General features: G+C 33.8%; 7 protein-coding genes across 7 annotated transcripts in view; 3 read left to right on the forward strand and 4 right to left on the reverse strand.

Annotated features, from left to right (window-relative positions):
* Positions 1–6,369: 6,369 nt before the first annotated feature.
* LOC111054404 (procollagen-lysine,2-oxoglutarate 5-dioxygenase) lies at positions 6,370–63,069 on the reverse strand. Its single transcript, XM_039422846.1, has 17 exons — positions 62,732–63,069; positions 54,857–54,945; positions 53,214–53,347; positions 52,517–52,680; positions 49,761–49,937; positions 47,276–47,469; positions 44,574–44,708; positions 43,467–43,588; positions 42,250–42,351; positions 40,762–40,889; positions 30,077–30,266; positions 25,943–25,970; positions 25,231–25,413; positions 12,329–12,433; positions 11,044–11,190; positions 9,957–10,085; positions 6,370–7,365 (listed from the first exon to the last, which is right to left on the reverse strand). Exons 1-17 carry the CDS (start codon positions 62,829–62,831, stop codon positions 7,210–7,212), a joined length of 2,283 nt encoding a protein of 760 aa, XP_039278780.1. The 5' UTR covers positions 62,832–63,069; the 3' UTR covers positions 6,370–7,209.
* On the forward strand, positions 28,657–32,582 carry LOC111054405 (immunoglobulin domain-containing protein oig-4). The gene is made up of 4 exons (XM_022341442.2): positions 28,657–28,938; positions 30,066–30,282; positions 31,040–31,189; positions 32,314–32,582. Exons 2-4 carry the CDS (start codon positions 30,067–30,069, stop codon positions 32,470–32,472), a joined length of 525 nt encoding a protein of 174 aa, XP_022197134.1. The 5' UTR covers positions 28,657–28,938; position 30,066; the 3' UTR covers positions 32,473–32,582.
* On the forward strand, positions 35,449–40,040 carry LOC111054406 (immunoglobulin domain-containing protein oig-4). Its single transcript, XM_022341443.2, has 4 exons — positions 35,449–35,677; positions 37,038–37,219; positions 38,305–38,454; positions 39,660–40,040. Exons 2-4 carry the CDS (start codon positions 37,040–37,042, stop codon positions 39,816–39,818), a joined length of 489 nt encoding a protein of 162 aa, XP_022197135.1. The 5' UTR covers positions 35,449–35,677; positions 37,038–37,039; the 3' UTR covers positions 39,819–40,040.
* A 14,976-nt stretch (positions 63,070–78,045) lies between the features above and the next one.
* Positions 78,046–79,005, forward strand: LOC120350258. The gene has a single exon (XM_039422847.1). It carries the CDS (start codon positions 78,046–78,048, stop codon positions 79,003–79,005), a length of 960 nt encoding a protein of 319 aa, XP_039278781.1.
* Positions 79,006–83,172: 4,167 nt separating this feature from the next.
* Positions 83,173–89,649, reverse strand: LOC120350505. The gene is made up of 4 exons (XM_039424135.1): positions 89,440–89,649; positions 88,761–88,872; positions 86,642–86,743; positions 83,173–85,376 (listed from the first exon to the last, which is right to left on the reverse strand). The coding sequence occupies exons 1-4, from the start codon at positions 89,532–89,534 to the stop codon at positions 85,182–85,184; spliced, it is 504 nt and encodes a 167-aa protein (XP_039280069.1). The 5' UTR covers positions 89,535–89,649; the 3' UTR covers positions 83,173–85,181.
* Positions 89,650–105,149: 15,500 nt separating this feature from the next.
* LOC120350507 (inactive peptidyl-prolyl cis-trans isomerase FKBP6-like) lies at positions 105,150–107,107 on the reverse strand. Its single transcript, XM_039424138.1, has 2 exons — positions 106,918–107,107; positions 105,150–105,484 (listed from the first exon to the last, which is right to left on the reverse strand). Exons 1-2 carry the CDS (start codon positions 107,050–107,052, stop codon positions 105,161–105,163), a joined length of 459 nt encoding a protein of 152 aa, XP_039280072.1. The 5' UTR covers positions 107,053–107,107; the 3' UTR covers positions 105,150–105,160.
* LOC120350506 overlaps positions 105,181–107,518 on the reverse strand; it is a 6,602-nt gene continuing 4,264 nt past the window's right edge. Inside the window, exon 4 of the mRNA XM_039424137.1 lies at positions 105,181–105,237. The gene's annotated coding sequence lies outside the window, so the exon portion shown is untranslated. The remainder of the gene's footprint in view (positions 105,238–107,518) is intronic.

Raw genomic sequence — 107,518 nt, forward strand, 5'->3', positions numbered from 1 at the left:
AGACCATCATAACTCGACAAGTTGTTAAAATCGAGCAACTGACATTTGACGCATCTCACCACTGAAACAGCTGACGGCCGCCTCACGTCAAAGCAACCCTGACCTACGTATGCAACCGCTTTTCAATGTCATGAAGCCAATAACTACACAGAGTTAACTCACATGCAACGATGTTAGCAGCTTACGTATCATGATACACATTGACCTTGATACACGTATCAACTTAGCAGCAAAACTCATGTCACCCATTTATACTACTCTCTCCACTCATATCTCGTTCCTTGCAATTTCGTGCAACAAAATAACGTCGATTTTAGCTGAAGATAAAGGACATCGCGAATTGTCCCACAATTACCTACCAACACCTACGCTACAATTCTGAATTTTCCCTTTTGGAAAAGACTAAGATCTTCACTGTTTCACAAACAGAGATACAACTATTCAGTACATCATTACCACTTAATTTCCGTTACTCATTACTCACTTGGGACAGCAACATTTGAGGACAATATACATACACCAGTATACCTACTATTTGTGCTTCCTATCACCTTGGTAAAACCACAGTATCACAACTAATGGACCTTGGCAACTCAAAAAAAATAACTTACTACAATATTCTCTCAACACATCAAATTACTACTTACTATCTTCTCCTTGTATACTCAATTAAACTCATTTCTCCAGCACATGAAGAAATATGACAGAACAAACGCCTAGGCCAATGATCATGATAACAGACACTGAATCATATTATAAAGAAAATTTTCCACTATCGACTAGTACATAACTGAACTAAGCTCCACAAAAATATTTGAACAAAATTTTATACTGCCTACCACACTCAATAAAGAACCTTCAGAAACTCAAACCTTTATTTTAAGAATTCCATTGACAAAGACAAGCTAAAGCAAACAACATAAGCATATTCCCAAGATTAATGAAAATAGTCCCCATATTCTATAGTACTGAAACCTGTTCCATTTCCCGTTACATATTCCCTTTTTTTTATCATCACAAAGCTGTGAAAAATTGAGTTACCTAGATTTTCTTCCCGTTTCCTATTTTCTATTTTTTTTTTTATTCAATCATTTTTCCACGTTTATGTTATATTAAAGAACTACTTTTCCTAATATTCTACCTTTTCCCGTTTCTTCCCCTCGTTATATTAATCAACTTTTGCTGCAATTAATATAGGACATGATTCTATATCCTGTCTATCTTATTCAATTATTATTCTTCACTTTATTATTACCCATCAAATAATATCTATAAAAATTCAAGGTCACCATACTAAACCAACACTATAATTTATTGAATCTCCCCAATTTATCCTCACAATACTGCAACAAAAAATAATCAATTATCCTATCACCAAGTAAAATTAATTCTCATAATTAATTATCACCATACAATTCAAATATTATTTATTTATTTTTAATTTCCCCAATTTCTCTGTATTGAAATAAATTACTTTCCACTGTCTGCATCACCAAATTAACTATAGCAGTATACTATTTATTATTACAAAATCCCAATTAAACTTTTCTCAATCTTTCTCTCATTTATTATACTCATTTCAAATTCACATTGACTTATTAATAATATAACATTTTTTCCTATTAAATAAAACTTTAGATTTTCACTACCCACATTATTTAGATAAATTTTATCCCAAGAAATTAGATAATAAATTTTGACAGTGTATTGTGGCCATTCCCAGCTATCAATCTAACGAACCTTTCGACTGAGGCTTACCCTAAAATTTCAAAAAATCCTGATCTTGGTTAGCATTCCATCTATTTTCTTCAGACCCCCATAAATCTTCAGAAAGGAACCACACCAGTCACCAGAATAAAACCTAATTTTAGCTCATACTACTCTGAGTACCTGTTGCTAAAATTCTATCTTCCATTCCACAAATACAACAAGGATAGTCCCAGCTATTAACCTTGATTTGTCATATGGACCTCATCTGAGTAGTGCCCCTTACAACTGGCGACACTCACTCCAGATACTTAATTCATCCAACAAAACTACAACTTCAACAGATAAGATTTCTCACATCTACCTATCTAAGCTCAAAAAAAAAAAAAAAAAATTACCACAGCCTAAAGGAAACGTTAACAAACCCTATCACGTCTGACAACTCTCTTTACAATGCCAGACCACAAAATACACCCTATATTTTTATACCACATTACTGACCCTACCAATGAAATATTATCAAACAACTGAAATTCCAGTACTAATCAGATAACTAAATTTTGATAGACGAACATCTCAAACAATATAATAAAGGATAGACAATGTTTGTCTCGGCACCAACCTTACAGTATGTTGGCTCACCAGACCCGCTATTGAAGATCAGCATCACGGACAACATCAAGACTCAACACTGCAGCCATCGTCTATCAGCTCAATCAAACGCAAAATCGCCATTCACAAGACTTGGTGGTCTTTGATGCAACACTGAAATTAGGCTTTCATTAGAAGATGCAAGGACTAATTTAAACACAAAATCAAAACTCAAACAAACAAAATAAATTCAACTAAATCAATCAATTATTATTATTCTTGTGTACTGCTCAAAGCTAACCTTACTTCAACTTTATCCTCAATTATCCAGGCCACAATCTGCAATGCTACTGTCACTACAGTTTTCTGACATATCATAACTTCCACTAAATTTCTGACTGTCCCTAACATGTCATTTTCTATAAGAATCTCGAAAAATAAAATTGTCCCTACACCAGTATAATGCCTTGAGCTAGGGCATCACAGCTAAATGGAAACACAGACAGGGGAAATATTAATCACATTAATAAAATAATAAAAAACTCAACTTCATTTAGTTTATCTTCAGCATTTGTATGCTGCTCCAAACTTCAATACTCATTTCTGGAATCAAGCATTCATTAGCCATAAGAATGTTTATCAATTTTATGAATAAACTGATTTGAAATTAACATAATAAGTCAGTAAAAAGAGCAAAAGTAGCAGAGTGGCGCAGCAAATTGTGCCGTGCTTAGAATTTAGAAAGTTAATTTTGAATTTAGAATTTAGAAGCACACACAATATAACTTAATAAAAGGGATGCTTGATAAACATACCTAGTGCTAGAGAACGGGAAACCAGAAATGACAAGAGAGACAACGAAATAGAGAGAAGGTATCAATTATATTGTCACCTCTTACAGTTAAATTCAACAATTAATAAAACAAAAGGAAGTTACATTATGAAAACCGAAAACAAAATTACTAAAGTTAGGTTATCTCTGAAATAGGTAATACGGTAATAACCTACTCCGTATGCTCTACATTTGAAAACGTTTTAGATTGAATCATAAAAGCTTGAAGGACTCTAATTTCAAAAGAGCAATTATTGAAAATTATCATAGATATGTCTCAGAAGTTAATCATAAATAACAATAAATATTTTAAGAAAAGATCCACATAAAATTCATAAAATTCTTAGAACATTAATTTTGAACACACTTGGAAACTTTAAAACACTATCAAAACATTATCAAATATTAATGATCCCCCCCAATAATAACTATTCAGTATCTTTATATCATGAACGCTGCAAGGACAAACATTCCTCAAGTATCACATCATGGTATACTACCTTAAAAAAAACTATTCAAAAATATATGTCATCAAAACAAATTTAGGAAAGGTTAGGGTCCTTGAAACTTCATTTGATCCTTTACAACTTTAAGATGAGAATTATTTTAAAACTTTAAATTTAATCAATAAGGGACATTTAAAAATTCATGTACTCATTCAACTTTTAGTAGTTTAGAAGATTATAATTATTTATAAATTAAAGAAAACTGAAATTCCCAGCTGGATCCTTACAGAGAAAATATGGCCTCACTTTTCAATGTAAAGATACAACCGAAAATCTATTACTCAAACCAAATTAATAAAATTAATAATCTATCTATCCCCAATAATATCTCAAAATTATGATTTAACAAAAGTCTAATTCCGCACGTTTTACTAGATTGAAAGTCTGTCGTCACTAAAACCCATTTTGTCACATCCGGAGTTCCTGGGACGTTCGTTTAATTTGGAAAAAAGTTGTTACCTCATAGCTGTTTCTTCAAATTGAATCTAGGCTCGGTGATCGAGCTCTACACGTCCAGATGGACAGGATACAAGCATACCCCAAGCTTCTAGGACGGCCATCGATTCAGAGGCGTCTCAGCGGCTTAAAGACACACGTTCATGAACCCGTGAAATGATAGATTCGTACGTTGATCCCATACTTGATGTTCCGTACTTACACCGCTGTTAGAATAAAAAAATAAACTAGGATAATACCAATTAACTTAACTTCAGTTACATAATAAAAACAACCTACTTTAGGTTATATAACTCACATCAATTACTTTAAAACCTAAATAGGCATTACCTACTTCAATCTCTTGATTTAAAAGAAGAGAACTTATTTGTAATAAGGGTTACGCCCTATACATAAAGCGATGAGTACATAGTATTCCATAATAGGCCTACATAATTCACAAGTTGGTTGAATTACTTCATAATAAGGTATTTCGAGTATTATTGTTAGTTTAGTCCGTTCTCTTACATAAATCACATTTATGGTGTAATTTAAAAGAATAAATTACATGATAGGTGTTTCCTAAATAATCATGAAAGCCTTTTGTTAGAATAAAAGACAAATAAAATCTATAACCAAAAAATACTGATAGAGCTCATAATAATATACTGTGAACATCAGTTGGTTTGGATTTAACCAACAGCAATTGAAATTTAGGTTAATAGCTTCCTCTTCAAAAATAGTTTAAATCAAACAAATATCTTAATTCCTACTAATAGGTATTCTAAATTTCTACAAAACATATATCGTTAATTTTCTTACATTACAATAAATACTTTGATGGAAGCTTTCTTTGAAGATAATTTTCTTAATTATATTATAAATCTATGACGTACCTTTAGTAGCGGTTATAGGAGAAAAATCTCCATGGTGAGGTGACAATTTGATACTCTCTCTCTCTCTCTTCTTAATTAAAGCGACTACATAGGCAAAAAAGACTAAAAATGCTGCTGGAACAAAAGGTTCCAGAGCCAAATACTAAAAAAAAGCCTAAAGCTGGCATGGATGCCAAGATTAATACAAAGTTCTGAACAGACTACATTATTTAGTACTGCTTATGTTGGAGGACAGACGCTGAGTGAAGCCACTTTGCTTTTCTCGTCTTGAGGTGGATAGCTGTGTGATCGTCCATACTAGATAGACCTAAGCAACGTTAACTGTGATTGGGAGTTACAATTTTCTAGAAAAATTTCCACCAATAGAAGGGAACGTTACAACTACAATTCAAGATACATTCTCCCACCAAGTGACAGCTATTTTTCCTTGACGACTACAAATTCCTTGCCTTATAAGGTTGTGAACCAGACTTATATTCTAGGAAAATCGTTGATCTTCCCACAACTTCTACACACACACCTATAGAGTCGACACTACACAACGCAAAAAGCAAGGCTCATGAACTAAGCTTTTGCTCCAGGAAAATTGATGTTATTCTTAGGATCTACGCACACACTTACAGAGTCAACACGACACAACACCGAAAAGCACTACAGCTTCCAGCTTAGGTTTATTCAATTTTTTCAGATATTTTTCCATATGAATCCAGCATAAGTTTTTCAAAAACTAGTCCCTAAACAATTCAGCATAGGTGTATTTCACCAGAGGAACGGAATTCCGGGCGAAATCTTTCACCCTGTATAATTCGCTAATGAAGCGTTTATGGATATATGTTTATAAGAACTTTTTTTCTTATTTTTACCTCTACTATCACGTATTAAATTATTTTACCATAATTATGAATCACCCTGTATACATCAATCCATCTTCTTCCTATATATAAGAAGAAATGGTGTCTGTCTTTCTGTCTGTTTGTCTGTGAGCTCTTCACGCTTGAAATACTTGACTGATTAAGCTGTAATATTCTTCACAAAGATGGCATGTATACCGACAAGTGTCATAGGCCTATTTTCGTTCTGAAAATTCTTTAAAGATGAGCCCTACGATCCTTCAAAGTTCATATGTTTTTTTTATGAAGGAAGTTTTCATTATTTGGTTTTCAACAAATCAGATGTTATAATCATTATTTATGTTATAATATAATTTATCTAAATTTGTAGTAACACGATTTGTTACAGTTGAATGAATCAAAGCTGAATAGAAAGCAATTTTGTTGTTAATCAAGGTCTTTTTTCTCCTTCTTCTGGTGGTTACAAAACAGTAAAACATGTTCAATTGAGGTCGCCTATGTCGCATGTCGGGGTAGAGGAAGGTTATATAGCGTGAAATAAGACAATAGCGTGGATAAAAATGTCCATATAATTTGGAAAAATACTACAAAGTACTAAGAATAATATAGGAAGAATAATAAGTTAAACAATCAAACAAGATCATATGTTCTGATCTGTATAAACACATCAATATAAAGACTAATTATTGCTAAGATGGTACACTCTTATGGTAGAAACTGACTGAATTCAATTCCTCTATTTGATCAGTTGCTGTAAGCGTATGACTTGAATTGTGGGGTGTCCCGTAGAAAGTTCCACTTTCAACGAAATACCCACAATCTCCCATGAAGGAAAACTGTGATAGTTATTCTTGATTTTCACATACATTTTATTATTAAAATTGTTTTAAAATTTTAGAAAGTAAAAAACACAAAAGAAAGACCAAAATTACTAATCCACGTCCGGAAAATATAGGATTTTGATAAAATTTACAGCACCAAATTTCAGAATGACATATTATAAAAAATGAATGAGAGGATTTATTTTTTATAAAGATATCAAGAAAAAATTGAAAAGTTCTTCCAGGTAATTAGAATATTGGATACAAAAATTTAAAAAATTCTATCCTAAATGTAAAGCTATTAATTACAACAACGAACAGTTTACTGAATGTTTAATTCTAAGTTACAAACACACTGACATTTACAATATTATTTGATCATCTTACTCGAACTTGTTAATTACAATTATAAATAGCCTAGTTTTGTTAAAGCCTTTAACATAGAAAACATTGATGTATTCCTCAATATGAATGTAGAGCATGGTATGTTTCGGTCTTATGAACTAATAGTAGACATTGGTTTGGTGATAATATAGGCACTCTGCATATTGGTGGATCTTGTGATGAGATCTAAGGATCTACAAAAGAGATCATGATGTAGCGAGTTCCTTTGGTAACCAACAAGCCTTCATGATAATGAGTGAGACGACCCGGGTGCATTAGCATCCAGCCCACTTTTGTGTTCTCCACACTGCAGTTGTACCGAATGAACTTACAGCCTCCTCCCTGCAAAACATTAACATTATAATTTTATTTAATACTAGCAGGTGTAACCTGCGCTCGGCAAGGGTCTATGAAGAAATTAAATCTGCTAAAGACTAGGTACTTAAAACTGAAAGTATTATCTAACTATCATCAAACTATCTGAACGAGTAATCAAACGAATAATTATGATTGAATGACAACAACCAACTAAATGAAAATACAAACAATCAAATAGCATTTACTCATATTTTGATTATCTTTATAATGGAAAATGATTTCTATAGATTTATATTCTATTGGAATTTATCGATCAGTGCGATATCTCTCGTTCCTTCTATCGATAGCTCTATCTGACCAGCTGGCCTGGTTCATGGATACTGCTTTACAGAGGTGCAGTGCAGGGGTCAAAGCAGTCCATGGAGTCCCGCCCGCCCAGCCGAATATTTTTGAGCCTTAGCGTTCATCGAATATCCTTTAGCTACAAAATTATAATGCCAATATTTTTTAATGACTATCTTAGAATTTAATAGCACTTAATTGGATTTTTCGTTTAACAAGTTATGGCCATTCCTTAAGCATCGATACGGTGAAATATCTTCCGTTCCTTGCACAATACAATTATTCCAACTTTGAGATTAAAAAACATTTTCTATGACTGCCAACAATAGTATATTTCGCACCTAGAGCAGAAAATGAGATTTTTCCGGCTCGAAATCGGTTTTCGAGCCGGAAAAACATTTTTGCCCGTGGTGCGAACGCTATTTTTCGCCACACACAAAAATAAACAATATATATATGAAAATAGTTGTTTACTAAGCACTTCCGAAAGCAGAAGTGGAAGGTGATAGCTCTAGCAAATCTGAGGTAATCTGAATATCAGGAAATTGTCCAAGTATTTTTATTTTTTATTCTGATTCGTCTAAATAACCTAAAAAATGATGTTCAATTATGTGGGAGGTTGAGTTTATACTTCTTTATTCTTTCAAATGACAATAAGATGATATTATTAGGCTATAAATGTTTTAATTATTGAATAATGAACACAAATAATGAAAAGTTTTTCGATCAGCTGTTTTTTGATCACCTTTCTTAGTTCCATGTTAGCGGCAGGAAAGGGTACTCTTTCCGGCCTAGGCCGGAAAGAAACCTGTTCTGACGTCAGACGAGAGTCGTCTGCAAACAATGTCTTTCAGATCTACGTAGGGACTGGAAAACAGCTGCTTTCTGTGCAGTGTGGCGAAAAAAACATTTTGTACAGTAATGACCGGTTGCAGAGTCGCTACATAAAGTCACCCATAGCTAACAGAGCCATTAGTTAACAACTTGCCCATAAATAGATGTTCGTTGCAGAGTCGTTTGCCAGACCCCTTTTAACTATGGCTCTGATAAGGCACACACATAAGTCACACTGCTGCTGCTCATACCACTTCTTGCGTGGTATGCTTCTATCCAACTAATGTATTGGCGACGGGGAGAGAATCACTATGAACAGTTCTTCCAAACCTCCAGTCGGATGATGTCACAACATGTCGCTTGTTTATCACAACACTGCTGTCTGCTTATTGTGTTGTTGATGTTTGGAGGTTACGAATCGAAATCGTAAACTGCAGACCAATTTGTAATTATTTTCAGTTAAGTTAGTTTGAATTTTTGATAACTAAATGAATGAATTAAGCAAAATAAGATTAGAGGTAGAAGTAAAATGAGTATTGTATAATATTAATTAAAAAAAATTTTTTGACCAGAATTATTTTATTGCCTTCTGGCATTTTGATTTATCTTGGAAGCAAAGCAGCCAGTTTAAAAGATATATTTCTAATGACTCTGCATACGGTGCTTATTATTAAAATTAATAATAATTGATTATTCAAATTTATTAAATTATAAAATTGATTGAAAATTGTATTACATCTTCGTCCAAGCTACTCAAATAGTCAATGATATTTCATTCAGTTTATTTACACTCTATCTACATTTTCAAATAGTTAGCGTTATTATAATGTAATCAACTATTATGTATGATCATTTTCGTCTGTCTTTTAAAACATGCAAACTAGTCAACATAACCTTAAAATATACTTGGCGCGATTGTATAGTGGATTTATAAGCACGATTTTGGGAATTTAAATTAAGAGCACATTTAGTTATTGGTAGCCTCAGATGACGTCATCTGCTTGTGGGTTTTTCGTCTCTGCAACGGAAAACCTGTTTCTTGGCGCGCTGTTACCTATCGGCAGAGCAATAGCTAACAGAACGTCTCTGCAACGAAATTGGCCTGTTAAATAGTTAAGTCTGTGCTGTTAACTATGTTCGACGTTATTTTTCGACTCTGCAACCGGGCATAAGACAACCAACCAGCATCACTCACGAAATGTGAAAATTTCAATTTGAAGTTTTGCTTTACACCATAAATCACATGCAAGAATGAGACTAGTTTATTAAAAAAATATGTCATAATTTTTGAAAGTTGAAGCAAGAGAACATTATACACCATGAAGAGATTATTAAAGTTTTATGAAAAACTATACTCACTATCGAATTACAAATGACTGATTTGAATAGTAGATATAAAGAGCAACTGTAATAAATAAATAATAGTAGAGATGTGATACCTGGTAATCAATGTGTGGTCGATTCAAGGCGAGATTGACGGTGTAGGTGGATGAGTCGTGGTGAGGACGCAGCAGCGGCTGCTCATCAGGCCGATAACGCACAACAAAATTCATCAACGAACGAGGGGGCTGCAATCAATAAATTATTCATTTTAAATTATTGATTTTATTTTTACAATCATTTTACATTAATTCAGTCTAAATTTCCAAAAGTGAAGAAACATCAATTTCTTACGCAACTAAAATGAGAAGATTGCTTACATTTTTAGATGAGATATTCCTTACGTAACTAAAATGAGATTGATTCAATTTTAGATGAGATATTCCTTGTATGATATTGCTCATTCATTGGAGAATTACAGATATAGAAAAATATTTCAATAGATAATGTTATAATATTGTTATTATTATTAATGTGAAACTTCACTCAATAACCTTCTTCTCATAGGTAGGTGTCATGTATACACGAGTATATAATTAATTATCAAGCATAAACAAAAAAACAAAACATTTAGGAGGATAAGCCTAAAAGAGGAGGACGCGGGTGACCAAAACTTTTGGAGAGGCTTAGTTGATGAGGCTAAGTACCGACTAGGGTACGAGTGGCCACCGCAGTAAGTAAGTAAAAAAATATATAGCCTACCAATTATTATGAATAATAGAAAATAGTATAGTTTATAATGAGCCTATATTTTTCATCACAATCATTGCCATAATAGCTGTCTTTTAGCGAAGTATTTTTAAAACTATAGTACGCAAGGTACCTAGAATGCAGGTATTCTAGGTACATTGATAGTACGTATAGGATATTTCCGTAAAACGGTAAAATTTCACTAAGTGAATAATTCTTAGGATTTTTTCTCAATTAAATGGTCATGAGTATGAAGTAAAAAGTTTGCCCTTTACTAATTATTTATGATTGTTTTCAATTCAATACTTAAAAATATGAAGAAAAAAGGTTGCTATTCACTTTTCAATAAGTGGAAAAACAATTATTTTTAAATGTAACATCACTGTTAGATGCCCAATATTGGAATCTATGCTATTTTAGATTTCTTATGACATTTCGCAGCATGTAAATACATACATCGTGGAAGTATCCGATGAAGACCTTCTCTTGTATTGGGCGAACGAATTGCTGCAACAACTCGAGCCAGGTGCGTTCGTAGTCCACCTGATTCATGTGGATGTCTCGTGTTGGCACATTCTCGTATCCACCTGGTAGCCGTTCGTCCTTTGTAAACAAATTCAATTTTACAATTTCAATTTCGGATGAATTGTGAATTTGATAATCAGTAAAATATTATAAGATTACTTTTTTAAATAATTTAAAAGATAAATCAAATCTATTTATTTTCTATTTTTTACATTGTTGGCAACGGGTTGTGTAGCCAGAGGAGGTACGGAACTGTTTGTGTTCTAATACAATGTATACTCATAAATAACTTGGTAATTAACTTGACTTAGTTTCTTTTATTTCATAACAAATTTAACATGATATTAATAAATATCAGTGTTATTCTAAAATACGTTTAGTAATTGAACAGTTTCAGGAATATGACAACCCATGTTAGCTTTCCGTATTTCAATTTAAAAGATACAAAATAGGAGACGATTGCACTGTAATTGACAACTTTTTTATTTTCATTGTAATCCTGCCAATGAAGACTAATGAGCTTTTTTTTCTAATGTAATTGACAACTGAAAAAAGAAGCACATCTGAAGCTACATAGTTGACAGCTTTGGTTGACTATGAAGACTAAATAAGTGATTTGGGAGAGGAATAGTACAAGGTTACCTTACTTTTTCCCTCCCTATCATCATAAAATGTACGTGTTTAGATGATGTACTTATTGTATCAATCAATAAAGAATAAAAGGTGCTGACAAGAGTTCTTTCGCTTGTTTGGACTTAAGAGATAAATTTAGAGATAGACTTTTCAGACTCCTATTGAACCTACAAGGTCCAATAACTCCAAGGAATTATTAATTCGATTAAATTAATGTATTTTATTCATTTCAATAGGATAGCAGTAATATTATTAGTAATTAATTACTAATTTTTTGTTGTATCCTATATTTTCATACAGTTTAAATATACAGTAGTTTCTGTGCAATCGAGAAAAACGTATGAAAAAGGGGTTGTTAAAGTAATTCACGGTATTTTATTGAGAATAATTATTGAACATAAATAAGAATAAATATTGGAATGAACTTGAAGTAAAAGTCAATCTCCGAATAATTACGAGAACAAAAAATCAAGTTGAAAGTACGTAAGTCACAGTTTGTAGAGCACACATGATCATAATAATTTGAATATAGCTGTGAATAATAGTAAAAATAATATTTTACGCTAATAATGATTTATCTCACCTTATTTGAGCCATCAGACCACTTCCCGAAATTCTCAACGATGTCAATGAGTTCCTTACAGAACCTCTCGTTCAGGACAGGAAACCAATAAACATCTGGACAAGGCTGGAAATTTAGGAAAGGATTAATGTTATATTGTTGCCAGTTTTAATAATGAAAATAAGACAGAGAATGCGAGATTGGTTACTTTCGCCATAATAATAATTATTGATGATTTATAAGATTTTTGGATAGATTTGAAGATAGGTGAGCAGCAGAGAAAGGCTATAAGGAGAGGAGTGCGACAGGGCTTTAGTTTGTCACCATTACTATTCAACATTTATATAGAGCAATCCAAGCTATTAATGAATGCAAGGAGTGCTGTAGTGGCATCAAGGTAAATGGAGTTTGGATTCAGATGCTTCGTTTTGCAGACGATATAGCTATAATAGCAAAGAATAGAATAAGTTCAGAAAGAGCTCTAACCACCTTGCATGAGATTCTACAAAATAAATATGATATAGAGATAAATAAGATAAAGACAGAAGTAATGGTCTGCTCAAAAGTCCCAGATATTGTGTCCATTAAATTAGATAATCACGCCCTGAAGCAAGTTAAAATGTTCAAGGCAGCTTCAGGGTGTCCACTGAATCAGGCTTAGAAAATTCCCCTACATTTCCCGCATATTTCACGTTTTTCCGGTTTTCCTAGCTGGTTAAAACACATGATTAATATGTAAAAATATATGTTGGGGGAGGGGGTCTATGAGGTTACTCAGAAGGAGAGTCAATTTGGAAAAATAAAATATTCTTAAATAACAATATTTCAAAAGTGCACAAGTATGTTTTTCATCAAAATGTAGCACCATTATACGATTATACTGTACACTGTATTTCGAATAATATAAAGAAGAAAAAACGAAACTCCCTACCCTAACCTACCCTTTACCCTTTAAACCGTTGTAGTCCGGTAGTCACTACCGGTATATAGATTGGTGTTTGCAGTAGTTCTGATTTTCCAATTTATTGTTTGGATACATTAGAAAAGTCTAGAACCAATTTTGCATGCAAAATTTCCAATATCTTCCGATTGCCACAATTTAAATGTATAATTCAAAATTCCTCTGGGCTTAATTTTAAGCTCTTCAACTTGAGACCAGAAAGCGCACAAAATTACGCCCAGATGGATTTTGAATTATACATTTGAATTGTGGCAATTAGAATATATTGTTGATTGAAAACTAAAATTCATTTAAATTGATTATTTTGTTGAAATTTTACTCGTTTTTGTAACTCAGAACACATTAGATATAGAGTTCCGGATGATTTCATTGTATTCAGAATTTTATAATATGGAAAAAAGCAAGAGCAAATTCAACTGTCCGACGACTGGGTGGAATAAGCTGAAAACTAGAAAATGAACCGAAAATACGAGGTGTTTGGTCCATTCTGTATCCATCACAAGAAAATTTTGCATGCAAAACTTGGTTCTAGACTTCTCATTTGTATCCAAACAATAATATATTGAAAAATCAGAACTACAATATTATATTGTATATCAGTTCGCCTCGAGACGTCGTGGAGTGAGCATGGTTTTTTGTGTGCTCCCTTTGTTGTTACGATATATTTTAGTTCACCGGTTAACTATGTTGTGTTTGAAGTGTGATACGGATGCTCCTAAACAGGACTTTTTAACATGTAACTCGTGTAACACAAAATGCCATTTTTTGTGTCAGTTAATGAAAAAGTCTAATTTTCGAAAAATGTCCATTGAAAATAAGGCCAAGTGGAAGTGCATAACTTGTAAAACAGGGTCGGGCGCATCGTCGGCTATCGCTGCGTCAGCGGCAGTACAGTCAACAGTGCAGTCATTGTCTACTGCCTCAAGGCGGTTGAGGATGGCTCAAGGGCAACGACTGCTGATAACAGACAATCGCTTTCTCAATTGGATTTACAGGCTATTTCTAATGTCGTGAGAGAAATTATAAGTGCTGAACTGTCTCCTACTTTCAAAGAGGATTTTTATTCTATGAAAGTCTCTATAGAATTCATGTCTGATGAGTTCGATTCATTTAAAAACGAACTTGTCACTTGCAAGGAGGAAATTAAATCTTTGAAGAGAGACGTTGACTCGTTGAAAAATGAAAATTTGAAGTTGAAAAGTGAACTGTCCGATATGCAAGGCTATACTCGTAGAGAGAATGTAATTGTTACCGGCGTTACAGAAACAACTAATGAATCGATGTTTGAAGTTTTCAATAAAATATCATCTGCTATCAAGAATCCAATTGATTCGAAGGGCCTCAGTGCCGCGCACAGATTACCATCAAGGGGAAAGGATCAGATCAAGCCCATTGTTTTCAAATTCGTCCGCAGACAAGATAAAGAAGACTGGTTGAACTATTTCAAACAGGCTGCGAGCCGCGATGTTGGAGGTCCAGGTATTTCAACTAAGATGGTGAATCAATCTTTGGCTGATGGTCGAGTGTGTGCTTATCAGCATCTGGCCCCCTCTACAATGGAATTGTTCAGGGAAACGCGAAAACTAGCGATTCAGAAAGACTATCAGTTCGTTTGGGTTAGAGACGGAAAAATTTTCGTGAGGAAGGAAGAAGGTAGGAAGCCGATACCGGTAAGAAGTGCAATGGACCTTGAAACCATCTAGATAGATAGCAAACATTGATTCTTCATCTGGTTAATTTTGGTTATTGATTTACTATGCCGAATCAGGATTTGTCTGAGGACATTTATGAAACACTTGAAGTTAATGATTTTTTTAGTTATTCTCTGCAAGATAGTAATAACTGTATAAATATAATTCACAAATAAAATTTGACTTAATCGTTTTAACGGAAACTTGGATTTGTGAAGATTCTGAATTTGATTTTAATTTACTAGGCTATAATAAAGTTAATGCTTCATCTAAATTCTCAAAAAGTGATGGTCTGTGTATGTCTATACATTAATCGGTAGTTTTTAATTTAAAGGAACTTATGATTGATAATGTGAATCCTCTGAGTATCAGTTGCAATATTGATGGTTATGACCTCACAGTAATCGCTTTGTACCGTTCTCCTTCATTATCTATAAATAACTTTATAACTAGTCTGGATAATCACTTGAAATCTCTAAAAAATCAACGTAATGTTGTAATCATTTGGTGATATGAACTTGAATATTTTAGATAATACCAATCTCACAAAATGAATATCTAAGTGTTATGCATTTAAATGGGTATAAATCCTACATAAATAAACCTACAAGATTACATAATTGTATAGATCATGTATTTTTAAAACAAGATACTGTCAATGATGGTGAGGTCGTTGGTGTTGGTGCAATACTAAAAACATCCATAACCGACCATTATTCTACTTCTCTACATATTAATAAAGCCAAGTAAACAAAAAAAAAACCAGTCCTATAAGTAATGTCACTAAAATGAATTTGTCCTGTATCATTTCCGACCTAGAGAATGAAACATGGGAAGATATTTACAGCGGTGCTGATGATATTGATTCCCTGGTTGACACATTCATTAACAGGTTGACTTACTATATCGAGAAGCATTAATGAAATGCTTAATATAGATAAAAAACACGTTCAGCCAAATATAGATCCAGATATTTTGAATGATCATTTCACAAGAAATGGTGAAAAATATGCGAGTCAAATCCTGGATGATATCCATAATATTGAAATACCTGACTCATTATCCCCCAGTCCTAATAACAGCATTTTTTTCAACCCAACTAACAGCACTGAAATACTTGATGTGATAAAATCTTTGAAAAACAATGCAGCAACAGGTGTTGATGGTATGTCAGGGGTGTTCTTGAAAAAAATTTCTCAGTTCATAGTTAAACCGTTGGAATATATAATTAATAAATGTTTTCTATCAGGCTACTTCCCAAAAAAGTTCAAAATTGCAAAAGTGATAGCTCTTCACAAAGCTGGTGATCATACACAACCTGGAAATTATAGACCTATAAGTCTTTTAAGTAGTTTTTCAAAAATATTTGAAAAATTGATCAAAATTAGATTAGTTTGTTTCCTAGATAAAATAAAATTCATTCATAGTAATCAATATGGGTTTCAATCTGGTAAGTCAACCACTGATGCTGTTCTCCACTTAACTAACATCATAAATAACAATTTCAAATCCAAGCATAAAACACTATCAGTTATTTTAGACCTTGCAAAGGCATTTGATTCCATACCACACAAAATACTATTGCAAAAATTATATAATTGTGGAGTTAGGGGCATAGCAAACGATCTGTTTGCGAGTTATCTAACGGATCGCTCTCAATATTTGATAATTAATGGTAAAACAAGTTTGAAAAATCTTTCTGTATTTGGTCTTCAACAAGGCACAGTCCTTTCACCATTGCTCTTTTTGATTTATATTAATGACCTTTTGAATCTGAAAATACCTATCTGCATAGTAATTTCATTTGCTGATGACACGGCTCTTGTTTTCTTTGGTGTGTCATGGGGGGATGTATATAACAATGCAAATGAGGGTTTGAGAATTGTAAAATCATGGTTTGATAGACATGTACTCACCATGAACCTGAAGAAGACTAAATTTATGACTTTTTCTCCTACTGAAATAGGTCAACCAGTACAAACCTTGTCTTTACAAATGCATTCTCACGCTTTGTTAAATCATGTGGAATGTGATTGCCCTTGTATTGAAAAGGTGAAATCCTAAAAATATTTGGATATAATTAATGATGGATGATCATATAAAATGGGATACTCATATTGAATATATGTGCAGACAGCTTAAATATCTAATTTATAAGTTTTATAGACTAAATCAGATAGCTGATTTGGTAATAATGAAAAAGATTTATTATGCTTATGCGCAATCACTTTTCCAATATGGAATTGAGATATGGGGGGCTGCTTATGATATCCATTTGAACAAATTATTCACATTACAGAAACACCTTATCAGAGCTGCATTATGCAGGCCAAGATTGTACCCTAGTAGACTTCTTTTTCAAGAATTCCAGGTGCTTACAGTGAGGCAAACATATGTTAAAAGAATCATATTATTATTAATAAGAATAGTGATACATTCAACTTAAGGAATAATCCATATAATTTGCGTCCCTCCAATCCATTACAATTTGATATTGACTTTACCAGCTTAAGTGTATGTAGACGTCAGTTTGAATATCAGTGTTACTTGTTTATAAATAGAGTCCCAACTGAATTCATTATTAATAGAATTACAAAATCCATAATGAATCTTATACTGGATTGGATTAGGATAAATGTTTATTTTAAATTATCTATATCCATTATGTGGTGTTTCATTCTTGTGTTATAAATTAAAAAAAAATTGTCATGGCTTCCTTGAATTGGTCTTTTTAAGTTTGTCATTTGCTTGTGATTTTGTTACTTTGTCTTATCGTTTGTAAGTATTGAGATGGGACCTGGTTTCCATAATTTTAGTTATTCTAGTGGTTTGAATAAGCTTTTTTTCTTTCTATTGACATGTTTGCTGTACCTAGTTGTTCGAACTCACTGCCGGCGCACAAGTTTTCTTTGCCGGTAGTGCCATTTTGTAAGTTAGAATATTTATTTTATCAATCTGTATTATTTTATGGCAAATAAATGAATTTGAATATTAAAAGCACACCCCCTTTTCATATCTATATTGACTGGAGACAGGACTAATATTAAACATCCCCTCCCTCAGCAGAAGGACCTACAAGAAGGCCAGGAGTGGAACTCACGTAGGTCACGAGTTTGTGGGTGGAGAGACCAAACCTCACCACTGCTCAAAGAAGGGCGGCCATTCAGGCAAAACTTCTTGGGAGAGATGAAGCTTTTGATTCTGAGAAGTTTCGGAGGGGCAAAAAGAAAAAAAAGGTGATGAATGGGATCTTGTAAAGGACACAGGTATTGGTTTGCCTAACTAACATACTACTTGGGGAACACAATAAGCTTCGGTTGACGTGTGGGGTTCTTTGAACCTTTGAATCCGTCCCTTCAAAAAAAAAAAATAATAATAATAATTATATTAAACAGAGCATTTGGTTCTGGAAAAACCTAGTGTGATTTGATTTACTATCAATAATTTCAACATCGATAATACCTACACCAGATACGGAACTACACCTCAAATGGATATAAAGGTATTCCCACATGCCGAACCGAACCTCGAACAGCGTGGCGAATCGTACAATCCGCCGTGTATCGAGCCGTGTGCTGCGAACATAAGCCATATGTTTCATAACGATAACACTCAGCTGTTAAACTACCGCCGCGCAGTTCTCCGAACCGTTCGTCGTCCCACTAGCCGCTCTTTTAACCGATTTCCACGCCGTTCGCCGAACGCTGAACTTTTCAGCCAATCAGAGCCTTTGATTAAAATTCGCCGTGCAGCTTGCGGTCCAATTTTGGCTATCCACCACAAATGGAAAACATGTGAATACTTTTGCGAACATTAATACAGTACAGGCCTCTTCTCATTTTATTCAATCTATATTTTGAACAATTCATTGGCATGAATAATAAATTTATATGAATCGATAAATAATGTTCAATGTAAATAGAATAATTTCTGAAAAATTATTGATTGGATAAATTTCAATATTAAAATATTGTTCACCAAGAACTTAGTATCATGACAATAATTATTTCCTTTTGAAATTATAATCATTTTGAATGAATGAATGAAAAAGTTTTTATTCTCAAAAAGCATCACGTTACAAACATTTGAAATGTTAACTTTACAATAATTTCATAGAATAATACTCCTCACCTAGAACGAGTCTGTGTGTAAGGAGGGTCATGTACAATATAAATCAATTTGCATAGCACTTAACACTAGAGTAAAATGTCTGTATATATGAATCATTACTACTTGAAAAATAAACGGCTATAATCACACTATAGAGTAGAATACAACATGTTATTTAAAAACTTATGGGTTTATGAATTACGTTGTCGTGTGCAGATAAAATAATATTCTATTAAAACCTATCATATTATGTTAACCAGTACAGGAGAAGAATGTAAAGAGGGGAATTTTGGAAATTTCAGATTAACTTAAAGGAGAAAACAATGATTGACTAGATATATGGAGACCTAATTAATTGTTCTCTGGCATCATGTGGCGCCAATGCTGAGCAGCCACCTCCCCAACCCGCGCTCAAAGACAGCAATGCTGGCCCCCTCGGAGTGCAACATATCCCAGGGAAGGTTACTGTAGAGGCAATGAGCCAGGTAAAACGAGTTGGATGAATCTAGGTGATGGATGAGTCTGGGAATCTGAATACCTATATGTAGTCTATTTCTAGTCGGATAGTCATGTTCAATGTTTGTGAAAATATTCCTGTTTTTGATACGGTATATAAACTGCAAGACACTTTATGTAGAGCTGCCTTATATTAAGAACGGGGAAATCTTGAAACAGTATGTTTGTGGGATATCTTGCACTCTTTTTGAGGATTTTTTCATAATAGCCTTCTGTGAAACAGAAAGAGGTTTCAAAACAGCTGAAGATGAACCACCCCATGCTAGGATGCCATATTCCAGGAGGGACTGAACATACGCATAATATACGGTTCTGCACTGAGCCACAGTCAACACCCGACTAATTTGACCGAACGCGTACAGTAATCATCTTATTTTAATTTTGAGTTGCTGGATGTGAGGTACCCAATTCAATTTATTATTCAAGATAACCCCCAAATATCTGAATTCCTCCACGCGTTCAACAATACGGCAGTTACAGGTAGTCGACTGCGGCTTACCACACACATGCAAGCGCAGTTCACGCCCCCCTGGTTCCGCCTCCCTTCAGGTGAAAATAGGCAGACATTTTGTCTTATTGATATTTAGGGTAAGAATATTCATGTCTAACCACTTTCTGATTTTTAATAGGTCGGTTATTAATAATAATTTTGTTATTTTTAAACTAATAATTAATTTCACCAACTAACCATAAGTTGACTGGAATTTCCATAGTCTATTTATTTTGATAAATACTACAGCATATACTTACAAAAAGTGACACCTTTATAAATATTTGCACTTGCAATCGATTGCAAGTGGTGATTTCGTTGGTGAGAACATTGATCATTGTTATTTCACGAAAATGTGGGTATAATTTCCCCCAAAAGGTGTCTGGTTTGTTGGGCTTGTCTTGGGCCATGACATGACGCGCAACATGCGTGGATGGAGTGATTTCAGTATTAAGATTTTTATTTTTTGAATTGCTCAGGGCTGGGAAAACTATAGTGAGGTTCACGTTATAATGACAGTAATCATTATTATTTGATCAACTTTGGTTTTGCTATCCTTGTCCATCATTCGACAAAGCCGGTTGTACTATCCTTTTCTAGGTCCACAACGATGACAATTAAGTTTTTGAGAGTGTAGAAATATAATTAATTAATGCAGATAATCGGCATTGCTATTCTTCTATCTTTATCCACTTCCATTATAACGTGGACCACACTATAGATGTAGTTTAATATTATTTAACAGGGTGTCCACGTGGCGGGAAAACCGTGAAATCCGGGAATCGTACGTGAATTTCATTTGGGCGGGAAATGTAAGGGAATTTTGTTGAGGTACGGGAATTTTTTGACACTCCCGTCAACTAGCCAATTGTATATTAATTAAGGACAGAGTTGAAATTTACCCAGTGAAAGAGTGGTGTATTAGTGATGGATGATGCAGGTTGGTGTATCGATGTGGCGTTCTATAAATATCGTGTATCGATTCGGCGTTTTATCGGTGCCGTGCATCGATAGGATCTATCGAAACGAGTAGGTTTTCTTGCGATATTCATTATTAAGGTATGTCCACACATGCCGAACCGAACCTCGAACAGCGAAGTGAATTGCACTTACTGCGCAGCGCGCCGTGCAGCGAACCGCTCAGCGAATTCAAACAATAAAATACTAAGTGGTGAATATTTTTCAATTTTCATAATGATACATTTGTACTGTTGATTTATTTTACTAATTTCGGCTTCAAATCATTAGTTTTCGTAGTGTCAATGATATCTGAAATAATTTCAAGATTTATATGTTCCAATCACTGATTTTTTTCTAAACATGATTAGAATATTATTTGATTTGGATTCTCTTTATCATACATCCTTGTGAATCAATAATTAATCATCCATTTAGAATTCATAGGTACTAAATAAATTAAAGCCAGTAGGAGAATTCAATCAAACAGGCTCTAAGATATTATGATATATTTGGTAACAAAAGTATTTAGAGTAGTTATAATAACCTATCACGAAAAATTAATATTATACACCTTACTTATCCGGTTTTTATTCAGGGTCATTTCAAATAAGCAACATATTGGATAAACTGTTTTAATCTGCCTAATGTTTTTGTTTTTATGTACCCGCAATGCGAAAACGCATTCTTTGATGTGTTTATATTTGCATCAATAAATTGTAAATCTCGATATTTTTATTTAATTATAATTTGTTCAGCCCCTTTCTCATTTAAGTCATTAAGTCAAAAGTCACTGATAGACTGACTGATGCACTGTACAGTCGGCCGAAAACGCTGTGGAGTGTCATGCAGAGTACAGTTCAGTACTGTTCTGAATGTTGCAAATCGATGAAAATAACACTTCCTTATTCCTTGATCAAAACTTTATTATTGACTAGCAGGTAACCCGTGGTCCGCAAGGGTCTATCTCAAAACTTGACGTGATGAAAATTTGAAGAATTTAAAATAGACCTATTTATATTGATTAATATCCTTGGTTAATTAAGAATATATATATAATATATATATATATATATATATATATATATATATATAAAATTTCAAGTTAATCAGTCCAGTAGTTCGGACGTGATGATGCGTCAAACATAATTCTCCCATCCTGTACTAATATGAGCCAGTTATTCACTTTATTATAGTATAGATTGGTGAGCCTAAAAATGTCCTATTCACCTATAGTCTGTGTAAAATAAGTTGAGACTTGGCCCTCCATCCGAAGAAATTACAAGGTTGCCAATTCCTGTAAATTGCATCTTTCTCAGATTCCCAATTCAACGTCAGTATTGGATGTAGAATATCATCCCCGATATCCTAGTAGTGCTAAAAAAGTTTCAGGGTTGAAGGATTAAAAGGAAATTTAACTTTTATGACAAAATTGGAAACATCGCGAAGATTTGTTTTTCTTTTGAATATCACTTCTCTCAGAATCGTGGGGCGTCGTAATGTGTAATAATTTTATATCAAATTAACGGAGAGAATGTCTCCTTTAGTACAGGATGGGAAAATTATGTTTGATGCATCATCACGTCCAAACTACTGGACTGATTAACCTGAAATTTTGTACAGATCCGTTATTAGTTATGTATAGATAGTTATTAATCCGTACTAAGGCGGATTATACACCAAAGCTGGGCCGGGCCGGGCCGAGCCGGATCGATGCGATGCCGAACCGAGCGGAATAAGCCTGCGTTCGCACTGAAGCCGATTGCCGAATCGCTTTTTAAGACATTTTTTAGTTAAAAAACACCATACGGCGTTTATTTGAATGCTCCCAACTAGATCCTGCATAGTTAGCGCGCACGCGGATTCCGCTCAGTTCGGCTCGGCCCGGCCCAGCTTTGGTGTGAAACCCCTCTAACAGTACGTATAGTAGCCTACTACCGTACTATTGTCACGTAGTTGAAACATTTTATGAAAAAATAAAATTATTTAAATGTGTTAAATTCATATCAATTTGCGTATTAGTTTGGGTTCACCTTCTATTAATCCATTTTTGTCCCACACATACATTAAGGACCGGTTTCCGAGCTCTGGATTTAGCCAAGTTCTAGACTTTAAACAGCTGGAGTCAAATTGGCTTTCCGAAACGGGGCGTAGTCTCAGTCCACGTTTAAATTAAATTTTGAAAAACTAGAAACCTGAGCACGACTTAAATTAAAGAGAAAATAGTGTAAAGTTTCAGCTTTTTTTGATTTTGTAGGAATGTTTCATTTCGTCAAGGAAAAACGTTTCCAATTATAGAAATGAGAAAATAAAGATTATCATAAAAACTGTGACTACGCCCAGTTTCGGAAAGCCAATTTTCTTACTCCAGCTGTTTAAAGTCAAGAACTTAGCTGAGTTCTGAGCTCGGAAACCGGCCCTAAGAGTTTATTTTCTTCAATGTTTGTTTCCATTACGAACTGCTTGTTAATAATCACTTTTTAGCAACTAAATTACGACATAGCAGTCAGGTATTTATAAATAAAAGCTATTAGCTTCTACTACCTACTACTGCTACTACTACTACTGCTACTACTACTACTACTACTACTACTACTACTACTACTACTACTACTACTACTCACATTAGTAGAAGCTAAAAGCTTTTATTTATAAATACCTGACTGCTATGTCGTAATTTAGTTGCTAAAAAGTTTATTTTTGTTGTTTACTACTAAAACGTTCAGTAATACGAACAGTAATTTAAAAACAGTTCAGAAATGGCTTAAGGATCATGTTCTCACCCTCAATACTGAAAAAAACAAAATACATAACCTTTTCACCTAATATTACCGGACAACCACCAATAACTATGAATTTGAATAAGAATGCAAACTGTATAAACATGGTAAATGAGGAACAGGAGATAAAAACACTGGAAAGAGTACAAACTATGAAATACTTAGGAATAGTAGTTGACCAGCACCTTGTGGTCAAACCACGTAGGATATTTATGCTCGAAGTTAATGTATTTGATCTATATCTTCTACAAAATAAATAGAATAAGAAATATAGATATTAATAGGAAAATTTATTTCGCATATGCACATTCATTATTCCAATATATTATTGAGGTGTGGGGTGCTGCTTTCGATTCTCATGTAAAAAAGCTTTTTATCTTCCGCACATGATAAGAGCGGCCCTGGGAAGACCACGAATTTACTCAAGTAGAGAAATTTTCCTAGAATTAAAGGTTCCAACTCTAAGACAGACTTACATTAAAAGTGTAATTCTGTACTTGGATAAACATAGCAATTTATTTACCACTCACACAGCTCCCTACAACATTCGAGCAAATAACACAAATAGATTTAACATACACTTCACAAAACTCACTATATGCAGGCATCAACTTCCATACTATTGTAATTACTTAATCAACAAAATACCAATAGGCTTTGTTTACAGAAATATAACCGAATCATTACTCTCAGATATACAGAGTTGGGTTGATAGGAACATTTTCTTTAGGCTGACTTAGGCCTGAAAACTACGTTTTATTTCAGTTGGACGACCGTTACCATGTATCTGAATTCGCTTTTTTGTCATATTCATAATGATCGAATAGCTTGGATCTTCATCATCTCCTTTGTTGCCTTTCTCAGTACCGAGAAATCTTTTGTCACCATTAATTTCCATCTAACATTCTCTCACATCTGCATCTATTGCTGATTTTCTTCCTTTATATTTTTTTCTTTCGTTTTCCTTTTATTTTAATCTATTAAGCGTTACATGGAAAGTTATAGTTTTCTTTTCTCTTCAATATATTTCTTCTCTGACCTTGCTTACTGATAGGATTTTTCTTTGGTATTATTATTATCATCATTCATATATAAATAGATATATTATACTTATTATTTTATTATAGGCTACTTCTTGTACTTTTACTCATTCCCCACACACAGATCCGTCTATGTGGGGAAAATATTCACAAATTTGATTTTAGATATGTTGTCTATGTAAATGTATCTTGTGTTTTGTATTGTGAATTGAATAAAATTACATGACATTACATTACATTACAAAACTACACCTACTCTAGAACTTGGGTGACCATAGTTGAGTAGGTTAATTTCTATAACATTATTATAGCTGTGCTGTATACTTCCATTATTTGTGTAATTATTTCTGACTAAGAATAAGAAAGGACATAACCAACCTGAGCAATTGTTGCGTTTGGTTCAAGATTTTTCACGTAGTCAGGATGAAGGTATCGCTGCTCCCAGTCATATCTGTTGTTGGTGAGTTCATACATATTTGGATGCTTTCTATTAGCATCAAATGAATAAGGATCGATGAGATGTCCATATTCGACAGTGTTGTCAACATACATGAAAACTCCCTAAAACAAATTTTATGAGTTGAAGAATTTTTTAATAAAGGTTAAGCAACTGAGAGAAACATTATTTCAAGAGACTATAAAAACTAAACTTATATTTTTCATGGATAGCATGCATAAGAATGAAACTCATATACACTACATACATCAGGTAAAAACAACAGGCATTCGCCCAAAACTGCTACAAACCTTAGAATATACTATTTTCAAAATTATATTCGTCACTAGGATTTAAACAAAATGAGGTTGTATTTAGGAATTCAAGCTTGAGAAATACTGAATTTACGATGCTTGTTTAATTACAGTTGTTCGCACAATAATTTACATTATTGAGGCGCTTTGAGTCAACATATAGTAGAAAATAATCTATTTAGTAGATAATAATCTATTTAGTGGATAATAATCTATTTAGTAGATTATTATAATTCTACAGTAGATTATAATCTGAATATTGATATTTTTAAGTAGTTTACAATTATTATACTTGAACAAATAAAATATCTTGAAAGCTGAGCATGTGGAAAATATTTACCTGATCTCTGAAATGTTTACTGAAGTAGGTTAGTGAGATGTATTAGCTGTTTTGACTGTTTTTAATTTTTTGGTGAAGTCTGTCAATTAGGTTAGATTCATAGCCATTGGCTTTAGCTCAGTATTTTATTGTATTTAATTCAGTGTCGTAGTCTGTGCTTGATAAGGGGCCGTTATTTAGTCTGTGGAGCATTGATTTGAATGCAGCATTTTTATAAACTGCCCAAAATATTTCCTGGGACAGACAGGTAGATGATTCAATAAAATATATAAAGAACACACCACCAATCCACATTCAACCTTTGCTAAACATCTAATAAAAAACAACCACACATACACTGACATCAACAGCAATTTAAAAATATTACACATAGAAACTAAAGGAGCTGAACTCTACAAACATATAAAAACTGATCCACAAAACATCTTTAACGAGTACCAAACTGAACTTGAAGTCCCATAAACTGTTTCACTCAATAATAAATTAAAGTAAAACTGCCAACACCACCGATACCAGCCAACCGCTTCCTACCTGCCAATGAAAACTAAATGAAGACAGCAGTGTTTGAAATGGATTTTAAAAAATCCGAAAACGCTCCACAAGTGAGTACTAGTTTTTAATAATTATAATTCATAAATTAGACTGTATTGTCAAAATAGTTCAAAACGAATGATTAACTTGCAGTTCGTATTGGATAGTGGAATAGATAAGGAATATTCTACTTTGAAGAAACATTTAATAACCATACTGAACTATCTTGAATTTGGCGATGGAAGAAGCTCATACGAATCAAATACTTGTGTTTGAATCATGAGGTATATCTAATTAAGACAATAACCTTATTTGGATCGTGGCTAATCAAAGGGAAGGGATTGTGGAGGTAAATGCCCTAATAAATAGGTAAATAGGTGGTCAACCAGTTACAACTTGACTATAGTATTTTGGAATGTCGAAATCAAGCACTAATATTACAACAATAATCGGAATGAGACATTAGCCTACTATTACTTATAAATTTGCCACTAGGGAGTAGTGAATCGTTTTTCAAATAAATGTTGTATTGCTCAATCAAAATGATTGATAAAGGTGAAGAATTGAGTGAGGTGCAATGGTATTTTGCTGCAATGGATTTCTTGGATAGTGATGATGAAGTTCTTCCTGTTAGATATTGAACAGATGAGTTGATTGTAAAATTGGTTGGTGCACATCCTTCAAGAGAGAAGACTGCGCTCCCCTAATACGGCTCTTCTGCAAGGGGAACTCTGGCAACTGACCAATCCAATACACTCCGATTGGGTGCCAAACAAATAAACTTTTGAACAAATTCAAACTGCTCTATTTTCAAAAATTTCTTTATTTTTCAGAATGCTCTATTTAAGTTTATTAAGACCGCTTTGAAGAGAACCTACAAATAGAATATTAGGCCTATACTTTTATAATTTGGATATATGACAAATTCTTTTGAACTAAATTATCAAACAATGGTCTTCTGTAAATGAATTTCTTCGCATACTAACAATGGAGAGGAGGCTAAGGAGTGTAATGTGAATGTGGAAGATTATATGCCTAGGAAGAGGGGGAGGGGGCTGGTGGCGCATTAACATTAGCATTCAATTATTCTGCAATGCGTCGCTCAGCCTGCTACGTAACATAGAAGTTCATCTTTTATTTTGTATTTATGCTGTGGTGAAAATCTCAATCAAGTTTTTTATTCGATCTGTATGTTTCTAGTCAATTTTAATGTACAGTATTTTCGATTTCATGAAAGATGACATTATAGTAAAATAGAAAAGTCAACAGAATCATTCAAAATCAAACGTTCAACTAAGAGTATGATAAAATGCTCAAGACAAATCGAGTTCCATTTTTTACAAGTTTATTACTGAAAATCTTGAATGTCCGATTACCATGGCTTAAGAATTTTTCCGCTGCCGTCATCGTCAGCGATATGCGGTCGTGTGCTTTACTTGTTCATCTAAGTTTTTGTGTTTTGTAGCAGGAGAGAACGCTTCTTATCAGTTTTAAAAATAAGATTACTGCGCATGTCACACATATCAAAGATACTAAAGAAATGTTATTCGATTAGTGTCTAACTCAGTCTGGAAAGTCCAACTTACTCCAGCATATCAACTCAAGTAATTCAGATAATAGTTCGAAAATATTATACTCCTATCCTGTATTAGACTGTTCAGATATTATTTTATAATGTTTAGCTGGCCAGGTTAGTTTAGTGGTCTGGAGTTTTATACTTCAGTCTGCTAGCCCCAGCTGGTTAGTGGATTTGAATCCCGCCGATGCCATGATAATTTCAACTATTACCCACGCACAAGCGAACAGCTTACATGGACATCATTCGTAATAAAAAACTAAGAATTCTAAATCAAGCAGAAAATCTCAATTGGTTGTATTACAGTGGTAGCGGGAGGACAAAAGTCCTAGGAGCTGGTAAAACACATCTAGAGAAGTAATCACCCATAGTGACTACTACTTAGCTAGCTACCTGATAAGTAGTAAAAACGTAATCTCAACATAAATATGATATCAGAATGGCAAAAAATAATTGTTGGCCAAATTAGGTCATTCTGTCTCCACTGACTACGTATGGTCTATGAAAGTATAGAGTGGGATAGTTGAGGCAAACAATGTATGTTGTGGCTGTGAAGTGGGGAGAGAGGGAGGGAGGCAGGGGAGGACAGGATGAATTATTTGATTGCAGATTAGAATGGAGAGACAAGTGTTGATGAAGGCACTGGCACTGCTAAACAGAGTGGGGCATCGAGGCTAGCGACCACCTCATTGGCTCACCCGCGCTGAGACATAAGCCATGTCTTTGCAATTCATTTTTAATGTTTAAAAAGCCATAAATTATCAGCCGCGCACCAAGAGAGGCAGGCAAGCAGGCACCAGCAACCAGCACCCGAGCCGACGGCCAAATAACCGCCAATTTGCAATCAATTACGCCGCGCTTCTTTTCATGGTACGCCGTCTATAACAAGGTAGGTTGCCCATTTTAATATCATATTACAAACTATCAATAATTTTAAACACCTGGGAATATCGGAATGCAAATTATAAATATATTACTGCTTAAATCTGTGTTTTACTAATATTACTGGTAAAATTTTCCTGAATTTATTTACAAGAAGTTTTCAATATTATTTTCTCAAATGATTATTCTAATAATATGAAGGATCATGTACCTACTGAACCTTCGTCTTCTCATTCACTATTAATAAACTATTTCTACGTTTTATTCCAGTAGACAGCTCTAGTATTGTGCAGCAAAGCATCAAATGATAACGTGTGAATAATAATTATGTTGCAACACTCTTATTATTGTCAATATTTATTCATTTAACCATTCAGAATTACACAATTTTTAGAAGAGTACCACAGGCTTACGCCCAAAACGGTTCCAATTCTAATTTATACAACAACTAATATGGTCTTATAATGCTGCTTCTTTATAATTACGGTTTTCAATAATTTGAAAAAAATAGCGAGTTAAAAGATTCAATCAAATTCATTCACTTGCATCAGAATGAAATAGCCAAATAAAGCGATATTTATTTGAATTTGAACTGCTGTTTGTATGCATAATAATTGTTGTGAAGTTTAAATTCATTATAAAGATCAGTCATGATTGTGAAAGGAAGAAGGTATTTAATTTCTTAATTGCCTGATTTCATCAATCTTGGGTTTAAAAATTGTAAAAATGGAACAACCAATAATATTACTGAATAACTTCTAACATAATATTAATGACAATATAGAGAATTGATATTTTTCAAAACTTGTACATCTATTCCTAGAAATTATTAATATAGTTTACTATAAGTTTACAACTTATTCTAAAAACGTCAACCATGGTAGTTGGCAGTAATTTATCACATATTGAATCGATTCTTTTAGTATACGTCACTTTGAAACTGTTGTTGACAAATAGAGCGCATTGAATCAGATTAAACGCATAAACATGATATGTAATAAAATTCAAGGCCTCATCTGGGAGGCCTACCTTTATGAGTTAGGTGGTAAGGGTAAGTGTGTTACTAAACTGAAATGTAATAAGAAATAGTATGGTATATTGTTCTGTGAATGAGATTGTTTTGTTTTGTGGTAGGATGAAGCCACCAGAAGCGTTGTGGATGATGTTTATGGTGATGGCGACCGTGCTTAGTATGCTGATGACGCAGGGCGACGCTGCCAGGGGTGGTGGTGGAGGGGGGAGAGGTGGCAAGGGGCCGAGAGGGGGGCGGAGGGGGCAGTATGGCTCGCGCATGCCCATTCAGATTCAGCACAGAAATCCGGCCAGTGCTAGCTACTACAACCATAAGGACGTAAGAAATCAAAATAAAATAGATTCAAATGAATATTAAAATACAGACAAAATAACAAATAAATGAGATGCTGCCTTGGGCAGATTTCTTTAGCCTTACTGAATTTATTGAACCAAATCTTAATAGTTTTCCGATTACTTTCAAGACGGTATTTTCAATTCAATTTTAGGAGCAGGCAAGTCTTCTAAGACCGACAACGACTCTTGTAAGTGGGCGAATTTAAGACAATCACAATGCAAATAAGAATCATACGTATTTTTGTGGGTTTTTGAAAAAATCTATACGATAGAGAATAAAAGGTGATTGGTTTTTAATTCTTGGTTGAGCTGTACAGTGTGATGCAATTCATGTGATTAATTATATTTTTAATTCTTGGTTGAGCTGTAAAGTGTGATGCAATTCATGTCATCATGTGATTAATTATATTTTTAATTCTTGGTTGAGCTGTACAGTGTGATGCAATTCATGCGATGAATTATAATTTTAATATAAAAAGCTGGAAAAATACTTTTCGGATGAAGCGATACTCATTATTATTTCATTATAAGACATACTTTGAATTCAAAGGGTTGATTTTCAGAAGCGGTGATGGAAACACCCTGATGAACTTATTTTGATATATTTGTGTTTCATATAAGACTCACTTGGAGACGCTATTTGAACTATTCAATGAGAATATCTTTTGTAGAGAAATCTAAAAATGTTGAATATTCCTGATAATAAAAGTTTTCTCAATTTCTAAAATTTATTATTACAGGGAGCAAGAATTGTGAAATCTTCACACTTTGAACTTGACTATATGTTGGGAAGAAAGATCACATTTTTTTGTATGGCGCAAGGCTTGCCAAGACCACACATAACATGGTTCAAAGATGGAATTGAGTTGTACGCACATAAATTTTTTCAGGTAAGCACTGAAACGTACACAACATGTTTTCATAGAAGCATAATTTCTACACAACACTAAGGCCCGGTTGCACAAAAGCCTGTTAAATATTACTCAAGCAAGATTAATGGTAACAAGCACCAATTAGAGAAGGAATTTTTGGTTGAAGGGTTCCCTGATTGGTTCTCGTGGCATTTAATCACGGTTAAATTTTAACAGGAATTTGTGCAAGCGGGACTAAATATTCAGATTTATGATAATAATCATCTGACTGAAATTACTTAAAATTGATATTCAATAGCCACTCCTCACTATTTGTATTGAAGATTCCATGAAATTAATTACTATAATTCAAAGGAAATTCTTCCACGATTCATATTTTCAATAAATTATAAAATGCTTCTCAATTAATTACCTACAAAACGAAATTATTACCGGAATATCATAACTGGAATAATATTTATTATAAAATGGAAAATAAACGCTAACCGATAATCAACAGCGAATTCAGTCAATATATTTACATTAGTAGAATAACCAACCATAAAAAAGATCCTTGATCCTCCAAGAAAATTAATGAAATCCCTAAAATTACAGGAATAATTTTCTATTAATTAGTTTAGTCGGTTTTAAAAAAAGTATGTAGGATTTTTATGAATATCTTATCACGTATCTGATTATTTCTCATTTTTAGAATTTATATATTTTATAAATGTCATTCGAAATTCAAATATCTCATGTAAGTATGCAAGATTATCAAGAAAATGCGAGAGCAAAATTCTAGATTTTTCTCATGTGACCCCAATTGTGAAGTGGAATAGATAATACGGAATTATTGAAAATTATTGGAACATTTAAAATAATTTTTAGGCCTATTCAAAGATCAGTAATGGGGGTAGAATTTAAGCATCTACCACAACCCATAATATCCAACTTACTAATCGTTAAAAATATGAGGTACAGATCTACAACAATTCAACAGTGGAAACAAAGCAATGATAAAGCAGCTGAAAAAGTTTTCAATTCCAAAAATGTACCTAAAGTTCTCAAGGCACAAGTTTTCAAACGAAGAGCCACATTTTCAACATTGGAAGCAAATTTTTCAAATACTATTGCGGCAATTTAAAACTATGTTCATATTTCAGGTGCATGAATGGCCCATTGGAAATGATACGATGAAATCGAAAATGGAGATCGATCCAACCACCCAGAAGGATGCAGGCTACTATGAATGTCAAGCCGACAACCAATATGCAATTGATAGGAGAGGCTTTAGAACAGATTACGTTATCTATACGTACTGAATTCACTGTGCAAAAATGCGCAAATTACATCAAATAGAATACAGCTTAGCAAATTTTATTATGACTGAATTATTGTTAATCTTTTAATAAATATATATGGTATAATACGATTTTGTTTCATTCTTGATTTTATTGACAAAGGCTGTGTATAATATCCAATAATTGATTTTGCATCATCTATTACTTTTTACAAAATAATCAGATAATATACACAAATTTCTCTACCAATCACTATTATTGAATATACATTATTCATTCGACGCCATTATTTTCACAATACAATTCTTTAATTCTTACAGCACTTCAATTGATATTTTCGTAGTCCAAAGTGATTCATGTCTAGTCTGATCAGTAATTCATGGTGCATATTATTATTCATCCAAGTTAAGCTATCTTAGAATAAGAATAGGTAAAGAACAGGTAAGTTGGCATAAATGCGTTTGTCACTATAACACTAGTAAAGTGTTACTTACAATGAATAAAAGAGCTTGAGCTTATTTTCATGTATTATTTCTAATGAAGAAAGACAATAATATTAATGACAAGCTAAGAAAATAATACTCTTTACACACTTCTCTTTAGTCATAATTAATTAGAGTGATGTAGATCAAAATGCAGAATTAATAAAGAAAGCCTACCTCAGATCAAAAAGTTCATATTGATTTTTTCATTTATTTATTTCATTCAACAATCACAATATCAAATTAATGATTGGGAGAGAATCAACAGGATAAACCCAAAACTGTTTCCCTCCCTAATTTTGATAAAAACAATAAAATAGAACTTTCATTTCTCGGCAGAAGTATTAGAAAGAATTTATTATCTATTCCTTACATTTTGAAATATATAGTTTCGATAAATTTTGGAATCAACATAAAACATTATTTGGAGAATTATTTCACAATTTTCACAATTTCTGTTCGTTTTAACAGAGATTGGAAATGAGATGGTGTAATTTGTGTAAATAATATGGAGACTTTTGTGTTCCTACTCAAGAACTAGTCAATATAATAATTATAAATTAATAATATATGTCACAATATCATTATATTTGGTACTTTGACATGTAAAAATAGAGAAAAGTCAGTGAGTATATCAAGTGATTTGCATGTTTGAACGGTTGTAGAAAATGAGTATAAGATAGAAACGTGAAATCGTTTTCATAATCGTTGAAAAATGTTGTTTTGAAAATATTTTATATCTTGAATATGTTTACTTTCTAATAAAGGAACAATTCAAAAATATTAACGACGTAATACATTTGTATATTATGAGATTTTTTGTAGAAAATGATATCAATATGATCTTCCTGCATGTGCGCGGGTAATGATATCAATGGATAAATGATCTAAGGTGATATCCTAAGCACCGGGAAATGGTTTTGAGAACACATAATTGAGAGAGAATAGTGCTGGCCAAGAAACGAAGCTCCTTCCAACTCAAGTACCGAGCGTTCGTCACAGTTATTATCTTGCTCAAACTGATTGGGCGAAAGAGAGAGACTATAGAAGACTGTTGAAAAGTGAACTTTACAAGCTTATTTAAATCAAAACTGTGTTCCTCTAAATTGGGATTAGTGTAACTAGTTCAAACATACTACTAAGGGCCGCTTTCCGAGCTCGGGATTTAGCTAAGTTGTAGACAGCTGGAGTCAGAAAATTGGCTTTCCGAAACGGGCCGTAGTCGTAGTTCACGTTTAAATTAAATTTTTAAAAAACTAGGAAATTGAACACAAAATAAAATAAAGAGGAAGTAGTGTTAAGTTTGAGCTATTTTGAATTATTTAGGAATGTTACATTTCGTCAAGGAAAACCGTTTCCAATTATACAAAAGAGAAAATAAAGATTATCATAAAAACTACGACTACGCCTCGTTTCGGAAAGTAAATTTTCTGACTCCAGCTGTCTAAATTCTAGAAATTATCTGAATCCCGAGCACGGAAAGCGGCCCTAAGTGGCGGGTTCAAAGCACTAAGATGCAAAATTATCATAAAAATGAATTCATTTAAAAGAGAACAAATTTAGAAGAGGCGAAACTAAAAATCTAAGCCAACAGTTTAAATCTGAAGAAGCTTAAACAAATTTCACAATGAGCCAATTCATCATTAGGCCGCAAGCATAAAGAGATAACTAGATAACAGCAAAGTGGATCATACATTTTGTTAGTCAGTCTCAATAGCTAGAATAAAACTCATTTTCACACTAACTCGCTTTCACTCTTTCCCATTTTCAACAGACGATGAAAATCAGTTTTCTAAATCTTCTAAAAATTGTTTCTCGAAGGATGAACTTCTCCATTTCAGAGTCCTTCAGTAGGTTATGGCAGTTATAAGGCCCGTTGAAACGAAGTAAAGTGAACGCAAACCGCAGCAGACAGCAGACAGAGAGAAAGCTGCCTTCCCAGGTGTCCTTCGGTCTGTATTTGTTCACTCACATCTCCATGCAGTCATTTCATTTTTTTCTCCGTCTGTCTGCTGGTCGCCTTTATTGTATCAATATCCTGATACATTATAATAAATATAGAGATATAAGTATAAACTATATTTTGTAAAATATAGTTATAGTCAAAGTAGTCGAAATCAAAGATTCTGAGTCAAGGTAATCTAAATAAAGATTAAATTCTCTACAAACGAAATTATTTCATATCAAGTCCGGGAATTCCCAACAATCAACTTTACTACATGCTAATCATCATACAGTTCGAATACTACAGTAGGGTACGATTGATCATCGTTGAAGATAATACATGTTAAAATATACACCACATTACCATAGATTACACCAATGTGCCAATATTGAAGTAAAATAACAATTAATTGATTCGAATATCATCTATTTGCGATGAATGAATTTCATGAAAAAGTGATTGAAGACGATATTAAGATTGTGGTAGGATGAAAGGTAACAGCCAGTTGAATAATAAGAGGAAGATGGTAATTGGGCGGGCTTGGTCCATCAAAGGCTAATGGGAGAACGAGTGAGAGAGCGAGCAAAGGGTGTCGCAATTCGGGTGGTGGGGGGGCTTAGGGGGGAACTGCCTGTGTTCTGCTCTGCTAAAACAAACAACTGGTGACACCAGACCGGGCCCCTCAACCGACTTTATTCGGCTCTCGAGTTTACACCGCCAATTGGAAGCAGCATTCAGTGCATTGCTTGAATGGAATATTCAAGTGGCTAAGCAAACGACTGGATTTAATTGAATTGAGGTGAGTATCATCGCACAAAATCATCTATTGTAATTACATCTTTTGCTCCAGACTATTGAATGTACACTATGCATCCAGTGGCTTAAAGCTTGATTATTTTTTATTCAGATTTGATAACATCATTTAAATTTATTAATAGAGGAAATTGAGTATTACAGTATAAAGAATTAATAAAAAGTATTTATTTCTACTCTTATAAGATTAATCACGAAGTATAGAACAAAATAATAATAATTATCTATTTTTCATGTTTTCTACACATAAAGACATGACATTATTTTACAACACCACATTTTCCCCGGTGCAAAGCACGGGTTACCTTGTAACTCCTGTTTCATATCTTTTAGTAAAGAATTGTAATCTCTAGAACGTAACTGTTTGTTTCAAATATAGAATATGGTGGTATTTAGCTAAATCTTATTATTTGAAGAGTTGAAAAAACATTGTCAATATTTTCGTTATATGTTGGACCAATTTATAATATGATTTATCTTTATCTATAACAGATTTGTAGCTCAGTACTGTTAAAACTATTATAGAAAATTAAAAATAAGAAATTCAATAATTTATTACGACTAGAATATACTAATATAATTTGTTGTAATATAATGTGTGAGTAACAGGTCTAAATAATGCTCAATCAGTGATAGGATGTATAAAATTCGGGGGGAATATTACTTACTAGTACTTCAATTTGTAAAAAAACATCCTAATTCATATAAGATTTTTTTATTATTCATTTCACCAACTCAACGAATTTTGTTACCAATATAATGAGAATATAATGTAATGAAATTCAATGTAACCTAATGTAATGATGGACCTACATGAAGCCAAATAATCATGATAACTAATTAACCTTCAAGAAATTATTTTTTTCTCAAATGCTGAATGTAGGATAAATGCTAAGTCTCAAATGTTTTTTTCTCATTATGCATGTAGGCCTATACAGAATAAATTCAATACTTATTGTTCGGATAAGAAAATTATATTGGGCTTTAATAATTGAATTGATATTCTTGGAAATTTAGAAAATGAGACTTCGGTGTTTTTGCGACTTCTACCTAAATAATGCTCAATCAGTGATAGGTTGTATAAAATTTGGGGGAGAATACTGTATACTAGGCCAAGTACTTCAATTTGTGAAAAATAATAAAAAGTGACCCCCATCTCATAAGATTATTATATTATTAATTGCATTTTTATTAATATTTCTTTAATGAGAATTGGAATGTACATTTGATTTTTGAGAACCAAGAACTTGAAAGTCGGAAAAGGAATTTTGGTTTAACAGTGTGTTTTATATGATGGCAAAATTTGTAGATTATTGCATTGATTGTGATTTGAATGGGGTTTTTAGTTATGCAGCTGACACAGGTGATATGTCTGTGTGGCCTGCTCTACGCCGGGTGGCTGCCGAGCGGGGTGGTGGGCCGGAGGGGCAGGGGAAGGGGTCGCACCAAGAGCAGGGTGCAGATCGGCCTGCCAATCACTGGCAAGTACAGGGATCCCGAGTCCGACCAGTATTACAACAACAACAATGTAAGTTCAAACATATTTATTTTCATAAAGTGAAATTTAAATTAGTCAGGTTTTCTTAAATTCAAATTTTTCTATGTGTGTAATCAACTTGACTAATGTAAACCCTTCTTTATACACAAAGAGGTTTCAACGTAGATACTGCATCGAATGCTGGGTATAATAATTTTTCAATACATAGATTTCAATAGCGGATTGCGAAAGCTCAACCAGATGTGGCGTTAACAACCATTGATAGTCTGATACCGGAACTGACGTGGGTTCGAAACCTTCCAAACGTATGTGTTTTATATCATGCCATTATCTCATATCAATATCAACTTACAAGGGAGTAGGCCTACTTAAGAGGACAAAAATCAGAAACAATTGATGTATGACAAGAATACGAAGGGTAAGAAGAAAAAAGACTTTCTCTTTATGAGAAAAAACCTGGTTATATTGGTGTCAAAGTTTTGAATAGACTGCAAACTTATTTAAATTATAGGTCTGCTACATTTAAATCAGATCCATACCGGTTTTTGATTCAGAATACTTATTATATTATAGAAGAGTTTTTCACTGATAATTAATGTAAGGTAAAACAAGTATGTTTTTTCATTTTTGTCTTCTTAGATTAATGATTAAATGTAAAGTTTTAAAAAGTTAATTCTTATATTGATATAATGTTATGACTGTTATGATTGTAATGACTGTATTAACTTAACGTTGTTCAACTGTATTGATGAATCTGTATTGTTGTTGAACTAAAATAGTATGACAAGCAATAGAATGTATCAAGAAATGCCTACTGGTTATAATGTTGTAACAATAACAACTACTTCTTTGTTCGAGTTATTATTGTTAGGAATAAGTTTTTGGGATTATTAGAATGTTCATTGCCATTAGCATTAAAAAAATCTTGACCAACAAATTCAAGTCAACAAATATACGAATATGTACACTGTTAAATTGTCATTAATGAATTGATTATTTTCTCTATGAAAATAATTGCATCAATTCGCAATGCTTTCTATAACTCATTGAACTTCTAGTTAGTAGAACAATATTGGTATTATAATGTATAATCGCAAACGCTTATTGATTTTCAGGGTGCTAAGATACTCGAAGCCTCACATTTCGACTATGAATACGTTCTCGGCCATAAGATTGCTTTCTTGTGCGTGGCCAGGGGGTCACCGAGACCACACATCACGTGGTACAAGGACGGAACCGAGTTATACTCTCATCTCTACTTGCACGTACGTCTACTAATATTATAGTAGAATACTATAGTTGTGACATTATTATATATGCGGATTAGAAAACCAATTTCAATTGGTGGATGGCCACTTCATCAATCATAACAATAAATGAAAAGTTAACACTCATTAAATAGCATAGCAACCTCTAATACAAGGCCCTGGCCTACGATATTGCAACGTCGCAGTGTAGGCCTAGAATCTAATATGATTGGTGAAAAAGATCAGCTGGTATTTTTTTAAATCTTTTTCACCAATCATGTATTAGATTCTAGGCCTACACTGCGACGTTGCAATATCGTAGGCCGGGGCCTTTTATTAGAGGTGGCTATGATTAGATTCTAGGCCTACATGATTAGATTAAAAAAGCCTACATGAAAAAAGATTAAAAAAAATACCAGCTGATCTTTTTCACCAATCATGTATTAGATTCTAGGCCTACACTGCGACGTTGCAATATCGTAGGTCAGGGGTGGCTATGATATTAGTATTAGATATCGTATTAGAGGTGTCTACGATATTAGCTATTGACCAAATCGGATCTATTCTATAAAAGATAGCTCTTTGAAATTATTAAGAATATAAAATTACTGTATCCCCGGCTACTTCTAACCTAACGGTGATTGCAAGCACGCTTTATTCTCTTAAAACGATCATCTCACTCCGCACTCACTCTTTCTTCCACACGGTATTGTTTCAAAATTATTCGAGTGTCAATTATTTTCATTTTATAAAATGTAAGCTGAGACCAAAAGTGTAGACTCATGACATTTGAATTGAATTAATGTTCCAAGATACCTTGAGTAGAATTTCACCCAGACCCATGATGAAGACATTAAGTAGCCTAAATGAGGAAGATTATGTATATTAAAACCAACTAAGAAATACTCTATCAACAATTAATTTTTCAAGTAAGAAGAATTGTTTAAAAATGAGGATATTTTAGGCCTGTCTATGAGATGGGCATAAGTCTCTCTAGACTAGCTTGAGAAATTCACATAAAAAAGTCATACATTAAAACGCATATCCATAATTCGATTTAAAATAAACTGGAATGATACATTTTTATTTAAGTATGGAAATCTGACTCACGAATGGTACGATCTACAAGATTAAGATTTTATCCACTTATTCCCATCCAAATAGTCTACTATATTGAGATACAAAATTATTCTGGATTACCAGACACGTTATATGTTTTGCAGGTACACGAGTGGCCAATAGGAAAAGACAGAGTGAAATCCAAGTTGGAGATAGATCCAGCCACTCAGATGGACGCAGGTGTCTACGAATGCTACGCTGACAACATGTACAGTATAGACAGAAGAAGCTTCAAGACTGATTTTAGCATAGCATTTGATTAGAAACTGATATCAAGGAAATATGCACAGGATCGTGCTTTTATTCTCAAAGTATTTAAAATTGGAGAAATTGAAAAAGTGAAGTGAATTGAATATCACGTTTACTTTCACATAATAGAAAGTAGGTGATCAGAAATTCATAATATCAATAATCATAATTATTAATAGCATAATTTGTTTGTAATGGTGATATAAATAAATAGAGTTGTAGTATTTGAATCTCAATTCATTAAGCCTGATTCATCTCACTATCCTAGATTACTCGTATTTAGAAATATAATGAATGCTTGATGAGAATAGATGGATTATCAGCTATATAGATAGATTTTTCATCAGATCAGACAGGTCTTAATAAAGACCACTTAAGCAAGGATATTTATTTCATTACTACATTTTTACAGCATGAAATAATACTTGAAAAAATTATTAATGGAAATGGTCAAATTCTACATGGAGCTGGGTTTGTATAAGATAATAATAGCTTTTTATAGAATTTCTATAGTTCATAATATGAAAAATGAAAATTTTTTTCTTATGAAGTATTTTAATAGGACTACTTGAATTGTTTATTATAGAAATTACTAGTACCTTTTTATAATATTTATATTTTATAAATATTATAAAAATGGTATTAGTAATTTCTATAAGAATTGAAAAAATCTATAATTCAGGTCATGTCATGTCTCCTGTTTCACAGTTATCAAACTGTTTGATTCATGGAATAAAAGTGCAATATTTATTTACCAGTGGAATTTTGTGGTATTGTGTAGTAACAGATGATAATTTGACGGGAAATCACAATAATCCTTTTTTAGATTCTTTAAAAATTAATAAATCTTCAAGATTAATAATAAATTATAGATTCTAATAAATCTTTTTTAGACAATAATTCTTTTTTAATTAATCACAATTATCTTTGACGGGATATAATAAAACAGTAAGACTCACCTCCTGTCACCATTGACGATGCTCATATAATCGAAAGACCTCTGGTAATAACCTTCTTTGGTAATAGCACCCCACAAGTTTGACCAAGCTCTGTACGGACGCACAACCATTGGTGCTAAGATTTGTCTGGAAATGTTGAAATTTATAATTATTACTTAACTTGAGATCATGCATTGCACTAACACAACAACTATCAAATCAAACCGAATTCAAAACTGAATGATATTTTAACAGTAAGTTATAACTCAATGTTTCAAGAATACTGTTTTCCACTATCATGATGCTGCTATTAGCTATTCCATATTATAATGAGAGAATAACCATTTTTCAGAAGATCTCTTTCAAGTACAAATTCGAGGTAACATCAAAAATAGAAAAGTGCGTTATGGTTTCTAATTTTTTACGAATAACTGGAAACCATTGAAATGTTGTTAATTCGAATGACATTGATTATGAGAGAAGATGGACATTTCAAGCACATTCAGAAATTTCTTTAATGAAAACTAAAGCTTTGCGAGATTTAAAAATAGGCTTTTCTTAAATATGCCCTTTTTATAAGAAATTTTAGGACACTAATAAATGTGAATAGATAAATATTATAAATTTATGTATTATACTTGTATAGACAGACAGCGCTGCGATGACTCCAACGTATTAATTCAGTTTTAGTAGAAATCTTCTCCAAATATCCAATTAGAAGCCTATTCATAGCCTTAAATGACAATTCCAAGCTTTTTCTTAGTAACCTGATGAAGGGAATGGAATTACATTAAAATGAATGTTTTTCAGTTTAAGGTCCATATTATATTTTGATGTTTAGCTCTATCAACAACCACAAGAGAATAACGAATTTCTCGGGGTAGAAGCAGCAGTTAGCTGATAATAATTGTCGAAGATTTCAATATCGAATTGCTTAAATTATAATAAGCTTTTCTTTAAATAGAAAAGTCCATTATTAAATCTCACAAAGCAAAAAAATTAGAAACCATAACGCACTTTTCTATTTTTGGTGTTACCTCGAATATTTGTACTTGAAAGAGATCTTCTGAAAAAATGGTTATTCTCTCATTATAAAATGGAATAGCTAATAGCAGCATCATAATAGTGGAAAACAGTATTCTTGAAACATTGAGTTATAACTGTTAAAATATCATTAAGTTTTGAATTCGGTTTGATTTAATTAAATTAATTGCTAATTTTAGCTTTAATAAGCTTTAGTTTTCATTGAAGAAATTTCTGAATGTGCTTTAAATGTCCATCTTCTCTCTTAATCAATGTCATTCAAATTAACAACATTTCAATGGTTTTCAGTTATTCGTAAAAAATTAGAAACCATAACGCACTTTTCTATTTACAATATTGTAATATATATTACATTTAATGTAAATATATATTATATTTATATATTAATTAATTTCAATATTAATTGCAGTTAATTAAGTGTACATTAACATTAACCTGTTTTAATTAAAACAGGTCAACTAACCTGTTTTGTTCAATGAGGCGTTTCAAAGTTTGACTGTTGTCAATATGAGCATAGCTGTCCACATTGAAATAGTAGCCACACTTCTTCACTTTCCATTGCTTCCTGTGAAATTAAATATTTGAAAACATCAATTTTTTCTTGCATTATAATTTTAATGCATGAAAACCTCATCAACTTTGAATGATTATTAGGTAGCTTAAATGCTATCAATTAGAATATTATTCATAAACTACTGTATAACAATATTGAGAGAGTTCCGCTTTCAAATAGAGGCTTGACAGGACGTTTAATTAATATTCAATGGTCAAAGAATCGATTATAGTTCACATTTTATGCGATTTCTCAGAGATGAAAGGAATGGAGAAATATTGCATTATTAAAGTAATAATAATTCATAGCATTTTAAGCTACCTAAAAACCGATGTTTCTGTCTAATAGTATAACCTAATGCGAAAAAAACATCATTTTGAAGAACTATAGTTTACAATTTGAAAATGTAAAAGTTTTGTGTATCAAGAGCAAGGAGCAGTGTCCATTATAACCATGTACGGTGTTTGAAATAATAAAACAATGGGAAGAGTAGCAAAATTAAGAGGAATTTATAGCTCATTGACTATTCACATAACTCTAGCCTGTTCGATGAGAAGAGAATATTACCTTTTTTGCTCAAGTTGCAGAGAATGTGAATGGATACAGAAACTTATAACTGAAATTGAAATTATCTTTATTCTTCTCCTTAGAAAATACAAACAATACACAATATACATAAAACAATATACAAAACTTGAAGAAGGTTCCTTACATGGGCAAAGCCTGTGTGCAAGGAAAAAAACTGAAAATCAGTCAGGTTGAAATTGGAAAAAAAACAGCAATGTTTTTTGATTGTTTGAAGCGTTTCTCAACTGGTCTAGATTACAGACTTCCTCGATGGATGTTTTTCCAAGCTACATAGGTTATGATATTCAACAAATCCAAGCCTTTGAGGTTAAAAAGTCAACAAATCACATTTCACTCAGATTTATCTTTCAATTATCTTGGCATAATTAATCTTTGTCATTATCCAAATATATATATATGCATTAATATTATCAAAACTAATCAATACCTAATCATTATCAAAACTAATCAATATCTAATCATTAGCTATCTGATAACTGTAAATCTAAATACTGTATGTAACATCAGAGCTCTTAAAACATCAGCAAGATTTTACTCACAGAGCTAATTTTCTGGCTTCCGCTTCTCCAATCTTATCTGATGGTAGAATTTTTTTCAACGATGAATATTTTTCAAAAGCTATGCTTGTGAATCTATCCACTTCTTCGCTGTGATATGGCACCTAAAAGAAGCGTGTATAAGAATTTAAAACGGCCTATTTCCATTGCAAGCCAAAATAAACATGCAGTCTTGTAGAACAACAACTAAATTTAATAATTTTCTCAATAGATCTAATAATTGATCTAACACCACATTTTTACTAATATAGGAATTAAAAAAGCCTTCCAATAATTTATATGCTACTGAATGATTAGCATCTTGGACCACTGAGCCTTTTTCCTATTTCCTTGTACAGCTTCCCCATTTGGGAAACCAAATCAAGTCTCTGCTCCAAAGCTATAGAGCTCCAGAACCATTCTCGATTTTTTTGTATTGTAATTCTGCCAGGCCAAAGTATATTATAAACACCTGCATTTTCATAGTAGTATACACAACCGTTCTTTTTTCCCAGGCATACATACAATGTAGGTTATTTTAGAAACTTATTGCACACAAATTTTCTTCCTTTGGTTTTAATTTTTGGTTGTTATACAGTTGGGAAGTTTACTCAATTTGGCTAAATACTGTCAATTTTGCCCTTCAAAGGCCTCCATGGTATAGTTATTAAACGAAATTCCAAATGAAATTATGTTAATCACCCCGAATACTTCTGCTACTGCAAATATTGACAACTGGGTGAACAGCTAGAAGGAAATTCCATAAGAGCTACTATCCAAAAATTAATGCCAGCCAAGGAATTCATTATGCTTGGCGAACATTTTTCAATATTTTGTGTTAATAAAAAAATGATACTGTACTTAGGAACGTGATCCTTGAAGACTTTCTTACTGTCTCTGTGGAAGTTTAGTTCAATATTTCGGTCGAAATTTTATCAGTCATCATTACGTTTAATAGTATTTTTCATTCGGGGCGTTTCAGTAGCTCAAAGAAAACTGTAACATGGAATGTGGAATCACTCAGCTTAAATTTTTTTTGTACAGTACCAGCTTCTTATCGATTAGCCACTATACTAAATAATTGTGCCCAAGTAAACTCTATTGACTCACCATATTATACATGAAGAGGTGTATTTTCTTCTTTGGATAGTCGAGATTTTCGAGTTTCTGGAAAAATTCTTCCATAAAAGGAGTTGGAACCGAAATAAATACAGCTAATAGCACTTCAGGATAATCATTCTCATCCTAAAAAATGGAGAAACATATTATTGTCAGGATTTGAAAATTGCAAAAGAAAATCACTAACAATGGTGTGAGTCAAAAGTAATGGGACTGAATAAGGCAAGGTAATCTGAGAATATTAGCACAGTCATTTGTGATACGTTGAAAGATGCTGAGGAATTCAAAGCAGCTTGGTGCCACCACATTCTGCTAGAAAACTGAAATTTAAGCCTTTGAAATATGTGTGTTACATTCTGCTGTATTGCATATCAGGTGTTCTAGGAAGGACTAGAGGTTTCATATGACAAAAAGCGCACCATTAAAAGGTGCACATGTTCAAGATGAAGTACGGCCTGAGTAAAGGTGATCCTTAAAGTTTAATAGGGTTTCCAAGACGAAATGCTTTAATGGTGATCCTCAAAGTTTAATAGGTTTTCCAAGACGAAATTCTTATTGTGATCCTTAATTCTTACAGAAGCTAAAGTATTATTGAAAAAACACAGTTTTATTTTGTCACATCCACATTTATTAGACGTTAATATACAGGACTGCAGTTGATGAATGTGGATGTGACAAAATAAAACTGTGTTTTTTTCAACTAAAGTATCAGTTGGATTCTTTATAACTCGGTAAAATTGTGTGCTATTCTAAAAAATTACATGATTTATCATGATAACTAATTGACTTCCTAGATACCATTACAGTACCCGTCTTAGTAAACCGTGACAGAGTATAATTATTATAGCTAACTGAGAATCACATCATACTCAATAAAAAATCGAGGGTTTGTAGAATAAGATTGGTCCTGTAGAATAAGTTCAATCATTCATATGGATGAATGAGTTCAATAGAATGAATTCATTCGGAGCTCCCTATCTTCAATATATGGGCATACTGAGTTACATTTTTTCAAAAATGAATTGAATTTCAGGAAAAAATCGATTTTGATGAATTTCAGTTTTTAATCAACTATATCTTCCGATTGTCACCATTTAAATGTAAAATTCAAAATCACTCTGGGCGTGATTCTGTGCTCTACAACCTGAGACCAAGGAGGAACGCTTCATCCCGCATAGAATCCCAGGTACACCTGATTACAATGCTCCTTGTATTTTTAAAAACACCCAATTTATGGCTTCAACCATCATCACCAACTACATTGTCCTCACATTGATATTTCGCACAATTATATAAGTTCATAAGATCATGTTCTATGAGAATCGCCCGTTAGATGCATTTAATTTCAGCATTTCCTAGTGGAGGGGCGTGCATGAGGACACCTCAAGGATCAAACTTTCAAACACTATGACTTATCACACAATGATTGGATATTATTGTTCTACAGCTTATTCTTCTCAGCTCGACAAGGCGGTTCAAAATCATACCTCTTGAGTTGAATTCGTTGGAGAAATGTAAAATTATTGTTCAGTGTACTTTAACCAATATTTCCATACACAATAGATTTTCTATATTAAAGTCTGTGCATCTCAGTAACCTGTTATTATGAAAAATTGTACTTGTTCTTGAATTGTAGAGCAAACTTTTGTGAGAAAGATTCATGGAAAAATATGTTTGTAAAGTACAATTCGTTCGTTAGAAAAAAATCAAGACTTTGGACATGATTTCCTCATTCTCTGCAGTTTTGAGATGAATAACAGTGGTTCAAGATGAATTTAGAGCAACTGAGCTTGTAAAGGAAAACATTTTATACAGTTTGAAACCAAACCAATCGTGATGTGTCGTTTCTGTGATGTGTCACTCTCGTTTTAGAGACTCTTGATCAACAGTAAATCACGAAATAGTGAATAAACGAAAATCGCAGTTTTTTCAACCGGCTGTAACTTCCGAAACATCAAAAGTATTGTTTATTGGAGAGAAAGAGAAGAAAACTCTCCACAATCTTGACTAAATTTTAAATTCTATTTCACAAGATACGCAGCTTTGAATATGGAAATTTGTCATTTCTTTGTATATGGGTTACAATGAACTGAACAATAAATTTCTCAATTTCCAACGAATTTTACTTATTATATTTTGAACCGCCTTGTTAAGCTGTAGTACGAGGAAAATCAATCATTATGTCAACATTTATGAGTGTTTGAATGTTTGATCCTTGAGGTGTCTTTATACGCGCCTCTCTTCTAGGAAATGCTGGAATTAAGTGCATCTAACGGGCGATTCTCATAGAGCATGATCTTATGAACCTATATTATTGTACAAAATTTCTATGTGAAGGCAATACAGCTAGTGATGATGGTTAAAGTTGAGAATTGGGTGTTTTTTCAAAATACAAGGAGCATTGCTATAAAGTGTACCTACCTGGGAATCTATGTGAGATAGAGTGCTCTTCCTGGTCTCAGTTTGTAGAGCACAGAATTACGCCCAGAGTGATTTTGAATCACTCACTTTAGGTATCCAAACAATATATTAAAAAAGTTGAAACTACAATATATATTGTAAGCACAACTGTATATAGTGATTGGACTAAAAATGAAATACTTTTTTATCAATGTTTTCTTCAATTTTATTGGTGATCTGATTCAGTAGTAGTGCAATAGTTGATATGAAGTGCAATAGTGATACTCACTCACCTTGGGTAATTGCAGTGTATTTTCTGAACAAGCAAGACAGCCTTGTGCTTCATTCCAACTGTTAGCTAAGTAATTTCCAACCGTTAATAGTGCAAATTTAGAACGTCCATTGCCATGAATGACGATTGGTATGGTTCCATATTTATTGTTCTCGGTATAGCTGAACACATCATCCAATCGCATTTCGATGTCATCTGTTGATAAAAATGTGAAAATGGGAATAACTAAAAATTCAAAGATAATTTCGAATCCACCTGTTAATGTATACCCTACTTGAGATAACCCTCCGGTTATCAACTGGAGTGGCTACGGTGAAAAAGCAACCCATACAGCCATACCAATTGTCTACAATACATTCACTCAATGTCTTGAAAACGGATCGGTGAATAAAGGTCGGTCAATGGGCCCAATCTTAAACAAGTGAATAGGGCTTGAATGGAGAGTGTAATCATCGGTACCCGGTACCAGAAACAAGTTGTAAGATCATAAGGAACGGTTATTGTCGCAAATGCATAAAGCAATGGACCCAATCGACGAGCCCTCTTTACTTCCATTTGTAAGGAAATCTATATTGCTAGGGGCCAGCTCCACTACATACAATTATAAAGCTTTAAAATAGCTTCCCGGTGGTTCGGAAACCACCTTAAACTAAAAGTGTATTTATGGCTCATCATCCTTAGAGAAAATAAGCTCTATGAAATAGAATAGAATTAATAATTACTTGTGATACTTTCATCAGCTGTATCTTTGGAGGAGTTTTAGATAACACTATCCAGGTATTTCTGGCGAGATGAGCTCTATTTTTTAAGTTTCCATCCTATTCCCCACCCAATAGAGGGGTTGTATGATAACCACCCCTTCATTCCTTCTAGTCCAGTCAAATGGTCGTTTTTCAGGAAACAGCCCCGAAAGAATTTTTCTTGACGGTTCTATATGTATTTTGGGGCGCTGAATTCGAATCTGAAATTTGCTGACACGCCAGAGGACGGCTTCGCCCCCAAAACCCCCAAAATTTCGGACTTTTTTCAATTTTCTCATTTTATCTCGTGAACCTTGAGTTTCTCAAGAAAAATCATTCTCGACAAAATTGAAGAGAATAAGATTTCTAATAAATTGAGTGGTCGTGCAGGATTCTACCATTTTTGGTTCCGGAGCTACGAATTTTCAAAAAAGGGGTATTTTTCAAGGGGTTTTCAAAATTATGCAAACCTACCACTTCTACCATATACAACATGGATATTTTTCTAGTATAGATAAAAAACCACACATCACGTGAAAGAACAATTCATTATGAACAGGATTCCTTAGGAATTTTCGAATTTAGTAGTGGGGGGAGGGGGGATATACCCAAAAATAGAAAATCATGTCCTACAGCCAAAATACAATTTTTTTATTATAATACCTTTTCAAGGCCTTCCTAACAAAAAATAAATATTTCGGCTGAAATCTTCTCACGCGGGTTATTTTCTATGATAATCACCCGTTAGAAACATTTAATTTCAGTATATCCTATTTTTCCTGCTTTCCTATTTTTAATCCTGCGCGACCACCCAATTTATTAGAAATCTTATTCTCTTCAATTTTGTCGAGAATGATTTTTCTTGAGAAACTCAAGGTTCACGAGATAAAATGAGAAAATTGAAAAAAGTCCGAAATTTTGGGGGTTTTGGGGGCGAAGCCGTCCTCTGGCGTGTCAGCAAATTTCAGATTCGAATTCAGCGCCCCAAAATACATAAAGAACCGTCGAGAAAAATTCTTTCGGGGCTGTTTCCTGAAAAACGACCATTTGACTGGACTATTCCATCCGTGATAGCCTACGAGAGCAGAGATGACATATTGTGTACATGTTGTTGTGGTGTCGAATAAACAAACGATCTATTGCTTCAAATTTATAACACACATCATCATACGTGTGTGCAGAGCAACATACTACTGTTAGTCAACATACATTATAGTCTACTAGCAGTTGATCCCCGGACGTAAGTAGATTTATAAAGATTTTACTTTTTTTAGTGTTCGGCCAGAGTTACAAGTTATCTAGGTGGTTTTCAAAATTCTGAAAATTTTGAACTTTGAATCTACTGAAGATTATAGATACTGGATCATATATAGATACTGGATTGTAACATTGAACTCTGTAACTTTGTACTTTACAAATCCTAACAGCGCTTATCCAAGTGCAAATTGAATTACGAAAAAATTAGATTGAGTATTCAACAAACAAAAGCAATCAGTTGTTTGAAAGAAGCGTAACCGATTCTCGCAAACTCTTCTGCAAGTTACTTGGTAAAGAAAGAGCAGCTTGCTAAAATATATTGTCTAGAGGACATTTTCAAGAGGGATTACGAAATAGATGACAAATAAGAAGAACATGGTGGAGAATAAAAACCTCCAATTACTAGAATATTGTAATGATAGTAAATATAATATTGTAATAAATTAATAGTTCAGATGAAGGGGATAATCCCTGAATAATATAGCTTACCAAGCGCATTATAAAGATTCTGGAATATACTGGACTTGTAATCCAATTTGATTTTATACTTTTCACGGATTTCAGTCTTCAAGAAAAGATTGGTGAAGAACAATTGATCATCATCTTTGTTAGCGATTGGTGCAGTCGATAACAAATTATATAAATCTGCAGCATACCCCATAAAACCTGAAAATAAAAATAAAAGTTACATTAAAAACCATGACAAATATAGAAATATGGAAAGATTGTAAGAACAAAAACGATATTGATCTGTTATAGATCTCGCTTTCAAACTTGACAAAGTTTCATGTGGGCAAAGGTTTAGTATCATGATTTCCGTCATAATATGCTTAAAAAAGTTTCTCATGAAACAACTTGATTTTCAAGATTAGTCATTCTCCATGACTAACATTGCACGCATATTACTGGAAAGTTTGGCTGGGAAGTGTTCACTACCACCCGGACTTGGGTCTCCTCTAATCTCAAAATAGAAACTGTATGGATGGAAAAGTCAAAGTCAAATCAACCCCAATTCGAAGGCTACAATAACCGGTCGATGTGCAAGTTTTGAATCACATACTAATAAGTTTAAGTTTTTCTTATACAAGAGTTAATATTTTTGGAATATCAATAAGATTTTCCTATTATTTATTTCGTCGAGAACAACTTTGGGCTATACCATTTTACGAAATCTAATGTGATTTTCTATCAAAATAAGAACGCATTGAATCATATTTAAATTATAGCATACATAGCAATTACGACACAAAATAGACAATAATGCAAACCTTTGTTAGATTTTAAGTGCAGTTCTTACTTTGAGTTGACGATTTCAAAAGAAAATTTCCAACTCACGAATACAAATATAAAAAGTATAAATTTTTTTATCTATCGAAATTAATATAAAAAATGAATAACATAATTACATTGGAAGATATCAGAGAGATTTTTTATGAGGAAGGAAACTGAGGCGAAATTTTCAAGTGACATCATTTCACGAATTATTGTTTGAAATTACAAAAGGAGTAGTAGACTAGTAGACCTATATCTTTACCAATCGAAAATGATTACCGTACATGCAATATGCTAAGACGAAGAGTTACCACCACAGAAGATAGGGTGTGAGAGCCTTTGACTGGAACTCATTCATCAAAACCAAGTTTGAATCATCTGAATAAAATTTTCGATCCAATAACTCATTAATCACTTATTAGTAAGGAAATTGTGATATTAGATTCCTGTAAACGGGTGACTGCTAATTTAGCAACTAAACAATATTTAATTTAAACTTTTTTACCTTAAAGTCAATTTAAAACGTTTTTTAGATCCAACAGAGAGACAGCAAACAACTATATTTTGTTTCATGATAAGAATTCCGATTTCTGGAAGAATTTAAGAATCTGGAAGAAAGGTTTTTTACTGGAACTTTGTGTGAGTCATTGCAATAAATTGAACCAAACCAAATATTCCCACTGAAGCAGCCTTGATTGGCGTCAGCTCTTATATATAAAAGATTCAAGCTAAAAAACTACCATGTTTAAAATAGTAAATGTGAGATATTTTGTATCTACTATAAGTTGCAAAAACATACGTCAAACTTTGAATAAGATTTTACATAGAAATAATTACTCGTAGAAAATATAAATAAAAATAACCGTGAGGGATACCACTTAGCTCAAATACACACAGGCTACTCCACCACCAACAAAGAGCTATAACAGAAAATAATTCATTTCCACTATGAAAATCCACACAAGCAATGAGCTACTTTTATAACACTTCCGAAACCCAAATATTTGATAGAAATAATTTTGAACTATCTGTTTGAACTAAATGTTACATGTAGAATTTTAATAGTTGTTATACAAAATCAATTTTAAAAGCAAACGTGTGATCGTAAAACGATACTTATATTAAACTTATATTACTTATATTAAAGAAACTTATATTACTTATTGATGAATTCAAGTGGAAAATCAGAAAAAATAGTTTAAATGTTCTCTTCACGGCATGCGACAAATTAAAAAGTTATCAAGTACAAAACTTATAATCTATAATCTAATAAAGAAAAGGATTGGCTTGGTACGGGATAGGAAATTCACAAATGAGGCATCATCGCGTCTGAACTACTCGAAATTTGCATATCGATTTTTAACTGACCGAGGATAGTATAGGTCTATTTTAAAATCTTCAAGATTTCAGTAGGTCAAGTTTTCAGTTTGTCAAGTTTTTAATTAGACCCTTGCCGAGAAAGGGTTACCTGCTAGTCATGAATAAAAAATATCAAAGTAATATAAATGGAACGTAGAGTGTATGGAGTATAGAATAAAAACTTATTTTAACGCAGATATAATTATTTTGTTGGGAATGATTGTGACCCCTGGTTCATCGTGAGAAGAAGAACTGTGATGTGTAAGTGGGAGAGTTTGTCCCACTTCGACCAGCTCTCTTACAGCGTTTGAGGGGCCACGGATCACAACTATCCACGAGGTCTCTAGCTTTTTCATAAACATTGTGAAAGCCACTCACAAATACAATAGTAAGTTCTAAAAAATGATAAGGCTATTTATTTGAAGATTTTCTATTGCTTTCTCACAGAATAAATTTGGAATAAAAACTCAACGTTAGTCTGAAGAGGTATAACTGCGTTCTGGACTAATCCTGATTCTCAACGTACATTTTTCACCTATCATAGAAATAGGGAAAAATAATTTATTAATTGGAAATACTATACACATATTTGAATACAGAAAAATAATTCTTACCGCCAGAATTGAGATATTTATACTTTGATTCAGTTACAGGATAACTTTCAGCCAAACTCTCATCAGGCCAACATGTCGATTCGGCTGAGAAGACGATTCTAGCTTCCAACTGTTTGAATCTGTACACAATATTCTTCACAGCACCATTGATAATAACGTCATAGCTGCAAAAACGAAAATTCTTCAATATAACACAGTAATGAAAATTAATAACAAAACGTCAGATCACGATGAATCATACAGAATTCCTTATTCTTTCCATCTTCCATTTTAGGATGAATATCAATCAGCTAAGCTAAATTTGAAAAAATGTAAATTATTGTCATTCTTTAGCAATTGATGATGCAATATGAACAACTCTCTTTCATGAGGTGAATCATTTTTTTCCAACATTTACCTGTTTCTAAATGATAGGGGACTGATAATTTTGTATTCTTCTATGTTCTATCTACAGCTGGTACCAATCAACTACACTTCAACTCCAAACTACCGTAGCAGAAGAAAATGTATTTTCTCTTATGTTGTGATTTTTTATGATGCTAAGTTAATTTATAGAGCAATTTGAGCACTCCCGAATATTTCATATTAAAATCACATACATGATGAACTAGATAACAAAAATTTAACCTAGACCTCATAGAAAACCCTATCTGGTGCTTGAATGAATAATTTCTTAATTTTCAAATTAAAAAAATACCTGTCTGTGAACATGATAATTCTACTGTCATCATCTTTGTACTTTTCCAACTCTTCTTTCAGCAGATTGACTTTGTAGCCTCCACCCGTCGACAGCATGTTGCCACCCAGCCATTCTTTACCTAGACCCAACACCTGCAACACAACAACCAATTACGCCCGTATTATTGTCATCATTCTCATTAATGAAGATATAACAGGAATAAAACATAATAATCCATTCAAATATGAAACGCCAAAATAAAATAATAATACTAAAATGAACTAAAATAGACATAAATAATATAAACTACTAATGAAATCCATTAATTTTCAAGGCACATTTGTATCTTAGTGGACAAGCTTTTGTAAATTGAACATTGACAAAATCCTATTGAAATAGACGCTTAAAGAATTATCTATGCATTTGTTGGAGCTTTTCAATGCTTAAACTCTATTGCAGGAAGTAAACAGAGCAATGACGGCCTAAGTTGTTTCTATTTTTAGGGATCGCGGAATTCTGAGGTCGAAAAAGAATTTATTGCTCCAGCGTGCATGTGCGTGCATCTCAACCAGAAATTCGTGCGTTTGGTGAAGGCTGAAAGTCCCACACAGCAAATATAACTGATGAACAAGAATAACCACCCACACAAGATAAAGTTAAACAAATTATATTATCTAATACTGTGAAAGGAAGCAATATAATTATTTCTATGATTGAAAAACTGAAGACTGTACATACTAGATTATGGCTCATCCGATTTCCTGATGATAAAATACAATTTTCATTAAACATTTACTCATTTCATCTTAATTTAAAATTGAAATTCCTCACACAATTAAATAACATATATAACATATTTAGCTGTAATACTACATTTTTCAACTCATACCTTTCTTGATAGATATCATAGAGCTATGGACAAAAATAAATCGATGTATTAATTTCTAGTACAGCAAGTTTTTCAAGAAGAATAACATCCCTTAGGACGAGGGAGGCATTAAAATGTGCATTGCTCATTCAAAAAAGTTGCATGGATATGGAAACAGGGGCCATACTATCAATATACAATAGATTCTTAGATCGAGATTCAGTGAAATACGACTTTGTTGCCAACAAAAAAATCAGTAGGATTCTAGAGGTTGAATCTGATATTGGTAGGCAAATAAATAATGTTTTGTCACGTTTTGGTCAATGGATACAGCCGTGAGTGGATCTCTGATTGTTGACAAAGGAAATCAATGATCGGAAAAAATATAGATAGAAATAAAATGAGCAAAAGCTAGAAAGTTTGTGAGGATTTGTGGATTCTACTATCATGTACAAAAATAAGCCTTTGGACAATTTTAATAAGTTTATCTTCTTTTGACATTTGACTTGTTAAAACAGCACAGATAAACACACTCATTCCATTAAAGAAGGCATACCCATCAAAACCGTTTTATCACTACCGAATTTTCAATGCGGAAGTTATTAATAAAATGTTTTGTACAATGTTGCTTTTCGGGCTGATTGCAACAAACTGAAATTGAACATAATGAGAATACAAGATGTATAAATAATATTTTATTTGTTATGCTTAGAAAGAATTATTAGTCGTACTGATTGTGATAGATTACTCGATTATCAAAGGAGGATAAATAATATAATTTAGAAACACTCACCTTCACTGGGATATTATTAATTTTGGTAGAACGTATAAATCTTTTATAACCATCAGTTTCTTCTGAAGCAACAGTTATGAGTAGAAAATCTGAAATAAATCAGAATACGCATGAAATTTCTTCAAGGAATCAGTTATGCAGTGCATTAATTTCCGAATTACCGAAATGGATTAGGCCAGCTGAAAGGAAAAGTCACCAACTCATTCATTCATCACCGCTAGAAACCATTCAACTAAATAAATTGAAATTCAGTTCATTCCATTCTAGCCACCTAGTTGAGACTAGATGCACACGTTACTTAGAAAAAAGGTTAAAGTTGACAGACGTTTCAGGTTTTGGGCGTTTTCAGGAACGACGTGACTAAATAACAATAACGTTAAATAATGATTTTCGAAATAGGTTTTCGAGATTTAAAAATAAACATACTGTAGATAGTTTACTTGACTAAAATTATAACCAAATTAAAATCCTATCATTTATAAATCAATTATTATTATTGCAAGTAATATAATTTCTTAGATAGGAAGATGAGCTCAAGTAGAACACCGAAGGTTAATAATAGAAATGTAAACATAGTGGGAGTACTTACGCGTTCCCAAAACCAAAATTCAAAAACGCCAAAACCAAAAACCCCAGTTCTTCAAACTACTTTAGCCGAAAAAGTTGCTCAACTACAAAGTAGCCACACTAATTTAAAAAACCAATTAGAAGTAACTCTAAAAACGTCTGAGGAAGAAAGGTTAGGGATGGTAGAAGAAATTAAATCTTTGGAACTGATTATAAAATTACAAGATGAAGACCATAAAAAAGAAATACTAAATCTAAAAAATCAATGTAGTCTAATGTCGGAGGAAATAAAGAAACTAAAATCTAAATTTGATAATACTAAATGTATGATAGAACCTCCGTCCAAATGCAAAAAAATAGAATCTAACCTAAATGATGGGAAATGCTCTGAAAATGGTCGAAATAAAACGTACAGTGAGGTTTTGAAGACAGCAACCAAAAATATATCTGAGGGAAATAAAGATAGGAAAGGGAGAGTTCTGCTACTGACGTCCAGTCATGGACGTGATTGCAGTGATCTCCTTGATAAAAGATTGAAAAATAAATTTGATGTCCAATGTTTTTTCAAGCCAAGTGCATCAATTAATGCAGTTGTAGAGTCAGCTAGGGAACAAACTAAAGACTTTGATGAAAATGACTATCTAATTGTACTGGGTGGCTCAAATAATATAAATGAACCTAACTTGAATCATCTTTCTCAAGTAACAGAAAAAATCAAGGAAATTGTGCCACTCAGCAAAAAAACAAACTTAATAATAAGTACTATTCCTAATAGGTTTGATAGGCCAGAATTAAATGAAGCAATCAATTCGACAAACAAATCAATCCATAATACAATCAACAGCCTAAAAAATAAGAATTCTAAACAACTGGGGATTTGTTTTCTAAATGAAAGGCTGAAAAGACATAACTTCACTAATCATGGGTTGCATCTAAATCGATCTGGCAAAGTAATCTTTTGTAATAGATTGGCAGAGCTGATTGAAAGCCGTTTGCAATCCTCTGGTTTAAAAACAGTCAAAAAAACAAATAACGATTTTTTAGTAAATTGGCTCAAAACAGGGAAAGGGAAATAGCTACAAATGCTAGAGATAGAGTAGCACAAGATGGTAAGGTTTTTAGTATTTATCATCAAAATATTCAGTATCTTCGCAACAAAATTGACAGATTAGAAGTATTTCTTAAACAGGAGGATCCTGACATTGTTATTTTCACAGAGCATGGCTTAAAAATAAAGGAATAAATCAAGTTAGGATTCCAGGCTATTCACTGAGATCAGAATTTTGTAGAATAGCTCATAGAAGTGGTGGTGTATGTATATTCACTAGCAATGCTAAACATACCCAACTTATGAACTGGATTTTGTTAAGAGATTTTCTGTTGAGATGGATTTAGAGGTGACGGGACTAAGGTTAAAAATTGATGATCAATTTGAGGTAGCAGTGTTAGGTATCTATAGGTCACCAAATGGAGACTGGCAAAAATTTTGTGAGCTGCTCCATACACTTTTGGAAATTACAACCGCTCGTTTCACAAATGTTATAGTAGTAGGAGATTTCAATACCGATTTTGCCAGGCAGGATAAAATGACAGAGGATATTAGAGATATTATTAATATGAATAATTTAGAAATTAAGGTCCACGAATATACAAGAGTAACTCGAACTTCACAGACAATTATTGATAATATCCTCACAAATATAGAAGGTTGTAATGTCAGGTTAGGTAGCTCAGATCTATCAGATCATAACTATCAAATTTTAGATGTTAAGTTGCAGGGCCAGAATCCAAGCAGAAAAAAAACTTTTGTGAAAGAAATTCAGCAATATGAGCTAGGAAATATAAATTGTTTGAAGCAGGAACTGCTTCAAGAAAATTGGAGTAGTGTTTATAACAGTTGTAACCTAAATTACAAATATAAGCAATTCATTGATACTCTAAGATTTCACATTAGTGTATGCTGTCCGATAAAAAAGTCAAAGTAAAAAGTAAATTAAACAAAGTAGATGAATGGATAACTGAAGATATTCTTACTCAAAGAAATATTGTTAGGGAAGCTTATGAGGAATTTAAATTAGTGAGGGATGTTCCGAGTGAGGTCAAATACAAATGTCTAAAGAAAAACTATGCAAAAGAAGTGAGGAAAGCTAAGTGTAAGAAAACAGCTGAAATATTAACAACTAGTACCAATTTTAACTCTGCTGTTTGGGAGGTAATTAATAGAAATAGGAGAGCAGCTCAAAAAGATACAGTTACTAATGTCCCTAGGATAATCAATGAACATGGAAATTATATGGATGATAGTATAGACATTTGTAACTTTTTCAATAAGTATTATCAACAGGTTGCATATAATCTCCAAAAGTCACTGAACACTAATACTTATAATACAACTACATTAAATGCTGAGCCAATTGAAAAGGTATTTAAATTTCATCCATTATCAAGAGATGAGTTGTCAAGAATAATAAAAAATTGAATAACAAAAAAACAGTAGGATTGGATGGGGTCTCAAGCAAAATTTTAAAAGAATGTGAAAATGAATTACTGGACCCTTTATTGCATCTCCTTAATACTTCACTAGAGCAGGGTATTTTCCCTGATGATCTGAAACAAGGAAAAATTTTGCCAATTTTCAAGAGCGGTGATTCTGAAAGAGTTGAAAATTATAGACCCATTAGTATTCTAAATGTAATAAGTAAAATTTTTGAAAGAGTAGTTTTAAATAGGCTATTGATGCACCTGGAAGAAATTAATTTCATATGTGATGAACAGCATGGGTTCCAGAAAGGGAAATCTACTAAGACTGCAATAGTATCCCTTGTTGAAAGACTAATAGATATAATAGATTCAGGTGAGAAGGCAGCCGCAATATTTCTTGATTTATCCAAAGCTTTTGATTGTGTGAACCATAGAATATTATTGGAAATACTAAAAACTGTAGGTGTGAATGGTATAGAACTAAAATGGTTTGAATCATATCTCATAGGTAGAAACCAGTGTGTTGAGCTTACCAAGGTGGATGGGAATGAAATAGTAAAAATTAAATCTCAAAAACTGGAGGTCCAGGCTGGAGTACCTCAAGGCTCAATTCTGGGTCCCTTACTGTTTCTGTTGTATGTGAACCAATTACCAAAAGAGTTAAAAGATCACAGAGCTCTGTTGTTTGCTGATGACACATCGCTTATCTTTAACAATTATTTATTAGATAGTCTAGAAATAAATGCTTTTACTGGAGTACAGTCAATTGTCCAATTCTTGAAGCAAAGGCAATTAACAATAAATAGTAAGAAATGTCAATTCCTACAATTCAAAAGTAAATATAATTCAGTAGAGGATAGAGAAATAAATGTGTTTGTAGAGGAAAATGAATTAGACCAAGAAGAGAAAGTAGCATTCTTGGGAATTTTATTGGACAGGAAATTAACATGGCATCCTTACATTGAGAGGATATGTAATAAGATATCATCTGGGGTATTTGTCCTGCGGCAGCTTGCTAGGCTGAATGATAAAAAACTACTGTTAACTGCTTACCATGGACTTATACTATCTCATATTAGGTATGCTATTTTAGTATGGGGTAATTCATCTCAACAAAATATGGACAGGGTGTTTAAGATTCAAAAGAAGGCACTCAGATGTATAGAGAAAGTGAATAGGTTAGACTCTTGTAGGCCTTTATTTAAAAAGCTTGGTCTATTAACTGTGCCATCTTTGTATGTATATGAAGTTGTAATGCATGTGAAAACGAGTGGTGTGATCCAGAATTCAGATGTTCATGAGTATAATACGCGAAACAGAGCAGATTATCATATAATGGGTCACAATAGTAGGTTATTTGAACAAAAACCAGATTATATTGGTAGGAAATTTTATAACAAGCTACCTCAAATCTTGAAAAGTAATGATGATTTGAAGATTTTCAAAAAACAAATTAAAAAATATTTAGTTGATAGAGCTTTTTATAGTGTACAAGAATTCCTTTCAAACCTAAACTAGGTTGAACTACTTAGTGTTAGAATTATTATGTAATAACATGACTTGTCTTATACTCCATGACCGGAGTCTTTAGGACGTAATCTTAAAAAAAAAAAAAATGAGATCTATGGCAAACACCAAAGTTTTATATATATATATATATATATATATATATATATTATATATATATATATATATATTTTTTTTTTTTTTAATGTATGAATTCAGGGCTACTTCCTTGTATTTATGAAATAGAATTATAGTAGAACATTACAATTTGTATTCTTGTTTTATTATTTTATTAATTTTAAATGGTAGGCTACTATAATTCTATTTTATAAAAAACAAAGTTATATTTTGATTGATCATTGCAGTTAGAAAAAATATTTAAGGAATGAGCACTATTATTTGTTTCTGATGGAACATAGCTCCAAGATTTCAAACGTGAAAATTAATGAAGAGTGAAAGATGAAGAAATAAGTTTTGGTTGAATAATGCATTAGTTGTCTCTTAAGTGATCAGTGAAAAGAGAAATGAAAATGATTATGGTCTAATTAAGATTGAGATTGAAGAATATTAAACTATGCAATAGGAAGTATCAAACAGGCCTAAAATGTCTACATATTGAATAGAGTAGATATTCCAAGATTTGAAAAACTTGAATAAGGTCTATGTTAAATAATTTTATTCAACAGGCAAAAAACTTGTTATTCACTTATGAACGTTCAATTTAATAATAATAAAAAAGTTCACATGCTAATAAATCAATTACGTTACGTCGAATCAATTTTATAAAAAATAAACAATTTATTATAGGGTCCTGCCAAACAAGTAGGTTTTTCAGTTGTAGTTTTTAACAAATTAACAAACTCGTCCAATAATAATAATCTACGTCACACAAAAAGGTTTCATTAGTCATAAAAAGAAGAATCAACAAAAAAATTGGAGATCTGTTAGGATAAAAATTTACTTGAAGAGAAAAGGAAGTATGAATAAAAACAATAATCAGTTATCTTTCAAATCAGTTATTGACATTCAGACTGACGGAAGTTTATATAGCAAAAATGTTATCCAGCCCTGCAAAAACTTCAACTAAAACATTCATTTGATACTGTTTCTTTGACAGTCGACATTTGAAGTTCCGTTTTTTTTAATGCTGTCCAATAACTTGAATAAAGAAGTTTGTTTATTAATGAGTAATTGTACTACAGGAACAAGCAAGTTCTCAATACTTGACCAGCTACGTCTTATTAAACAGATGCCCGGATGGAAGAGACATTAACCCCATCGCTTCTCACTTGTTCAACCGCAATCTACTATAACCCAATGTACTGTGTAAATGGAGCTGCACCGTAACTTGGATATCGCTGTCTCTATTATTTCATTTCCTCTGAAGTATTCTACGAGTAGCCGTTATGCTCTTGTGGTACTTTTTAGAGTCTGATTGATAGAATTTCACTCGTTGCACGTAATATGATCACTTTTTATTGAATCCCGTAACAATAGAAATATACTACGTTAGAGTTCAGGAAAATAGTATTTTTTGTGAAAAATTAAACTTATTTCCACACGTCTATACTTGAAAAACATATGATAAGTTATGCTTAAAACAATATAGGATAACTAGGCCTACTGATTTTTTTAAATCTATAACTAGTAGTTCTGTGACAGTAGACCTCGCGCAGTTAGAAACCGCAGCCTCCTCTTATACAGTCCATCAGAGTAAATCCTGTCTGCATGTCGTGCCGGCGAGATATCGGTGTGAAAACGGCTAATGGCTATTGAGGTTGGTGTATCAAAAATGCTAACATCAAAAGCTAAACTCCTTCAAGACATACTGGCAACAGTATCAGAAAAAGAGATTGAAACAAATAAAGAGAGACAGAGTGAAGAGAGGTGGGTCCTGCAGAGCCGGAATGTGGCAGCAGGGTCCTGGCTGATGATTGACAGGTCCCTATTGTCTATAGGACTGAGTCACCTTTTTTTTTTGTTTACAACTCTAGAGGCTTCTGGGAAGAGCTGGCTGCTTCTGGTTTGTGAATTGTGTGGATAATAGAGAAGAAGCCTTCATCCATCTGGATTGTTCTGGAATAAAAACGTTGGGTATATTTAGAGGGATCGCTCGCCTAGAGCAGTCAGTCATTGTGAAACAAGAAGTCAGTGATAAAAAAGAAGTGAGTGATAATAAGAATTTCAGTGGTAAAGGAACAGTGTCAGCAGTTCCCAAAGCCTGGAAGTTGCTAGTGATAATTTTATAGTGACAGTATAGTGATAATTATTTTAGTGATAATTGTATAGTGACAGTACCGTAACAGTTATCTAGTGTGGTGTTGTGATTATTATTATTGTCGAGACAGATGTATCAAAGATATGAGATACAGGACGGTGATAAGGATTCGCGAGCACGTGATACGCGAATTGTGTTATACGGAGTCCTGGTATAAGATACAGACAGTGATTGTGTTGCATACTGCATTAATGAACTGTAAATATTAGAAGACTGTGTTATAAGTGATTAATCCTAATATTGGCCATCTGAATATTTGTTAGTTGATTGAATTTATTGCCTTTAGTAGAGTTAATAATGTATTATTCTAGTGAATCAATTCTTTCATCTATTTAGTTTAGAGTACAATAAAGTGCAATATTATAACTTCAAGTGTGTTGTCAGCTCATTCTATAGTTCTAGAACCCACAAGAGCTAGTTCTGTAGGGTATGAATAAGGCGGATGTCAGATTAAGTAGCACTGGCCTCTGAAGCCTATAGTGGAAGGTATTGTAGAAAAATCTGCAATACTTGACGTACTTTTGCGAAATCACAGCTATTGATGACTGAGCGTAACCACAAATGCCTGAATACCTGGAAATCTAGGGTTGAATTATTGAAAATGACCCTTTTCACTGGAATCGAAGCATATGAGGATGTCAGTTAGATAGTGTTGTTGTATACCATTTCCAGTTTTCTGCTAATTCCGCCAAATCCAGTGATTTGGAAAATGTTTTCTATCAATAACTCCAAACTCTAAACTAGAATCATTGCTGTTGCCAACCTTGTCTATCATTCGACAAAGCAGATATATTTGTAAGTGATTGTTAATTTTCCCCCTTTTCTATTTCGACAGCATTTAATCATTCAAGTAGGCTACGTAAAAAAAAGCTAAGCTAGTGTAGTTTACCGGCCAACCGCCCACCGCTTCTAACAGCCTATGGTGTTTATAATAATTAAAAATAAACCTAGACTAGCGTACTAAGGCCAAAACATAAACGCTGTATTAAGCAGTTAAAAACAGTTAAAATTTGATTATATTTATCACAATCAAGTATTCTTACCTTCCTGTAATTCATGGTGCTCCAATATATCTTCACAAAGCACGGTAATAACAAATGGCACGAAAAGCGTAAAGTAAAATATTTTGAAATGACCCATCATACTACTGCATACACAAATACTATACTATTTATTTGGCTGAAATATTTATTGGCAAACTAACTTAGAAGCAATATCATCTTTTGTTATCTCATAACTAAAACCACCACCACCAAAACTTAGCTCATCTAACTGACTGGAACTGGAAATCAAAACTTGAATATTCAAGATTACATTGAAAAGTTAAAAACCTATCTAGTATCTACTACTATCTAGTCTTAAATCACATGAAACATCAGTCTATGCATCACTGCCTGTCTGCAGTTGGTAGTAGTGGCACTGTGGTAGTGGCACCACAGAATAGATACAGAATGGAACTTGTAATCAAACGCCTATCTAACCAATGCTTTTTACATGACGCAAATACTATAATGAGGTCCACGTTATAATGACAATGGTCCATATGAATAAAACCAGAGCAAATGCTCATAAGCAAGAGCATGGAGCATAAGGTTTTGCTCATGAGCAAAAGGTAGAGGCAAAAGCATTTTTTTTTCTATTGGTCAATACTATAGCCATCTAGTCTAAAGACTAATGAGCTAATTTTTTCTATCCTAAATTACTACTTGAAAAATTGAACAGTGAATTTCTCATTAGAAACTCTTACTGCTATTGTTTAATTAATATGTACACTTATTGACTGCACTATAGAAGCTAGATTCACTCAATCACTGCTCTGCTCTTTCACTGGACACTACTTGAACAAGCACGACACTAGTTCAAACGGTTTCCTCCTTTCGAGCCTCCGCACCAACCCTCCATTGTCTAGCAGCTGGATCGCCTCGACGTTGTCATGTTGGTGCAGTCGCCCCTCGTGCCTCTCCGCATGCCTCTGGATCTCGGTGGACACCAGATCGACGTGAAGGTCTCTATGAAGATCGCTGTTCCTGACATACCAAGGAGCATCCACAATGTTCCTTAGCACTTTGTTTTGAAAACGTTGAATGATATTGATGTTGCTTTCTTTGGTACACCCCCAAAGTTGTATACCATACGTCCATACTGGCTTTAATATCTGTTTGTACAGAAGTACTTTGTTTCGGATTGAAAGGACAGAGTTTCTTCCGATCAGCCAATACAGCTTCTTATATTTGATTCCAAGCTCTTCTCTCTTCTTCTTGACATGGGCCTTCCAGCGAAGCTTTGCGTCCAAGGTCATACCTAGATACTTGGCATCATTAGCATATGGTACAACTTGGTTGTTGATAGTTATTGGTATGGGCAGGTCCTTCTTATTGGTAAAATTGATGTGAATCGACTTTGTTTCATTCAATTTCATTCTCCACTTTCTAGTCCAATCTTGAATTTTGTTGATGGATCTCTGTAGTTTCTCTGTTGCAATATGTATATTACTGTCTACTGATAATATGGCTGTGTCGTCTGCAAATGTTGCTGTAGTATTCTCATCAAGGCTGGGAATATCGCTGGTATAGAGTATGTAAAGAACTGGTCCCAGAACACTGCCTTGAGGAACTCCTGCTTTAATTTCCTTCAAATCAGAATATGAACTTTCATGCCTGACCCTAAAGTATCTGTCAGTGAGATAGGATTGTAATATATCTGTATATTGCTTTGGTAGCACTTTTTTGAGCTTGAAAATGAGACCTTCATGCCATACTTTATCAAAAGCTTGCCCTATATCAAGGAAAGCTGCTGAGCAAATTTTTTTCTCTTCTAAGCACTTCTCTATTACATTTATAATCCGATGCACTTGATCTATTGTTGAGTGTTTCACTCTGAAGCCAAATTGGTGATTTGGAATTATGTGCTGTCTCTCAATTATTGGTTTTAGCCTACTAAGTAAAATCCTTTCAAACAACTTGGATAGGACCGGTAACAATGATATTGGCCTATATGATGATACTTCATGTGGCTCTTTACCTGGCTTCAGTAGCATTATAACCTCTGCTACTTTCCATATTCCTGGTACGAATTTTAGTCTGAAAGAAGCATTCAAAATGTTTGTTAATTTCACTATTGCTTTCCTTGGTAGGTGTTTGAGGACTGAGCCGGTTATCATGTCAAATCCAGGGTTTTTTTTTGTTATTCAGATTTCTTATTTCTCTTTTCACTTCTTCTACTGTGACACGCATTATTTCTTGATTCGGCTATAAGATATTCTCATCCGCTTCTAAAGTTTCGTCTTCACCTGAGTTGATTGGCTGGAAAACGTTTACAAGATGATCCGCAAATTTCTGTGCCTTTTCATCACTACTCCTCGCCCATTGTCTGTCCTGCTTTCTGAGAGGAGGAGATTGTTGAATGGTTCGTTTTATTTTTTTAGCTGCCTTCCAGAGTGAGTAGTCCGTGCTGCATTCTGCTGTCAAGTTTCTCAAGTAACTATTAATTGATTCTTCCTTGATACATTGAATCTCTCTCCTTAGTTCTTGAGTTAAATTGTTCAAAACTCTTTTGTCTTGGGGGGAACGTGATTGCTGCCATCTCCTTCTAGCTCTTCGTTTTTCAACAATCAATTCTCTGATTTCCGCAGGGTAATTATTTCCAGTGGTTCTTCTTCTGATTTGTGGGGTATTACACCAAGCTGCCTGTTGGATATCAGTCACAAACTTCTCCAACTCCCGATCAATATGTTCTTCGTTCCTTAATGGTGAGTTCAATTCTATTCTTTCCTCCAGCATCTGTTGGAAGCCATCCCAATCAGTGCGGCTATTTGCTAACGCTGGACAAGTATTTTCCTTCCGTAGAATTGAATCACTCAGAGTCATAATGATGGGTGAGTGGTCGGAATTAAGGTCGAAACTATCCTCTAAATGCAGATAATTAACTGATATATTTTTTGTCAGGAAGAAATCTATGAGATCTGGGATTTTCCTCGTATCGGTGGGCCAGTAGGTTGGTTTACCAGTTGAAAGAGCTTCGCACCTCATCTCTTTCATTGCTTCGAAGAGCTGTCTTCCCTTGTGAGTTGTTAAGCGCGATCCCCAATTAAAGTGAGTTTCAGATATAAGACATATATCTATTTTTTCTATGTCTAGAACTACTTCTAACTCCTGTTGCCGTTGTAACAATCCATTCACGTTCCATTCCATTATTTTTAGTGAATGAATCATTTGAATTTCAGTAGTCTACTCTGTTCTAACTTCTGAAATTTAGATTGTAGTGAGGTGATTATTTGCTCTTGTCTATCCAGTTTTGCCAAGATTAGCTGCAAAATATTATTGGTGCCTTCTTCCACTTCACTTTTTGGCTCTTCCAATTTTGATCTATTTTCTTTTGAGACAATCTGGGCGAAAGTCAATTTGTTAACTGCACTACCATTGTTTAGATTGTGAGCTTCTGTATTTTCCGTGATTCTTGGTGGGATATTTTGAATGATTTTCTTTCGTGAATCTGCAATAGTTTTTGTTTTAGTAGAATTCCTGATTTTTTGCAATTCGATTGCAACAGTGCAACCTCGATAGCTGGCTGGATGTGCTTCACCGCAATGAATACATTTTGGTAGAGCATCGTTGGGTTTCGAACATTCCTTTGCTTGGTGTTTACCTGCACACTTAACACACCAAGGCTCCTTGTTACAATATTTTTGAGTGTGGCCGTATGCTTGGCAACGTTTGCATTGCGGTATCAGATTGGCCTTCTTCAATGCTTCAACTTCCACTCTACAGCCAAGTATATTTTTCAATTCAAATACTGTTTTTATATCTTCTTCCGCGCTGAATGATACCATGAACATATCTAATGGTTCTCTTGTCTTCCACCTCAGCTTGTTTACAACTTCTAGAACTTTCAATCCTCTTACTTTCAAATCTTCCAGAATCATTTCTGTACTACAAGAGTGATGAAGCATTTTAATCATCACTCTTATTGGTCTCGACTGTTTATCTTCATAGGAGTGCCAGTTGAGCCCATCTTTAATCAATTCTCTGGTAATATTCCGATAAGTTTCCGAATCAACTGCATTTACTTTAAATGTTTCTTTACTTAACAGTTTAATCCTAAATTTGTCAGCTGGTGACACTTTTTTCAAACTTGTAAGAAGTACATTCAAATTCTTAATACCATCCACAATGATTGGCGGTGGTGGCATTTCTTTCTTCTTCCTCTTCTCCTCCTCACTGATTGGTTTTTCCAAAGAAGTGATTTTATTATTCAAATTTTGTTGCTTCTTTTTTGCAGACTCATTTTTGATTTCTGGCGATGGGGTGCTAAGCTTCCTCTTCTTGGTAGCCCGCTTAGTACAAGTTCTGATCCATTCAGTTTCTTTAGCCAATTCTTCTTCATTTGTCGAGTAGTTCTCGGCTGCTGAGCTAGTAGGCTGTGGGCTATGGATCTTTTTCTCAATATTGAGAAATCTTTTTTTCAAATCCTGCATTTTTGCAAGAGTTTGGTGTTGCTTCTCTCTAGCTCCTTCCTCTTCTCATCAGATTCCTTCCAGGCGATGAAAAGTACCTGCTCGGCTGAAGATTTGAGTTTATTTGCTTTTATTTATTGATCCGGTGAACACTGGATTTCTGGTGTATTTGCCATGTTGTTGGTGTCCATGCTCTCGTTAGTGGCTTCCCTTTCTTCTTGCTCTGATGCAGGAAAACTTGGTGGCTTCACTAAGTCAGACATAGTGCGATTTCGCTACCATACATTTCAAACAGCACTCGTAATCAACACTCACACACACGGAAACGCAAACGGAGCTATATTACCGCCGCGAAAAGCAGGTCGCTTTGCTTGCATAAAATACCACAGTTGACGACCGATACTCGATGCAATATTTTTGTTCCACTTTTAATCGTGAACAAACTGCTGACTCACTACTTCTACACTACACTATTACTACTCCACTATACGTCCGTTCTCTACGAGTTCTAGCGCAATACTGCGAAGGCATTTGCTCATTTTTATATGAATAAGCTTTACCTTATACTCTCACCTTATGCTCCTGAACTCTGGGGCAAATGCTCACGTATTTTAGAGATTTTTCATCAGCTGATTCGCTTTTGTAGCCTTAGTTTGTTTTAATAGCTCATGGAAGCTCTAAATATGCAAGTAGGGTGCACCACTTGTGTTTGCGTCATCTGCTCTGTTTTCTATTTATGAATTGAGTTTTAGGTTAGTTGAGTTTAGAATTTTGAAATAATAGCGTGAAATAATGGTGAATCTAAAAAGAGTTTTATAGTTCTCAACTATTGGTTGTGATCGTATCGTATCTGGTATAGTTTCCTCATCCTCATATGAATTAGTTGAGCCATTTTACTATGAGCAAATGGTGATAAGCTGCTCTAGACTAGACTCACCTTTTTTGAAGCATTTGCTTCAAAAGTTGAGCAAATGCTCTATAGTGAGGTCCACGTTATAATGGCAGTGGATAAAGATAGAAGAATAGCGATGCCGATTCTCTGCATTAAATTATTATATTTCTACACTGTCAAAAACATAATTGACATCGTTGTGGACCTAGAAAAGGATAGTACCACCGGCTTTGTTGAATGATAGACAAGGATAGCGAAACCAAAGTTGATCAAATACTGTCATTATAACGTGGACCTCACTATAGTTTATTCATACAATTTTGAGCAAAAGCTTTTACTTTTGAGCAAATTCTCAAACTATTCTTTTGATGAGCATGAGCAAAAGGTTTTGCCCACGTTTATTCATAGAAAATGAAGCAAATGCTCCATATTTTAGAAGTATAAGCAAATGCTCAACTTTATTCATATGACCCATTATTTGATCAACTTTGGTTTTGCTATCCTTGTCTATCATTCGACAAAGCCGGTTGTACTATCCTTTTCTAGGTCCACAACGATGTCAATTATTTTTGACAGTGTAGAAATATAATTAATTAATGCAGAGAATCGGCATCGCTATTCTTCTATCTTCAACCACTGCCATTATAACGTGGACCACACTATAGACACGTCACGTGACCTTGGGAAGTTCCAATCCTGGTCTTCTGATTGGCTCGTGGCAGTGACAAGATCAATTGATCTGGATTATTAAAGTGATCCCAACCTACCATCAATACTATTACAATGCAGCACTTTCTAACAAGATGGTGGATGTCGCAAAAATCCAGGATTGGATTGTCAAAAGACCAGGATTGGAAATTCCCAAGGTCACGTGACGTGTCTATATAGTATTTGCACCATGTAAAAAGCATTGACGTTTTATTGACAGTTTCCATTCTGTACCTATTCTGTGGTAGTGGCAGTCTGCTGTACTTTTCAAAAAGACAACATAGCAGTTGAAAATTTCCCTTGGAACTACATTTAATTAAACCTTACAAAAAAAAGGAATCAGGCAGAATAAAATTATATACATAATTAAGAGAATAAAACTTGACATTGAATGATAGAATTAACTATAATTTTGAATTGAAAAATCTGAGAATGTATAATTGTATGGGATATGTATAATATTTTATGGAATGTCATGGCACACTGTTCTAGCCTGAAAGCGGTAACATTCAAAAAGCATTACAGTACAAAAAGAATGGGCTTAACTTCTCAAAAACCGTATATACATAAATATGGGGTGTACTTGCATTTAATATTGTAGCTCTGATTTTTTAATAATATAATTTTTTGGATGAATTCTTTTATGCAAAATTTCCTTGTGTTAGATGAAGAATGGCCCAAAAACTAGGCGCGGATCTAGGACCCTAACCTGAAGGGGGCAATTGATATAGTCGTCCAGGGATCAATAATATATAGATCAAAAATTTATTCTGATTGTTACTATTTGAATGTATTATTCAAAATCCCTCTTGGTGTAATTTTGTGCTCTACAATTTGAGACCAGGTACAGCGCTCCAACTCATATACCTATAGATTTCCAGGTACTACACTAATCTCAATCCTATTATACTAGTAGCTCTGTGAACAGTAGACCTCATGCAGTTTTCTCATCCACAAGTATCTGATGTCACCTGTTCTAGTTGATTCAGTAGAATAATAATATTATTCACAGTTGATTCATAATTTACTCTTGAAATGTTATTTGTTTTCTCCAAGATCAAAACTCACTTATGATAATAAACTCAGTTCACATTTGAATTTGCATCCCATATGATGATTCATCCAGTTTCTTGATAATCTTTCCGTCTGATAAAAATATTTCTCAACTATTCTAAAATTATTTTTTTTCAATCAAGAATATTATAATTTCTTCGGCATCATTCAGTTCATTTAATTGACCGAGCAGAGTGAGGTTCCAGTCGACGGTTTGGCATTTCTCTTAGGGCCGGTCTCCGAGCTCGGGATCTATAAGTTCTGGACTTACAGAGTCCAGGACTAAAATAAGCTCTCGTGTCTAAATTATCTTTCTGAGTCACGATTTTATATTCTAAACTCCGGAGTCTATCAAGCTCTTGACTTATTTGAGTCCAGGACTTTAAGGCAGTAAACATAAGGGAAATTCACAAAATATTATTTTGCTGTTGTATTGTTGGCATTATAGCAAAACGAAAACAGCTGATTGCAGCGGGACAATTCAAATGAGCATGTTCTCCAAACTATTTTGTAAAAATACGTTTTGATTTCTTTGTAGGCCTATTCAAAGCAAAATCTGTAAAAGGTGAATGAATAAACATTTCATTTTACGTTATGCTGTTATTGATCATTGGTCCTAACCAGTGATTTTGGAATAAAAATTTCATTGGGCTATTGAGTTTGAAAACGTATTTGTTTTGAAAAAACTGGAATAATAATTTATTATTTCTATTAATATGTTGAATATGAATTTGAATAATTATGAACATTCAGATTGGAATATAAAATCCAAGGCAATCCTTGTATAATTTTGCTTGAACATTTTTAGGTTATGTCACAGTCGTAAAATGAGGTTAGTTTTTTACGCATAATTATATATGATACAATTATATTCCAAAATGAACTTGCAAACTATAAATTATGAATTTAGATGTACTAATCCAAATAATTTAGGTATTCCATGACATCTATTTGGTTTTTTATCTACTCCAAAACAATAACTAAATTGTGTTTATCTCAGTTAAGTCTAGAACTTAAATTTAAACCCTACCCCAGTCGAGGGTTTAAAATTACGCTTTTTTAAGTTCTGGACTTGACGATTTTTGATAAATCCTCGACTCGGAAAGAGGCGAGAATCTAATTCAAGTCCTGGACTTATAAGTCCTTCACTCAGAAAGCGAAATTATAAATTCCAGGGTCTAACGTGATCTCTAAACTCCAGAGTCTATTCAAGTCCTCGACTACGTTAACGCTCTGACTCAGAAAGCCAATTTTCTGACTCCAGAGTTTAAAGCCAGTTAAAGTCTAGAACTTAGCTAAATCCCGAGCTCGGAAACCGGCCCTATGTTTAAATGTTTTTATGTTGCACATTTACGGCGAAACGCGGTATACGGTACCTAATAGATTTTCATGAAATTTGACAGGTATGTTCCTTTTTAAATTGCGCGTCGACGTATATACAAGGTTTTTGGAAATTTTGCATTTCAAGGATAATATAAAAGGAAAAAGGAGCCTCCTTCATACGCCAATATTAGAGTAAAAATCAGACTATAGAATTATTCATTATAAATCAGCTGACAAGTGATTACACAGATGTGTGGAGAAGCCACACAATTGCTGTATTTCCATAAGTTCTATAGTTTACGTGTTCTATCGTCGACGTGTATCCTTTTTAAATTGCGCGTCGACGTATATACACGTCAACGCGCAATTTAAAAAGGAACATACCTGTCAAATTTCATGAGAATCTATCACCGCGTTTCGCCGTAAATGCGCAACATATAAATAAATAAACATTTAAACATTAAGAGAAATGCCAAACCGTCGACTTGAATCTTAGACCTCACTTCGTTCGGTCAATTAAGCGAGCTATTTCTGTATTTATATAAGGTATCTGGTTATTTTTATATCTGGCTATTTTTATATCTGGCTATTTTTATAACTGGTTATTATTATTATTATTATTATTATTATTATTATTATTATTATTATTATTATTATTATTATTATTATTATTATTATTATTATTAGTCGTAGAGCTCCCGAAGTGGAAGACGCTGAGTAAAATCATGATCATCGATTTTTATTAGACTTGGCGGTTTTCTTGTTCGCCCACCAGCTTTTCATTGTCTGAGAAAATGCAGCTTTTCTTTCTTCACTCCATCTTGTGCCAACTCTTGGTGCTTTTATCTCTGGAATAATTTCCCATTCGTTCACTTTTGTTTTGAAATTATTTTTATTTTTAATTTCATCATCAGTAATTCCTGCCAAAACTAGATCTTTCTTAACATTCCTAATAACTGGTTATTTATTTTTAACGGCTCTAACGATTTTCACGAAATTTGGAACATAGTAGGTTTATTATGATATAAAGATTCGATTGCACTATAGGTCAAACCTTGGAACATATAACTGAAGGACATTAAAAGGATAATAATATTATTCATCCTTGGTTGAAACAGCTGTAAATAGTAAAAAAGTATGTGAAAAATCAAAATATCGCATCCCCGAAATTCATAACATGACGTATAGCCAGCTGTAAAATATAAACACGATCATTTTAGAGAATATTGTGTTTTGTTTATCAATGAATAAAAATCTGGTGTGGCGCACTCACACAACTTTCCTTGCCGTTATGAGAATTGATCACCTGACGCTAGTGTTCTCGCGCATTTCAAGTCTACTTATAAACAAAGATCTGAGCCAGCTGGTGACAGGACAATAACGCTGGAGACATACGAGGTCTGCTATCTCTCCATAGTTGATCATTTAATAGAATCAACTGTTGCCAACTACAGTTTGTAATTGGCTAATCACATTTTCTCGAATTTCGAGCTTATTTTCAATTTTAGGTGAAAATGTTGCAGGTCATTAATTGTAGAGATTTTCATGCTCAATCTATTCCACTCGAATTTTTTTGTTTAAATTGTATCTGAAGCCTGATAATTAAGGATCTAAAATCAAACTTTGCATAGATGGGGCGGAGCACCTGAAATTTTTACAGGTATGGGACTTATGGCAGTTGATAGAGCTTATCAATAACTATTTCAGGTATGAATTTGATCAAAATCATTGGAGCAGTTTTTGAAAAAATCGCGAAAACCCCTGTTTTTGACAAAATTTTCTCCATTCTAGCCGCCATCTTCAATTGCATTTGTTCGAAATTGTTCGTGTCGGAATCCTTATATTGTAAGGACCTTAAGTTCCAAATTTCAACCCATTCCGTTGAAGGGGAGATGAGATATCATGTACACAGACGCACATACACTCATACACACACACACACACACACACACACACACACACACACACACACACACACACACACACACACACACACACACACACACACACACACACACACACACACACACACACACACACACACACACACACACACACACACACACACACACACACACACACACACACACACACACACACACACACACACACATATATATATATATATATATATATATATATATATATATATATATATACCAATACCCAAGACTCAGGGGACCTTGAAACGTATAGAAATTTAGAAATTGGGTACCTTAACTTTTTTCGGAAAGCAATACTTCCCTTAGGGCAAGGAAAGTAAAAATAACAAGCGAAGCTCGGTGCCCCGATATTGATCTTGTAAAACACCTAATAATTAGCTTCAAACATTATCACTAACCTCAATGTCATCATATTGAGATTACACACAATAATATAAGTTTTTTAGATCGATCATGTTCTATGAATAACCGTTGGATGCACTTGATTTAGTAGAGAGGCGCGCATGGTACATCAAGGATCCTTCAAGGATCAACATTTCAAACACTCATATATTTTTACACAAATAACGATCGGATCTCATCGTACTACAGCCAATTCTTCTTGGCTCGTTAAGGCGGTTTAAAATCATGCATATAAGTCAAATTCGGTCAAAAAATAAATGAATTTTCATTCTTACCTTTTTAGATAATATAATTTTTAAAAATGAAATCGTATCAAAACTCTATATCTTCGATAAAGCTAGTACTGAAATATAATTTTTCAAAAAAAGTAGGCTACCTATTCCTAATTATTAATCAATATAATGCAAAACAGAAATGAAATATATAAGTGGTATTAATTAATAATATGCATATCTTCTAAACGGTTTAATACAGTATATCAATGTGAGATTTTCGCCATTCATCATTTCTTGAAATTTCGTATCGAAATCATGTATCGCATGACCATCTTCCTATTTAGAAAAAGATGCATTTAAAATGGCGGATCCAAGACGGACCAGATTTTCAAAGTCATAGTAAAGTAGTATTTTCAATTTAAGAAGGATTCCCAATCATACCCACCTTGGAATCATACATTTTTCCAAGAGATACTAAGCCGTTCTCATACTTTTTTCTCTCCTCTCGGCTTTGAATAGTATTGATTAATAATATGAATAGGTATCTTCGAAACGGTTTGAGATATTGATATATGCGGTTTTCGGCATTCACTTTTTCTTGAAATTCCGTATTCCGATTTTTAAAGTCTTAGTAATGTAGTATTTCAAATTTGAATAGGATTCCCATGCAATCACACCCACCGTCAAATTACCTTTGTGTATGAGATATTAAGCCGTTCTCGGACTCTCCACCCAAGAATAGTAATAGCTTATACGCTCTATACACTATTCTTCCTTTTCACCCACTCTGTCTCGGACTCTCCACCCAAGAATAGTAATAGCTTATACGCTCTATACACTATTCTTCCTTTTCACCCACTCTGTATATGAGTATATACTACCGTACTACATATCAAAATGAAAATAGAGTGAGAACGATAGTCATTGAAAATCGTTAACATAATAACTTGACTGGCTCCTTGCTATTATTCTAAATGTACTTATTTCTACTTCCTAATTAATGCACCAGGAAGGAACAGGATTCCAAGCCAAGAAAATCATGAATTTTTATCTTATCAGTCATCTAGCATCTCCGCTTCTCCCTGATCAAGATGATAATTTGATAATAATATTGTCAGTTGTTGAAGCTACTATCAGTAAGATCCATGAGTAAAATTGAAACAATCAATTTCAGAAACCTCATCCCTAGCCTCTCCGCATATTTTTCGGAAGTGAAGGATATTATTTCTCCCCTTCATAAGATTTTCATCTTCATCTTCCACCATATAAATTAGGCTATGCAAGAGGACCTCCTCACCGTCGTCTTCAGCAATGTCCGAAATCTTATCATCAGGCTCATCAGAAGCACTTCTGCATTAGAATGGATTTTTTCTCCCACAATATCTTCTCCACGTTCATCATTGTCATTTTCCACAAAATCATCCTCATCTTATAGCTCTTCTTGACACAGTTCAATGATAAGTGCATCATCACACATCTTATTCGTTTTGCCATAGCAATAAAGCACGAATATGCACGCGGGGTACACTTGTAAACCAGAGCAATATTCAAACTAGAATAACTCAGCTATCAATTATTACTGTTTGCATTAAATTTAGAGTCGTTTGTATCTTGTAACTGGAGATCTGGTTTGAAAGTACTGTGTAATGCTTACCTGCTTCCCCTAGTGACAGGGTGAGAAGTTACTGAATACTCAAACCTGTACCCCGCGCGCCTACTGGAGGGTTAAATCCTCTAGAGCCTGACACCAATTCAGACTTTTCTATCTCAAATAATAAATTTTGAGATATACTATACAGTAGGCTATACGGTACACATGATGACAAATTCCCTTACTTAAAAAAAAACAAATCAATTTTTAGTTTCAACCACCACTAACTTATTAGTCCTTATTGGATTGTGATTCCGCACAAGTATAAATAAAGGCTCCTAGAATCAAGTTGTATCAGAATCACCGGTTTGATGCACTTTCATCCCAGTATTTCCTAGCACAGATGATGGGCGTATAGGTAGGCCTATTTATAGTATGAGCAGGACACCTCGAGGATCAAAGCTTTAAACACTCATAACTTTTGACACAATTATCGGACCCTCCTTATCATATTCTTGTTCATTCTTTTTAGCTTGTCAAGGCGGTTTAAAATCATCAAGGTATCAAAAATCAAAGTAACATTCGTTGGAATATGGTAAATTCATTCTTGAGTAGGTAAACCAGCCCACGTTGGGACAATCCCACGTTGGAACACTTCAAGTTGTAGGAAATTATAGTGAGTGTAAAGCTGCGTACACATATTCGCGCTTCCAACCAGCACCGAGCACGCTCCTCCCTCGTACCACCATCGAACCACAGTCGCACCGCCCACGCACCCATCATGAACGTTATGGAAAATGTTAGATCTTCTCGCGTTCCCCGGTCGAACCACTGTTGCTCCCCGGTCGATCATCAATCGCTCTGCTGGAGTGACGTTCGGTTGCGGAGCAGAGCGAAAGTCTGTACGCACCTTTAGGCTGGCAACAACTGCATTGTTTTATCAGCTGTTTATAGCCTTATTTACAGACATAATAATTTCAGCTTTAGCACCAGTCGTTATAAATAAAAAATTGAAAACACATTTTTGTAACCTCAACGTTTTTTTGGAGGAGGGGAATTTCATTTTTCATTCTTAAGCCGCGTTTACACCTAAGTTAATAGCAAAATGCTAATAACTTAATCCTTATAGATTCTATTAGATTGAACGGAACTTGACAAACACATATGATCATCATGTGTATGATAAGTTATGTTCAATCTAATAGAATCTATAAGCATTATAAGTTATTAACATGTTGTTAATAACTTTGGTGTAAACGCAGCTTAAAAATCCACCATTCAAGGAAAGCCTCACAGCTAATATGCCTTCTGTATTATTTTATGAATATTTTGACATAAATAGAGCGTTTTTGTACTCTTATTTTTAATCCAGTTATTCTCTCTAAAACAAAGCCATGACCATCTGCCCACCTTTGGTACACTTCAATCATAGTATCATGATATGCTTCTATTATAATAATGAGCACTGCTTCTGAATCTTAGTTTAGTCAAAGTAGGCTACAATCAATGAAATTAATTATAAATAGATATGATATTATGATTATAGTTGTAATGTTGCTTCAGAGGCATCGATTTGAACACACTTTGAGATTTTCAAATAATGTATTTATACTATTAATATTTATAATGAAAATGTGAACTGAAGTATGTTTCTAATAAATTGAAAAAAATAATGAATTGCTTATTTTTAATTCAACTCCGCCAGTGCCGGTCGCAAGCCCGGGACTCATCTTGCAAATGATGAGGAAGGAGGAGCGGGAGGAGTAACAACCTCGTGAAAAAACCAGGGTCCATCTGGCTCCGGATGGTAGCACCCTGTAAGGGCCCCTGCCTAGGGATACTAGGTGAAAACCGGTCAACGGTCACGATGGCGGAAGAGGAGTCAAATCCCAACGGCAGAGTGGGCGGAAGAGCCTAGGGGAGTTAACCCTGAAGGAAAATCTGGCAGGTGTCCTAGGCCATAAAGCGGCGGCCCCGCTAAGGCACTCGGGTATTGTGGGCTAATAACCCGCATACCTTAAATCAACCTTATTACTGAAACTGAAGAGAATGAAAACCGGACCGGAAATTTAGGAACATTTGGAATGAAACAAAAAACTCGAATTGGATTTTGGAATATACGGACTTTAGGAGAGAGAGGAAAACTAAGACAGGTGGTTAGGGAGATGATTGCTTACAAATTGGTTATTCTTGGCTTGTGTGAGGTTAGATGGCCTGACTTTGGTGAAATGAAAACAAGTGATGACACAACCTTCATCTACTCAGGTAAAACTGGAGAAAATGCAGAACGTAGAAATGGAGTTGGCATACTCATGAGCAAGATAGCTAGGAGGAGCTTAATGAGTTGGAACCCCGTCTCAGATAGAATTTTGACTGCTAGATTCAAAACAAAGATTAGACACGTTACCATTATACAGTGCTATGCCCCAACAGAGACTAGTGAGGATCAAATGAAGGAGGCTTTCTATGAAGAGTTGAATGAAACTATAAGAACTGTCAACCAGAGAGATATAGTAATAGTGATGGGGGATCTAAATGCTAAGTTGGGTGCGGATAATGAAGGATTAGAGCACATAATGGGAAAGCATGGTCTAGGTGAGCGTAACATAAATGGAGAAATGTTTATTGACTTTTGTGCAGACCGTGATCTTGTAATTGGCGGAACTCTATTTCCTCATAAGAAATGCCACAAAGTATCCTGGGTATCTCCAGACCATCTCACTGAAAATCAGATTGACCACTTTGCTGTTAGTAGAAAATTCAGGAGGTGTCTCACTGATGTACGAAATAAGAGGGGCAGATGCAAATAGTGATCATCATTTAATGGTAGCTACGTTTGCTATGAAGATAATGGCTGCAGGGAGGAAATTTGTGAGTCCCAGAATGCGATTTGATGAAGCAAAGCTGAGGAATGAGCATGTGAAAACCCAGTTTGCTCTTGAAGTCAAAAACCGCTTTGATGTTTTGATGCAGGAGAATGATGAGAGAAGTGTTGACAGTCTATGGATGAATGTTAGAGAAGCTTACCTAGAAACAAGCAAATCTGTTCTAGGTAAGAGAGATCACCAGAAGAAGGACTGGATGTCTGAACAAACATGGGATCTTATACAGCTCAGAAAAGTTAAGAAAGCCAACATCAATACGAGCAAAACTAGGTTGCAGAAAAAACAGGCCCAGGATGAGTACTCAAGAACAGAGAAGGAGGTGAAAAAGTGTGTCAGAAGGGATCACCGAAAGTATGTAGATGATATGGCAGCTAGGGCAGAGCAAGCAGCAAGGATAGGTGACAGCAAAGAGTTGTACAGAATCACAAGAGCTTTATCCAAGAGATCCTATCGAAATGATGGCCCAGTAAAGAGTAAGGAAGGGCAATTGCTGACTAGTAAGGATGAGCAACTTGAAAGATGGAGAGAACACTTCATGGAAATCTTCAATAGGCAAAATGAGATAGAGGATCATGAAGAAATAGAGCACAGAGATGGGCCAGTGGTCACAGACATAGAATGGGAAGTGCCAACAAAAGATGAGGTGAAGAAGGCTATAAGTGAGATGAAAAATGGAAAAGCTCCTGGCTCAGACAATATCTCACCAGATGTTTTAAAAGTTGATGTAGAGACGAGTGCTGATATCTTGTATCCCCTAATCACCAAAATTTGGGAAGAAGAAAGAGTTCCTGCAGAATGGAAGACAGGTACTATAATGAAGATACCAAGAAAGGTTGCTCTACAGATTGTGTAAACTGGAGAGGGGTAACACTGCTCTCAGTGCCTAGTAAAGTGCTAGCAAGAGTAATCCTAAACAGGATAAAGGATTCTGTTGAAAGGAAAATACGGAGAGAACAAGCTGGTTTTAGGAAGCACCGTAGCTGTGTAGATTTAATAAACACACTGAGGATAATTTTAGAGCAAAGTGTTGAATGGCAGAGCACTGTTTACCTGGCTTTCATCGATTTCGAAAGAGCTTTTGACTCAGTTAACAGAAGAGTGATGTGGAGTACACTGATTAATTATGGCATCCCACAGAAGATGGTGAGCATTCTGAGAAATATGTATGAGATTGTGAGTGCCGTGTCCTCCATGCAGGAAGTTTGAGTGAACCCCTACCTGTCACTTCTGGAGTCCGTCAAGGCTGTGTGTTGTCTCCCACGTTATTTTTGCTGGTTTTGGACAGTGTGATGAGAAGAGCTGGTGGAGGTAGGAGAAGAGGGATACCTTGGGGCCTAAGAGGGCGGCTAGAGGATCTGGACTTTGCTGATGATATATGTCTACTGGCACAGCGCTTTACTGACATGCAAGAAAAGCTGAGAAATATTTCAAATGAGGCAATAAAGGCCGGCTTGCAGATAAATGCTAGAAAGACAAAGGAAATGAGAGTAAATGCAAGAACAGACATGCCTTTGAAAATGGGCGACTCCAATATCGAGCTGGTAGAGTCCTTTTTATACTTGGGTAGTATGGTCACTGTAGAAGGAGGAGCTGATCAAGATGTAAAGAGTCGAATCAAGAAAGCAAACGGAGCTTTTATACAATTGAGGCCAATTTGGGCAAATAAAAATATATCCAAAGCCACAAAGATTCGACTCTTTAATAGCAATGTAAAATCAGTCCTCTTATATGGATGTGAAACCTGGAAGGTGACTACAGTGACCTCTAAAATGTTACAAGTATTTGTAAATAGATGCTTGCGTCGCATAATGGGCATCAGATGGCCAGAGGTTATCAGCAACGAAGCACTATGGGAGTCTACCTGTCAGGATCCAATCCAAATGCAGATAAAAAGAAGGAAATGGAGATGGATTGGGCACACGTTGCGCAAGGAAGAAGGTGCCATTGAAAAAGACGCATTGGACTGGAATCCTCAAGGACACCGTGCGAGAGGACGCCCAAAAATCACGTGGAAGCGTACCATCCAGACAGAAATTGGGAAAGCTGGCAAAACGTGGTTGGAGGTGAAGGCGTTAGCACGCGACAGAGTTGGATGGAGGACATTCTCGGAAGCCCTATGCTCCTCAAGGAGCGACAGGAACTAAGTCAAGTCAAGTATTTTTAATTCAATGTTCCAACCTGGGCAAGGGATGTCCCATCGTGGGCCGATCAGGTTGGGACACTCACAAAAAAATTGACAATCAATGCAGTTGCCATCCTCAAGGATGAAAGTGTAAGCAAATACAATAAACATAAAATTAAAAAAATGAAGATTTTTTCCATTTTTGTCCAAGTTATAGCTGTTTGAATTTTGGTGTCCCAACGTGGACTGGTTTACAACTCATATAGGCCTACAGGGTTGGTGAACATTATGGAAACAGCAAAAAAAATTTTTACAAGAAAATTTAATATGGATTTGGCCGCGACACCACACCTCCAAGTGGGTACCTCACATCCCGTGAGGTGTGACTCGGGAACTTCTACCCAACGGCACTGTCAAGTCGATAGGCGAGTATCATGGAGGACTTTAGCCTGCTAATCTCATTTTAATTGGGGATCTTATTCGAATTGAAAAAGCTAGGTAACTTTCTGTCATGTCAAAAATTTTGTTCGGCAACTTGAATTGACCATATTGAATCCATTTAATTTTATTCATATTTTCTTTTTTTTAATGGAAAGGTGCATGGCCATGTGACATACATGATTTCTATATAGAAAAAAATATATATAAAAAGTTTATTGAGCTCTACTATTCCAATAAGTAAAACACGAATAAAATTCAATTGTGATTATTGACGCATAGAGGAATAGCCATAGTATAAACTATAAATGATAAAAGAATAACTTACCTACTTTTATAGAACATAAATATTATTATTCTGTACTCACTATCAAGAACACTTTGCTTGAGGGATGGATTGCGAACAATGTCATCTGCCTCCTCTGCCAGCAATATTGTAGGAATATATTGCTCAAACGTGATAAAATGTGACAAACTGAAGTCATCAGAGCAATAATTTGAGTTATAATATGTTCCTAAGAAAGAAATATACATTTAACATATTTTTGTGAAATAGAATAATTGAAGATTTAATAAAAACTAATAAACAAAAGAAGTTGAAAATTTGCAGACACCTAGGTCTACAAAAGAGAAGTCGACATAATATCGTCTTCGTGATAGCTTTGTGAGTTAATCCTGTTCCGGTGTCCATCTTTCCCTCGGTTTCCCAATACATCTTCTGCCTTCTGGTTAATGCAACCATGCTTTAATGGGTAACCGATCATGCGACAAAAGATGTCCTGACCACTTTTCTATTCTATTCTATTGTATTACATCTTTCTTCTATTGATATGTTCTTATGTTGTTATCAATAGCTAGGACCAACAAAAACAAAAATTTTTTGAAAAATTCAGCGAAAGTAAGCCACATGATTATAGAATAGAATGATTTCTTTATTTGTTGACGTGGCGAAGTTTGGACAGTAATGTCCACTCTACCACTTAACCACGTCGTTAGCAGAAAATACAAATACAAAATATGCAGAGATAATAGAAAACATAGAAACAAAAAATGTCAATAAGATGTAATAAATATGAGAGTTCAATATAATATTGAATAATAAAAGTATTTGAAAATAAGTGTTTTTCAATAAACTCAATCACTTTACTGCTGAAAGAAAAAGCAAAAAAATTATAATGGTGGCTTTTACCACCAACTCATCTATTGAAACAAAAAAGTTTCTAGCATGTTGAAAATTTCATGTTTTCTGCTCGACTTTGACGAACAATTATTAATTAAATAATAATATTATAGGTCGGATAGAAATGATCCAGACACCAATAGAAAGGAAACATTCTCCCCGTTATTTTGTTACAAAATTCTCAATTTTAATAGTAATAAGTTCTTAATTTAAATAACATGACAGGTCATGTGAGTTCTGTTTCAATTATTTTGTAAAATGGCTTAAGTATAAATCTTATAGGTACTTGAAATCAGTAAATTTATTGATCTTCTATGAATCCGCATTTTTTAGTGAAACAATAAATTCAATTCAATTAAATAAGCACCAAATGTATTTTTCATTAAAACGAGCTATGATTGGGCCTGTCATAATTTCGAACAATTGTAATTCAAAAAGGTAACAAAAAATAAAATTTAAGAAAATTGAATATAATTGTCATTAACAATAATAGTATTTTGAGTGAGTGTAAGTTACCAATTGCACACTGTAGAATCAATTGAAATACGATGCTTCTCAGGAAAAACTTTTCTCCAAGTAGACACATTTTGACAACTAAACAAACTCACGACAATTAGGCCTACTACTGACACAGTGGACAGGCTTCATGGCACACTGAAATGAAAGTCAAGCATACTTCACTGATTACTACTTATTCAAGCGATCACCGATCACCGCGAATTAGGTGTAATCAGCATTGACTCATTTTTTGCTTCAGTGACTGAACCGGATATATAATGAATTGGACCATTAGCATTTGGCAACTCTTGATTATGCATTTTTTAAGCAATTATGCAAGACTTTAAAACGAAAAGAATTTTGTAGAGTTCAAAAAAATATCCTACTTAGCACACACCTACAGCTGAGTACTGTAGAATCAACAGTTTGAGTTAAAGCTATTTTTCAATAAATTTTTGTGCTTTCATTGTTTTTATTACTTGTTTCTTAGAGATGCTCGATCACTATTCCAACTTTTTAGCCTTATATTTTTGAATTACGTGATTATCACATTGAATTTTAGATTAATATCTTTTTCATCGTGAGAACAAAAGAGGTGAGATGAATCGACAATTACGATGAAATATTTTTTCTAATTGAACTTTATGATAACCTCTTCAACTAGTCTGATTTTTCTAGATCTATGTTTCAGGCCTACTAGATTCTCTCTACACATGTGAAATAGAATTAAAAAGTTATTTTTTAAAGTGGTAACAAAAGAGAGGAAGGAAAATTAAATCACATTAAGAATATACACAAACTTTATTCCACCATTTTAATTAAACTTGAAAAAACACAATTGGATAAAAATGTCAATGCACAAAGATGAAATTTTTTCAAACATATTATCAAAACAAGAACTTAAAAACGACATACATTTGAGAGGGTAGGAGCTCCTACGAAAAACAATTATTATCATGTACTATAAAATCTTTAAAAAAACAAAGAATAACTAGAACTCATAAATCAAAGATTAAGATGCTAACAAAAATACATAAATCGAATAATCAGCCCCTTTAATTATTGATTGGAATAATCAAGATTACGTTGCAATAATATAAGAAGATAATTGATTTGAACGACACAAGCAAGGAAACAATGTAATTTCTTTTGAAAAAATCGATAAATTAAATAATTTTAAAAGTAGAACATAATATTCCAAAAATGCACTATTAACACGCATATTTGGCATGAATTGAACAAATCTCTGTTACCTAACTTCTATAAAGTTTTGATTGAACTACAACAAGCGTCTGATTTTAACCAAAAATTCAAACTTAATAACAGAAGGAACAACAAATGAACTTTTAAATTGAATCAGACAGTAAACAGACTGTGATTTTCCAAATAAGAGCATTCAATGAAACACGAACCGTTGGTACAGGCAGATTGGAGATTAATGACACCGCACATTAATAATATGAATCTGGGCTGAAATGTCATAGTGACGTCCTTCTTACGATGATAATCAGAGAAAAATTATGGAAAACAAAAACTACAGTATAAAAGTATGAAAATATTCAAATAATTATATATTTGACTAGCCGTCAGGCTCGCTTCGCTCGCCATATCCGTCTAGCCAGGGGGCTCCGCCCCCTGGACCCCTCGACTGGATCGTCCAAGAATGAGATCAGCAGGCTCGCTTCGCTCGCCTGCATTTTTTATTTGAGCATTTTTATCATATGTTAGAACAATCCAGTCGGGGGTCCAGACTAAACGTCTGACTAAACGGATATGGCGAGCGAAGCGAGCCTGACGGCTAGTAATATAATATTCCCAGGATTGAAGTAGCAGTGCCCAATCAATCTTTCCGCGATAAATGCATTTAAATCTTCAACTTGGTGCCAACCTAACAAACAAAGTCAACTCAACTTAATGCCAACCTGACAAAATTATTAATTTAGTTGCCAGTTAACAACTGTTTCGAAGAGGTACTCTATCTAGATTATAGTTCTATAGTAACATATGATATGGAAATTTCAATTATAATTAAGAGATTGGGAGAAGAAGAATATACATGCTAAAAGACGAACTTTAAACCCTTAAAAACAACCCTTAGAGTTAAAATATTGCCAAAAGATTTCTTAGTGCGCCTCTAAAGGGCCAACTGAACATACCTACCAAATTTGAACGTTTTTGGTCCGGTAGATTTTTAGTTATGCGAGTGAGTGAGTGAGTGAGTGAGTGAGTGCCATTTCGCTTTTATATATATAGATTAATGTAGTACACTAATACAGAATGTCCCATGAAAGATGTAACAGCCGAAGACCACGTTATTTGCAGTTTTCATTACTTTGGTATTGACATTTTCCTAACACGTTTATACTCATTCGAAAGCTTACAAAATGGCAAAGTTTTTCAATTATTAAAAATATATTGACAACATGAAAAAAAACGAAAAAAAAATGTTTGAAATTTGACTTTGAACTCGACGAATGCACTTTTTCAAGTTTGAGCGCTCATAGAAAGTTCAAAAACGTAAAATAAAGGAACAAATTATATGAATCTTATTAAAAATGTCTTCCTCTTTCCAACCATATCTTTAAAATTAGATTTTGTCTGAGCGATTTTTTTTGTTATTGACGTTTTTCAAAAATATAGAAAAATTGATAGATCACGAAAACTAAGGTCGATATAAGAACATTTTACAGGACATAGTTGCAAATTTTTGTTGAATCTATGGTCTTTGGCTGTTACAGCTTTCGGGGTACACTCTGTATATAAAAATGAATTCATATGCAGAAAGCTTCTATCAAGCTTTCTTAGAAATGACCAGTTTATTTCCTCTTACGAAAAACTGAAGGTCTTTAGTGACAAGTTCCGAACACATATCCAGAATGCTGTCTTGCAAACTAGATGGAAGGGTTATTTGAGCAATTCCATTTGAATTTGCTTCCTGGAAAGCGCTCTGCAGGATTGAATAAATCTCCTGATCTGTTTTTGGCTCCTGCAAAGAAATTAATGATAATTTGAAAAAAAATCAATTCAAAACAAAAAAATATACAGAGAGGAAAATATAATTAATAAAGGACGCATATGAGAAACTTACTTTTTTGAAAGGTCAATAAAATAAAAAGTACTTCAAATATTTTACTAATTCTTTTATTTACTTGAGAATACTTAATCCAAATTTCCGTTCCATGCATTATTTAAAAGATGAGTTTGGACCTCCTCCATTGAGCATTCACTGATTAACTGAGCAAGCAATTCGTAAGAGTAGTGAAAGAAATATCCATTGAGGTCGGGAAGAGCGCACATTCGACATCCATACACTTTTGACATTTTCCGAACCTCTGGTGGTTCATTGATCCCAATTTCTCTGTGTCAATACTTCATATACTACATAGAGTGTCATACTACACTCCTGAGAAGAGTTAACCCACGACGAACTCCAATTATGGCCCTAAACGAGTTTGCATGAAGGAATTTTAGAAGTTAGCAAGGAAGTCACTAAGCTGAGCGATCTCATGAAAAGATACTCGTTGGCAAAGATCCTCTGCATTTTTGCAACTGACCATAGAATGTATAAAATAAGTTGAAACTTGGCCCTCTATCCGAAAAAATAGCAGCGTTGCCAAATTTTGTAAAATTGCAACTTTATCAAATTTCCAATCAAGCAACAGCATTGCATGTCGAATTTCATCCCCGATATACCATAGTGTTAAAAAAGTTTCAGGATTAAAAGGAAATTTAATTTTTTTAATGAAATTAAAAACTCGAAAATATGTTTTTACTTGGAATATCAATTCTCTTGAGAATCATGGGATGTCGTAATAAGTAAGATTTTTTTATCAAAATAACGGGGAGAATGTCTTCTTTCTATTGGTGTGAAGTAATACATTCTATCAACGACCCACCCTCACGACCCAGGTGATATTAAAAATAATAGACGTATTTAAAATAAGGACTATCTCAGAGTTATGGGATGTCATAATACGTAAGCATTTTATATAAAAAAAATTATGTGAAGAATGTCTCCTTTCTATTGATGTCTACATCATTCTTATTTGACTCAAAGTTATTTTTCTAATAAATGATTTTGTTCGTCAATTTCAAGACATTTCGTGCAGAAAACATTTTTCGAAATGCTGGGAACTTTTTTGATTCAAAATATAAGTAGGTGGTGAAAGCGAGAAAGTTTTTCAGATACTTAAGGTTACCATTGGCAGAAATCTCACATCTAAAAAATCTTAATGATGTATTCTCACTCACCTCTTCATCAACTGCCTTCTTTTCTGTTTCACCGCTGAATCCAAAAGCTTTTTGGGAAATTATTCGAGATGTATCTTTGTACTGTTTCTGCTTATCATCCAGCTACAAAATAAAATTGTTAAATGAAAGCTAAGGATTGTATTACTTTCAATGTAGCGAATAATAATGAATTTATTACAATTTATTCATTGAATTATAGTTCATAATTTCATTCATTAATAATAATTTGGAGTCATTGGCCTATTTATTATGACAACTTAAACAAGGATTCACTTATAAGTAGAATATACATGCTTAAAAATAGAATCTTTCAGGCATAATTTTCAGTCGCTGAGATCATGAAAACTAATGAGATTGTTTTTCAAATGCTGTTTTGTGATAAAACTTTTTATAGCTCTCTATCGATTTTGGTTGGTCTAATGGCAGATTGTGATTGCTAAGCTCAACCTCAACCTGGAAATGTAACAATTGTTGACAATACTCATTCACACAGCACAAGTTCAATCACTGAATCAAACAATAATAATTTGCAAAATTGTTGTAGACTTGTTTCGAGTATTGTATTCTACCCAGTATATAGGAGTTATAATAGTATTATACTAGTGGGAGTATTGGAGTATTATTTTCTAGCTCATGTTAACTAAACTGCTAATTAGCCTGCTAAATTCCAGATCAGTTAGCAAAATCTTAATCAAAAGCAAAATTATACAATTTTCAAGTAGATCACTCAATAGAATTAGAAGTTGAATAAAAATCAAAAATTTTTTATCAAATCCCATGACAGGTTTTGTTTAGTATTTGGAAATCTCTCCCCTTCCGGCGGTTACATTGCAATTGATTTATTTTTTCTACTCAAGATAGAACTTGAGTGTAATTGTTCCTAAAATCTGCCAGATTTCAAATTGTCTAGTTCCCAGTCTTTTCCTTTATTCACTAGTTTTAGCTGACATTCTTTCATTACTAATTTTCCACTGACCTCCAATATAAGAGCGGCGTGATACGTACTTAAATCATCACATTCTTCTACTTTCATATTGCTGTATACAACGTTTCTATCAAGTCTGGTATTTTGTTGGCTGAAATTTTTTTTGATCTCTTTTTCTGGACTAAAGGACAATACACACATATCCAGGGGCTCCTGGATAAGTACAGTAATCTGAATTTTTGATGGCTTAACGGTAAAGTAAAAAGGGCGTTAAGCGCAAATTACCCTCTGAATATGAGCAGCAAAACTGATATTAAGTATCATGGGGTGTTACTTAAAATTACTTAACCTAACATTAACCTTGGTCCCCCGCAAAAATATATTCTATATACGCCATTGAAATAATGAATATGTGCGAACCAGATACAATATAAATGTTATGACTCAGATCTGACAATCATCTGTAAGCAGTTTTACTATATTGCACCAAAAATAATTAATACATTTCCTACAGATCTCATTGAATTTCCATATACCAAAACTGTCTCAAATAATACAAGAGATTGGATTTGCAGAATTTTTATTTCAATTTGAATATTTTGTGATTTTTTTGTTCGTATAAGAATTACGATTTTCTCTTAATCTATTTCCCATGTAATGTTTCCAATAAACTCTGTATACACTGTACAGGCTGTTTACGAACTGCCTACCAATACTCCAGGGCATTGTTCCAAGCTAACAAACATATCTGAATATCATATTTAAATTGTCCGGAAGTCTTCAGTTACTCACACAGCAGCCATTTTGCTTTTTTCACTTATTATTTTTTTTCTAAATAATGGTTGGACATACAAAATTAAAACTTTGCACAATCATTTATAACAACTAGACAACGCTACAAAAAAATAATGATAATTTTTCAAATTCATAAAACAAAATGGCGGCCATTTAAAATCTTGTTTCTTGAATAACTCAGGAACTGTTGGTTTTACAAAAAAATTACAAGTCCACTTATGATGAAATAAACAATAGGTAAATTAACTATGAATGTTAGCACTAACATTCTAACAGTTATTAATCCAGTAGAATTAGCTGTAGAGTTTCAAATAATAAGCTATGATTACCAAGATTTGATTGGAATTTTGTTTACTTCGAAATCTGATACCAGGACTTCGGGAATAATTTATAGCCTACCTTCTTGAGAGCTTCTTTGATCTCCATACTATTCGGTTGGAGCCCCAACGCTTTTTTGAGTTTATTTTTTGCCAAATCATAATCACCAAATTCCATCAAAGCTAAGCCCCAACTGAAATCATAACAAAAGTATTTAATCATGACTATATTATAATTAAGATCAATTCCACAGTGTAGATCTAATTTTCATTCCAAATGCATGAATAAACATATGAATGTTTATTTATAATAATTACTAGGCTTAAATCGTGCAGCAAAAATTACAGGATTGAAAATTATTGCCACCATATTTTCTTCAAGCAATTCTGCACAATATTTTTTCAAAATCATTTTACATTTATAACAGTAATGCTATAATGTAATTTTTCATGATAAAAATTGCACTTATAGGATAGCTAACATAACCCAACCTAAGCCGCATGTAAATTGCTCGAGTAAAATGTTCAAAGTGGCAGTCATTAGTTTACAAAAGTCTTAAATATTAAAATATAAATATTTAGGATGATGTCCTTAATATTTCAAGGATAATGACAAAAATCATAAGCAAATGGATGCCATAAAATGTATTTCAAAACACTTATTCTGAGTGTAACCATCACACATAGTAATTAGAATAATGCATTTTTTCAAGCAAAAATTTAATGAAAGCGTGGAAATAAGAATGAGATGATTGACTCACAAATAATACAGTTTCGGATTTTTCGTTGCTTCTTCTTCATTGGAATTGATCGCATCCCGACATGTCGTGCATACTAGATCTGGCTTCTTCAGCATAGAATATGATATAACCAAGTTTGAAAGTACTTTCGCGAGTAAATGTTTTTTAACTTTTTCATCTTCCTCGTTTTTGCAAAAAGCTTCCAACAAAATATCTCTTGACCTCCTGTACCTGTAACAATTTTAATAATGATTTGTTTAAAACTGTTTTCAACATATTGTTGAGAAATTATTCAATTGAAATTAAACTTATTCAACTCCTATGTAATGGATGTGTAATAATAGCCTCGTTTTACCAAATAATCGGATATTGCTATTGGCTTATTGGAGGAAAATCATCACTTTCAATACAAAACAAACAAAGTTCTTCTATAAAAACAAATCGTCAAACCTGTTTGGACCAATGGCATTCAACTATGGTGCTGCAACGAACCATCATACAATGATTGTAGAACAAGGTAGGATTGGTGCGGAGGCTCAAAAGAAGTGTTAATACAATTGAATTAGTGTAGTGCAAGTGGTAAAGCAGAGCAGTGACTGAGTGAACAATTAATAGAATAGAATAGAAAAAACGTTTATTGAATAGATAAGCTACCTTAAGCGAACCTTAAAAAGGCTGTTTGACAAGGTACCATATACAAACCATGTAAATTCAAATATATATAGCACATAACAGAATACACTTTAAAGTTTGTAATATACCGAGAATTTAGGATTCAAAACTGCACAGTCTGCTCGGTTGAGGAAGGAGACTCAGTCTCCGAAAATTTCCCCATTTCTAATGTAAGTTTTTAAGTGTTTTTAATGTGTCTCCTGTTTTAATTTATATTACAAATTTTAAAGTGTATTCTATATATATATATATATATATATATATATATATATATATATATATAGCACATAACAGAATACACTTAAAAGTTTGTAATATAAATTAAAACAGGAGACACAAGAAATAAATAGATTGAAAACACTTAAAAACTTAAATTTCCCCATTTCTAATGTAAGTTTTTAAGTGTTTTCAATCTATTTATATCTTGTGGGGAAAATTTCGGAGACTGAGTCTCCTTCCTCAACCGAGCAGACTGTGCAGTTTTGAATCCCAAATTCTCGGTTTTCAATCTATTTATATCTATATAAATAGATTGAAAACACTTAAAAACTGTTATGTGCTATATATATAGAATACACTTTAAAGTTTGTAATATAAATTAAAACAGGAGACACATTGAAAACACTTAAAAACTTACATTAGAAATGGGGAAATTTTCGGAGACTGAGTCTCCTTCCTCAACCGAGCAGACTGTGCAGTTTTGAATCCTAAATTCTCGGTATATTACAAACTTTAAAGTGTATTCTATTATGTGCTATATATATTTGAATTCACATGGTTTGTATATGGTACCTTGTCAAGCAGCCTTTTTAAGGTTCGCTTAAGGTAGCTTATCTATTCAATAAACGTTTTTTCTATTCTATTAATTGTTCACTCAGTCACTGCTCTGCTTTTCCATATATAATGATATATATATATATAATATATATATATATATAATATATATATATATATATATCAGTGAACGTTATTTTTACGAGAATTTACTTAACAGTTAATTATTATCATGATATTAACTAATTAATTGTTGGCTCAGCTCTCAAAACAAGAACTCAAAAGTGTTATAATGTATAGTCAACCTGGACTTACATACAAAAATTAGAACGAAATGGCTTACAACAAAACAATACATTGCGTTATGAATGTTATTATGCTAAACCTATAGTGTAATTATTTAACAAATTTTTTAATTTATTTTCAGCAAGCGCATATTAACAGACTCAACAGAATTATCTGGTAAATCATTGAACGTTTTTGGTACTATATAGATTAACGTGTTTCTGGCAAAAAAGAAATAATATCAATAGAAGTAAGAGGTTCTAGTGAGTTTCTCACTGTATTTTATACTATAGTTCGAGAAATATTACTTTTAAACATGAAGAGGAGAAACCAGTTTCTCCTTCCACAGAGTAGTAGAAGAGTCCACAACATGGACAGAGTAGTAGAGAGAAGTAAGCATGCTGCGTACAATTGGATGCTGAGACGAAAGTAGGGAGAATGCTGTTAGGTAGTGGCAGTGATCAGTGAAGGAAAAAGCATCGGGCCTCTCTGTCTTCAAAAAAGATCCGTCTAAAAAATAATATCTCTCGGACTATAGCAGGTAACCCGTGCTCCGCAAGTGTATGTTCAAAGCACAAATAGATTGAATTTAGTTCTATAGCTCCTTTCTAATATTAAAAGAATTTCAACTGTAATAATTTACAACAGAAAAACAATTTGATTGGGCTTTCATCCTACGTGAACTTTGCTTCACAAATTGAATAAATTTGTTTTAATTATTAAAATTATAATTATTCAATCTACAAAAATGAAAACATGTTTACTTAACAAGTCCGGTAACGATAATTTACCGCATAAGTATGATTGTTTCTGCCCGAAACATAGTTGAGGGCAGAATTATCATACGAATGCGGTAAATACGTTACCGTACAAGTTATGTACAATATTTTTTGTCATACTTATCTGAGAAAGAATAATATTGCTGAGAAACAGAAACCATTACCTGCTCGAGCTCGAGCTACGTTTCTATAAACATGACCTAACCCGTAGCGCCTAGTTCATAACAGACAGACCCTTCGAGCTCAAATAAAATAATGAAGGCCTAAATTATGAGATTTCAGATGAGTTCTTATAACTTGAAACTACTTAAATGAGTTCTTTAATATTTGGGTTAGTATATTTATTACTCAGATGTTATTAGGACTCAGTAGAGTCCTAACATACTCGACTGTAAAGAGAACATATGATCTCTCTACAGTATAGTATGCTGTAATGAAAATCATATGTTTTCTTGTTCTGCAAACAGCTGTTTACCGGCTTGATTCAATGCATGGAAAACAGCTGCAATTGAGTAAGTATGAAAAAAAGGTCTTTAACCATCCTCGGTTAATTAAGAACCTATATGCAAAATTTCAAGTAAATCAGTTTAGTAGTTCAGACGTTATATATTATTTTATCTTCTTCTCTTCTTCTTCTTCTTCTCTATATCTATAAAAGGCTAAGCCCCTACAGACTGAAATCACTCCACAGCCCAAACTACTGAAACTACAAACTTGAAATTTTGCACAATTGTTTATGATAGCCTTAAAACATCCACTAAGAAAGGATTTTCAGAAATTTGCCCCCTGAGGGAGCTGGGGCCCCCCAAAAATGCTGTACTTTTTAACCGCTCATTGCACAGCAAAGTCATGAGGAACTTTTTTGTTCAGCTACGAAAAAAAATTAGATCTATGCAGAAAAATTCCGACCAGGAGCAGAGAGGGGTCCAGGAGAGGGAATTTTTTGAAAATGTTCATGTAAAATCACACTACAGCTCAAACTAATTGGCCTACAGACTTAAAACTCTGCACAAATATTCTTCAAAAATGCTAGACGCGCACTAAGAACGGATTTTGAGATATTTTGCCTCTAAGGGTTTCAAAGGATGAAAAAGGATCCTATTTAGTAAGGTTATGAACATGGTAAGGTGAATGCCATATGGATCTGAGATAATTGACACATGATATTCTAACATATGTTGTAATCATTGGAAAGCTTGAAATAATTTTATCAATCAGCTGATCGAATTTCATTTTCTGTGGATCGAAAGCGCGAGCTTGCCACGTGTTTGTTCCATTGTTGTATGTTTGGCCAGTTCTGTTTGCGCCTTCTATCAGCTGTATATGGAGTCTCATACATTCCGATTAGAACAGAGCACAGAGCTTTTCTTTGGTTAGGAGTTTGTTGATAATTCTTTTTTCAAATTCAAATTTTATTGCAAACAAAAATCACATTGACAAATTTCTTAATAGACAACAAGATCACAAAAACAAGATGTCAAACATAAACCTACATTTATTTGTAGCAAGGCCAGAAAAAGACAAACTTGAGTAGGTACTAGCTGTGAGTTTATTCAATATAACTCATATTTTTGTGTTAATATTTTGTGAACAAAAAGTACGAGTGGATGAGAGATGTGAGTAATTTCTTATATTTGATCTAAATGGTTATTCATATTGTAGTAGTCGGGGTCACTTCAATCAAAGTTTTTCATTTTGTAGCTAATAAATTTCATACGTATTGATTGTCCATAATGTATCCAGTGTCTATAATGTAAGTGATTAAACTACTCAAAATTAATGGTTTACTGGTCCTTCATAGAATTTATAGTATTCCTGGTGATTGAACCTGTCTTTTTTCAGCGTTGACTATTAATAATAAAGCTTTATTTACAACCTGGCGAACTTCGTACCGCCAAAAAGTCAATGTATCTCATGTCACACTACTTTATTTGGTGAATCATGGAATTTATCTGACAATCAATATTTTCATTTACATCTGAATACGGACTTCCTATGTGCTTAGTAATGCAGCATTCATTATTCCCAAAACATATTCTTCTCAATCAATTGGTAGTAATATCTAACAGTAAAGTGTTGAATTAGAAAAAATAGATAGGATAAATCAGTGTTTCAAAGATGAATTCAATGTTTTCATAGTTGTTGATTGTCAATAGATGGTCCAGGAAATATGCGATGTACGATGAATCACCAGGAATTACATATTCTTTCCATCTTCCATTTTAGGATGAATATAAGCTAAGCTAAATTCAAAAAAATTGTAAATTATTCTGACATTCTTCAGTAATAATAAATGCAATAGAACAACTCTCTTCCATGAGGTGAATAATTTCTTCCAACATTTTCCGGTTACTCAATGATAGGGGAGTGATAATTATTTGTATGGGTCTTCTAAGGAACCATTATATACAGCTGGTACCAATCAACTAGACTTGACAGACACTACATGATCATCTTTCCGTTCTTCGGTAGCCGCTAGGCCAACAATTTCGAAAACATAGGTCTGTAAAATGGATTAATAAATAATCATTATTAGCCACCCTATTAAAATTTCTGGTCAGAAACAATCCCCAATATTCACACAACATATTCCCAAAGTTTCATGCCGTTATGTCAAGTATTTTTCAAGTCATAGGGAACAAACACACAGACATTCATTTTTATATATATAGAAGATAGAAGATTTCATTCGTCTCAAACAGAGGATAAAACCGTTGAATACACTATTTTTGACCACTCACAAGCAAACTATAACAAACTGAAAGCATCAAATTGAAACTTGACAAACTGAAATCCTGAAGAACTGAAAATAGGCCTATAACCATCCTCGGTGAGTTAAGAGCCTATAAGCAAAATTTCAAGTAAATCAGTTCAGTAATTCAGACGTGATGATGCGTCATTCGTGTATTTCCTATCCCGTACATGTATAAGCCAGTTCTTTTCTTTATTATATTTATAGATACATATATTGAGTAAGATAAAGTCTAGATGGTAATTGGAAAAAAAATTACTTCAAATATTTAATTTGAACAAATTAGAGTTTAGAAGGTATCAGAACTATGAAAAGTGTCTACTTTTTTACATACTTGGAATATCAGGATTCTTCAAACAGATCACGCATGGTTAAAGTTAATTCGAATTCATGAGGTTTTACTTTGTTATTAGTTGATTTTTTTTGGTCCTCAAGTTGCTTATTTCAATTGTTATAATTTTCATCTCAATTCTTATCTGCAGTAAATGTTCTAAATAGAATTATTATTATTCATTCCATTTTTATTGAGACGCGCTTCGCAGGGGGCAGTTTTTATGTCATTTTGATGAAAAGATAAATTATTTTTTTATTGTTATCTTTCATAAAAGCTTATAACTTTAAAGTTGAAAGTTTGAATATTTTTTAGTTTTCAAAAAAAAGTCACTCGGTCGGAAATCGAACTCTTAAGCTGCGTTTACACCGGAATAATAACACGAGTTATTAACTTGACTGAATCGTCAAAAATTTCTCTTAAGAAAAGTTAAGAACACGTGTTTCAACAGAAAATTCCTTGTTATTAACAAGATCTATGTTATCAATTAGTCCAGTCACTACAGTATATACATTGGTGCATGCAATTTATATTGTAGTTCTGATTTTTAATATATTATTTGGGTATATAAGAGAAGTCCAGAACCAATTTCTTCATGCAAAATTTCCTTGTGCTAGATACAGAGTGGCCCAAAAACCTCGTATTTTCGGCTCATTTTCCAGTTTTCAGCTATTTCTGCCAAATCTCGTGATGGGACAGAAAAATTTGCTCCCGCCTTTTTTTAAGATTATAAAATTCTGAATAAAATGAGATCATTCGGAACTCTCTATCTCCCATGAGTACTGTGTTATGATTTTTCAAAAATGAGTGAAATTTGAAGAAAAAAATCAATTTCGATGAATTTTAGTTTTTGATCAACAATATCTTGCAATTGTTACCATTTAGATATATGATTCAAAATCCCTCTGGGCGTATTTTTGTGCTCTACAATCTTAGATCAGGTAGAGCGCTCTGTCTCATATAGATTTCCAGGTACACCTGACAACAATGCTCCTTGTATTGTGAAAAACACCTAATTTTCAGCTTCAACCATCATCACCAACTACATTGTCCTCGCATTGATATTTCGCACAATGACATGAGATCATGAGATTATGTTCTATAAGAATCACCCGTTAGATACACTTATAACTTTTGACACAATGCTCAGATTTCATCGTACTACACTTCATTCTTCTCAGCTCGTCAAGGCGGTCCAAAATAATGCATCATAAGTCAAATTCGGTCGAAAAATGGGAAATTTATTGTTGAGTGTACTTAAGCCCATATTCCAATACACAAATAATGGCCAATTTCTATATTCAAACCTGCATGTCTTGTGAAATACTTCTGATAAATTTTCCAAATCTAGTGAGGGTGTAAAAATTGTCCCCCTCTACCCACAACAATAAATAATACTTTCGATTCCAATACAATTCGAAAGTTACAGAAGATTTTAAAAATGGCGATTTCAGTTTTTACATTTTTTGTGATTTTACTGTTGATCAAGATCTTCTAAAACGAGTCTGGTACATCATAGAAACTCACGATTGATTCCAAATTGTAGATAAATTCATCCTCTACGAGCTCAGTTGCCTAAAACCCATATTGAATCACTTTTCCCTATCATATAACTGCCAAAACCGTTAATATGAGCAAAATATCTACAATTTCCGGATTTTTTCAACAATCAAATCTCACTTAACGAACATATTTTTTCATGAATCGTTTACAGCAGATGAAAGAAAAACTTTCATTGTACATTTCAAGATCAATAATGATTTTTATAATGAGGGGTTACCGAGATACATAGCTTTGAATATAGAAATTATTTGTGTATTGGAATATGGGCACACTCAACAATAAATTTTCCATTTTTCGACCGAATTTGACTTATGATGCATTATTTTGGACCGCCTTGACGAGCCGAGAAGAATGATGTGTAGTACGATGAAATCTGAGCATTGTGTCAAAAGTTATAAGTGTTTGAAATTTTGATCCTTGAGGTGTCCTTAAGCGCGCCTCTCCACTAGGAAATACTGAAATGAAGTGTATCTAACGGGTGATTCTCATAGAATATAATCTCATGAACTCATGTCATTGTGCGAAATATCAATGTGAGGACAATGTAGTTGGTGATGATGGTTGAAGCTGAAAATTGGGGTTTTTCACAATACAAGGAGCATTGTTGTCAGGTGTACCTGGAAATCTATATGAGATAGAGCACTCTACCTGATCTCAGATTGTAGAGCACAAAAATACGCCCAGAGGGATTTTGAATTATACATCTAAATGGTAACAATCGGAAGATATTGTTGATCAAAAACTAAAATTTATCAAAATTGATTTTTTCTTCAAATTTCGCTCATTTTTGAAAAATCATAACTCAGTACTCATGGGAGATAGAGAGTTCCGAATGATCTCATTTTATTGAGAATTTTGTAATGTAAAAAAAGGCGGGAGCAAATTTTTCTGTCTCATCACGAGATTTGGTAGAAATAGCTGAAAACTGGAAAATAAGCAGAAAATACGAGGTTTTTGGGCCACTCTGTATCTAGCACAAGGAAATTTTGCTTGAAGAAATTGGTTCTGGACTTCTCTTATGTACCCAAATAATATATTAAAAAATCAGAACTACAATGTAAATTGCGAGCACACCCCATTTTTTATGTCTATAGTGACTGGACTAAAATGTAATTGAGATTTCATTTAATGAGAGTATTCACATAATAATATAACAGCCGGGATAAAAAGCAAAAATGCCTTAATAGTTATTTGTATATTTAGAGTGAAAAATGCCACTTTTTCTCCCTGAAGGGAAAGATTGATGCCCGAGGCAAAGCCGAGATTTTTCCTCCACCCACATTTTTATAAAAACCACAAATAAAATAATTTTTAAAAACTCACGTGACTAGTAACAAAGCAATGTGTTACAACATAACCTAAAAAGTAACAGCTGCCTTGTAATCACAGTTCACCGCCGACAGCGCTATGCGTTATCTGTCGGCAAAAGTTGTAACAACAATGGCCGACTCAACTACAATGAAGTTCCCGTTTCAAATTTGATTAGTTAATGAGGAATATTAGTTGGATGGTATTTTGAATAACACGGAATATAAAAAAATATTTATACATTTTTATAGTATACTGATATAAAGTATGTAATAATTTTAGCATACAAACATATATTTCATATATTGATAAAATAATGTCTGGTTGAGGTATTGAATTTAGTTGGTAATGACTAATCTATATGCTTTCTCATCTGAGCTTAGACCTTCTAACCTATTTCAAATCTTAGACCAGTTATAGAATAGATACTGCTTATTGTACATTCATACTGAAAATCGATGTAGCCAACATCTACTACCATATCACCATATCGTGACGTCAGCATCGGATAGAAAACAATGTAAACAAACTCTGCAGAAAAGTTTTCAATCCGATGCTGACGTCACGATATGGTGATATGGCAGTAGATGTTGGCTTCAGAGGCTAGACTTCCCAGCGTGTCTATTCTATAACTGGTCTAAGTTTCAAATGCAAGATCCATGTTATTTAAATGGAGTTACTTTCACGCTCTAGGAGTTTTTCTGTTTTCCCTCTCGAGAGCGAAAAAATGACACATTAGTATTATGTTCCAGCGAGTAAAGTAAGCACTTTGGACAGTAGGTAGAGGAAAAATAATTTAAAATTGAAACAGGTGTGATTATTAACATAATGATCTTCATCTGATCTAATGTAAACAATTATAGTGCGTTTACACCATAGTTTGATAACAAAAGTTTTCAACATGTTAATAACATTTTCATTTGGCTGCTAGTTTTGTTATAAACAAAAGTTAATAACTTTGTCACGTGTTTCGTCTGCAGCTGTAGTTATTAGGGAATAGCTGTAGTTGTAGGGTAGGGATGCTGGGCGAGAGGGTTGCGGGGAAGATAGAAACCTGTTATAAACAAAAGTTAATGCGATAAAAGAGACTTTTGTTATTAACATAACACATTTCATTTGATCTTTACCGACTCTCGATGGATAACATAAATCTTGTTAATAATAAGGAATTTTCTGTTAAAAACACGAGTTATTAACTTTTTTAAGAGAAATTTTTGTCGATTCAGTCAAGTTGATAACGTTTGTTAATAACTCGTGTTATTAACTCCGGTGTAAACGCAGCTCAACATGATGTTAAAATGACTTTTGTAATCAACATCAGCTAATAACAAAAATGTTAAAAACTTGTGTTATTAACTCCGGTGTAAATACAGTTTTAGTTTTTGTGGTTGGAAAGTAAAATTAATGTTTTAGTGGTTGGCTAGTATTCTACCTGTGATCTGGAACGGAAGATGTAAAGTTTGCTGATTTTAAAAACTTCTCCAAAACAGCTGTTCTGCAGATAAAATTATCTCCACTAAGTGCTCTTTTGAATATTAATGGCTTTTTCTGTCATGCCTGAGAAGAAAGTTACAAATTCCTTTTCTCAAGAACCTCCTGCTAGAATCCCGGAAAGAAGGCTAATGCCAGTTTATAGAACTCATAAATGATTATCCAGGATATAAATTTGAAAAAATTCAGTCAAGCCATTTAAAAAAAATCTTGTGTGGCGAACTCACACAACTTTCCTTGCCGTTATGAAAATTGATCACCTGACGCTAGTGTTCACGCGCATCTCACGTCTACTATTCAAAGATCTGAGCCAGCTGGTGACAGGACAATAACGTTGGAGACACACGAGGTCAGCTATCTCTTCATAGTGAATGATTTAATAGAATCAACAGTTGCCAACAGTTTGCAATTGAATAATCACGAATTTCGAGCTTATTTTCAAATTTAGGTGAAAATGTTACTGAATATTACTTGTAGAGATTTTCATGCTCAATCTCTTCCACTTGATTTTTTTGTTTAAATTGTATCTGAAGTCTGATAATTGGGAACCTAAAAGCAAACTTTGCATAGATGGGGCGGAGCTCCTGAAATTTTTACAGATATGGGACTTGTGGCAGTTGATAGAGCTTATCAATGACTATTTTAGGTATGAATTTGTCAAAATCGTTGGAGCCGTTTTTGAGAAAATCGCGAAAACCCAGTTTTTGACAACATTTTCGCCATTTTAGACGCCATCTTGAACTGCATTTGATCAAAATTGTTCGTGTCGGATCCTTATATTGTAAGGACCGTAAGTTCCGAATTTCAAATCATTCCGTTGATTGGGAGATGAGATATCATGTACACAGACACACATACACTCATAAAGTGCGTACAGATATACGCGCCTCGAACACGCTCCGCACTCGATCCGATCATGAACGCTACGCGAAATGTTACGCAAGGGTTCACTAGAGGTTCGAAGGATGATCGCGCGCTTGTCGTATTGTTGACTTTCCTACAACCTACCCTCACAAAATGTGAAATGTTCAATCCAGCTGATCGGGTGACGAAACTAAATAAAATATTCTAACCAGGGGATTGCTGGGTAGCCTAATATTACATTAGTCTATTAATTATGTTTATATGATAAATTGATAATAATCATTATGTTTGTTGTATTTACTTACTTTACTTTATCCGGCTCTACAGTCCTGGGTGGACTTTGGCCTCCTCAACATAGCACCTCCATTCGTCTCTATCCTGAGCACTCCGTCGCCAGTTTGCCACGCCCAGCACACGGAGGTCTCCAATCACTTCGTTCAGCCATCTTGTCCGTGGTCGACCTCTCTTTCTTGTCCCAAGCATTCTTTCTTCCAGGAGTCTTGATGGTACCCTCCCGTCACTCATTCTGGCTAAATGTCCAAGCCATTCAATCCTTCTGGCCTTTATGAAACGCACCATATTTCCTGCTCCAATGGCCTGGTCTATCTCAATATTGAATCTGGCTCTCCACACTCCTCCGTCACATATTTGTCCCCAGATTCTTCTGTACATTTTTCTTTCAAATGACCTTAATGCTTTTTCATCTTTGTTCAAGATAGTCCATGTTTCGGCCCCATAGATTACAACTGGTCTCACTAGCGTCATGAACATTTTCACCTTTGTTTTTCTGGATATGAGCCTGCTTTTAAATATTTTTTGATTAGCAAAGTATGCTCTGTTGCCCATCATTATCCGATTGTGTATTTCTTGACTGGTCTTATTGTCTGCTGTCAGGGTTACCCCAAGGTATTTGAACTCATACATACTTGCCTTCTTGCTTGATTTGCAGACATTCTCATATATTTAGTTGTATTTATGTTAATTTCTAGACCCACCTCTCTTGCCTCTTCCCTCATTTTGCTAAACATTTCTTTGAGGCTATTTTGATTTCTTGAGACTAGGACAACATCATCTGCATAAGCTAATACTTGTTTTGTTATGTTGATTATAGTTCCGCTTGTGCCGAGTTTCTGGAGCACCATCTCTAGAACCAAATTGAATAGTGTTGCAGAGAGAGCATCGCCTTGTCTAACACCAGTAGTAGCACTGAACATTCGGCTAGTTTTGTTACCTATCTTAACTTGAGCGGTTGTGCTGGACATTGTTAGCTTTATGAGACTTATCAATTTTCTCGGTATTCCATTTACAAGTAATACTCTCATCATTCTCTCTCTCCTGATGCTATCGAATGCCTGGCGGAAATCAACAAAAAGCAGATGTAGATCTGTATCGTACTCAAAACATTTTTCCATCATCTGCTTCATGGTAAAAATTTGATCGATTGTACTTCTTCCTTGTCTGAAACCACATTGATGCTCTCCCATTATTTCTTCCACATACACACCTAGACGCTTCAAAAGCCATGCAGAGAAATCTTATATGAAGTACTTAGCAGTGTTATTCCCCTGAAGTTGTTGCATACCATTTTATCCCCTTTTTGAAAATAGGACATATTGTTCCAATTTTCCATTCATCAGGCATTGTCTCTTGTTCCCAAATCCATAAAATCAAGGTATGCATGGCTCTTCTCATCCTTTTCCCTCCATACTTTAGTAACTCAGCTGGTATTGAGTCCCCTCCTGGAGCTTTATTATTTTTGAGTTTTTTTATAACTTCTTCTACTTCAGCATATGATGGGGGCTGAATTAGGGGCTCAGCACTATCATATACTATTGGGTCTTCTTCATCTTCAACTTGATTCAATAAACTGCTAAAGTGGTCAGCCCATCTATCCATTATCTCGCTATCTTCACCAAGCACTCTTCCATTCAAGTCCTTACATGCAATCAAGCTTGGTTGGAAACATTTTCTCATCCTTTTCACTGCTTGGTAAAATTTCCTACTTTCGTTTCGCTCGTTCATTATTTCCATGTTTTCAATGAGCTTTTTCATACATTCTCTCTTCTTTCTTCTACAAAGCTTGTTGGCTGTCTTCCGACTCTCCATATACTTAGCACGATTTCTCCTCGTTTCCCTTTGCATCATTGACCGTCTATCTTCATTTTTCTGGTTTACAGCTGCCTTGCACTCATCATCATACCATTCTATGTTTCTTCCCCTACTTCTCTCACCAAGGCTTTCTGTGGCGACCTCATTTACTGTTCTTTTTAAATTATCCCATAGCTCCTCTATATTCCTGTCAGTACCCTCGAAATCATTCAGGCCTTCAGGGATAAGTCTTGCAAGTTCTCTTTCATATATGTCTGTCCTCTCTCCATTTCTCAATTTTTCTATGTCCAACATGCACCTTCTTAGCCCTCTTTCGTATCCGACTCTTGATAGTCTCTCCCTCAGCTTTACTGAGACAAGGAAGTGATCAGAGTCACAATTTGGACCTCTCTGGGATCTCACATTTATGATTGACGAGGCATGTCTTTTGGATATCAACACATGATCAATTTGGTTGACTGTTTCTGATGAGGGTGAGGTCCAGGTACCCATATGAATATTTTTCCTTGGAAAACATGTACTGCTGATGATCATATTGTTTGCTATTGCAAATTCACTCAGTTTTAAACCGTTCTCATTTGTTACATCATGTATGGTGTCTTGCCTGCCACTGTGTTCAGAAAATCTTCTTTTCCTACAGTTACCTTGAAAAGTGGCCATTCCTGCTCTGATTACAGAACGCAAAGAATCACTTTCCGCTCTAGTGCGGGAAAAATTTTTCTGCACTCCAGATTTGCAACATGGCAACACAAAATAGTTGGTGGGTTATATGGAGGATTAGTGCACGAAAACAAAAATTAAGTTGGCAACAATGACTGTGGTTAGATTTAGATAAGAATCATTTCAATGGCTACCCTACATTTATGATAAAATCCCAATCTAGAAATCCAAAACAAGAATAATGTTTATCTAAATCATAATTAAATAATAACTTCTCATCATTTAATAATAAATAATGTTTATTTTCTATTGACAGTAATAATTATTTCAACTCCAAGCAATGAGAAATGTAGCAAACACACATTTTGAAATTCGAATTTTCAGGTTAAATAATTACCGTTCGAAATCCATGTCAATAAAATTAATAAAATAACATTAGAATATACTACAATAGAATATTTTCTGTTTTCTATGTTATTTTATAAATATTTTTTAGTTTACTTATAGTATTTTTGGTATTTCTAGTTAATCATAATATTCTAAATATCTGAATACTGTTTTTAGCTGGATGAAACGAAGTTAGGTACGATTCTTCCTGCTAGGTCGCGCGCTTGGCTGAGAATTTTCAACTTCCAATTGGATTATTAATTTTTAAATGAATTAAGGTTGTTATTAATAAAAGCATCACACACACAAACATTTGATGGATTTCAGCCATCATTTTATCCATAATTACCCACTTTTCATATTCAATGGTAACTGTAGGAAAAATTAATGTGAAATACATGCGCAAAGTTCCTCTGCTGCACTCAAGAAGCCATTCCGCCCTCGCCTACGGCTCGGGCGTAAACGTTTCTTTCGGTGCAGCAAACTGTCACTTTGCGCACTAGTTGCACAAATAACTATTCCCAATCTGGGCATTCAAGTCTCCTATCAGCATGTCATATTTGGGTACCATTCTGCATTCCCTCTCTAGAGCTTCATAGAAACTATCTTTTTCATTTTCATCCCCCTCCTCAGTTGGTGCATACACAGAAATTATTGATATATTCCTAAATTTGCCTTTGATTCTTATTCGGCACAGTCTGCTGCCTGCAGGGTAGAAACCTAGTATAGATGATTTGAGCTTTTTTCCAATCATTATGTTTGTTGCATTTATGATGTTTTATTACAAAAAAAGTTATGTTTGTCAATGTTTTGAAAGGTGAAAGGCTTGGTTGGGAGTTCGGCATCTTTCTTCTAAATTCCAATATGCTGGTACCTACTATTAAAAATATTTTTATAATTCTATATTATTTAATTTTGTTGATTTAATAATTAATTATCAATTTTTATAATTATATGTGCCAACACAGAGATCGTAACTATTAACAAATATTACAAACAAAACGTTGACCGCGCATGCGCAACTATTGGTTAGTTCGACCTAGGAACTAGCCAAGATCGAGCTCTAATACACGCTCTGTTCGCGTTCCACTCCTGCTCCACCTCCGATCATCAATCGATCTGCTCGAATGACGTTCGATTGCGGAGCAGAGCGAAAGTCTGTACGCATCTTCACACACATACATTCAGACCTATACCCAAAAACCACTTTTTTGGACTCAGGGGACCTTGAAAGAAATTGAGGTACCTCATTTTTTTGGAAAGCAATACTTTCTTTACCTATGGTAATAGGACAAGGAAAGTAAAAATAGTGATAGAAATTCAACAAAATCCATTTTTCTCGACAATGTTGCACAGCTCCAATTTTTTTTTTTTTGCAGAAATGAAACTTATGTCAGATGATAGGGCTTATAAATAGCTATCCAGGGTATGAATTTTAAAGAAATCGTTAAAGCCGTGTTCATGAAAACCGTGAAAAACATAGTTTTTCAGTGATTTTCCGTCATTTTTTATTGAATTTCTTATTGCCGGATCCTCATGGTATAAGGACCTTAAGTTTAAAATTCCAAGTCAATCCGTTAATTAGAAATAAAGTTATCGTGTTCACAGACATACACAGTACAGACCAACACCCAAAAATAATGTTTTTGGACTCAGGGAATCTTAAAAAGTATAGAAAACATGAAATTGGGGTACCTTAAATTTTATTGAAAAGCAATAGCTTACTTTTCTTACCTATGGTAGTAGGTACGGCAAGGAAAGTACAACTTATACATTACAGAACGGAAATTGATTAACAAGATTGTTGATGATTATTTTTACCTGGAGGCACTCTTGGGGGACACCCAGCTTCCCGAAAGCGTACTCAGGTTCCACAATAAATTGAGAGACCTCTCCTTTCTTCATAGTTTTTAGTGCTAGTTCGACCCCGATAAGAACTTCTCCTTTACCCAAGACGAGCCTCTCAGGTCTTCGGTGCCGACGGAGATAAGAGTTATCGAAAGGCTCCTCTTGAAGGTTGACGTAGGCACTGTAGTGGTAATACACCACACCAGCGTTCGATATCATTTCTCCCATCCCTTGCTTTATCATCTGAAAATACACAAAATAAATACGACAAAAATATACGTTTTCAAGACCAAACCTAGTAGACACACTGAATCGCACTGGTTACATAAGAAACTAGCTGTGAGATATGACTTGCGAGCATGAGATTTACCTTGTTAACAACTCACAAGGTACCTTACCAGTGTTTACTTACACTAGTGTGCAAGTAGTGTTCAACATAGTGGTGGATTATATCATGTAAACTAATAATAGAGTTGCCGAATCAAATATTATTGATTTATAAGTTTTCGCCACACTGCACAGAAAGCAGCTGTTTTCCAGTCCCTACGTAGATCTGAAAGACCTTGTTTGCAGACGACGTCAGAAAAGGGTTTCTTTTCCGGTCTAGGCCAGAAAGTTGTCTCTTTCCAGCCGCTTATGGCTGGAAACAACGCGCTAATTATTATTAATAAGTCATCCGCTAGATCGGGCGAGTGTCCACTTTCATAATAAGCTGAAGTCGCCATGATTTTAGTTCCAGTTTCGAATCAAACTAATTCGCTTCGCAACCAGTTTTATTCAATTATTTATTGTTGATTAGTGCATTCCGAATTTTCAAAAATGCTTGAAGATGACTGTGGTATTCCAAGTGAAATTTTAAAAGAATCTGAAATCCTGACTGCAAATCTTCTACCACTAAAATCAAGAGATAGGTACGATAGCTTAACGAGTATTCTTTATTTTGTATTCTTTATTTATTTTGTCAGCAATACCTGTAGTGTGGCGAAAAATATCGTTCGCACCACGGGCAAAAATGTTTTTCCAGCTCTCAATCTTTTCTAGTCCTCGGCCTACGGCCTCGGACTTGAAAACCGATTTCGAGCTGGAAAAATCTCATTTTCTGCTCTAGGTGCGAAATATACTATTTCCAAGTATTGGCTCCAGTTAAATAAGTATGGAGATAGAATGAACATGGAGTAAGAAATAATCAAGGATAAAATTCCCAGTTATCAGCTTCAGTAGTCACAGCCTATTTTTATTGCGGATGTTGCCCACATGAGCTTTTTGCTTGTGCGTGGGTAATGGGGAGTGCGCGGGTGATTATTGATCTAATACAGAGAAGTCGTATAACATATTTATTAACATGTCAGGAGGTAGAACTGCTTTCAAAAAACTCATTTGCAGAACAAGGAGAAATTCTAGTAGGATAGAAATAAAGTCTAGTCATAGTACTGTTTTCAAAGTACAAAACTTACTATCATAGGAAAACGTATATCTCGAGGCTTTACTGGACTTTATTACTAGAGACATTTCGTCTAAGACAAAACTCACAGGACACGAATGGCGAAAAAATCGACCATTATTTCTGTCGAAACGTTTTAAAATATTACCCAAAACTAAGTTAGTTATTGTGGTTGAGATATTCAGTCTAAATATGTCCCTTGCAAAATGGTAAATATACTATTTTCTTCACTCACTCTTTTCATTATTCTCTTGTCCGTTGTAACTGGAGACATTTTTTGCCTCAAATCGGCAAAGCATACAACCTTGCCTTCCTCATCCACATCGACATCCAATGTATCGAAATTGACATACTTTTCTATCTCATCCATGGGAAATTCATCCTTAATAAGATTATAATCATCTTCACCTTCACAATAGTCGCCGGCAGTAATTTCGAATTCTCTTCCGTCAGTTAGCTCTCTGGAACAAATAAACAGTTTGAGATACTAGTTACGATTGTTAATTGCTTATTACTAACGATTAGTTTAGCTTATATTGTTTGAGTAAGATAGCCAGAAAATCATTACGGTTTAGTGATACCACTCGTGATGAGGCAAGTTTGTCAACAGAGTAGGTTACAGATAAATTTCCTGAGAAGTTCATTCGCAGATCGTCATATTTCCAAATAATTCGAAAACAAAACACAATTCCTGAAACAAACTGAATAGAATGAAAATCAAAACAATGTTACAAATAAGAGAATCCAACTTAATAATGTCAAAATACAATAAACTATAAGCAATATTGTCTATAAATAAAGCCTTTATTGTTTCCACAAAACAAAATTTGAATCTT

Source organism: Nilaparvata lugens, chromosome 3, assembly GCF_014356525.2.
Source record: "Nilaparvata lugens isolate BPH chromosome 3, ASM1435652v1, whole genome shotgun sequence".
NCBI classification, from domain to species: Eukaryota; Metazoa; Arthropoda; class Insecta; order Hemiptera; family Delphacidae; genus Nilaparvata; species Nilaparvata lugens.

What these genes read in the sequence shown, in the direction of transcription:
- LOC111054405 (XM_022341442.2), top strand. Translation starts at nt 30,067, where the DNA reads ATGAAGCCACCAGAAGCGTTGTGGATGATGTTTATGGTGATGGCGACC. An exon ending in GCTACTACAACCATAAGGAC is followed by an intron (nt 30,283 to 31,039) that starts GTAAGAAATCAA and finishes TTATTATTACAG; the next exon opens with GGAGCAAGAATTGTGAAATC. An exon ending in ACGCACATAAATTTTTTCAG is followed by an intron (nt 31,190 to 32,313) that starts GTAAGCACTGAA and finishes TTCATATTTCAG; the next exon opens with GTGCATGAATGGCCCATTGG.
- LOC111054406 (XM_022341443.2), top strand. Translation starts at nt 37,040, where the DNA reads ATGCAGCTGACACAGGTGATATGTCTGTGTGGCCTGCTCTACGCCGGG. An exon ending in AGTATTACAACAACAACAAT is followed by an intron (nt 37,220 to 38,304) that starts GTAAGTTCAAAC and finishes ATTGATTTTCAG; the next exon opens with GGTGCTAAGATACTCGAAGC. An exon ending in ACTCTCATCTCTACTTGCAC is followed by an intron (nt 38,455 to 39,659) that starts GTACGTCTACTA and finishes TATGTTTTGCAG; the next exon opens with GTACACGAGTGGCCAATAGG.
- LOC111054404 (XM_039422846.1), bottom strand. Translation starts at nt 62,831, where the DNA reads ATGATGGGTCATTTCAAAATATTTTACTTTACGCTTTTCGTGCCATTT. An exon ending in ATTATCATGTTCACAGACAG is followed by an intron (nt 52,681 to 53,213) that starts GTATTTTTTTAA and finishes TCGTTTTTGCAG; the next exon opens with CTATGACGTTATTATCAATG. An exon ending in ATACACTGCAATTACCCAAG is followed by an intron (nt 44,709 to 47,275) that starts GTGAGTGAGTAT and finishes TCCATTTTTTAG; the next exon opens with GATGAGAATGATTATCCTGA.
- LOC120350258 (XM_039422847.1), top strand. Translation starts at nt 78,046, where the DNA reads ATGTACGAAATAAGAGGGGCAGATGCAAATAGTGATCATCATTTAATG.
- LOC120350505 (XM_039424135.1), bottom strand. Translation starts at nt 89,534, where the DNA reads ATGCTGAAGAAGCCAGATCTAGTATGCACGACATGTCGGGATGCGATC. An exon ending in AATCCGAAACTGTATTATTT is followed by an intron (nt 88,873 to 89,439) that starts GTGAGTCAATCA and finishes TTATGATTTCAG; the next exon opens with TTGGGGCTTAGCTTTGATGG. An exon ending in TCAAAGAAGCTCTCAAGAAG is followed by an intron (nt 86,744 to 88,760) that starts GTAGGCTATAAA and finishes TTTATTTTGTAG; the next exon opens with CTGGATGATAAGCAGAAACA.
- LOC120350507 (XM_039424138.1), bottom strand. Translation starts at nt 107,052, where the DNA reads ATGGATGAGATAGAAAAGTATGTCAATTTCGATACATTGGATGTCGAT. An exon ending in ACAAGAGAATAATGAAAAGA is followed by an intron (nt 105,485 to 106,917) that starts GTGAGTGAAGAA and finishes GTGTATTTTCAG; the next exon opens with ATGATAAAGCAAGGGATGGG.